The sequence below is a fragment of the Pongo pygmaeus genome, chromosome 18 (genome assembly GCF_028885625.2).
Source record: "Pongo pygmaeus isolate AG05252 chromosome 18, NHGRI_mPonPyg2-v2.0_pri, whole genome shotgun sequence".
NCBI classification, from domain to species: Eukaryota; Metazoa; Chordata; class Mammalia; order Primates; family Hominidae; genus Pongo; species Pongo pygmaeus.
Window position 1 is genome coordinate 49,528,355 of NC_072391.2, and position 144,179 is coordinate 49,672,533.

Sequence of the window (144,179 nt, forward strand, 5' to 3'; positions counted from 1 at the left end):
TGTGCTGTTCATTTAAAACTAAGACAATAATAAAATCTTGTGGACTTGGGACATATCTTCCTTTGACAAATGAGTGGTAGCATGCACCACACTTAGTAAGGGGCATGTGGTCTCAGAAATTGAATGGTAACTCATGAAGCAGTACACAGTGTTGTTACTGCATAATTCCTGGGAAGATACATCCCCTATACTGTTTTAGATTTTTCATGCTCAACATTGGAGTGGTTCATTGGATTCCTTAAGTAATGTATAACAATGACCTACCCGATGCTCCCCCATCTCAAGCTTCCTTAAATCTTGTTTTTCTTTTTAAACGTATAGAAGGATACTATTCCTTGGCACTTTTGTAGTACCTCCAGCCGTAACACTTGAACCCCACAAGGCAAAGCTGTTTGCTTGAATATAAAAGAATGACAGAGAAGTAGGGAAAATAGACTGGAAACCATTCACACCAAAAAAAGTGCCATGTGGCATTAAGCCCCATTGAGAACGTCGGCTACTACTTGTGGCATTCACTCTGCCTTACTGCCTGCCTCTCCATGAGGAAAGCACGGAGTAATGTTTCTGTTCAGTGTTGTGATGGGTGTGTCAACTAGCTAGCTACACACACAAACATATATTTACACATCTTATATACAAATATATGATAGGCATAAATCTATATCAAATATATATGTCATACATATACGAATATTTGACCTAGAGCGAGGACATATCCATTACATTTCTGGCTGTCCCTCTTAAAAACAAAGAGATGTTGAAACAAGCCGCCACCACCCCTCTGTGCCTCAGTTTCCTAATTTGTTACATGAGGTTAACTCTACCCTATCTAGAAAGAGAACCAAATGAAGTAATACACAGAAAACTGCTTTGAAAAGTCCAGAGTGCTATACAAATGCCAGGGATAATGATATGTTTCACAAAAGAGCATTATTCCTTTGCTAAGAAGGGTACATCCACATTCACGTTTTCTGTGAAGGTTCTTCTTTGAAATTAAATTGAGACCGTAACCAACATCTCTCCCAGTGCTGCCTGAGGTTTTACTCAGCAACAAAGCAAGGGCTTCTTTCATCCTTCATCACATTTGAGTTCAAGCACCAAGAGGTACTTTTTACCAGTGGTGAAAATAGCTTTCTTTTCACAGCAGAAACACAGAAAATGATCTCTCTCTTGATGCTAATGGAAGGATAAGTCTTATTCTACAGTTGCCACCACACACACACATGAAAAAAACACCTTGATTGATTTGATTTGGCTTTGCTGATGGTGTGTTCTTGCACCAGGAAGATGGGAGTGGCATGAGAAAGAGGAGAAAGCACAAGAAGCGACGGCTTCATTTATATGAATAATTAAATATTGAGATACATTTTCAAGTGGTCATCTTGTTCCATTTTTCTTTCAGCTTTCGGTGTCCCCTGACACTCCCTTAAAAAAATAGATTAAACCCTTCAGCCTTCATGCATTCAATTAATTCTCATCATACCTGCCTTATTTGGATGCCTTCAGTGCTTTTTGAGTTCATCATAATTCCCCAGCAGATCTACAAATCTGACCCCACACTTCCTCTCCAGTGCTTTTCCTACTCACCTCCACAAAAGCTGTTTGTCCAATTTTGTTTGATTCTCTTCTGCTGTTTTGAGGTGCCTGTGCTTTCAACCTGAATGGATTTTCTCTGCTCTCCTCTTGGCTGGAGATGTCTTCTACGTCTACCAGGATGACTTCTGTCTTGGCCTGTTCAGATCCTACACAACCTCCAAGGCACATCTTAAATGCCCATAATTTCATGTAGCTTTCATTAATACCCCTAACCAATGGCAATCTCTCCCCTTCCTAAATACATTTTAATTTTCTCAGATTAAAAAACACACTTTAAAAATGGTTCTTATGGGCACACAAATCATTGTGTCTGGTGGGTATCTTTTCCACCCCAATAAAAAATGAAAGCTCCTAAAGGTCAGAATGGCTTTATTTTATTATTTCATTTTTTAAACATTTATTATGAAAAATTTCAAACATATACAAAATAAACAGAAGGCACTGTTTGTTTTTGCATCTCTTTGGGACCTATCACAGTGTTTTGCATGTAGCAGAGGTAAATTTAAGTAATTAGGGCCTTAGGCAAATGGAGCTGTCTGTCTGCATATCGGACGCCGTTGTCTCCTGGATGGTTAAGCTTTTCCTCAGTCACACACACACACAACCCACACACCTGTAGGATCACAATGTACAAGGATTAAACCCGCTCACTGGCTTTAAAATTCAGGCAAAGTCTTTATTCTGAGGTCAGTTCAGATCATCAGTAAAGCTAACTGCATTCGAGGGGATGGGGAGAAAACACTTATGTATTTAAGAATATTTTCTAAGAGAATTCAAGCCTGGTTGTATACCTGTTTGATTTTCTTAGTAAGGCACATTTTTTTGTAAATGTGTAATACCTGAAGAATAATGTACAAATATGAGGGCTTTCTATTAATACCAGGTTTTCTTCACTTTGCATTCACATTTTTCAATGTCTTCCCTTCCCAAAACCTCAGACTCCTAAAAGTCTATTTTATATATTTTTTTAACTTGCGCCTACTTAGCCCATTTTTTGCTACTACTGAGTGAGTGTGTGTGTGTGTGTGTGTGTGTGTATTTGGGAGAGCAGTCAGAACCTTAAAGTGAACCAGAATTCTGGAGTGATAGATTACATGTCCATGCTGTGTCATATCCAATTATCTCAAATTGACTGTACACTGCATTATTCTGTTAGTGCATGGAAGATCAATAAATATGGGGAAAAGCCACCCCAGCTCTCCACTTTCCCATCCGATTCTAGTAGGTCTGAGACGGATCATGCTACTGTGATGTGTACGCCACAGCTAAGGCAGGCAGGTGGTGCATAGACACCATTCAAACTTGGCCTATTCAATCCCAACTCCTCTAACTCTCCATTCATGCATAGCAAAACACCATCTGGTCCTATTTTGCCTCCAGCAATCACAGCTGACCAAAAACGATAATAACAGCTGTTGCAAAACAAAAGCCAAACAAAGGGGGGTGGGGGGGGCGGGGAGGAAAGGTTATATTGAAGTCCAGTGCTGAAAAATGCTCCATGAAGTGAGAAATGGGAAAGAAACCATTCAGATGTCTAAAGCTCACTGAATGGACACAGTGGAGGACTTCTACTTAAACTTGAGATATTAATCCATCTGTCTAGAAAGCCTTCAAACCTCCGTCAGGTGGTAATATATTGCAGAAATTATGCTGCACGAAGGCATTTAAGCCTTTGTTCTTTGACTCGGGAACTAATGACCCCATGTCAGCTAAAAATGAAAATGCCTTATGTTCTTTCATCATACAGCAGTATAGGTTAATGCAAAGAGAGAACATGTTTAGCCAGAGAAATAAAATAATGTCTACATGGCATTGGGAGAGACAAGAGGTGTGTGTGTGTGTGTGTGTGTGTGTGTGTGTGTGTGAGAGAGAGAGAGAGAGAAATGGAGGTGGTGGGGGGTGTCTGTAGACCACTTAAGAGGGAAGGCATTTAGGCCATTTAGGTATGACACTAATCAGATACCACATTTCTCATGTCTATTTTTCATTATCCTGATTTATTTCTGACCTGTAACAAAAGAAAAAGTGCACCAAGTACTTACTTAAGTCTCAGGAATAGAAACCAGTCATATGTATAAACTGAAATATAAATGGATACATAACATGCTTTGTGAATCCTGAAAACAATAATTTGGTAACAGGGTTGAGGAATTCTTTTCATGATTCAAGCCTTTTGACATTTTAAATATATAGTTTTGCCTGGTGATTAATTTTATAAAGTAGTCATTAAACTTTTTTTTCCCTCTGGAATTGACCATCAGTGGCTTAGCAGCATTTAATCAAATGTGATAAAACCTAAGATTTATAAAATCATTTAATAGATGTTACAACACCTGCTTCTAACTGCAAACAGTTGAAAACAGACTTCACTTGCAATTAAGTCTTATCACTAGTGACATTTTTTTCCAAGCAATACTTCATGGGTTTTCAAAATGACAATTACAGAACTAATACACAATTACTGTCACATGTAGTTTAGCAATTAATTTTGAAGACATTTGTCTAAAGGTTTCACAACAGAATATAAAATGGTTATTGTTATGTAATGTTAGTTTCAATTCATAGAAAATCTTTTACCATTCGAGCTGTACTTCTGATGGGTCTGATGCTAGCACATCATTTCTTTGTGGAATACAGTCACTCCCTTGTAGATGTAATTAGGCATCATTCTAAGGCTGTTTGAACACTGATACCTGTCAACTAATACATCTTATGAAAAGCTTCAATTTAGACATAAATTTTTCTACAGCAAGAAATCCATAAATTTATAATTAGAATCTCTTGCTGTTCAATATTTGTACATAATACAGACTAGGAGAGGATTATGAAATATTGAAAGCTGAATTCATTATTCATAACCCACAACATACAGTAAATATTCTCTGAAATACAATAACTTTGAGGGATCCATATTCCATTATTTTTGAATGTCTTGCACACAGTAGCTGTGGAGTGCACCACGCACACCCTCATTCTTTCCAGATTAGGATTCTGGTCAGGGTTGACACTTGCTGTTTTTAATTTTCATTTTATCATAAGCAGTTTAAGACTGTTGCCAGTGGTAATTTGCAATTTTTATCAAGACCTCTTCATTATAGCTTCTGACAGGACAGATGCTGTAATTAATCATGCAAGACAACTGGGGATAGTGGTCACACTGCTCTCAAAGAGGAACCGCTACAGAGCAAAAAAAGGGGGGAATAAATGGGCACCGAAATAATTATTTTGGCTTAAGAATTAGCATTCACCATCCATTTTAATAGCAATAACATCACAATACCCAGCTAGTTCTAGCCCCCTCAAAAAAGCGATTACTTTTTCTCTATACTTACCTTGTACTTGCATCTTAAAAAAAAAAAAAAAAAAAAAAAAAAAGACAATTACACAAATATTTCCAATGCGTTGTTTTGGTTTTTTTCAAGCATCTTCATTTCAGGCTATGCAATGCATATTCTTGGCCATAAATATCATATTTCCAATTGAAAAATGGAAGATGATGCTTGGGCTCAAATGAAACTTGGTATGTGGCATATTTCCCCATCTTACATGTATTCAAGGAACCAAAAATGAAATCTGACATATCATTTTATTTGAAAAGTGAACAGTTTCCTTGTTGTTGCATCAAAATACAGTCCACAGTTTTTACTGAAATGTGTTTATTCTATAGCAAGATAAAAGCATTTTTGTTTTAGTTAAGCAAAATACAAACAACTTAATTGCTGCTATCATAACTCATAAAAAAGTATAAAACAGCATAAAAACACAATAAGCAACGTAGCAATGAATGGTTTATGTCACCAGTGTTTACGTTAAAGCCTCATTTAGGAAAACTTTACAGCACATGATATGAAAACTTACAACTTTGAAAGAAAATATTTACATTGATTATTCAGATGTGGTGTGCCTTTTAAATATTCTACTGGTATTACATCATAATAAAAACTCTTGCTTTTTCTTTTTAAATCTTAACTTTTGTAATAACTGTTTTCATTTAAGTGCATTTCCCTTTTAAAAATACAGTGTTTTTATTTTTCGAAACTTGTCACTCAAAACACGGAATATAATATTCACATTTCTTTTCTTCTAATTGGAATGAATATAATGGGCTAACAGTGGTCATAGATATTGTTACAACATATACTGTGGTTTGATTTGGAGAGTCATGGATAAAAAGTGGAAATTAGTCAATAATTGAATTTAATCACTTGCATTTTCTTTCTGGAGAGATTTAGAAAAAAAAATAAGAGCTTTGGCAAAAGTCTGTGATTTACATTATTTTTTTTCATGACAAAAAAATGCCATCAACTATTCACGTCATACAAATGTTTGTATGAAACTGGATCTTCATATTTCAGGTAGTTACAACTGTGCTTTTTATTTTTAGGGCTTCAGAAGTTCAGACAGCCTGGAAGTGTGGTTTACTCACTTCTGGAGAAATAAGGCCATTTTTCTATGACTCAGAGAGGCCAGTTTATAGTCATCAATATGTCCCAGGATTCATTGAACAGTTTGATTCACATATTGTAGGTATAGCCTGAATAAATAAAAAAGGCATCACATAAAAGAGCACAGCTTTTCTTGTTTAAAAACAAAGTGATTTATAGTCAGCTAAAAGATGTTACTCAGCTACACTGTAGTTCTTATTGCCTATCTAATAGACACTTGAGAGGACCGTTTGATCTGTTACACATTTCTGCATAACCAACACCAACTTACAGGTTTCAGCCACATATGCTTTTCCCTCCTATGCCACTCTCCTCGGTATAAGCAAATCCATCTGCCACATGCGTCTTCAGAAAATACTGACCTGTGATAATACTTGAGTCTGTGTCTGAGACTGTATTTGCGACTGGTGCTGCTGAGAGGCTGGCTGGGGGCTCCCGATGGCAGGGATGGGGGATGTTATCTGAGAGGCGACGGGGGAGTGCTGCCGAGGAGAAGGCTGAGACTGGTGCTGCATGTGTTGCAGCTGCTGCAGCTGGAGGCGCTGCTGCAGCTGCTGCTGCAGCTGCTGTTGATTAATTTGCTGCTGGAGATGCTGCTGCTGCTGCTGCAGGTGCTGCTGCATGTGGTGCTGGAAATGCTGCTGCTGCATCTGCTGCTGGATTTGCTGATGCATTTGGTGCTGCTGGAGTTGCTGCTGCTGCATCTGTTGCATCTGTTGTTGTTGCTGCTGCTGCTGCTGCTGCTGCAATTGCATCTGATGCTGCTGGGTTTGCACCGAAGGACTCACTTGGGTGGAGGGTGCTGAGCCAACCATGGTCGTTCCCATGGAGCTTATCAGTGGAGCCCCAATGTTCGAGGGCATGTTGGCTGCAATGGTGACTGATGTGACAATCTGGTTCATGGGGAGTCTCATGGTTAAGGGTTTGGGAGCAATTGACCTAGGGAGGGATTGCTGGAGAGTCTGAGGTGATGCTGACACTGTTCCATGTTGAGACAGTGGAGTGTTGAGAAGGAGAGAGGATGTTAGATTGGTCGACGCCAGGGTCTGCTGAACAGAACGGATGGTCTGGGCTTCTGCTGACTCAGCAGCAGCCTGCATTTTGGGGAAGAAAATTCCAGACTGTTACAACATATAAGTATTTAAAATATTTAAGCATTTTTAGACATTATAAATTGATTTTTTTTAATGGCCACCATTATTCATGCCCTCCTGTATCTGTACTCTTTGTCTTGTGACTTTGTCACTCCTCCCAGAGGTGGAGTCAAATCCCCTACCTCCTTGAGTCTGGGCTGCTCTTGTGCCTTTGCTTTGGCTAACAGAATGTGATGACAGTGACACTGCCCCAGTTCCAAGATGATGCTTCAAGCCTGCCCCTGCCATGTGCATGATGACAGACATGTGGCCCAATTACCCCCCTCAAGAGTCAGTTCACTGCCAGCCAGCCAACTGTGATCAATGTGAATGAGTCCAGCCCCCTCCAACAGGCAAGCTGACCCCAGACAGAAAAACAAGACTAGCTGGTTCTACCAAGCCTGGCCTAGATCTGAAGAACCAGCCAGCTAACTGGCACTCTCTAAGGATAAATGCTTATCTTGTATCACATCACTGAGTTTTGGGGATGGTTGTTACACAGCACTATTGTGGCAAAAGATAACTGATACACATATTTAAGAGCAACAGTTCTTCTGCATTTAAGTCTGTACTAATGACTTTACCATTGAGTACCATATGTTTAAAGACAACAGAGTACAGGCTGCCTGAGTTCAAATGCAGTTCTCTGACTTAACAACTTTGTGACATTGGGCAAGTTAATTTACTCATCTGTTCCTGTTTCCTTATCTGTAACATTGGGTTATATGGTATTTTTCTTTTCTTTTTTTTTTTTTTTGAGGTGGAGTCTCGCTCTGTCACCCAGGCTGGAGTGCAGTGGTGTGATCTCAGCTCACTGCAACCTCTGCCTCCCGGGTTTGTGCCATTCTCCTGCCTCAGCCTCCCGAGTAGCTGGCACTATAGGCACCCACCACCACACCCGGCTAATTTTTTGTATTTTTTAGTAGAGACAGGGTTTTACCATGTTAGCCAGGATGGTCTTGATCTCCTGACCTTGTGATCCGCCCACCTTGGCCTCCCAAAGTGCTGGGATTACAGGCGTGAGCCACTACCCTTGGCCAGGTTATATGGTATTTTTCTTGTGCAGAGGTTGTGAGAATTAAATGAACTCACATGTTAAGCATTTAGGAAAGTGCCTGATCCATAGGAAGCAATAAATATTAGCTATTTTTATTAGTTAACAGTTACTATTACCAGAAAATGGCCACTGGAATACTTGAAAGCCCTTTGTTATGTGATTATTTTTAACAAGGTTCACTCAAGTATAAGAAAACCATTATTGGTTTCCTCAGAGATACCAAATTGAAGTTTTCACAATTTTAGAAATGTTTTAGTTCATCAACTATTTTTGAAGATTTCTAGAATTTATCAAAGGAGTCATAGATAAGGGGAAAATGTCCAACTTCATGGGACCAAAGCGCCTGCTAAAAGATAAACAGCAGATCTAGGGCTGAAAATAGAGAGAAACTATCTATCACATTTTGTACTAAAAACACTTCGCTGCCTCCACAAAAAGAAATTCTTCCACTAATGCAACAGTGATTGGAATGATTCATTCCAGAGACGATTTTTTCCTTGTATTTTTCATCTGATTAGGATGTTTTTGGGGGGAGTGTTGTAGGGGCACCTAGGAGACATCAAGCAGCCATCCATTATCTTTAATAATTTTGTATTTCTAAATTTTTACGACTCTGATTTATAAAATCCTGCTGTTGGAAAGAAACTGAGATGTAGCCTCATATAGAGAGTCATCCAGTGTAGGAAAAGCCATCTCTGATGTTTTCTGTTTGAACACATGTCATCATTGTAAGGCACTCCCCTTCAGTGGACAGCTCTCCACATTACAAAACTCAGTGGGGCTGCATGTTCCTGAACCGTCATGTTCTAAGGTCTTAGGGTAAGAAGCAGCCTATAAATATTCAAATTTGTCTTTAAAAAACCATTAAATCACCCATAAAGTAGAATACACAAAATAAACATGTACATAATTCTTATATACTCTAGTAGTTAAAAATTAACAAGCTGTCTTAAAGAAAAAAACACAAAGAAAGTCTGTATTTCAACACTTGGGCCGCTCAGTTGCACAATTGTGCCTTTAAGATGCTGCCTTAATGGTAAATGGAGATGGGTGGATGATTGCACAGAGTTCTTCCTTGCCTGCCTTCTTGTTCCTTTATGGTTTAATAGTAAGCTTCCATGAATTTCTTTGGTTGTTGTAAAGATTAAAAGTGATAGCAGAGTCGTATCTAAACGGGGGAAGTCTGAGGCTCTGCGTGCAGAGGCATAAGTTAAATGTGCATATGATGCAACCCTATTGATTATTTCTGATGCTGGGGCTGAACTCTCACTCCCTGTAAGCTCACCCCTTGGATGAGTTCTCCTCTCTTGGGCACAAAGATTGACTTCATTTCCCTTATATAACGGCCCTTATATTTGAGGACTAAGATCATATGCCTCCAAGTCCTTGCCTCCCTGATTCTTTCAGTTATTCTAACATGATGTGATTTTCAGTCCTCACTATCGTGGAGGCAATGCTCTAGAGAGACATCAATTGATTGTCATCTCTCTTTAAATTGTGGGATCCAAAACAGAACCTATTCTTTAGAAGCGGTCTAATAATCACTGTACAATTCGATGCTGCTTCCTGTGCGATCACTATATTAGCAGCTACTTCACAGTTTGGGTTCAGGCTGAAATTATTCTAAACTTATACCTAAAGGACTACATTAGTTGCCTCACAGTTCTTTGAATAGAGATTTAGGATCCTCTCAAAGTACCTTTACTGAATTAAAAAACAAACAAACCAAACCCTAGTATTTTAAATTTATTCCTTCTAAATTCTATCCTATTGATTTTTTTTCTCCTTTTTGGTGTCATTGAATTCCGCCTGGAAGTATTTCTGAATCCTGATTCTAGTATGCAATGTATAAATTTTAAGTTATCCCCTCTAAGTCAGTCACAGGTTTCATGAGCCCAATCATGGTTAATATTCCCTGAATGCCTTTGAGATACCGGATCTTGGTTTAAATCCATATACGGCCAATTATTCATGCTTTAATGCACAAAATCACCTATACCTGCTCTGGATAAATGAATGAATAAATGATCCACTTAAGAAGTACATGCACACTGTTACTCTATTCACTTCACTCCATCTAATTAACCACCAACTATACTTTAATTCTTAACATCTGCAGCCCACACAGTCAGCTGTTTTCTGCCAATGTGCAAGTCTGAGTACAACATCAGTATATCTTCCAGTATGTGTCTTCCAGAGTCTGAGAAAGAGGTTTTGCTATTGACCTGATAAATGTTTTCTCTGTCTAATGAAGTGGGAAGTGTCCTAATAGCTGTCAACAAAGAGAGGAGGACCTCTGTTGATCTGATTCTGAGCAGCTGCAAATGGTAGATCTTGATACAAATACTTAATACAGATAACATAAAGAAGAAACAACTCAGGTGAAAAGAGAAAAAAGGGAATGAACCCTTTTAAAACAGCTTTGAGACCCTAGGTTGTATTTGAGACAGCAACAGTGACAATGAAATTGTATCTCTACTTGTCAGAAAAAATTTGTCTAGAACAAAAATACATTAGATCAAATTATCCTTTCCAAAACCTCTAAAATCTAGAAAGGCAAGAGAAAAGCTAATTAAATGTTAATATAATGTAACAGCTCATATTCCTTTGGATTAAGGTAATTATAATCTAGAGTGACATTTGCTTGGGATATTGGTGCATTTTATAACACACCAGGGTCCACTGTATACTCTCTATATAATACATATAGGTTTTGTTTAGTACTTGGAGTATAATTTCATTTTAAATGATCATGAGGTTTATTTACTTATATGATATGGAACAGTTTGGTCAAAAATGCAACAACCCCGTATTATAGTAATATAACCACAGGAGAATCTATAATATGATGTCCAAAAATGCCTGACAAACATACCTCCCAGTTTAAACAGAGGACATTAGCACAGGTCCCAATCCCTGGCCAGAAGAAAGCATAAGAGCCTATTTAAAATTTATGTATATAGCTGCATGCACATATATAAAGATCAGAGAAATCTTTCAGAAACAACTTAGACTCGGCTGCTTAAATTAACACATATTTTCAGATCATCATTTGGGTAATCTCTAATGGAAACACCGAAGTTTACAAGTTGTTCAAGATGCCTTTCCATCAACTTTTAGGGGAGTTGCAATTATGTTTTCAATGCTTGAGGGCTGTTTTCCATGCTGTAACTATTTCGGAGCCTGGCTGCCCCTGCCCAGGTTTACCTTAGAAACGAGGCTGGCCCTGTATGCCGCCAGGGCCTTCAGGTATTCTTTTTTGGCAGCTTCTGTTTTCCTTTTATATACCTATTAAAAGACCACAATTAGCACCACCTTTAGCGTATAAATTCTCAGCTATAAAATAACTGCTGCACAAATTAGGTCACATAAACACAACTCACATAAAAAGGTTGGTCTGCTTGGCTTTGATTTTTAAATGTTAGCGCATGCACACACACACACACACACACACACACAGATACTAAAACAAAACAGAACCCTGCCACCCTCACTGGAGCACAATTTTTATATTTACTATCGCAAATAAGAAAAAGATTTCCGGTTGCAATACAGATTACTTGAGAATCACTTTTTCTTGAGAACAGCTGAAAACCTCATGCTAAGGCAATAAATGAGGTAGCAAGAAGAATAAGCTTTGCTGCAAATGGCTTACTTTAGAGAAAGTAATGAGTTTCTCCATCAATGTCTTCTTTCCCTCAGATACCTTTCTAAACTATACCAAACCAGAGGATAAAAACAACAGGTAGAATGATGAAGACAGAAGAGAAAAGAGCAAAGCATTTCAACCTTGGTTTTCTTTTGGAGCAAAATTAAAGGTCAGAAATCATCCAAGCTAGGAAATTTCCATTAGTGACCCCACTAAGTTACATAAATAAAATTCCAGCATATTAAACATGATTTGGGCTTCTCCTTTTCTTAAGTGGTCTGATGGCTGGGTGTTCAATCAATATGCATCTTTCTCTCCAGAGTTTAAAAGTTAGGTGCAGCACTTTTCCAGTCCCTCAGAATTATATTTCTGGGACAGAAAATCAGTCTGCTATCTACAGTGCAATCTAACAAGAAATTTCTAATGTTGCACCATCCCAACAAAACAAGCTTCTAGGAATTAGTTCCTAAAATAAGTTCATGATTTGTAAATAAAATCAAGGACTTTCCACTCTTCATTCTTGAACACAATTATTCTATTTTATCACTCATAGGGGTTGATCTATTCTTCTGTGGATATGTAAAAGTTAACTTCTTTTAATGGTAATTGGAGTTTCATGCAAGGAGCAAGTGGGGGGACCGACCCCCAAGGAACCCATTCTTCTCTTCATTTGTGTGGAGGAGTTGCAAGGGGAAGGAGAGGAGACGAAGCCCCTAAGGAAGTATCTCCCACCAGCATGGCTAATTTCTGAATACCTCTCATACTGCCTTGCTTTAAAATGAACTTGGAATAAAATTTCAAATGCCCGGTGACAATAATGAGACACGCAGAGGCGGCTTCAAAGTTTGGAAACCCACCAGGACAGCACAAGGGTTCAGAAAGATGATCAATGGAAAGGCAAGCGGGATGGACTTAATCCCTTTGTAGTGCCCTTTTTGAACAAAGGGGAAAAAATTCCACATTATTTAAAATGAAAAGATTATCATCAAAAGTTTATGCTTGCAGGATACTGCCTGGATTTCTTCCAACCTTCCTCTGAATGGGTTCTGAACATGCACCCATAAGCTGACAGAGAAATCAATATAACTGGAGAGTTGTTTAGATTTATATGTCTGGGTTTTTAAATTCCATTGCTTAGAAAAGGATTTCAAAAGAAGCAATCATATTAAGTGAACACATGCACTTGGAAAAGGTGTGAGGAATATTTTAAATGATCATGAGGTTTATTTATGGAGCCTTGATGGGTCTTTGTCTCACCTGCTTTTGTTCTTCTCCAAGGCTGTCCCACATAGATGCTACAATTTTTGAGACCTCTCCAAAAGTTGCATTGGGGTTTTGACCTTTAATTGCAGCCTGTGTGTCTCTGAAAAACAGGGCATATGCTGACACTGGCTTCTGTGGCTCATTGGGATCTTTCTTTTTCTTTTTCTTTGGAGTCTTGGGCTTCTTGCCAGAGTCTGGAGCAGCTCTTTTCTCTCCAATGGCCTGCAAAGCAGGAAGAAAATTCACTGCCTAGAATGTACTTGCAGAGAATGCAACAAGACTTAACTCAGATCCATAATTGTTCTTTGAAGGTTCTGTTAGGCATCATCAACAGATGAATCACCACCAAAACCAGGAGAGGGGTAAACTTGCTTGGAGTTAACCAGACAGCAGAGATTAGCATTTAGAACATCAATTAATGAGACCCAGAAGTATCTTCAATACATTCACAACATATGCTCTAAATAGCAATTATGAATAATGAGAAACAGAACACTCTGTACCAGGCAATGCTATATATATGCTATACTATACATACATACATCAGCAAAATATTTTATATCTTCAGAGGTTTTAGAAGTAAAACCTAAATAATATTCAGGATGTTGATCATATTCAAATATTTTAAACGAGGTCCCTAGCCATAGTCACATGCCATATGTGTGATCTGTCTGAATTGATTTTTTTTTTTTGAGGCTGATTTTTTAATTTTACCAGAATGTTACTTTGGTAATGGCTCTCCAGAAACTCAAATGGAAATTAGCTCCAATTTCTATACTTGCAGCATTAGGAAAAGGTCATCTTTATTTTCTAAAATAACAATAATTTTCTAAAGATTAACAGCAAATGTAAAAATGTCAAAACTACTTTAAGTGGAGATAAAAGGGAAATTGATACTCTCCATAAAATTAAAAACGTGTAAAAAAAAGAGCAATAGTTGATACTTAAAAATCACTAAGAAGACTAAAAAGAAGATGTTTGTTATTTATGGCAAGTAACCCTGCTCACAAGAATACTCCATAGAGACTCACATACATTGACCATATGAACTCTGAGAGATCAGAACCATAAACGGATATGGGTAGAGTTTCCCAATTTAAAGATGACTAAGCTCCATACTCACCAGCTACCACCATCTAAGTTCACTGATCATTTAACATGCTTATCAGAGAAGCAGGGAAATGATTTGTAAACCTTGTTTTATTCCCCTAGATTACAATATCGAAGATAATTTTGCAGTTAACTTCATCAAGAATCCTGCAATGTTTGACAAAATCTGTTTTAAAGCCAGCCTTGGGCAAGATCAACCAAGATAGATTCAAGTTACTAACAGATTGGCTTTTAATGGCTTGAATTCTAATTCAAATTTTCCTAGAGTATTGTTTACTTTCTAAATGAGGGTCATTTGGAACTTTCACTAAGTTTTTACCATTTACTAAAATTATTAGGGAGGAAACTGATAAGGAACTTTTCTTAGAGAGCTCTGAACCCTCAAAGTGTTAAGAAACCACTGGCCTACCTCTAGGTGAGCCTATTGTTTGCACTATTTAAGTGATAACAGCATCCACACTTTATCTGAGTAGTTTATAAGCTTCAGATAGTTTTAAGTCATATCTCACTTCTCCTCCAAAATGCCATCTTTCATAACTCACACAATTAATTCAATAATTCTCTAGAGCCCATAGTCTTTTTTCTAAATTTTCAAAATAAGTGACACTTGTTTAATTCTACTTAATGAATGTGAATTTCCAAGAGAGTCAGATGCCTTTCAGTTAGAGCTTCACCTGGAGCCAAGTTTTCCTTCAATGAAAAACATTATTTAAACAAGAAAAACTATATACAGACACATATTTTTCTTTTATTTTTTATTTATTTATTTATTTATCTATCTATTTATTTATTTATTATTATTATTATACTTTAGGTTTTATGGTACATGTGCGCAATTTGCAGGTAAGTTACATATGTATACATGTGCCATGCTGGTGCGCTGCACCCACTAACTCGTCATCTAGCATTAGGTATATCTCCCAGTGCTATCCCTCCCCCCTCCCCCCACCCCACAACAGTCCCCGAAGTGTGATGTTCCCCTTCCTGTGTCCATGTGTTCTCATTGTTCAATTCCCACCTATGAGTGAGAATATGCGGTGTTTGATTTTTTGTTCTTGCGATAGTTTACTGAGAATGATGATTTCCAATTTTATCCATGTCCCTACACACATATTTTTCTAGTTGAGTCAAACAACTATATTCTTCTCCTGGAAGAAAATCTGCCACTGTTAGTGCCACAATACCCTGACCGATGGCAAGATGCTATTACTTTCCAGAGGAGCTTTTTTTCCAAATGAGAGCAGTTCAATTTCATTCTCTGTAAAACAATATTTAAATGTCGACCACCTTTGATGCCTTTCTTGGATAACCATGATGTGCCCTAATCATTATTACTTTTAAAGAATAAACCAGAAATGTGGAGTCTCACGATTTAAATAAAAATTCAGAATTAATTCTCCTAAGGAAATTTTTGTGTCATTTACTTAAAAGGGTTGAGACAGAAAGCTGGAGAAAAAGCTTTACCTCAAAGAGACATAATCAATGATAGTTTTAATCTTCCTTTCTCAGCTAAGGTTCAACGAAGATACATTGGCTGTATTGTCTTTACACAAAACCTCGACCCTCGCTTAAAATGGAGCAAGCTAGGAGTCCCATAAGAGGTCCTCTTTAAGACATGACAATTTCAGTTTGGTACAGCGCCAAGTATGAGGATCGGCGGACATGTTATTGGAGGGAAAGGAATCCCTCTGAACTGTAATGGCTAAGCTGTTACCTAACCCCATCTGATCATATCCCTCAAGAGTCTTTAACCATTACGTCTCAATCCTCTGGACTGAAGTTCTGTGAATGTGAGAAGACTGTCAGTGCATTTACCATTCCTGGGCCCAATGGGGGTGCTAACATGATGTGATAGAATAAACCCTTCATCTTGAAACCCCTTCGATTTCTGCAGCATCACTTGAACCTCCCTCCTCTGTTCCTCATCACTCTTAATCTTCTCTAGCTCCTCTTCTTCCTTTTGCTACTTAGAAATAGATGATGCTCAGGGTTCTGTCCTTGACTTGCTCCTTATCCTCTCTGAGAAGTCCTGATTACTTTCACATCTTCTCATCCATGTGCTGATGGTCCCAAAATCTATAGTTCCAGTTCCCATGAACTGAGTTCTAGACTCCAATGTAAGCACCTCAAATTCAACTCTAACATCCCAAACTCTCATGTTCCCCATGGGGGAGAACACTCCTCTCTTTGTGGGTTGCTCCTCTCAAACTAAAACTCAATTTGTCTCTTCTTCAAATTCCAGTGGATCACCAATTCCTTAAAATCTTTATGATTCTCACTCCTAAAATGCCTGCTAATCTGGTACATCCTGTCCATTCCCTCCCTTGATGAAAGGAAACATAACAAAAGAGTCTTCTAATTAATTTCCTTTTCTTTGGTCCCTCCCTTTATAAGGCATTCTATATATAGCCAAAGTTGTCTCTCTAAAGCATAAATTACTTATGCCATTCCTCGATGCAAATAATTAATCAGCTCTCAGCTACCAACAGAAGAAAGACCACCACATTTAAGCCTTTTCATTCTTCAACCTCTATTTCTCTCTTCCCCCATATCAAACTTCACTATACCCATAAATAGCATGTACTTCCACTGTTCCTCACTAGCCCCCCACCAAAATGCTGGCCTCTGTCTTCTGCCTCACAGACTTTTATTCATCCACTTAGACCTAATTCAAATATCACTTTCTCAGTAAAGTCTTCCTCAAATCACTCTCCCAAGCAGAATCAATTAGAATCTCAGCACACCAGATACATAAATTATATCACTAATCACATCTGGGGCTAGTTTTAAACATTGCTATTCATCCCCAATGGGGAATCTCATGAGCAGTAATTCTCTTATAAATCTTTGTATCACAAGAACCAAACAAAATGCCAAGCACAGAGTAGGTATACAGCACATAATTAATGAGTGACTAATGAGTAATTATGTACTATTGCAGTACTCTTTTTCATTATCCTAAGCATTTGGAAAAGTCATACTGGAACACAGTTTTTATTTCAAACTTTGTATCATTTAAAATTATACATTTCCCATGACAAAGGCAAAAACGTAAGATGATGAGAATGAACTCAGCGATAAACATCACTGAAGCTGCAAGGCTGTCAAATGTGGCAGCAGCTTGACCAACACACTGGATGAAACTTGCTCACATGGACATTAACTTAGAACCAGAGCAGTTTAGAATTTCTGGAATGTCTAGAATTTCTGGAAATTTGTAGCAGGGAGTCCAAGCCCTCCTTTTGCAGATTAGAAAAATTGGGCCTACAAGAATTAAATAACATGTCCAATGCCTTACAGCTATAGTAGGAGAAACCAGATCTCTCAATTTCCAGTCCAATATACTTTCTATAGAAAATAAACGAAAGAGTGAAGAAAAACAGCAAACCATCATACATTTAAATGGCACTCCAAATCCATGAAGAAAAACAAGGTAACACCATGAATGAAATTCAAACAGCATGGGGTAATCCCATATTCTCTGGCAGGTTACACACTAAGGCAGTTCTAACTTACTCTGTTGGCTTCATCAGCATCCTCTTCATTGATGGAGCTGGAAGGGGAGGGAGTGGCCGATTTGCTTGCTGGAGGTGAAGGAGATGTGTGAGGCATACTGGCACCTCCCAAATTCAACCCCAACTGGGCGCTGAGCTGAGACTGGTTGATGGTGGTGAGCTGGGCAGGAGGCATGATCCCAGAACGCGCAGCATCGGTCATGTGGACAATGGACCGCATGATCAGGGAGGGATCCTGCCGGTACTGGGACACTTGTGTGTGGCTCTGATCCTAGAAAGGCAGCAATGAAGGGGGAAAAGATTTCAGTTTTTCCAGATATCAGTGAACTTATCAGGTTAGCATCTCCTTAGATAGGTTTGAACTGTTGCAATGTCGATAGGTCTGACCTATTGCAGGATGATGGTCTCCGTTCATTTATTAAATATAAGGACCCATGCCAAGAAGTTGAAAGGTGACAAGCACAAAATCCAAATATCCGGCACAGAATATTTCATTATAGAACTGTCACTGGATGTGGAAGGAAGGAAGGAAGGAAGGAAGGAAGGAAGGAAGGATGGAAGGAGGGAGGGAGGGACGGAAGAAAGAAGAAAGGACATTAGCAAAACTAAATATAATCTTTCAGCTCTTGTTTCTTATTGAGTAAACTGGTGGCAGGGAAAGGGCTGAAGCAGAGACCGCACCCATTCAGGCTCATCCATTAGTTTACCATCCTTCCCACACACGTAGCTGTTATGAGAGAAGGCGAAGCCATTCTTCATTTTATTCTCCCAGAAATGCACAGGACATGCAGAGGATGGGCCAGCAAAGCACAGAGCTTTAGTTTCACAGAGCAAACATCTGTTTGCTTTAGGGCACCCTTTCTGTGAAATCCTCTGTGGTTAACCAGACGGTCATTCCGATTCTGAATTACATTGTCAGCGGCATCTGGAAGTCGTTCAATGTCTTTTGGATTGGATATAACTTTTTTCACTTAAACCTACTTTGTTTTCTTTTGTTCAATCCATCATGATTTAATGTACTAATGAATTTTTTCATAAATACGTATAAAAAGATGGTGGAGATCATCAGAAATAGCTTTTTCTGAAACTTATTGCAGTTACTTCAAATGTAGCTTTCTCTGTTGTTGGTAGTCATACAGAAAGGTCTTATAGTTGTTACTGCTTATTCTCTATTTTTTTTAATTCCAAAGAATCAAAAAATGAAGACATGTTTTTCAAATGACTTACTTTAAGACATGTCATTTGGAGTGAGTCTGTGATTTTGCTGAAACCAAATTCTCTTGACTCACAGCGACCCAGAATCTAATTTTATACACAAGCCTATGAATTCTTAACTGTTCCTTTTTTGAGTCCTTCTGATAAGGCTTATTTTTGCTCTTTAAAGAAGCAGAATGAATTGTAAATAACTAAATTGGAGCATTTGGTTTCTTCATATTAAATATATAAATGCCACTCAATAAGAAGATCTATCAAAGAAAACTAGCTGAATAAATTATGGCCTACCCATACGTCAAAGTGTTATGAAGCTTTTAAAAATAATGAATTAGATTTATGTGCATTGACCTAGGGCAGAGTTTCTCAATTTCAGCTCTCTTGACATTTTGGACCAGATAATTTTTATTGTAGGGGCTTGTCCTGCATATTGTAGGTACTCAGATGCATCCCCAGCCTTTTCCCACTAGATGCTAACAACGTCCCTCCCCGTACCAGTCATGACAATGAAAAATGTCTCCAGACTTTGCCCCAGGTGGGGCAAAACCACTCCCAGTTGAGAACCACTAACCTACCCAAGATACAGTACATAAAAGGCAAGTTAAAAAATAACTATACAGGACAGCCTTGTTTTCTTTGGGAAAAAAAAAAAAGTGTATCCTAACATTAACAATGGTTACATTATAAGGGGTAGAATGGGAGGGGAAAGGAGGGGAGAGTTTCAACTTTTTCTATGTACATGTGTATGCCGTTTTGATAAGCTGTGACCACAATACAAAAGTAAACATTGTTCAATTCCCACCTATGAGTGAGAACATGCGGTGTTTGGTTTTTTGTCCTTGCGATAGTTTGCTGAGAATGATGGTTTCCAGTTTCATCCATGTCCCTACAAAGGACATGAACTCTTCATTTTTTATGGCTGCATAGTATTCCATGGTGTATATGTGCCACATTTTCTTAATCCAGTCTATCGTTGTTGGACATTTGGGTTGGTTCCAAGTCTTTGCCATTGTTGTGGGGTGGGGGGAGGGGGGAGGGATAGCATTAGGAGATACACCTAATGCTAAATGACGAGTTAATGGGTGCAGCACACCAACATGGCACATGTATACATATGTAACAAATCTGCACATTGTGCACATGTACCCTAAAACTTAAAGTATAATAATAAAAAAAAAGAAATGGAAAAAAAAAGCAAACAGAAACTAAAACACTTTAATCAGAAAAAAAGGAAGATAATGCAAGTGGTTAAAAGAGTCCGTTAACAAGTGTTAGAATATTAAATACATACATTTCCCATTTCTTAATAATTTCTGAATAATTACTGTGAAATCCTGGAGGAAAGTGTCACAAATATCAGAACACCACTCTCCCTTATATCACCGGCAATGTTCTCCTTCGTTGTTCCTACAATATTACGTTCTACTTGCAGGTGTCTTTCTGCAGATTGTGTGGATTTTATGTTATCTGTTCATCCCAATTATCTTTTTTTATTGGAATTCTACCACATTTGCTCATTTCTCCTAGAAAATCTGAACTATCTGTTCAGTCTTCCATGTTCTCTTGAAGTGTAACCACTGCTCACTGACATAACTTCCACCCCCAAACTACTGGTAGTTATGCCATCTAACTTATTCTAAATTTTCTTCTTCATATATGTCTTTCAGAATGCTTTTTTTTTTCTTTAGATGGAGTCTCGCTCTGTTGCCCAGGCTTGAGTGCAGTGGTGCCATCTCGGCTTACTGCAACCTCCACCTCCCAGGTTCAAGTGATTCTCCTTCCTTAGCCTCCTGAGTAGCTGAAATTACAGGCACACACCACCATACCCAGCTAATTTTTGTATTTTTAGTAGAGACGGGGTTTCACCATGTTGGTCAGGCTTGTCTCGAACTCCTGACCTCAAGTGATCTGCCAGCCTCGGCCTCCCAAAGTGCTGGGATTACAGGCATGCCCGCGCCTGGCCCAGAATGCTTTTTAAAAATCTTTCCATCTTATTTAAATCTAGATGTTTTAAAGCATCTACAGGCAAATTCCAGGGCACATTTAAGTGAAGTATTTTAATTCTGACTGTATAATACTAAATTAGTTAACTGGTATGGCCATGAAATGTGATCATCTGATTTATGCAGTTTTCTCATTAGCAGAGAGTTACTTTGCTCTCTTCGCTTCAATGCCTGTGAAAATCTGCACATATAGGTGCTCGATTGACTCACCCCACACCTAGAGCATTTTTCAGATGGCTTTCATGGCCAAACACAAGCATGTCTCCTTGGCTTCGTCAGCCCTTCCTGAATTCCATCTGCAATTTATGCCTTTATTATGGATCTTGTTGCTGGGGAGCTCCTGTTGATAGACAGCCAAGGTTCACTGTACTAAAAAGGAAGTTTTACTGTGTGTTTATTACTATGCGCCAGCATTTGTGCTAAGCTTAATATGCACTTTCTAATTTAATCCCCTAGATTGCTTTCTGCATTAGATACTAGTACTATACTCATTCTTAGACAGATAAGAATGATTCCCCAGGCCCTCAAGCTAGCTAGTGAATGCTTGACAGAAAACCTGGGCCCTAGAGAGCCATGGTATCTTCATGGTGGAGGCGTGTCCTGCCTGGCAGAGAGAGATGAATGAGACACTGGGATCTCCACTGCCATCATCTCCCTTTAACAAAATCAACTCCATTTCCATTTGTTTTATAAATTGAGGTTCCTCATAATATTTCATTACAAAAAAAAAAAAAAAAAAAAAAAAAAAACAAGGTTCTTTTGCAGGGTGACAGTATGGAAACCACTCCTGAAGAGTACTGGCGGTGGGGCCAAGGCCTTGCCAAAACTTAGAGTCATCCACATAGTCTTCAGATCCAAAAAGATGCCATCTCCCACGGACAAGATACCAAGGGCCTCTAGATTATTTTTAAAGTAACCTCTGACCCACATAATTGATGCATCAAAATGTGCTACCACTCACCACGGTTCACAGTTATCCCGTAATCACTTCCTATGAGTGAAGATTATAGTATAAGACGATGAATGGCTAAAGTGTCTCTTTGGAAATTCAAGCTCCTTTAAGGCCACCAATTATTAACAACTGCCTTGGGGAACTTGAGGATCCTCAACAGCTCCAATCATTTTCCATAAAAGTAACCTTTAAAAGATGTTACCCTTGATCTTAGGACTAACACATAAAAAGAGAAAGATGTCAACTCAGTATAAAAGTATTTATTGAGCCCCTACTACGTATCAGGCCAGAGAAGGCAATATATCAAACCTTCTATCTTTGAGAACCAGGAAATTACCATGTGATCATTTTACACATTAAACAAAATCCTGAATGGATGAACAAATTTACTACAACATAATGTAGGCCAGAATAATTTTTATATACTCCCACCAAAATTGCTCACAATTTTTCCCAGTAGTAATGACACAGTAAGGAAATGTATAACTATGAATATAGCCCAGAGAAATTTAATGTGCTTTTGTTAATATTACTTCTCACTTACAAAAATTAAGTCCTGAAATATTTACCAGTGATCATTTAAAGGCAAAGCAGCTATTGGGTTCTAAGAGATTGCCCACTATCATAACCAACAATAAGAGCTGAATGCTGGTAGCTTTCTCAACTCCTTTCACAATTACATTTTATATGTAATGTTCCTTTATATAGTTTCCTAAATTTGTCAGTATTTGGGAAAAACTCATTCTTTCTTCCTTGTCTCATTTTGTCTTCTAATTGGCGATATTAGATAAGAGTTTCTCAACCTGAGTGGTACTGACATTTGGGTCTGGATGATCCTTTGTTGGGGGAGGGGCATTCTGTACATTATAGAATATCTAGCAGCATCTCTGGCCTCTCCCACTAGATACCAGTAGCTGCCCCTCCCCTACCAGGTTGTGACAACCAAAATGTATCCAGACATGGGCAAATGTCAAAATCCCCTTCATTTGCAAATTACTGTATTAGACAAATATCATAAAAATCATCTTCTTGGGGGAGGCAGGTAGTGAACGTACAAAGCTTATGTTCTGTTCCTAAAAATAGAAAGCATCCACATAAACAAGATTCCAACTGTGATAAATATTGGGAAGAAAATAAATAGGTTATACAAAAAAGAGTTATTGGGAAAGGATGGCTACATTTGATTGGGTCAATAGGAAAGGCCTCTCAAAAAAGATAGTATTTGAGCTGATGCTGAAGGATGAGGAGAAGCCAACTGTGAAGTGAAGGGAAAAGCATGTCTCATGCAGAGGGAACAGCATGTGCAAGGTCTGAAGTGGGAGAGATCTTGACATGCTTGAGAAATGAAAAGGTGGACAGGAAAGCTGGGTGCAGGGTAGGCAAGGTAAAGGGTGAAATGCAATAGGCTTAGAGAGACTGGTCTCATTGTGTAAGGTGGGGAAATCATGGGATGTTTCCCTGAAGAGGTGACCTACTATGCTGAGGTATAAAGGGAAGTAGAAGCTAACCAAGCCAGGGCATCCCAGACAGAGATGAACATGTACCCAAACCTGGGGCATGGGCAAACATACTACCGATAAGGAAATGACAGTCCAGTGTGACTGGGCCAGGAAGAGCACAGCTGGCTGTGAGGCTGGAATGGCAAGTCATGGCCATAAAGTGACAAGGTTTATTGTCTGGGCCAGGAAGTCTGGATTATATTCACAGTGTAGAAGGCTGCCATTGAAAGTTTAAAGCATGGTGTATATCTAGTGGGACTATTCATTGCAATAAATATTAACTGACCATACCTCATGGACAACCAACCCATCTAAATCAATTGCGGACATTTCTATTTAGTTTAAATATAAATGTATAGCCTGCCACCTCAATCTGTGTTTCGAAGAATACCCAAAGATTAATATTTGCAGTCCCAGAAGGTCACTCAGAATGGGTGGGCCATGGATCTCATAAAATGCTCTCGCTAATAGGAGGGGCACTGCCTTCTATCTATTGGCCTATATGATTCATGCCTGTGGTGTTCAACAAAGCCTTCTGGTTTCTGTATGTCTTGGTGGGGGTAGGGGGTGCCTGGCGGAGGCTCGCCTCTCTCTCCACCTGATGAAAGAGCCTCTTTGTCTTTTTTAAACAGGAAAAATCCAATGAATGGATATTTTGGGTAGCAATCCCTCATTTTCTTAAATTGCCTGAAACCCAGTCTATTATTGAACATTAATCATTTGAGTGAACGGTTAAAATCTGAATAATATTATATTAATAAGGAAACTTTAGATCACTAACACAAATGAAAAATTAAAATCACTCATGGCCAATGGAATGCCAAATAAACACCAGGAAAAGAAAATAATACTGTTATAGCCAGTGTGGATACTGGGGCCTGCCTAAGGCTCTGGGCCTGAGTTCCGCTTTCTTTAACTTAAGAAGGCTAAAAGAAAGGTGTGAAAGACTTAATTAGCCCCAAACTGAGTCTTTCTCCTGGACTTAATCAAGATTAAAAGAGAATTGAAAGGTGAAAAACTTCCATACTGTGTAAGTCACTATGTTATAATATCATGTTTGTACTTCATATGAAGATATGTCTTAGTGTAGCAGGATATGAGAAGAGAATGGATAAAACTTGCTCTAATTTCCTTAAATGAGAAAACTCTACATATTTAAATCCTTTTCACTCATTTTTTCAGGCCTGGAGCAGTGCTACATTTATCTTTGTGCTGCACACTTAGTAGTACATAGTTATACATACTATGGTCTTGCTTTGTTTTGTTTCTTTTTGCAAATCTAAGATATAAGCTTTCACCCTGACATTTTATTGTAAATATTATACATTATTATTCTATATTATCTGTTTATACTTATTACAATGGCACTTACACTTGGGTTGATTTCATCATTAAAAATTTTTTAAATTCTAATATGCAAATGTGTTTAATGCATCTTCTATCTATACTTACACATAAATATTCTCCATAACGATCCAATATTAGGTTTTCAAAATAGAGCATAACATCCGATTAAGAAGCAACTAACCCAAATATATTAGAGTGTGACTAAATATATTTTCACTGTGCCAGTTTGTAATCAATATTTCTTGAGAAATGAAGAGATTAAACAATTATCAGCAATAAAAATTACTTTGTATTCATAAATATCAGAGTTAACTGCAAATAGGAAATGCAGGCCAGTAATTTTATGTTCAATTATTTAGTTATGTCTTATAGCAATGTTAAAATTTTATTTCCAGATTAACAACGATCAAATAGTTATGCATAGCTACTACTTTTGTAACTCCAATGGACCCTGACATAGTCATGCCAAAGGCATACCAATGATAATTACAGACCTGCATACCACCACCTTTATATTCATCAAAATATCTGCACTGAAATAGATCATTTTTACTTAATAACTACTCTCAGGGTTGTAATCAGACATACCTACCCATGAAAGTTTTGTAAAAAACAGTGTTCCCTAAAGTTAATTAATAGTTTCTTGGCAAAATAAAATTTTCAAGAGTTTATTATGAACACTTAATGGTAGTTTACTCATGTACCCTGTAACTGCCTTTGTTTTACCAAAGGGACAGCTCCATGCTTATTTTATTCAGTCCTAAGTTAAAATTTTAAAGAGCAATTCCACTTTTATAGCTGTTGATACTTCAAGCCCCCTCCCTTCCATTTTAACTTAGCAGTCTAAGTATGCTCTTAATAACAAGCAAATATCCTTTCATTGTCCTTTTATTCATTTATATGTTGAACAAATGAAATATTTATTGAAAGCCAAGTATATTCCAGGCCCAGAGATGACACCAAACAGACCCAAGGAGCACTTGCCTTCCTGGAGCTTCTATTCTGGTAGGGAGGAGACAGATGGGAAGCAAGCAAAGGAAACCATTGCAAAGGACGACAAGGGCTGTGAATAAAAGGAACAGGGGTAATGGTATACAGAGTAACTCTCACCTCTCCAAAAAATATTTGAGCCATCGTGTCAGTCTTATGTGGGAATCTAAGTGCTGTAAAAGGGTGTCTTTGCTGTCTCTGAACCATCACTAAGTACTACAATACTTAACTGTAGATGATCTAGGTTAAAAAGAAGATACAGGGAAATAAACCACAGCCAGCCTTCTCATAACACTTTCCTTTAAATGTTATAAACCAAACAATAATCATGTATCACACTGCACAAGGGCTAATTAGGTTTAGCAGAAGTTTGAAACACAGTCCTACTTTGACAGATGACCCTCAAGTTAACTCAGCCCTAAAGACAATTCCTATCTGTTCAGAGTCAGTAGTATGCACAGGCCAAGAATAAAGAATATTTATTTTAAGCTCAGTGTGGTACAAGGCTCTACAAAGAAGGCAGCTTGTAAAAGTGTCTGTGGCCTGCGTATTTTTGGCAGACAATTATCAAGGTATAGTAACAACTAAATTAAAGTTGGCTTTTGACAATAAGCTTTCAGGCAGCAGTCAGATTGAATCTCTATAATTCATTGAGGGTACACTGGTAGTCAAAAAAAAAAAAAAAAGAAACACAAAACAATTTCACAAACAGTATAATCAAGCTCTAATGATTAAAAACAGGCCAGGTGCAGTGGCTCATGCTTCTAATCACAGCAATTTGGGAGGCCAAGACAGGAGAACAGCTGGAAGCCAGGAATTCAAGACCAGCCTGGGCAACTGACAGCAAGGCCCTGTCTCTATAAAAATTTTAAAAACTAGCTGGACATGGTGGCACACACCTGTAGTCCCAACTACTCGAGAAGCTGAGGATCGCTTGAACACGGGAGTTCGAGACTGCAATGAGCTATGATCATACCACTGCACCTCAGCCTGAGTGACAGAGTGAGATCCTCTCTCTAAAAACTATGTAAAATTAAAAAAAAAAAAAAACAACAAACAATATACAGCACTTAGTAGGTGCTCAGTAAATATTCATTGAAGGTTAATATATGGTTTCAGTTTTATAATTTAGACTTCACGCAGATAGGTCTTATTCCATTCAATGTGTATTTTTGCCTAGGTAAGTTGTGACTTTTATATTGTTAATTTATAATAAAATAGTTTTTGACCATAACTTGACCAAAGTTATTCAATCTGTATGATAAATTTGTAAGCATTCAATTTGTATGAGAAATTGCTTGTCCCCCCCATGGCTAAATAGTCATCATCCTGTGGACTTTAGCTCCCCAGCCTCTATTGACAATGGCAATGAATGCGTTCATAACAATAATAAGGGCTTGTTTTAATAGAACGTTCCATGCATTAAACACATTAATGACCCATGAAATAACTGCTTTATCTGTAACACATTAAGCAACATTGCTAAAAATGTATTAATTGAAAGTCTGCTATTTTTCTTAACGTAAGATTTTTTTAAGTATAAAAATGGCATGAAAGTCATTTTCTTAAAAACAAATATAATAATTCAACTTCAAAATTACAGCCATGCCAAATGATGGTATAAAAACTTCTAAAATAAGCCTGGTAATTTTAGATGTAACATTTTGATAAATTGCCATTTTTCTATCAAAAATGATATCTGTCTGGATTATGACTTGAGTCTTATGAATATTTTAAAAGCTCATAATTTTCTTCTCTGCATAAGTGTCTCCTATAGGACCTTTTCCTCTCCTTTTCTCTTCCCTTTAACAGGTACGAATACTACCATACTCAAATACTTTCCTTACTTCCATCTTTTTCAATTTTCTAATACTCCGTTTGATATTGCTAGAGCACCACTATAGCATTCTCTATAAATATGTGTGATCACAATTAAATCCAAGGTAATATCAAACAGAAAATGCCAGTCCTCTAAACATGGAAATATAATATATGAAGAAAAGTATGTGAATTATCAGTGTGTTTTATAAATTCTCTTTTGGGGGGCATACAAAATAACAGACCAGAGACAATTATTTTACTGTCTGTTTCTTAGATATCAAAGAGAATTTTGAAATTCATCAAAGCTAACCTTCTGTTATGTACAACAGGCTAAGCTGAAAAGAATGTTAACAAGTTCAATTTTCATTCAATCAGCACTACTGCTCTCTGAAATGTTTCATTGCAGGAAAGAAATAAAAATAATCTATATGGTAATTATGAGGATGAATCCCCCAGTAACTTTCAGCTACATGAAAGGTCAGTTCTATTCAAGATATTTTATCAGTCCCCTGCACATACTCCTGTCCTGTCATTTTAAATCTGAACAGCATTTTATTTTCCCATTTACAGCTACCTGCAGAATTAAGTACTTAAGCCAAATAAGAAAAAAAAAAAGAAATGTTGAATGCTGGCAAAGGCTATAATAGCATAGAGATAAATCGTTCATCTGCTCTCTCTCAAGCCTCTAGGGCTGCAGATTTTTCTTCTCCTGGTGCACTGTGGGTATTCAAAACTTGTTCAACATGATTTCATTTCATTTCAGGCACTGCCTGAGAAAACTAAATTACAGAATCAATCATACAGAAGGTCAGAGTGAGACTTCATTACAAGTATTGCATGCTTGCATGAATATCTTTCATTTATGACTGACCCAATATGTCACAATAGCTGTCTAGTAAAAATAATCCACTTTCTGAAATTGATGTACTACTGATGTCAATGCTACTCAGCAGGCTGGGCAGATTATAGAGAAGTGTTAAAAAAAAAAAAACACAACCCTTTGGAACGCACATTGTAGATTTTTAGAATTGCAATCTTTTGTGGATTAAAGCAATTTCCAGATGATCATCTGAACTGACAATAACACTTAGAGGTAACAAATTTTTAACCAAAATATAATGTTGATTTTGACTTGCCAACCACATCCTGTTTTAAAATACACGTATTCACGACAAGCAAATCAAGGTTGTTCTTTGAAGTCACAAATGCATCGACATTCAATTTTTCAGCAATTCGCTTTTGAATACTGGGGCATTATTTGCATATTTTGAAATGTGAATGCTAATCACTGGACTCTTTTTAATCCCCCTTTTATGTTCCTGCCTTCTGTTTTTAAATATAATGGCATAAATTTAACGAAGATAAACATGTTGTGCTTGTTGCCAACAATAATGCAGCTAATCAGTAATGTGACAAACTGTCACTCTTTCTAAAGGAAAACTGATGAAGCTCTGAAGAAAAGCTGGTTCAATACATCAACAAGCTGGCTTTTCTTCTTATATGATAGTCTTAATTCACCATAGCAGTCCTTAACAGACAGCCATATTCATTTGGATAATAAAACTTCTTACTTGCATAAGGTATGAAATATCCAACACACACTGGGAAGCTGAATGCATGATGTATGAAGTATTATTTATTATTTTTCTGGTGACCTTCCTAAGGGAAATCTCTGAGGAGGCTTCTGTGGAGTGTTATGATGTAGCCAGCCAACTCAGTACCCGGAGGGAGATATAGAAGAACCCTGACATAACCAATTTTTAACCATGCCTCTGGCGATTCTGAATTCAAGTTTATAGGTGAACATGTCAGGTAGTACATAGAACAAAGCCAACGACACATTGTATTCATCATAATTCTGTCCTAGTACTTTTTATTTTTTCCAACATTTGTGATTTAAAATCCCATGACATTTCTTCAAGGTGAAATTCTACTAGCATTTTCAACAAGATTAGTTTGTTTCAAGCCAAAATAAATATCACTCAGGTTCAGCAAAACTTCAAAAAGGCACCAATAAATGTGATGAGGTCCATGTAAATACCATGACAACAGCCTGCACTTAGCTAAAGTACCTATACTTTTAAAAATCAATGAAATAATTCAACTGCTTTAGTGATTAGCCATACATTACAAAAGAAGCATTAAAAATTGAGTCCTCTTTCCCAATGCCAGTCCGTGAAAGCATTGTTCTTTAAGTGTATGTGAACATCATAATTATTTTATGATTCCATCTTTAGTTCTTTCCAATATAGTAAATTCAATTGACCATGAAATGAAATTTCATAGTCAAAATGCCTCCTTTACACTTTTTTATGGCAGCAATAACAGTTTTATAGCTTTAAGGCAAGGTAATTCATCAGATGTTTAATTTAAAGGCAGATTCTTATATTATTAATAAATATTTACCAATTTAATAAAGTACACATTTTAACATACATTTAAATATTTCTGCAACTTAAATGAGCCTCACTGAGCAACTATGAATGACGGTGAACCCTGGCAAGCTCCCTTGGTGACTAAACACACCCATTTTATTTTTATTCTTTTCTAAGCAAAACATTGCAAGCCTGGCTGTAGAAAAACAGAGAATAGAACCCTCCATTCCAGTGTCAAAGGTACAAAAATATAAGAAAGTCCCCAGGAAACAATTATTTGTGATGTCTAGTAACGTTTATGAATACTTAATGACTATTTCCTGACTGTTCACTGAATTCTTTTGACAAAAAAAAAAAAAAAGTAAAAAATAAAAACCCCGATGTTCAGCTCAAACACAAAAGATCACAGGCAAAGAAAATTATGTTGCTGCAATCCTATTTGGGAAAGTAATCTTATATTTCAGAGAGCACATTGAATCTTTGCACCACTAATCCACTACATATTTTGCAATCACATGTTGTTATCTGGGGAATTAACAATGTAGCCAATAAACATCACTGGCATGGTCCTAATGTGCAGAGAAATATGTAAACAAGCAAGAGGATTTGTTTTTTGTTATACCAACACATCTGTTTCATTTTATCAGGGTTTTAAAAAAAGCTCTATAAACTATTAATCTTGTTTTAAAAATGTCTACTTAGTACCTTACCTAGATAGACACAAATGCATTATATGCAATGATGGAAAAAAAAGAAAAATCCCAGCAGAAGAGTTTAAAATACTTAAGCAGATTTACTCTAGTGATTGCTGACTATAATTGCACACTAAGAAAAATAGAACCAAAATTATTGCATTAGTTATCTTGGCTCTCTGGAGTGCCTTAATCGATGTTTATGACAATAAATAACACAATTAGGTGTATTTCACACAATCGCTTGTTCTATATTTTTCTCTGCTGGTTATAAGCAATTATACTTTTTCCCTTTTTTGGTATCTCAGTTTGATATTTCATTTGCAGTAAGAATAAATCATGTATCGTAAGCATTATAATACTAAAAACTCAAAAGACCTAGGCACCTGATAAGGACTTCCATTTCTAAAATCTTGCCTGGGCAAACTTTCAACTCAAACACACCTTTGTGTTAAACCAACAGCAAGGGAAGATTGGCTACTTCCAAACCAATGAATTAGACTTTAAAAAAAAATCATTTTAAATCAACAGAATCTTTTTGGATCATCCTCTTTTTGGTTACTGTCAACCAACCCAATACCCTTTTGTTCAATACCAGGCAGCAATCCAGTACCTGCATGTAAATAGCACTAGGAACAATCCACTAGGAACAGGCAAGAGCACATTTCAGAACATGGACTCTCAGATCTTTACTATGATCTGTGCAAATGATAAAAAATAATTTAAGTAATAAATGTGGTGCCTACCATATGCAACCCACTGCTATGAAGCATGCCATCTTGTTCCACGAGATTTCTTGAGATTGTAATGGAAGGGAGGTCCAGGCTTTGAGGGGGAAACTGGGGTGTGAATTCACTTCCCTGGGAAGGCAATGGATCACTGAGGGCTTGAAAGGGTAGCAGTACATCCGGCATGCCTAGGGCAGGGTCTGACTCTGGAGGAGGCGTGATTGGTGGAATTTCGAATTCCTCGTCCCCAAGGCTTGGTGTGTGGAATGTCTGCTAAAAGGAAACAAAATATAGATATCTTCATATTCTGTTTCTATATCTTATTCCTCCGGGGAGGGAAAGAGAAAGACATTGCATGAAAACACTACACACATATCTAGGCCAAATATTTATTTCTCAAATGAAAACATCTTAAACACAGATTTCCATACATAAAGTTTTGCTGATCATTCTGATTAAAGATTTAAGTCTCATTATCATATGGTTTTAATGGAGTATCAGTATTAACAGTTTTTTAATGCCTACTTAATTAGCAACATCTGTCTTTGTTATTAGTTGGAGCGTATAACAAATTGCTACTTTACTGATATGTTAGTGAAACAGCTCAAACCGCTGACACTATCCACATGCTTTATAAAATGCTGATGATTTTGTGGCATGCACACACACACACACACACATACACCACACACACATTAATCCAGAGGTGAACATTACATATATTTACTTTCTGCCACAACATATAAAACAAGTAATATCAAATTTGTGGTTTGCTTTTTTAATTTCCTCATTGGTATATTCCCAAGTGCAATGCCTACTTCTATGGAAATTGTTACTGTGTGTAATACAATGTTTTATATAAGGATTATCATAGTTCATATTAAAAGATGCCAGCGCTTTTATTTAAACTACAAAGAGGATTATTTTCTTTTACATGAACATTTTAATATGTATTTATCTGAACATTTTCTACCAGTCTTCTACTTTTTAAAGATGATCTAGAGCGCATAGAGCTATAGTGATATAGAAATACTAACTAGATTTGATGCTGTTCTCTTACTTAGACAAGTATTATATCTCAAGACCTAAGTAAGTCTTAATGCATTGTTTTTCTTCACTGACACTGAGATTCTTTTTTTTTTTTTTTTTTTTGAGACAGAGTCTCGCTCTGTCGCCCAGGCTGGAGGGCAGTGGCGCCATCTCGGCTCACTGCAGGCTCTGCCTCCCGGATTCATGCCATTCTCCTGCCTCAGCCTCCCTAGTAGCTGGGACTACAGGCACCCGCCACCATACCCGGCTAATTTTTCAATTTTTTAGTAGAGATGGGGTTTCACCGTGTTAGCCAGGATGGTATCGATCTCCTGACCTTGTGATCCACCCACGTCGGCCTCCCAAAGTGCTGGGAATACAGGAGTGAGCCACCGTGCTCAGCCAATACTGAGATTCTTAAAGGCAGGGTTTTAAAATAGGGCCTCGTGATATAAATCAGTGTTGCTCCACCCAACCACACTAACCATTTTTGGGGGGAATTTTTTGGCGAGAGGTTCTGGGGGAGTGGCAAGGTCTAGGTTTTTTTTTGTTTCTTTTTTTGTTTTTTTTTGGTTTTTTTTTTGGTCAGGTGGAGGGTTTGGGGGACTACTCATATTTTTTATTCCTAGCTCAGAGAGTCAAACTTATAGTTCATTTATTATTAATAGTATTTGAAAGAATGAACTGGTGCAAGATAATTTGAGTCTGCTATTATCAGTTAAGAGGACTAATTAAGTGCTGAAAATCATCATTCTTCAAGCTATCAATCATGATATAACGTAATGACCACTTGAGGGAAAAGAAAAACTGAAGAAAAAAAAGCAACAAAAAACATTTCTTACATATAGAACCTGTCAAATGTTATTTGTATCTCACCAGAAAAAAAGAGGTCACGAGCTATGGCAGTCTATGGTGGGACAATTGAACATCTTGAGGTTCTTAGCAGGCTCAATATATGCAAAACATCATAGCAGAATAATACATTTGAATGCTAGACTAAAATATTGGATTTTCCGACACATGCATTCTAATAATGACCCCAAAAGCTGTCAGTTTCTAACTGTGGAACCCCTAGTTCCCAAACACAAAGGGATGAATTGGCCACAAACGTGGTTGGCTAATGAACATAACCCTATGGTTGCATTTGCCGTTATTTTGGCACTAATGTGGTCTAGTAACAGATGCAACTGTAATTTGTGACTCATTTGCTACCCCATTACTGCTTAATGAAATCTAACATATCACATTAACAATACGGATAAACACTCATTCTTGATATGTGGCATTTGGCTGTTTTCATTACCACTGTAATTAACACTTGAAATATTATTTCAATAAATATTTAAAGTACTTTAAAAATGGTCAGGGTAATCATGACACAGATAGAAAACATAAAGCAAATGTGTGAATTTCAAACTCAGAGTATCCTAGTCCCTGTAGTGTTATCTACAGGACAATATCCATGTGAAGGGAATTGGTCTCAGGCACAATTTAGACTTTACAGCATGTAAACCTAAAGACTTCCTGAATTAGTTTACACTCATTAAAATGCTAAAAAACCAAGTAAATTTACTTTCAATGCAGTGACTGGGAAATTAGGCACATGCTATAATGTAGCATTAACATTTACTTGGGCTTTATTTTTTGTTCAAGAAAAGATGTACAGAGAAATCATTACATAAGATTACTTCCAAAACTAACATAAAACATGTCTATGCTAAGCAGTCACAATTAGGAAGGTTTTTATTTTTGTTAAGGAACAGAGAGAGATGTCATATGCAATATGTCCCTATGGTATAATTTTTTTAACGACAAATTAATTTCAATTAAGCATATTACAATATCCTAACCTAATATAATAATCCAATGAAATAACCAAGAAACTGTTAAAATGTTAAACTACCTTTAAAGTCAGATAATATATTAAAATTAAGCTTTCCTTAGAGAAAAAAAGGAATCCAAAATGCTGGATATCTGAGATTATAAAAAAATAACCATATATGGCATCAACAACAACAAAAACAACAAAAAGACACACTGACTTTGGTAACTGTGCCATCTGACCAATATCAGATTAATCATTTGGAGTTTATGTGATTATTTTTTACAGAGATTGACTTTTCAACGTTTACCTTGAACATGTTAAAGTAGTATGTACATGGTTAAATACCATCTGTACTGAAATGTTCAAAACATTTGTTCCTTTTGATAAAAATGCAAATCTGGAGAACTGTTGTATCAACATATAACAGCCAATGTCTGACACGGTGAATTATCACAGCTGGAATTAAATTGTCTCTGAACAGCTGCTGGCAGTAGAGCTTTCATCAATGTTTGATTCAAATGTAGGGAAAAAAAATCCTACAGAATGAAACATCATGTTGTCCTTACAGATGGGGTTTGTGTTCATTATCACAAACAACACAGCAGCCAGTGCCAAACAATATTCCCTTATCTAAGCTGTCTTCTTGGTGAGAGATGATGGTCACTACAAAAAGGATTAATCTAGGAATACCCTTAATTCTTGATTCCCCATTTATTCTAATAATTTCTCAAAGTTAATTTCTTTCATAACACTTGCCTCCCTTTACCAAGATCATTTATGAAGCCACTATTATTTTCATTCTCTGGGGTCAAGCTAGTTCAGTTTCCTGTATTTGAATGTATCTGGAAAATGAGGACTTTATATTACGTGAACTGCAAGAGGAAATGTTCCATTTGGGCCAATTTCACTTCTGTTTGTTCTTGTTCTAAAATCTTAAATCTCACACAGTCTACCATTTTTAGGAAACCATGTTTTATCTAATCAAGATTGAGGTTTTTCTGGAGGGCAGGCCAATGAGACCAAACAGCAGCCCAAAATCAATAATAGGAAATGCAGTAAAAACAGAAGCAAGAAGACGATGCTTGTTTCATCTGCACCCGTAAACTGAGGACAGACCCAGAGACAATGAGGTGCTGCATTTAGATTCCATCACCCAGTTTCCCCAGCTGTGACCAAGTCTTGGAGCATGCCAGCCACTCATTCATTCATTCTATAAATATTTATTGAGCACCTACTACTGCCAGGCATTGTACTGGGCTGTGGGGATCTAGCAACAAATTACAACACTCATTTCACATCACCCCAAGCCCCAAGAAACTATAATATTCTTCTGTCGCATAGTTTCCCAAACCATGACAACTTAATGACACTTAATTATCCCTAGATATATGTGAAGTTAAACTATTTTCCATTAAAAAGTCACTTCTAGCCTGGTTTCTAAAAAAATGACCACTTACCTGCTTAGATACCAACACTGTATGTGTGTGTGTTTTAACATACATTCTTATATATTTACTTTTTGTTTGCATTATTTTTTAATCAAAAGATTGTATGAAGTTACTAACATTAGTAACAGTCTACAGACAAGTGATAAAAGACTTATCAGGTTTTCTTTTCCAATAAGCTTTTCTCATTTCTCCTCCAAAGTCGTTACCTTGTGCCACATAAGAGAGAGATAAATTTGATACTTTGTTTTTCCCTTCAAGCCTATTAAATTATCTCAATAACACAGAAAACAGGAACAAACACATTAAGACAGTCACCTACCTCACTGGCAGCGAAGAATGCATTGTTCGCCTCAGCCATATTCATATAGTTATTATTATTTCCAAACTGAAAGAAAACAGATTGTTTTACGTTAATATGTGGCATAATAAAGCATTCTGGCTGTGATTTGGAAAGAATGCTGGTGTTGCTAAATAAAAGAGAGTTTTATCAGCCCAAATGCAAAACATGACAAAGGTTTCAAGGCACTATGCTATACTGTCAGCTAGTTCCCTCAGAAAATAAAGCACAGAGTTAAGCTAACTCAATAATTCTATAAAATAGTTTTGTTTCTCATCAAGACTAACTGTGAAGGGAGAGGATTACAAACATTAAGCCAACTGGTCACCAGTGTGTGTTGCTTATTGACCTGGCATTTGTGAGAGGTGAGAGGGAAAAGAGTTTCCAAGAAAATCACCTTGACACATTTTAAAAGCACGTAAGGATTTTATAGCTTAGTTTTCAAGAACAGATGTCACAAGTGTGGGTAGGTTAAAATGTGAATTAAAGGGAATAAAATTCAATTCCCAGGACTCAAATTCTATTTTCTAGTGAATGGGGTGTGGCATGAATATAAATAAATTATAAGACTAAAGAATATTTTTAAAATCTCCAAACAGAGCTTAAAGCGATATCTATATCCATCAGAGCTGCTGAAAACAGTGATATTTAATCTGTCAATGTAACATTAAGTGCAAAGAGGTTTAAAAATAAGCGGGATCTCATGAACACAGCAATTTTTATTTCATTCCCTAACACAATGGGCCATTCATATCATCACAAATAAGGCCGTATCAGCATTTCAGACTTAAGCTCTTTACTTCTAGGGACCTGTTATCAAAATGTAAAACTTGGATTTTGGCAGAAATGTATTTTCAGGTTCAAATGGTCTAAATCGGCACATTTTGTTGCTTTAAACATTCCGTTATCAGTCTGGCAATATGGAAGTCTCTGTGAGTATAATAATCTACAGCTATATTATTTTCATGATTTTTAACTGGTAAAAGAATGTCCTTTTTATAAAGTGTATTATTTCCTTCCTTGAATGCATCAAATAAAACATAGGTTTGTTCTCCAAAGGGTGAAATGTATATATCTATTCTCTAATATAAATAAAGCTAGTAATTATTTAAAGACACAATTTTCCCAAGGAGAGCGAGAGATGGATGGATGGAGATAAACGGGTAGGTACATAGATAGATACACAGATAAATATTGATAATAAATAGAATATGGAGACAGATACATAGATATGGAAGACTCATATAATCCTCTTCCTCAATAAACTAACACTTATTTCTGGGGGGCTCTCAATCCCTGACTCTGAAGGACTTGCAACCAGAAGCAGGATTGACATGCTACACTTTATCATGTCAGGGATCCAAGAACTAAGCAGGATTTATACGAAAGACTCTAATGGTTCCAGAGTACCCCACAACAGCCAACACACCGAAATGCACATATGATGAGCCATCTGACAAGCTCTCACTGAGCACTCAGCTTCATTTAGGTAAATATCTTTATAAGGATTTCGGAAAAATGAACTGGCGCTTAAGAAAGACCTTTATCTGGTTTCTCTGAAGGCATGTGATATCAGAAACAAGTGCATGGCTGCACATGGGCACACACACACTCACACACATATTTTCCCTTGTTTTTCTACAATGTTAAATACATGCAAGAAAAAGTATTTTAAGTATTTTATTTTCTATCATGAAATTTTTGATGAATGAATGATGCTAGAGTTAAAATCTCAGGTCTCCATGCAAATGTTCCTTTTGGATATTTATGAGAACCTGGGCTCGAGATGAGTATTCCGTGCACCAGTCCTGGCCCCCCAAACCGCCTAACAGCCTCAACCTCAACGTTATTTAAATGTAGGTTTTGTTGGGAAATTAGAAATCCATTTAAAGCAAACAGCTCATTATCACAGAGTATTTTTTTTTAAGATTAAACTTACTTATTATCTAATAGCACCTAAAACAACAAAGAAAAATAAAATGGCTATTAAACTAAAGGCCTAAACAATTCAAAAAACAAATTAAGCTTAGAGTGAAATAAGAACTGGGTTAGAAATCCTCTTCTGAACAGTTAGTATGCGAATGTAATTACTGAAGAAACTACAGCTAATCAGCTGTGAATTGTATCCATTAATTAGTATTTGCCCTGGAGAAATGAGAAAAATCAGTAACAACGCTGGCACCGCAGTGCACACTGATGAGCGGAGCAGGCCACGCGGCGTTTAGTCAAGCAGGTGGCTCCAGTGGTCCAGGTAATTTGAAATGCTCTCACCTGAAGTACTGAGCTAGAATTACAAAGCACTCCTTGCATATCTTTTGTATCTATAGAAGGCCTTAATTAATGGCTTTTAATTTGGAAACACTTGCCAATCAGGCAGGAACAGTTATAAATCATTTCAAATAGAACTAAAGGTTTCTATTCTGTATTGGGTAAAACAGCCCCTCTACAAAGGGGGCTTTAAATATTGACTTGTTGCAGGCAATTGTCTTTCTCCTGCACAGGTACCTGGGACCCTAGTTCAGTGTGGCAAGGTAGTTAGATAATATACAGGACACCCAGTTAAATTTATTGAATAAACAGCAAATTTGCTTTAGTATAAGTATATCCTACGCACTATTTGGGGGTATACTTATATTAAAAGAACTATTCTTTATTTATCTGAGATTCAAATTTAATTGGGCACTGTGTATTTTTATTTGGTAAATCTGGCTACCCTACCATGGTGGTTAAACTAATCAGAATGAAAGGGTGGCATTTTCATTTGATTACCTTACCTAGTAATGCTAGCTTGATCTCATTTGTTTTATTTTAAAATGTGACCTATGAATCCTGCTTTAGTCATTTGTTGTAAGAACAGATCTGATTCTGAGAGAAAAAGTGCTCCTTTGGGGCAGGTCTCTAATATAATGACCTCAGAACAATTAACTTTAAGTGAATTGTGTACAATTAAATTTACTTTATGTTCTAAGAGGCAGTGACATCAGTAAACACATTATAGTACAAAACCCCACAGGTCCATGGGGAAGGGGCCTTAACTGTGTTCACTGACATCTCTCCCAGAACTAACAATGCCTGGAATATTATAAGCACTCTAGTATTTGTTGAAGGGAGAGAGGGAGAAAGGTTGATCACACATAAATCACCTAATCACCCACCTAACTGGAGTCATTTTCACTTACTTTTTAAAAAATGATAGTAATAAGTATTTAGCCCAGTGACACCCTCTACATACTTTATTTCATTTAGTTTTCCAAACTGAGACTAATCATAATCTATTTTCCCAACACCCAGTAAGATAATTATCATCCCTATTTTATGGATCAGTAGACTGAGGCTCCTAGGGTTCAAGTAACTTGCCCAAGGTTATAGATTCAACCACGGAAGTCTAGCCTCCTCCCTACCTAATGATCTCTGTCATTTACATTCCGGTATCTGTAAAAGCTTGAATATTTCACTCAGTGATCAATTCAGTTTTACTTTTTTATTTATTTTACTCAAAGTTAGAATTTCCCAGAGGCACTCAAGTCTAGTAAAATGCTCCTCAAGAAATGGTTCCATGGTCCAGTAAGTTTGGGAAAGGCTGACTTCCCTTTGATGAGTCACAATGCTTGCTATAAGGTTAAAGGCTCTGAGAAGTCCCACAGTTCCTTCATCCAACAAATATTTATGTGCCTATTATGTACAAGGGGCTGTGCTAGGCACTGGAGGCAATATGATGGAAAAGATGACAAGTTTTCTACTTGGATGAAGCTTACATTTTTCTTTAAGGGGGAGACAGGAAACAAACAAACAACAAGCTGTGGATCACTTCCTTTTGTTTCCCCTGCAATACCCTGTGAAAACACAGTTTGGGAAGGCTTGTTCTAAGCCCTTTATTGACAATATTATTTTATTTTCCCTGAATCTTTCTTAGGAAAGCTAATATCCTAATTTTACACCATGGTAAAATGTATTTGTTTTATTAATATGAATCAACTAAATAAGAATTTTTAATTATTCATTCTAAGTCACCTTAACTTGGTCTATTTCTAAACTTTCTAGATTATAACCCTCCACTGATGTTCCCTCAAAGATCCCCTACTCAACCATATATGGGGCCTTCTATGCAATTTCAAGAGTCAAAATAAAATATTCCAAATAAACTAAATGAATATCAGGTAAAGTAGTTAATTGTTCTAAAGGTCATATACAAACATTATTAAAGAAATCAGCCAATTCCAACTGTTTTAAAGACACATAAATGGTCACTGGGAATCAGGGGTATTTGGCATTTATGAGGCACACTGGAGGTGATAGGTCCTTTTCCATGCTGATAGGCTCTAATAGATGTGATCCCCAAAGATAGAGTCCCCAAAGATATCATTATAAAGCAGAACTAAATTACTCTGCGTTGAACTTCTGTATCTTAATAATTTCAAAAAGAACATCTTCATTGTACTTGGAGGTAGATTTGCTTTTGCTGCTTGATGAGTAATTATAGCTTGGGCAAATACAATCTGTGAAGGACGTCAATTAAAAAGGAGCACCGCAGGATTTTTTAGAAATTTATTAAGGACCATCGTGTTCGTGGCCTGTTTGACCGTGTGAAGTGCCAAAGTAAATTAATGTGGATTGTTAAGTCTAGCTAGTCCAGCAAAGGGGCTGGAAGAAAGTGGAACAGGCCAGACAAAAACCCATCTGTAATCACGAGACGAATACTTCAGCTTGATGCATCCACATAACATCATTTTCACTGAAATTATTTTGACACCCATGTGAAGAATTGTATAGGCTTCTAATAAAGCAGCATTAACTACAGGGTCTCAAACAGCTAAATGGCACAAACTTAATCCTAAAAAAAAAAGATAATCCTTCGAATTCTCTTTTCTTTTTCCCCCGTTAGATTTGTTAGCAGACACCATCCAACTTGATGCCTCACTATGGACATCAGTCAAGTCACTTACACAAATGAACTGTGCCATGATGGATCAAGTGTGCCAAGCACGGTCACATGCTGGCAGAGGCAGGACTGCAAAGTCCACACGCACGTGAAGGCTCGGTTAACTATCCCCTGGAAGAGAACTTAGGAGAGATCATCAAGGTTCAGCCATTTTCAGCATTAGTAATCTGTTTCAAGACACAAAGCCCAAAGGAGTGAAAACAAGCCAATATGGCGAATGATGATGAATACTGATGATTATAGTGGATGGGTCTGGAGCACCACATTAGGAAGCAAAGCATGACTTTGTGACTAAAGACCATCTACACCAAAGGTTGGAGGTTCAACAATACTTTAGAAACAAAACATTGCAAACAACAGGCTATAAGGTATAATATAGGCATCTATATATAATTATATATAGTTATATATACACACAAGCATATATGCACACAATTCTGCTAATTATGTACATACAATTATATAGATTTACACACACATACATATAATTACACACACACACGTCCACATGCTAAAACTCCTAGATGAGGATCCCCTGAGCACCACATTTATACATCCAACTGTCTACAGCCCTTCCAATTGGATGTCAGTAAACATCTTAGACCTATGTCCAAAACTGAATTCCTCATCTTCTCCTCAAAGCCTGCTCCACCCACAGTCTTTGATGGGGAAATGACTCACTTTTGGTGACTCAGGCCAAATATCATTCTTGAATCCTCTCTCTCTGTCTCCCTTCCTTCATCCAATCATCAGGAGATTCTGTTGGCTTATCTTTCCAACTGTACCCAAAATGGACCATGTGTGCCTGCCTCTCGGGATCCACCCAGGCCCAAGCCATTCATTTCCTCCTGGACCTCTGCAACTACCTTCCCAGCAAGTCCCTCTGGTTCTACCATACTTCCCAACAGACTATCCTCAACACAGAGACAAAGAGGCCTTTCGAAAATCTAAGTTTGGCCTGGGCAACATAGTGATACCCCATCTCTACTAAAAAAAAAAAAAAATTACAGGCATGATGGCACACGCCTGTAGTTTCAGCTACACAGGAGGCTGAGATGGGAGGATTGCTTAAGCCCAGGAGTTTGAGGCTGCAATAAGCTATGACTATGCCACTGCACTCTAGCCAGGGTGACAAAGTAAGACCCTGTCTCAAAAAAAAAAGAAGAAAGAGGAAAGAAAGAAAATGAAGGAAAGGAAGAAAGAAGGGAGGGAGAGAGGGACAGGGGAAAAGAAAAAGTAAGAGATGGAGGGAAGGAAGAAAAGAACTAAGGAAGGAGGGAAAGAAGGGAGGGAGGGAGTAAATCTAACTCGGACCCTGTCACTCTTCTGCTCAAAACTCTCCAATGGCTTCTGATTCATTCAAGGGAGATGCCCAATCCTTACAATTGCCCCATTTCTTCTTACCTTTTGGCCATCATCCTTCCCCTTGCTCACACTCCTCTAGCCTACTGGCTTCCTATTGTTCTTTCACCACCCCAGACATGTTCCCACCCCAGGGCCTTTGCACTGGCTGTTTCTTCTGTCTGGACTATTGTCCCTGTAAATGTTCCCAGGGTTCGTTCACTCCCTGCCTTTGGAGTCTTTTCTCAGATGTCACCTTCTCTCTGACTACCCTCCTCCACCTCCAACACTCTCTATCCCTCTTCCCCAAGTCTACTTTTTCCATGAATAGTTTTCAACATCAAACAATATCATTACTGCCTTTCTCCTCCCACTAGAATATAAATTCAATAAAGATAAGAATGTTTTGTCTGTCTTTTACACTGATGTCCCAGTAAGAAGAAGAGTGTTTGGTAAATAGTAGGTGTTCAATAGGCACAAACGAATTTCTGGGTGCAAAATAATGATACTCAGAACTGCTGTCCAAGCCCATCCAGACACAGTACTTGAAATCCAAGTGAAAATAAGATGTCCAGCAGCCAACACCACTAGTCACTCACCAAACTACATCTATGGGAAAAATATGGTAACATTAAGGCTTCTGTGTTATAATAAAAGTCCTGTTTTGAACCCCAGAACTATCTACCTAGAAAAAGGCTTTACTCTAGAAAATGCGCTAACCTTTTTATAGAGCCCTAGGTGGATGGGGGTTGGGTGCTAGGGATAGGTGCCTTCGGTGGCTGAGCACAAACTGCAATGAACAACACAGATTCTGGCCTGCAGGCAAAATGCTGAGAGAAGAGAGAACCAACAGCATACAGTCAATGGGGGCAAGGATTCAAGTGTTAGATTTGACAGCTAATTTTTTTCTAATTTAAAATTTCCTCTTCTAAAAAAATGCTTTATATTATAGGTCAGGGTTTCTCCAAGTGTTGTGCTAAGGACTGCAGAACAACCAGATGGCCGTTAAAAATGAGCATTACCCGCTCCCCACTCTGGATTTACTGTAGCAGAATCTCTAGGCGGTGGGACCCTAATACATGTATTTTTAACCAGCTTTGAAGGAACTCCAAAGCACTCTAATATTTGAGAACGACTAGCCTAGTTCATTTTAGACTAATGTGGAAATTCCTTTTTTTAAAATAAACGTTTCTACACATCTCACAGAAATGCTGATAGAGCACAAGCTGTTTTGTTTATAGCAATGAAGGCTTGGCACGCATATTTACAATCTCCTCTCACTTTCCTGGATGACAGGGACATGCAACCATTTGTGAGGTGACCATCCAGCCCCTTCTACCCATATCACCAGGAGGAAGGATGGGAACATCCAAACTTGGATCAGGTAGGAACACAAGTTCCACTGTTGGATTCTTCAACAAGTTCTGTGGACCCACACAAGTAACAACAATGCCTAAACATATGGACTCTGCTCAAACACGGAGGCCTTGGGATTTTCATGATCTGGACGCATTTGAGTCTGTGAATCGCATAACCATCTGGACTAGTTAAAAGTGGCAAGAAAGAAAAAACACCCTCTCAAACCCAACTGCACTTGTTTAATATCAGGAAAACAAATATAAGTAGGAGTGGATACTAAGGTTCCAGAATTAAGAGGGCTTTTTTGTTTTGTTTTGGGGAGTTTTTTCTTGCTTTTTTTTTTTTTTAGCAAAAATGGGGCCATCTTTGAGATTGGCCAAGCAACCAATCATCACCAATATTTGGAGAACAGGAAGAGAAGGCCTCTGATCTCTGGTTCTCTTCAAATACACACCCACAAAAAAAGCCAATGGTAACACATATGTTGCGAAGTGACTACATCTTTTGTGTTAATTCCAGTTTGTCTCCCTCCCTTCTCCCTGAAAGCTTTACCAACACTTAACTGAGTCCCTATTAAATGCCACTTAATAGGATACATTTAGTGGAATATATTATCTACTTCTCTGTAGATGCAGAGAAGTAGAAGATATGATTGTTGATTTTAAGGGATGAAAACTCAGTTGGGGTGATGAGACAAAAAAATATATCAAGCTAAGGGCCAACTCAGTGACAAGTGGCTTGCAAATCTAGGAGGAGGAGTCAAAAAGGAATGGCCTTTCAGAGGACAAGTCTTTTTTCAATATATAATTTCACCTTTTATTTTAGATTCAGAGAGTAGATGTACATGTTTGTTACATGGGTATACTGCATGATGCTGAGGTTTGGGATATGAATGATCCCATCATCTAGGTACTGAGCATAGTACCCAATAGTTAGGAACAAGTCTTTAACCAAGAAAGAAGGCAGACAGATGGGGAGTCCCAGGCAAAAAGGAGGGAGTGAGTGAAGCTTCAGACCTACTTGTACACAGGCTACGTTCAAAGAACAAATCAGAGAGCAATTTGGCTACAGGAGAAAGGGAAGAAAGCTGGAGGAGATGGTAGGAAGCCAGGCTCTGGTGGGCCTTGAAGGCTAACCTAAATATTTTGAAATATATTAAATAAAAGTGTCCACAAAGGATTTTGTTAGAGGAAGGAGGCAGAGAGAGAGAGATGTAAAGCCCACACCTGAACTTATCAATAGTGTGAGATGCACAAGAGTAGTATTAAGAAAGGCTGGTGCCAAGGAGACCAGTGAAGAACACTTCAAGGCTGGCAGGAGGTTGAAAGTGTCTAGACTGGGCACAGGCAACAGTAGGAAGAACAAAACTCAGAAAGCACTTTACAGGAGTCAGAGTAACTTTGAATTCCAATCCTAGCACCAAACTAGTTGTGGGATGGCAGGCAAGCTGTCTTACTTGTCTTAAGAACAAGTTCAGCTTCCAGCTGAACTACTTACTAGCTGTCATTGTGTACAAGCTGTTTACTCTCCGTGTGTTTCAATTTTCCCATCAATAAAACAGGGATAAGAACAGTATTTGCCACATCACAGGGGTTTTGAGGATTAAATGGGTAAGTGTGTATAACATCACCTTTTCTTTATCAAAAATTTTTAAATTTGTTAAGAGACAGAGTCTTGCTCTGTTGCCCAGGATGGAGTGCAATGGTGCTATCATAGCTCACTGTAGCCTCAAACTCCTAGGCTCAAATGATCCTCCCACTTAAGCCTCCCAAGTCACTTGGATAACAGGCATGTGCCACCATGCCAGGCTTAAAGCCATTTTTTGTATCTATACTAATGGCCAGGTGACATTTCAATGAGTTTTGAAGAAACCAACAGAGACCAAGCATATCTGTTTTACAAACTGCTATAGCTTATATGACAGTGCAAGAGAATTTTACTATTTAGAGAACTCCAATGGCTTCCCAAAGACACTTAGAGTAAAACTCAAACTCCTTGCCATGGGCTACAAGTCCCTATATCATCTGGGTGCTGGCTCCTTCTCCAAACTCCCTCCTAAGAGAGCAGCTGCCACCCACTAAGCTCCAGAAACACTGCACTGCCTGGTCCTCAGTTCTTTCTCTGGGCCACTCATTGCACCTGCTGTTCTTGCCTGGGCCGCTCTCCCTTTTATCCCTAACTTTACGTAGGTTTCTGCTCAATGTTCACTCCTCAGGGAGTCCTCCCAGGTCAGCTTAGCTAAAAGGACCTCCACGTGCCCTCCCTGTCTCTTGCCCATTCTCTTCCTTTATATCTCATCAGAGATACAAAGTCACTCATCACTGACTAATGTACTGGATTTATTTGTCCATTTACTATTTCTCTCCATTCTAGAATAGACAGTCCATTTGTCTAGTTCAATGCTGTAAGAGTATCTGGCCCACAGGAGCTGCTCAGTATGTTTCTGTTGAATGCATAAGTGAATGAGCAAGCCAGAAACATCCAAATTCAAACCCCAGCTCTACTACTTACAAGCTGAGTATCATCAGGTAAGTTGCTTCATGTTACCTCTCTGAACTTCTGTTTCCTCATTTCTAAGGAGGAAAGCATAGAACTATATGGGGCTGGGCTTTGCAAGAAGAAGGGAGACAACACAAACTCCCAGGAAAGGATGTCATACAGAGAGGCACTTGATAAATGTCAGAGTTGGAAATGAGAAGCCTGGGAAGACAGAAGTTCTATGATCTGGGGAAAATGAATGGGTCATTGAAACATTCTGTATAACATTTATTAAGTGCCTACAATATAAAAGATACAATGGTAAATATTGGGCTAAAAATGTGAATAAGACCCAGTTTCTACCCAAGAACAGCTCTAATAGAAAAGACAGATATGACTCCTCATGACAGGTACTACGTGGAGGAGATATTTGAAGTACTCCCCCTTGAAAGTCAGCAGAAGTTTTCAAACAAGACGAGCCATTGGAGTGAGGTCTTGAAGGATGTGTAGGATCTCACCTGTAAGACAAAAGCACTTTGGTAGATAAAAGTACTTGGGCAAAGGCCTACCTAATGTCATCAAAGTGAACCTTGCATACCAAGAAATGAAGATGTATGAATTCTAGGCAGGAAGGACAGAGACAAGGCTGATATAGGAGCCTGCAAGTATACACTGTGCTTAGGGGAGGCTTAGCTTGAACATGCTTATGAATAAAAGGAGACTTGTGAATGTTTGCAGGTAGAGAAGAGACTAAACACAAAGGAGAAGGAAGATCAGACCATGACAGCTGAAGATAAAATTTGAGGCATAATTTTCAGAAGGTAAGAATAATGTCTAGTCTGCGTGTCTTCTCTTGTATTTGGCAAACTACTGGGCATCTCTTATAAAATGACAGCAACTTACAAAAGAGATGTGCTTGGTCTGTTTTGTTTTTTGTGAGAATCACTGAAATGACAGCTAAGAGAATCCATTAGTCCAGATGGAAAAGGTGGTTACATTTTCTGATGTTGCTAGAATTGAAAAGACCCCTTCTCCATGGAAAGATATGACATGCAAGCTTCTATTACTAGCAGTATCCTCTCTTGGGTTTAGAAAGGGTTGTGACCTGTTATAAATCCCGATATCGCTGGGAGGAATAACAACTTAGCTCTCATCTGCCATGGGAACTTTAGTGTGAATTCATTCATAATAAGCAGTTCTACTGATGCACACAGTAGGTATCATCTTCAAGGATGCTCAGAAAACAACTCTTTGGAAAAGCCTTCCCTGGCACCACCTTCCCCTCCCCTAGCTGGACTGGATTCTCCTCCTTTAAGCTCCAAGGCAACCTGTGCATTGCTCTAAACTGTGTTAAAATGATCCCATTTCAGTGTCTGTCTCCCTGCTACAGTCCTTGTAGGCAGAGGCAATGCCTCATTGGCCATTGCAACACCAGGGCCAGGCACACAATAGGTACTCAACTGATAATGCAATGGCCTCAGGATGAACCCCAGGGAGGCTTGCACTTGGCAGCTTCAATGTGGTTAAAGACACTTGTTACTAAGCAATTTATTTTTCTGTGCACATGATGCAGCCCACATCAAATTCAGGTGAACCACTGCTATTATGGTTGCCAAAGTACCGTCAAGCCTTAAAACAAAATAGAAATAAAAAGTCATGTAAGATAAAATCTGAGTTATTTTCCTTGTACTGCCAGACTTTGTAGTTCTTGCTGCAACCCAATGAAGGACCTTAGAGACTTTCTGCTGAAAACAAACTTTCAGGCCTCTAATGACATGACATGTTTATACTGGACACCCCGAGTAAGTCTCCTGGGCATCACTTCTTGCACAACCATGTGAAACTTCAAATGTAAAAAAGGAAAAACAAATTAAATAAAATGTTCCTCAGTATTTTAAAATGAAAACCTTTTAACTAATTACAAAACTCCCTTAGTTCAGTAACCGAACTCTTTCACTAACCAATAGTAAAAACACGTGCTCTCTAATTTCAATAAATCCCTTTAATTATGAGTTAGTGTAAATTCCACCAAAACACCAACGACTTCGTATACTATCTTCCATTCTTTGATTTCTAAAGTATAAAATGTAATGCTCTTAAACCATAATCATGTTCAGGTGCCAAAAACTAATGTGCTAATACACAGATGCAGATAAAGCTATAAACAGTTATAAACAGATAGGTATAAACATCAGTGATTCTCTACCGGGGCAATTTTATTCCTCAGGGGACCTTTGATAATGTCTGGAGAGAGTTTTTTTTATTGTCATGACTTCTGGCATCCAGGGGATAAAGGCCAGGGTGTCACTAAACATCCTACAATTCACGGGGCAGCCTCCCACAACAAAGACCTGCCCTATCCGAAGAGTCAACAGAGACTGGGAAACTCTGATATAGATCAATCCATACATTAAACATAAATTCGAGACGAGGTATTTACAATAAATATTACAGAATCACTGCATCTACACTATCCAAATACGATGTGTTCTTTCTTCAAGAGGGCATTGTGTTGCCTTTGGATATATCTATAAGATTACTGACTGCAATTAAAGCTTCTCTTAAATGTGTTTCAAATATATATCAACTAGTAGGTTCTCAGCAATGAAGTTTTCCATTTATATAAACACCCAGTTGCTTTTTTTGTTCCTGCTGAGAATAAGCCAAGAAACAGAAATAGTTTAACATGTTCTTTTAAGGCTAACATTTTTAAAAGATCAATAAACCGATAAATTCTTCCTTGAGTATTATAAGGGACTGAATGTGTTTATTTTCCAGTCTTAATCATATTTGATAAACCAAATACCTAAAGCCTACTTAACTCACAAATCATCAATGATAAGAAGTTCATAAGCATATATAACATATAATCACTTAAGCCAAACAGGATTACATCTGAGGTCTATTAATGTCTCTTAATTCACATTTATCATTGTTTAAGAGCAAGTCTAAGATAGCTGATAAGAAATTATGGGAATCTATGAAACCACTGGTACCAGTCTGGCTTTAGAAACATGTCAGGGCTAATGTTTTCCTGCATAGTGGCAGAAAGCTTTTGCTCACACTGCAAGAATATCTTGATTACATACATTTTTCTGTGATTTTATGATTGCCGGAATTCTGTAGGGACAACTTTTTACCAGATGGGTGATCATATAGCTTTCATTAGTTCTCTGTATTTTACCAGTTGTGTTTATCTAAAATCTTTTACTAGGAAAGAGCTCACATGAGGCTCTAAATCCCACTTCTGATGAGGTCTTAGGGCAGGAAGGACAGAAATCACATTCCTCCCAACCAACTATTCCAAAATCTGTAACTTAAGATTTTATATCTTATATTTATTTTAAAAGAAGGGTTTTTGCTAAACCTATATTTTAATTAGTTTGAGTATGTGGCTAATGGTTTCTTAAACATAACCATAAAATAAAATCCCTTCAAAGTAGGGGCTGCTGGCTTTCATCTTGAAGACAAATAATGGAATTCGGTCAAGATGTACATTTTAATCTGGTGTTCAGCTACAACTTATTTTAGCATTTTATATAAAATAACCATGAATTTAAGTATTCCTAAATAATGGAGGCATTTTATTCTTGGGATCCCAAACAGTCACTGTATACTAATACATTTAAGATTACCTTAACATTTCCTTACAAACATTTAAAAAGATGTGATTATACAGCAATTTGTAAGTAGCTCTTCTTAAATCATATATTAAATTTTACTCACTTCAGCAAAAATCAAATTCTAAAAGAGTGACTCAACTGTATTTAGGCAAATTATATCAAGTTGTAAATGCAAAAGTGACCAAAAGGGAGGAAAAACAGATGTAAAAATTCTTAAAACAACCACAAAAGGATATCAGTTAGGGTGCATTTTAAGCTAAAGACACTATATATACTATCTAAATATTTATTAACCCTCTGGATATGGCACAGTTAAAAATGCAGCGTATTTGGAGAGAAAATTCTTGTTGAGAAGCTAAAAAAAGGGAGGGGGGACACACTACTTACCTTTAAAGTAAAATGTTAGCACCTTATTTACAGCAACTCTTATACAAAGTGTACATATTACCATACACACTGAATCCATTTATTCCTAACAAAAAAGAATTATTTTTCTCATCGCTACTAGTGGAAAAATATATATGGCACACAGGAAAAATTACAACACATTCCACAGTGCTGGTTAATAACTGAGGGGAATAGTAGAATCCATCTATAAAGCCAATCTATAAATTTCTTTGGCCATAATAAAAATAAGTTAGAGGTATGATTTTTTTTAAGAACTGCAGCTGCCTTCATATCAAGATTAATATTGAAAATAAACCCCTGTATAATAGGGCCTCTGGGATAAGTAACAGATTCCATGAGGGACGTCCATCTGGCACTAGCCATAAGCCACTCCCTTTTCCACTGTGCTAAATACTCCAGACCAAAAATATGCCCTCCCAAGAAAATCTCCCAGGAAAACCACGCCTTCAACAATGACGCACATCATCCACACTGTTTCACTTCCATGTTTTAATGACTTTAATAAGATTATAAAGTGGTGACACTGAATATCTTAAGGCACAACTGAAAATAAAAGGGTGCATATCAAAGGAAAGCTCTAGACACAAGGGATCAGAATTCCCCAAGGAAAAGTAAACCCTCCAGAGAAAACAGAAAATACATTATACTAAGTCAAAGTTCTTGACTCTTGCATTGCCTAGACGGGGAGAGCTGGGAAAACACCACGGGCGTACCTCATTCCAGCACTGTACAGTTATAAACTCCCTTCATGTGCCTTTGTGAAATGAGCTGAGATGAAACCTACATGTTGCCTACCCATTCACTGTTGGGTGAAATGGTAAAGTTGCTTCCTCTACTAGACAGGGCAGTTTGTTTTTTTTGTTTTTGAGACAGAGTGCTCTGTCACCCAGGCTGGAGTGCAGTGGCGTAATCATGGCTCACTTCAACCCCTGCCTCCTGGGTTCAAGTCATTCTCCTGCCTCAGCCTCCCGAGTAGCTTGGATTACAGGTGCCTGCCACCACACCTGGCTAATTTTTGTTTTTTTAGTAGAGACAGGGTTTCACCATGTTGGTCAGGCTGGTCTCAAACTCCTGACCTCAAGTGATCCTCCCACCTCGGCCTCCCAAAGTGCTGGGATTACAGGCATGAGAGGAGCCACAGGGCAGTTTTTATAATACAAGAAAAGTAACCTTAACAAAGAAATATTTAATTCCTAGTGGTAGAACCTGAAGTTAGCACTTAATGTGGCTAACTGGAACTATATACAATGTTGCTTTGTAAAAAATACTAACCAAGGAATCCTCATACTAGCCTTGAGAAATTGGAATGATGGAAGATCCAGATAATAACATGGGGTTACATAAACTGGCAGTAGTTACCTTAGCAGAAAACATATTTTTGACCCTAAACAAAATGTAATATATTTTAAAAGGAGCCTAATGTTCATCATACCTTGTGGACTCCAATACTTTAGGGAAATTTCTTTCCCTAAAGTCTTTCCAAAAGTTTTCCAAAACAAAGTCTTTCCAAAAGTTTTCATTCATCAAAGACAACTATTCTAGAAAGGTTTTGTGTCTCAAATTTGTCAATTTAATTTTAAACAATTCTGAAGCAGTTTGAATGACAAAGGAAAATAGTCATGGTATAACAGAAAAACATGATTCAAAACCATATCCCGTTTGATAGAATTCTTTTATTCTTTTGCTTTTCTATGTTTTCCATGTGTTTTAACATTAGGACCTACTAGTTCTGCAATCAGAAAAAAAGTATATATTTATTTACAATGAAACTGCTCAAGAAGGATTTCATTAATCTCCATCGGCATGAAGCATGTAAAATACACATAAATTCTGAAAATAACAAACAGCAATAATCAAGTTTTACTGTTGATTCATTTACTCATTTTTACAACAAATATATTCTGATTAACTCCTATGTGCCAGAAAGTTTGCTAAGGTAGTAAAAAAACATTAGAAAAAAAAAAATCTATGCCTTCATGGAGCATCTAGCCCAGTGCAGTGAAATAAGATAACAGTCAAATAACTACAGATATAAGTGAATAAATGAATGAATGTGAGACTTCTCCTGTGAATTATGCCATTAAGGATACAGCTATTGATGGGAATGGAAATTAGTTCAATCTCTATGAAAAACAGTATGGAGATTTCTCAAAGAACTGAAAATAGAGCTACCATTCAACCCAGCAATCCCAGTACTGGGTATCTACCCAAAGAAAAAGAAATCATGATATAAAAATGACACCTATACTTGTTATGCTCATTGCAGCACTATTCACAATAGCAAAGTCATGGAACCAACCTAAGTACACATAAGCAGCTGACTGGATAAAGAAAATGTGAGAGATATATATATATCTATACACACACACACACATACATACATGTGTGTATATATACATGTATACACATACATACATATATACACACATGTATGTATGTATATATGTGTGTGTGTATAGATGTGTGTGTGTGTATAGATGTGTGTGTGTGTGTGTATCTATATATGTGTGTGTGTGTGTGTGTGTGTGTGTGTGTGTGTGTATCCCCCCCATGGAATACTATGGAGTCATAAAAAAGAATGAAATCATGTTCTTTGCAGCAACATAGATAGAGCTGGAGGCCATTATCCTAAGTAAATTTAACTCAGAAACAGAAAACCAAATACCACATATTGTCACTTAAAAGTGAGAGCCAAACAGTGGGTACACATGGACATAAAAAATGGAAATGGCAGACACTGGGGACTCCAAAAGGAAGTCGGGGGGTGATGAAGGTTGCAGAATTACCTATCAGGTACAGTGTTCACTATTTGGGTAACAGGTACACTAGAAGACCAACCTGACCAGTTGGGTTTCAATATACTCATGCAATATACTCATGTAACAAACATGCACATGTACCCCCTGAATCTAAAATAAAATAAAATTAACAAAAAAGGAAGCATATAGGTGGAGAATAAATAAGAGTGAGCACTGGCAGATCAGTTAGGAAAATTGTGCATCAGACCAGATGAGAGATGATGATAGCATGACCCCAGATGGTAATGGAGAGAAGAGAGCGAAGATGGGGAAAGCTGAGTCATGGATGGATCCCAGGAACTTCCTTAGGAGTGTTTTCCCTGGACTTGATGATGAATTGAGAGGGATGAGGGAGAAGAACCGTCAAGGAAGCTTCTAGGTTTGGGGCTGGCATAACTGGATATGTGGCAATGCCATTCATCAACACAGGGGAAGCTGAACAGAATCAGTCTTCCAGCAGTGGGCCAAAGCACGGGTGCATTTTAAACATTGTTGGGGTTGAGGTGCCAAGAGATATCTGTCATTTATCAAAAAAGTCTGGAATACAGTGACCTTTTCATGTGAGACTCTTTGTGAGACACATGGATGCTGGTGTTCAATGAATGAGGCCCCCCCATACTGAGATTGGGAAGGGAGAACATCCCAAGTGAGATGAGAAGAGGCCTAGGGGAGAACCCTGAAGAACACCAATGTCTGATGACCACGACATGGATCCCAAAAAGGATCCTGAGAAAGGGCAGCAAGGGATGTGGAAGGGAAGCCTAGCAAGGGTGGGATCCCTGACATCAAGAGAAGACTTCACTAAAGAGAAAGTGATTAATAATGTTGAATGCTGCAAAAGCTTGAAGTACAATGAGGCTGAAATAGATCTGTTGGGTTCAATGACATCAAAGACACTTTGGTATTTATCAAAAGCACAGAGAAGAAGTATAAGGGAGGGATGGCACCAGCTGCCCTCCAGGAGTTGTGAAAATAGGACGAACATGCATGTACCTACACAGAACCATATCAAAAAGAAATTCAAATGCTCAACTCCAGTTTTGGTGGGAGAATGGAAAAGTGGCTGAGAGTAAGAAGGCCTGCTATGGCCAAGGAAGAATTATAGATATAAAGAAATTGTGGGCCGGGTGCAGTGCCTCATGCCTGTAATCCCAGCACTTTGGGAGACCTAGGCAGGAGGATCAGTTGAGCCCTGGAGTTCGAGACCAGCCTGGGCAACATATTGAGACCCGTCTTTCCAAAAAATGTATTTTAAATTAGCTGAGTGTGGTAGTGCGTACCTGTAGTCCCAGCTACTCTGGAGGCTGAGACGGGGGGATCACTTGAGCCCAGGAAGTTGAGAGTGTATTAAGATATGATTGTACCACTGCACTCCAGCCTGAGCAACAAAGCAAGCCTCTACGTCTTTAATTAATTAATTAATTTTTAAAAGAAAAAAAGTGGTGACCATCCACTATATGATCTTGCTTTGTTCTAAGGGGAAAAACAATAAGCATTATGCCCCTAGCATATAAATTATTCCTGTGTAGATAAAGAGTCCAAAATGGTACATAAATGGAAATCCTTGGAACAAATGGACAAAAACTGCTTTCTTATAATAAAGCAGAAGCTGCGTCTTTTGGGATTAGTGAGAAGGCCTTGTTCACCATGGGATGACAACAGTTGTACACCTCGGAAACTGTTGGCTTCTGGTAGTGACCATGCATGGCTCCAAGCTCACCCCCTAATCCCACATTCCTCTCCATCAGGACCACCAGAGCAGCTGAGTCAGATGGAAAAAAAAAAAGAGAAAAAGACATCCGTTCATCATGAATGGTGGCAAAATGAAGAAAAATAAGCTTCCTCAATACCCTTTCACTACTAGGGAGTGTCATATATCAGAAGGTAATGTAGACTACTTTCACCTCAAGAACTAATAGCTCTAAAGGAGGGTCAGTTCAAAACTAAACACACATGTATTATGCGAGAAACACCTCCATCCCCAATTTTATATACCCACGTCCTTTAAGTAGGAGAAAGTATCTGAATGTGTTCGTAAGAAAGTGACATCTACTAAAAGAAACAGGATTAAAGGATTGTTTTTGTCCCTAGGACAATAAAATGTATAAGCCCCAAACTACTGTTGTCCTGTATCTTTTCAATAAGGTCTTAAAAACAAGAGAATCAGATAAGGGTTTGCAGTTAAAGTCAGCACATGAAATATTAACTGGGAATTTAAAGAAATTTCTGACAAAACTTGAAACCATTGTTCAACATAATTTGGTTTTGATATATGTTGATGTTGGGACCCTTTGAAACTGACAGTTGTGTCTGTGGAGCAATGTGAATTTAAGTCTGTGATTTTTGGAATCAAATATTTAATGACTAATAGGGAAAAGCAAATTTTTCCCAACAATTCTGATATGTCTAAAAAAATGAAACTGACCCATATTGAATCCTTTCCCCTTTCATCTGAAGTCCTATCAGTTATCTTCAGTAAGCCAAAGGGAAACTTCCAAGTGCCAAAACTTGACAATGAGTAACTAACCCACTGTGCTTTCTAAATATGGATATATCTGCCTATGTATCCTGGTATGTATATTTTATTTCTTGACCACATTCCATATTTTCCCAACTTCAGGCTTTCTCTTCCATTGGAAACTCTTCTTCTTGCCACCTCCATTCCAAAACACCCTGCCCCTAGCCAGTGGCCCCCTGCTGAAATTCCATGCTTTTATCAGTGTCCCGTGTAAACCACCTCACCTACTGAAGGAACTTTGCTCAGCTCAAGCTACCAGATTTACTGACCCCCTTCTCTGGAACGTCCAAAGCTCTTCCTTTCCATCTCTTTTTATGACACAGCTTGCGTTGATAATGGTTAATTCTTCCTCTGCTCCATCCCACCACCCCCATGCCCACTACAGTGGAAGCTTCTAAGGGCAATGACCATCTTGTTGTCATGACTTTTCTGCAAGTCTAATGCTTTATCCATAGAAAAGACACAAGAAGTGTTTGGATGTAATTTTTTCTTCTTGCATAAACTTTCTTTTTAGTGGAAGAGGCAATACCAAGCATAGAGAAGGAAAACAAAAGTCAAAAAAGTAAAGCAGACTCAGGAAAAAGACTCAAATCTTGGCATTATATTTACTTGGGTTCTAGGAAGTAGACCAAAAAACTTGTCCACAAATCTATGATTGAATCATTTATTCAACAAATGTGTACTGAGCTCTCCTTATGGAATAGATATACACACAGAGAGAGACATACAGACACACACGATTAATATACCTTGGAGACATAAGCATCAAAAACGTCTCTCTCCAAATAGGCATGAGCTTTTTTACTGTTAGGTTTCTGACTCAGCAGAGCCTCTCCAAGCACTCAGCACCTGTAACTTTTCCTATCCCATTTCCCCACAGCAGCTCTGCCAACCTTTCAGCACCAAACCTCACCCACTTGTCAACTAATGGACTTTGTCCCTCAATGAGTAAACAGAGGCCATGAGGTATGCAGTTCTTTTGCAACTATCGCCCCAAACCAGAACTTCAAATCATCTCTTTTTTTTCCTTTGCCCAGCAAAACATATTCTTCCATCCGTGTTCTGAATCCTACTCCACCATGGTTTGGTTTGGCTCTGTCAATTTACCTCTCATTTGATTCTTCAACTTTTCCCACTCCACTGTTTCCTCCTAGCAAAATGTTCCAGTCCCATTCACCCTTAGAGTTAGGGGAGCAAACACTGCTGAGCCCCTCTCAAATTAATCTTGTACCTCCCTCCCCCAAACCCACTATGTGTCCATCTCCACATTGTGATCTGTCCCCCTTCACCTTTAATCCTCCTACAATTTGTCTTCCTCTATTTAATGCACTGTGATCATTAAGTCTACTGTGGACTTCTAATCTCCAAAGCCCATGGACATGTCCCCCATAGTATCTAGGTCTCAAATGATTACTTTTCCTCCTCTGACATTTTCAGCTATCACCCTCTGGAAAGAGTTATTTTCATTTGGAAACAGTCACTCTAAGCCAGTGGTCTTATACCCTGGAAAGGTTCTCAGCTTCTTCTTAACACATCCTCTAACAATTCATCATGTCCCAATGCATCAACCACGAACACTCTCCAGTTTGAATATCTTTCACTATACTGAGTTGCAAATTTCTAACTCCTTCTGAATATTGCCTTGGATGACTTACTAACAACTTATATTCAACAAATCAAATACAGAGCTTGTCTTTACCAATCTCAGATATGCTCCCGTCCAGAAATCAATCACTCTATTAAATTTCCTTTCCAAAGCCACCACCTTTGATTCTCTCTTATCCTCCACATGTGGTCATTCAACTACACCAACCACACAAACATCTTTCACATCACTGCATATCTTTCTAACGGTTGGTTACCACCAATCCTAACCAATCTTCAGATGCCAATTTCCCCCCTTCAAACCCATCCTCCACATTGCACCTGGAGTTACCTTTTGATATGGTTTGGATTTGTGTCCCTGCCCAAATCTCACATTGAATTGATGACAGGCGTAAGCTACCGCACCCAGCCTATGATGTGATTTTTTAACACAGTATGCCAAGGTAGGAGGTGACTGGATCATGGGGGAAGATTTCCCGCTTGCTGTTCTTGTGATAGTGAGTTCTCAGGAAATCTGATGGTGTAAAAGTGTGTGGCACTTCCCCCTTCACTCTCTCCCTCTCTCCTGCCACCATGTGAAGAAGGTCCTTGCTTCCCTTCTGCCTTCTGCCATGATTGTAAGTTTCCTGAGGCCTCCCAGTAATGCTTCCTGTTAAGCCTGTGGAATTGTGAGTCAATTAAACCTCTTTTCTTCGTAAATTACCCAGTCTCATGTAGTTCTTTATAGCAGTGTGAGAATGGACTAATACACCTTTATTTCCATTTGTCATTTATATTGCACTGTTTAAAATACTGGAAAGTCTGAGGACTAACACAAAAGGCATTTCTCACCCCACTCTCAAGATGAACACTTCACAAGGGGGAACCAAAAATTATATTTAGTATATTTTTTAAATTGAAAAGTATTCTGTAATCATTTTCTTCACTGAGACCTTCTAGGATGTAATTTTTTTTTTTTTTTTTTTTTTTTTTTTACAGGGTCTTGCTCTGTCACCCAGGCTGGAGTGCAGTGGCATGAATATGGCTTACTGCAGCCTTAGCTTCCTGGATTCAACCAATCCTCTCACCTCAGCCTCCTGAGTAGCTGGGACTACAGGTGCACACCACCACACCCAGCTAATTTTTTATTTTTTGTAGAGACAAGGTTTCTCTATGTGGCCCAGGCTGGTCTCAAACTTCTGGGCTCAAGCGATCCACCCACCTCAGCCTCCCAAAATGCCAGGATGACAGTTGTAAGCTACCATGCCTGGCCTAAGATGTGATTTTTAACACAGTATGCCAAGGCATGGCTAGAGCATAATTTACTTAATTGGTTTTCAATAGGGTTAGTCTTCCAATATGGAAGTCTGATCATACATGTCACTGTCAGGGTTAAAATACTTCCACAGTTACCCACAGCCTAATTAAAACTCCTTTCCTCATTGAAGGAAAAAGCCATTTACAAATCAACATCACTTTGTTTATACAGCCTCATTCCCTTCTGTTCCTTCTGTTCCTTCTGCTCCTCTCCTCCATTGCCAACCTCATCACCTCTACTCTCATAATCCTTCTCTTCTTCTTGGTTCTTCCAGTCCCTTTCATAGAAGGATCCTTTTCTGTTAACATCCAATGGGGTGAGCTCTCCTTCCTCCTGCCCCTACACTGAAGCCCTTTCATATTGGACTATGATTGGTTTCTTTGTCTTTCTTCCTAATTAAGCTGTGAGCGCCCCCAGTAGACATGTAATCTTACCACACAGCTAAAGACTCACAGCAGCTCCTCAAATCTGTGTTAAATAAATGGGAGTAATGTTTTATTTCATTTAGATTTGTCAGCAGAAAAGGACTTATTGTGTAATATTTCTAACAAGAGCTCACACGTATTGAATGCTAAGTATGTGCTGGTATGTATAACCTTGTTTGATCATCAGAGTTGCAATTTTACATGTCTTTGGGTAATTATTGGACTGATCTTCTTGTCCTACCCATGGACTGGAAATGTCACAAAGGAATTACATCTCTTTTTGCTCCCTCTTTTGTTCTCAGTATTGGATACACTATGTGGAACACTGTTGATGCTAAATATGTATTTTCTGCATAGATGAAGAAATGACCCTGTAAGGTCATTCGCAGTGTTATCTCCATCCTTAGAGAAGGGAACTGAAGCAGAGTTCCTTTGGATGGGTTTCACATCAAAGATGAGAAGATGACACACCAGTATGTTTCAATATTCCGTTCTCATTTTTCTGATGGTTTCCTGCCTCTCATGAAAGAAAGTACCACGGCCACAGATGAAGCTGTGCTCGGGGCTACACACCACATTGCCAGGAGCAGTAGGAAACATTGAGCTTTTGCAGGACTCCAATCTGAACAGCTTTACTAGGCCCCTTGACACAACAAAGGCTGACTCTGAAGCATTCCTCTTCAGTTGTTCCTGTCTTTGTAAGTGAAATCTGTTTCTCAAAATGGGTCTGTACAATGAATTCTAACATCAAAATTACTTTGTCAATATTTGGGAAACTTTTTAATAGTGCTGTGTTATTGGTCATTTTTCAAACCAATATGTCTATATTTAGATTATATATTATATAATATATTATATATATAATGGTTGAGAGGGAGGAAAAGATCATCTATAAATCTCTATTTCAGTATAATGAAATTTGGATATTACATTTTGTTCCATTTATTCTCAATAGAATTTACTCTCACCTCCATCCCATCATCAACCATTATCAAATATTATCATCATGAATATTATATATAATATATATTAGTTTGAAAAATGATCAATATTTATATATTATATGATGACTAATTTATAATATGTAATATAACATATATTATATTTAATATATACATTTAATATATTATATATTTAATATAGTATATAATATAATATATAATACATATTATATAATATAATATATAATACGTATTATATATAAAATAATATATAATACATATTATATATAATATAATATATAATACATATTATATATAATATAATATATGATATAATATATAATACGTATTATATAATATAATATATAATACGTATTATATATAATATAATATATAATACGTATTTTATATTATATATAATACGTATTATATATAATATAATACGTATTATATAATATTATATAATACGTATTATATATAATATAAAATACGTATTATATAATATAATTTAATACGTATTATATAATATAATATGTAATACATATATAATATAATATAATATATAATACATATATAATATAATATATAATACATATATAATATATATAATATATAATCATATATAATATATATAATATATAATACATATTATATTAATATGTATTATATATTATATTAATATGTATTATATATTATATTAATATGTATTATATATTATATTAATATGTATTATATATTATATAATATATATATTATATATAATATATATAATATATTATATATAATATATAATACGTATTATATATAATATACTATATATATACTATATATATAATTATATATATATTAGTTTGAAAAGTGACCAATAACACAGCATTATATTAGTTGTATATAAATATGTGTGTGTGTGTGTGTGTATATATATATAGATAGATAGATAGATAGATAGATATACATATTCCTTAATTTTTTCCTTTCAGGTAGAATGTTCATGAGAAACTAAATTTTCATATACTGAATCTGAGACCTAAGACAGATGGCCAATCAAAATTAAGTTACTCTTCATTTTCCCAGCTGAGTTAGGGCTCCACATGTTACCAGGTGTTATCAGATATGACAAGAAAAGAAAAAAAAGACCCTATCTTTGCTTCTGATTTGCAGGATGATGAAAAGCCCCTTCCTTTTTTTCCTCAACAGTAGATTCTTTCAACTCCCAATTGTGTTTTCATGAGAGGCACAAGGTAGATCAGAAAACTCAACTGCAAAAAAAAACAAAAAAGTTCACTCCAGCTTTCGTTCTGAGAACAGTCAGATCAAAAGAATTTTTCTGAAGGCAAAACAGGTGGGTTTTTCCCCTTTATACTTACAAGTGAAACAAACATGTACTTTGTACTTTCACTGAACACAGAGCAAGTGGACAGAACCAAGCTTCCCTGTGCTTAGTCAATATTCATACCCGCAAAGGACTCCAGTCCTACAAAAGAAATAGGCTCCTGGAATCAGTGACTTATAACTGGGGCAACGGGAATAGGATCTCAATAGCAGTATTTCAAGGAAGTTGTGCAGAATAAGGTGCAAGTGAGAAAGACATGTAAGGTAACACTGAGAACTCTTTCACCTTCGACACGCATATACATATATGCATGGCCACACCTACATACACATTGTATACCCACATACACATCAGCCCTCTTCCTCTCAGAATCCAGCTCTTTGGGAAAGTGAGAGTGCAATTTTTATTCGAGTTCAGCGTATCCATAAATTGGACCATAAAATGAAAGTGGTAATAGTGAATTCCCAGGAGAGGTTAAAAAATAAATGTATATATAAACTACAGGGTGATGCAAAGCAATAAAGTACATTTTATGCCAAATATCATCTGAAGAGAATTACTTACTGGCAAGAATGAAGAGAGAAAATTGCTTATAAATATTTGACAAACCTAAATATTCTCATTTGTTCTCCCCAGCCCCTTTTTTCTCACAAGAAAATGTCCTCCGTATCTTCTTATTTTTATCCTACTCCATCACAGAATCATCTTAAAAACACCGCCTAGTGTAAAGAACAAGGCTTCTCATCTAAACAGTCTTTGCCTCCACCTCTTGAAATCCCACCTTTCCTACAAAGTCTCCCTTTTCATTTGGAGGAAGGGTGGTAATTATTTCCCAAACTCCTACCCATTTAAGCACATAATTACCCAGACAGTTCTTCAGTCACTGCCACACTGCTTATATTCAATGTCAATACTTCAGATGCCTTTCCACTGTTGATAATTCTCCCTGTGGGCACATGCTCTTTAAACATTTATCTTCACCAATATTGAAAGGCTTGAATTTCATATCTTAGGAGAACAGATATTTTCTGACTGATAATCCAAAACTCCCCTATAACCCTTTCACCCACAACTGTAATAATAATTTTATTATCTCTTCTTCCAACTCCCCAAAGAATCTTCTAATACTGACAAACAAATCTGCTTGTCATATGTGGCAGCTAGGATAATTATTTTCTAAGAGTCATGCTCCTTTTACCATCATATATCATTATGGGCTGTTTCCAACCCCCTTGCATTTTGATGTGGGTTGGGGGGCAGGCAATTTAGCTCTTACTAGTGCAATGTGAGCAGAAGGATGTGTCTCACTTTGGGGCCAAAGCAGCTGAGCAGGTATGGCTTCTCCACCTTCTCTATGTCCCGTTCCACCCCAACTGGGTGTTCAAACCTAAGACAAGATGGCAAGGCCTCCACCTGCTTGGGTCCCTCCTCCACTGCCTACCAGAACAACCTTGAACTTAATACTTGAACAGGAAATACACCTCTATTACATTTACCTCATTATACATGGTGGGTTTATGTGTTAATAGCTGTTACGATATTCTAACTGAGCCACCATATCCTATTTATTTATTTCTACTTTCCGTATCCTTTAAGGCTATCTCAGTAGTTCTACATTTGTTAGATTATTCTGTGCTCCTCTTGTCCTTCAAGTCTCTGATTAAATCCATCTCTCTAACAAAAACTTCCACTCAAGATTATCCTCTCAACATTTTGAGGATGTTTCTACTACATTCGCTTGCATTTGGTTACATCAACCATTCAGCCTCTCCATCAATAAATATTGACTCAGCACTCTTACATCAGATGCAAAATTATTTCACCAATCTGATTATGTGATTCCAGAGGACAGAGGTTTTTTTTCAGTTTGTTTGCTCTTTGGTGACAAACCATCTACCTGTGGCACAGGCCAGTAGGTATGAGTTTATGTCAAATGGCTAGTAATTGGCTTGTTTACACCACAATTCTCAGTACCATACAGGTAGGGGAGATCTTCCATGGAGAAGTGACTCTCCTAAAATAGGCTTACTGCCTGCTGTGGGTGAAAGCGGCATCGGTTCAAATCCCATCCACTTGCTGGGGTTAGGTAAGTTCTTCATAAGGTCCTTCTCTACATTCTCATTTCCTTATCTACAAAACAAGATAATACTGATGCTAACCTTGCAGAATTGTTGTCCATCAATTGATAAAGCAATGTAAGAAAACCCCTTTTACCTTTAAGACATCATAATAAAACTTTGAAAGGAGTTGGGAGCCCAGAACGTGCTTTTGGAAACAGAAGAGCTTCCTAATTCCCCAAAATGCAATTCCCTGATGCCTTACATTCTCTTCAAAATTAAATTCATTTCATCCCGGGATATAGAGAAAAGCCATGTGACTCTCCACTAATGATTAACAAATAATTTGCTAGTGAAAGGAAGGTAAGTACTAAAGCTACCACTCTGGACCAACTTTTTCAAATCTCACCAGGCCTAAAGTGTGGGGGCAGGCAGACCTTAATAACAGTAGCATTTATTGGCATTTCAGTACATTTCACCTTAATCATAACCCTACTGGGGAAGTATTACTTTCTCCTCTGGTTACAGGTGCAGACTCTCAGAGAGGTTTAGTGTCTTGTTTTAAAATCACACAGGACATGCACATGTGGTGTATGCAGAATTTGAAGCCAGTCTGTATAATACCAGATGGTATGCTCTTAACTACCACCACAGTGTTAACACACAACTCATGCCTTTCCAGAGTACAGTTAACACATATACAATCTCCAAATTCTTCCACTAGGCACTTGATCCTAAAATTACACCCAAAATTCATCTAGAAATTCTCCAAATTAAATCATGGTTGAGAGGGAGGAAAAGATCGTCTATAAATCTCTATTTCAGCATAATGAAATTTGGATACTACATTTTCTTCCATTTATTCTCACAAGAATTTACTCTCACCTCCACCCCATCATCAACAATTATCAAATATTACCATCATGAACCACGGGGCAATAAAAAGAGGTACTATATCAGTTTTACTAATGCTGTTCGCAGAAAGAGTATCAAATTCTACCTATCAGTTTCTCTCATTCATTCCTAACTAAAGACTTAAAAGTCAAATAAAATAGTAACTGGAAGCTTTAAAAACATGTAAAATACCATATAATCAAGATTGCTTAAATGTATAAAACTGTCAAGCAGATTATCCTTTATGCAATTCAAATGAGCCTTTGGGAGACAGAATTAACTGAGGGCAAACAAGAGCTTAACTTTAAAAGACAAAGAGTTGGCTTATATCAAGTTGACACTTCCAGATAAGATACTGCATTATACCAGGTTATACTTGCAGTAATAATTTTTGATTGGCATATCATTTGCCACTAACTGCTGCCTGGCTTCCACTGAGCACACGCAACATACTATAAACTGTTATGAAAGATGTCTTTGTATTGTTCAATATTTACAGGGTACGTTATTTTATAAACGCTCCAGTTGGCAGAAGTTTAAAAAGAAAAGACATTAAAACATTTCAGATCAAAATGATCCCCTTTGCCTTACAAAAGAAGTACTTTCTAAAGACAGGTGACAATTCTGTTCAGAAATTTTCACACCAAGGCTAAGTAAATGTTCAGCGGTAAAAACAGAATTGCTTTGTTCAGCTGCACAAACAGATTTCTACATTGCCTCTATTTGCGTATTCCTGAATATCCTCTTTCAGATCCCACTTTTATGGGAAGCAAAATCAATTTTCTTTTGGACAAAAAAGTGAGATCTGGTCTAATGATTTTAATCTTTTAAATAAACATGAACTGAACTTGGAGCACAATCTTTTCCCTTAAGAAAAGATCTTTGTTGCTCAGAAAGATCTCTTTCAACCCATGAACAGTTAATGCCCACGACAGTCTAACCTGGGGAAAAAAAATGGAAAATACATATTTATACCTATGTTATTTCTTTGTTAAAAAAAAAAGCAAGTGTTTAAAAACAAAAACAAAACCCCTGCAATCAAATTATCTTGCCCCTAATGTAGACGGATGTTAAGTTTAATTTTTGAAGCAAATTAGGTTCCCCAATTCAATTTTAAACAAATAGAAAATGAGAAACAGAAAACTGTAACATAAAACTTTTATTGCTACTTTGCTAAAAAAGCACACTCATGTTTATGAAATAGAGTCTCCCTTAGCCTCAAAAGGGGAATTATTCTGAAAATCAGCAATACTTCAGGATCCTCACAAACACCAGCCCAGTGCAGCCTTTCTAGGCCTGTTTCAGCCCTGCTAATAGTTATTGTTTGTACAACTGTAACTAAGTACATTACCAACCAGTTGTTCAATCTATATAAATTTAAGAAACACACATTGCCAAGGAGTGACTCATATATCAGTCTATTATATGCTACAGGGCTGACTGTATTAAACAAATCACTCTGCCTACAGCTGAAGAATAGAAGCTATATACAGAGCAGAGGTTATTGTCTAATTTAAATCTTGGCTTGCTTCCCAGTGCTGTACAAGATTCCAATTTGTGGAAATGTTGCTCTCTGCTACTGCCAGAAAGGCTGCAGAAAATGGTATTGGGAGCCTTCCAGAAATATGTCTGCAAAATGCCAATCAACAAGTCACTAAAGATTAACAGTATGACTGTACCAAATTAATTTAAATTATAGAAACATATGGCTAGGATGTTTGCTTTGCACTTAAGACAACACCTACCTCACGAAGAGCTAGGTTTATTCCACAGTACAAAATAATAGCCCAATGTTCAGATTACTGCAAAATGTGATCATCAACTAATATCTTAGGAGCTAGATGTCCTTACAGAGCCAGTTGTTTTTTTTTAATGTTTAGGGCCGTATCTTTAATATATTCAAAACATAGGGGAAAATGCTTTTCATAACAAGGTATTTTTCACCCACAAAGATATAAAGAAAAAATCAACATTATTCAGCAACTGAAAACAATTTGCTCTATAATGGGAAGAAAATTCTAGCTTTATTGAGATTCACCATAGAACCCAGAGGATGATGCGATCTACTGCACATTATTCCCCATTCTAAAATATGATATTGGGCTAAGAATTTAATATACAGCCAAGAGAAATTCACCAATTATGTGACCAAATCACGAAAATAAAAAGACAACACAATTTCTACCCCGCCAGCTGCTCTCAATGTATATGATATTCATGCTGCCTCTCCATTATTTTCATGGGAATCTTTAATATATACAATCATGTCATCAACCAAAAGGGGGGAAAATCAATGGCACTTCAAGCCGTAGTTATACGTTAGTGTACACTGTATTTCAACTGAATAGGAAGGGAACTGTTTTATGTTTCTCTCCACCGCTTTTCTATTATTGCCTAGCTAATGGAAATACATCAAACAAATGTTATACAAGAGCAATAAATATTAAAGTTGACCTATCCATCTGGGAAAAATGAGAACAATACTGCCCACTTTTAGCCCAAATATGACACTGATAAATGAAGCGATGAGATTCCATCACACTTGCAACAACCTGGGCTGGGAGCCCCCGCGTGATCCTAGTACCAGCAATTTTCTTCATTCATCTTCATTAGGCAGTCACTTGACCTGCCTCCCAACATCCCCGTCAAATCTGAACCTTTGTGGGGGGTGGGGGGGAGGTTGTATTTTCTAACAATGTAGTCAAAATGTGCCCTTCCAGTTTTAAAAAAGGCCAGAAGAAGGCCTCCATAAGCAAGAAAGGGTGCAAACAAGTCCTCTGGAAACAGACATCCAATGTAACTCATGATTAAAAGGGAAACCACAGGATAAAACCGGTCCATGCATATCCTGCTTCCCCGTGCATCGCCACGGTGGCAGGGAAGGCCTCCGAGTGTGTGAACAAGCACACCCTGCACCATCGAAAGACAATTACGTATTCAAATGAAGGATGTACGCAGGGCCTTATCACAGATGTAGAAATGCTTTCCATTTCCTTCCTCAATCACAGTTTCAAGTGAGCTGGAACAAGAAAGGAGAACATTCTTACCCTAACACAATGAGCGAGTTTCATCACATTAGCAGTTTTACATTACAGTCCCATTATTTTCTATTTCAACGGCATAATAAGAGAGGTGCTGATTTGATTATTCCGTAATAGTGAAAATGAATACCAATGCAATATAAAATTGCTATTATAACACAAAGCTACTAATATGATTCACAAGACCCCCTGGAAATTAGGTTTTATAACTATGATCACAGGGGAAAAATTAGAAAGCCAGTAAGCAACAGAAGGGAATTAGGTGCTCCACACCAGAGCCTTAGCAATGCAGACAGCTGCTCAAATGAAGCCAGGCAGCATTTACTTCGAAACGACATGCAAAACCCAGTCCTTGCAAATTATTCGAGAGGTTTTCTTTTGTTTTTCTTCATGGCAAGTGTTCCAGATACTCAAAACGTTAACTAAAGCTGCGTTCGAGTACAGTATTAAGGCAAGATTCACTGATTCATAAAATAAATACAAGACAAACAAACAAACAAAAAAACATAAATGAGATGATGCTAGGGAAAGTATGAAGAATCTATCACTTCAGGAATCAGATTCTTAGAACCAGATTGATTCTACAAATCCACAAGAAACAAAATTGCCTGAGGATTTTGGTCAAAGGACTTTTTTTAGACCTGGCCCTCACCCTAAATAACAAGGATGCTAAAACTAGTTGTGATTATTTCTAAACCAGTGTCCTCCACAGTAGTCTGGAAAGATCTAAGACCCACCCCAGCATACTCTCGCCTGGACGCCATGGTTCTACTGAGCTGAAAATATGTTTTCCCTATGGCTTCAAACACATACCTGCCTAGGCAGGCAGAGGGCGAACACAGAAGCTGCTGAACAACTTTCCAGCCACCCTAGGTACAAGGAAAGGATGCAAAGCTCTTTATAAAAGCTCTTTCCAAGTCACTTCTCCATCAGGCTCTGAGAGTGTACAATCTGAGATGAGCAGAAAACCATGACAAGCACCAATCTTTGGCCTGAACACAAGGGTCGCTGGCTACAAAGTGACAACTACAAATTTCTGCTTCTGATCCAGTGTAACAAGAGATATGTTTATGTTGGCCAGAAGTTTTCCATCTCTGCAAAGACAGGGAGCTCTGACACTGGAAATGAAAATGCTTATCATGGTTTTCTCCTCCAAACAGAAGAGATTCTGCTATATTTAAGAGATTCTTAAAAACGTATTAATGTTTAGTCTGTAAAGGAAGTCACATCGCATCAAATGTTACTCTATATCTGTATGCTTCCTTCTTGTGTGTTTTAAACATTTAGGTTATTAGAGGAGGCAGCACTATGATTGGAGCAAAAACCAAAGAGTATGTAAATAAAACAGGTACATCCCATGCACATCATCTTAGCCTAAGCCTTAACTCCTGGCACAGACTTTTAATCAAAAAATACCCTGTTAATTGAGGAGTATGGGTACCAGTTGATCAGCATTCGATCATATGAAGCAATAATATCACATGGCAGTGTTTCACAGGGTTTTTGGAGAATATTAAAAGGTGGCCATATTTCCCAAGCTGGGTACCACAGGAGTATTCCAAGATTTGTAAAGGTGAAAATCTATAATCCTACTAGATATCAAAGGCTGATCAAGACCTTCCAACTACTGTCACTGCATTTTGCATTCTCATTTCCCTCTTAGAAGAATGCATATGCCAATATATCTTAATAATAACAGCTAACATTTATTAAGCACCATCTATATTCTAGGCATTATGCTAACCACTTCCCATTCATCGTCTTATTTCTTCCTCACAACAACCTTAGAAAGTAGAAACTATCATATTTCATAAAATCTAAGACACCATTGATTATAAGATATAATCTAACTACAGACATGTTAAAATGTGAAAAATATGTGTGCCTAAGTCAGTAAAATATGCTACTATTATTACCATGCCCATTTATAGCTAACTTGTCCACAGTTACACACAAGACAGTCTGGACTCGAACTAACAACTGTTTGAGTCTGAAGTCTTAAGTGCTAAATAAGTAGTCTCCAATTATTTTTTACTACACACCTCTACTAAAGATTTTCATATAAATAATAACAGTTAACACTTACATATAACTTGCCATGTGCCAGGTACAGTTTAAAGCACTTTCCATATGTTAGCTCATTAATTCCTCACAACAGCCTATGAGACAGGTACAATCACTGTACCCATTCTACAGAGGAACAAACTGAGGACTTTGGCCAAGCCTACATGATGATGATGCAGACAAGCAGGCCTCCAAGTCTACACTCTGAGCCACTATACTGTCTCTTTAATAACATGGGCACCCACTTCCAACATATGCAGGTTTGTTTATTTATTTATAAACTATATACACAGTTACCACCACCCTGATGTATTATGTGTATTTCAGAACATACCAAAAATTATAATTAAAAATGATGAATAAAAATATAGAGAGAGCTGAGCGTGGTGGCTCATGCCTGTAATCCCAGCACTTTAGGAGGCTGAGGCGGGCAGATCACCTGAGGCCAGGAGTTCAAGACCAGCCTGGCCAACATGGTGAAACCCTGTGTCTACTAAAAATACAAAAATTAGCCGGGCATGGTGGCGGGCGCCTGTAATCCCAGCTACTTGGGAGGCTGAAGCAGGAGAATCGCTTGAACCCAGGAGGCAGAGGTTGCAGTGAGTCGACATCGCGCCACTGCACTTCAGCCTGGGCGACAAAGCAAGACTCTATCTCAAAAAACAAAAAACAAAAAACAAAAAAAAAACAAAGAGAGAGAGAATTACTAATATTTTCTTCTCCAACCTTAATGCTCACTCCCTGAGCTATGTGGATTATACTAGTGAAAGTACTGCCTTAACCCACTAATGTAAACAGATTCCTTTTAAGAAGCCTCCCTATCGAGAATGGTCTATAAGAGACAACCACGTCAACAAGTAAAGTTCCTTCTGCCTTCCCTCCTGGGGTGGGCTAAGGTGGACTCTTCTCACCATTCCCAATTACCTGCAGGAAGGCAGCAACAGAATAGGGAAGGAGGGTAACACAGTTTCCTGTACTTTAAATACCTCCCCACCTCCACAAGTAAAACTTGAGCCATGCCGACGAGGGAGAAAGTGGCCGCATTTTCCCAGGTGGCTTAGTAATACACAGTTTTCTGACACACTGCAACTCCATTCTTTCCTAAAAGTTCCTTCCAAGCCTGTAGGCACTGTAAGACAAACAGCTAAGCACTTCCTGAGTGCCTACTATTTGCCAGGCTGTATGCAGCACCAGGGACACAAAAATAAAAGCTATGGCCATTCAGGAACAAGATTTCAAAATGAAAAATAGGAGGAAAATCTAACATGGATGGAAAAAAGCCACACTTTTCCATGCTTCAAGTTTAGTTTCCATTTCTAAAATGTCTGTCCTCATATGTTAGCCAGAAAGCCAGTTTCCAGCAAGACAAGCAGCAATAAATATTATGCAAGTCAAACCTACAAGAATGGGTCTTCAAGAAAGGGAAACAATTTTCAGTCAAAATCTAAAAATCCATATTCAGCAAAAAAAGCACAGATTGAGAAATTAATTCAATAGCAAAAAAGGAAAATTACCATTGATCCAGGTTGCCATTTTTAATAAAAAGCAGTAAGGTCTTAAAGAAAATATTAGCATTGAAGTTCAACCAAATAAATTACTTTGTCATCAAAACGAAGAATTCCAGAAAGTTCTCTGAAATATAATTTTTAACAAAACTAGGAAAGCAGAGGAAGTATTTTTTAATATTACAAATTTTTTGACACCAACATAAGAATTCCATGATATCCTAAAGAGCAATGAACCTAGGTAACGCAGTTTCTAGAAATTTTAAAACACTGTCAAATAATATTGCTTCTTGCATTAAGTATAACATTGGTTTGTTAGAATAAGCCTAACAATGACAATGTAAGTTACTTTAAATTGGGGTCAAAAAGCTTTTTTCTTAAAGTACCAGATAGTCAAGCTTTCAAGCTCTATGGGTCATCCACAGACACACTGCAACTATACAAACTATATCACCCCTGTTGCAACTATACAAAAAGCAGGAAAGCAACCACAGAAGAGACAATACATAAACAAATGAGTATGACTGTGTTCCAATAAAATTTTATTAATAAAAACAGGCAACTGGCCCATGAGTGGTAATTTGCTGAAACTTGGTTTAAATTATTATTAGTATCTACCTTTTTTTTAAAGATGATGTTTTTTAGGGTCTTTCCATCATGAAAAATTATGTTTTTATGAAAGTGATTTGGGAAGTATTAAAATACAGAATAAAGAGCAAGCCTTGGGCTATGAAGTCAAATAGGACTGGGTTCCAGGACTGCTGTGTGACTTTGGGAAACTGACCTGCTATCTCTAGGTGTCAGTTTCCTCACTTGTAAAATTAAGATGCTGACAGCCCTCACCTCACAGGGTCACTCACTGCAAGGACCACACAAGTGAACAAGCATACAGCACTTATCATAGTTATGGATAACCCTGCACCTACCCTATTATAGCAATTGCTTTCAACTTTCTTCTAGCTTATCATTAATGATACTATAAAAACACCCAGCATAACGCCAGCATAAGGATGTGCTCATGTTGAATGAATGAGCAAATGAAAGGAGGGAGTGCACTGGCAAAATTTTACCTTGGTTTCCAAGCTAAAGTACAACCTGAGTTTTTTAATGCTTTACAAAAAGGAAAGGCAATCAGAACCAATAATTAATATTTAAGCTGTACTGAGGTTTTCCAGGGAAAATTCTACAGAACTTGTTATTCTCCAACTTCCAAAAATAAGCAATAAATTTTTTTGTAAAGAGCTTTATTTTAAGACATTATTTGAACCAAAGAATGTGTTTATGGTAACAACATACATGTTGTAAATTAATCAGTTTCAATGTTATAAAATAATACTTCCAAGAATAAATGTATCATATAATCTATGTACATCATGTCGACAGTTTAAATAAATACATTAAATAAATACATCATTCCGAAGTCCGCTTTATCATTGTTTGTAAAATCCAATTGTCATACTCTGGTATTTGTTCTTCAAAAGAAACATCACTTTCATATTCACTACAGCATGAGATGAGATATTTAATAAATAATAGGTCATCATAATCCAGGGATTAGGTAGTTTCTTTTAGCAAAATTGAACATGAGGGTAGCATATGCCAACCGTTCCTAGTTGAGCAACAATTTTTGTGTTGGGAGAGGATAACAAAGCCAAGTATTTTCCCATAAGAAGTTCACACTCTAAAGGGCCGGGCGCGGTGGCTCACACCTGTAATCCCAGCACTTTGGGAGGCCGAGGCGGGCGGATCACTAGCTCAGGAGATCGAGACCATCCTGGCTAACACGGTGAAACCCCGTCTCTACTAAAAATACAAAAAAATTAGCCAGGCGTGGTGGTGGGCGCCTGCAGTCCCAGCTACTCAGGAGGCTGAGGCAGGAGGATGGAGTGAACCCAGGAGGAGGAGCTTGCAGTGAACTGAGATCGTGCCACTGCACTCCAGCCTGGGTGATAGAGCGAGACTCCATCTCAAAAAAAAGAAGTTCACACTCTAAAAGGAAGAGAAATGAGAAATGTCTATGTGCACACAACGTCCCACATACACACATTAGTTAGAGACCACAGTCATGCCCACCCTCCAGCTCATGTGACATTTCAAAGCAGAGATGAGACTTAAAGGATGGAAGAAATGGTGTTTGTTTCATGGATGGGGTAATGGAGGCTTTTAGAGGCTTATGGGATGGACAAGTAAAGGATCAATGAGACAGAAAGGCAAGGCAAGGCAAGGGACTTGATCTCAGGAAGTGGAGAGTGGAGATTAAAGAAGTCCAATGGAATGGCAGTCACTGGAGATATATTTAAAGAAGAGGGTCTTTTTGCTTGTTTGTTTGTTTGAGATAGAGTCTTGCTCTGTTGCCCAGGCTGGAGTGCAGTGGCACGATCTTGGCTCACTGCAACCTCTGCCTCCTGGGTTCAAGCGATTCTCCTGCCTCAGCCACCCAAGTAGCTGGGATTTCAGGCCCGCGCCACCACGCCCGGCTAACTTTTGTATTTTTAGTAGAGACGGGTTTCACCATGTTGGCCAGGCTGGTCTTGTACTCCTGACCTCAAATGATCTGCTCATCTTGGCCCCACAAAGTGCTGGGATTACAGGCGTGAACCACCGCACCCGGCCAAGAAGAGGGTCTTTTAAAAAAGCAAGATAGGAAGATCCGTTAAAGAGAGAACTGCATGGGAAAGAAAAGGCCTGGCTAGGATTCCCTGAACCTTCTCATTTCACTACTCTCTTGTTAGTCAACAACGCAGTTAAGAATCAAAGCAATCAAATCGAATCACATAGTGATTAATTTGTGCCACCAATAGCTCTAATTTTGTTAACTTCTCATTCCAATAAAAATAATCATCTGGTTAATCCATTTCTTCAGAGGGATTACTTGTTTGCTTGTTTCTTTAGCTATAATAAACTCTGAATGCCAGAGTCACCAAACTAAGCATTAAACAAACTGATTGACAATTTGGAAGCATAGGAATAATTACAGATGATGCTAGACAATATCACTAGATTGGGTTTTCATGAAGCTCGTGACTGGATTTTGCCACAAAAATCACTAACTGCTTTGGCTTCCAGAGAATGGCCTCATGGATAAGCCCCAAGTTCCAAAAACTACAAAATAGTCAAAATCACATTCAACTAATTAATAATTTTATATCACAATAAGAATTAGGAATCTCTAGAAGGCTGGGTACAGTGGCTCATGTCTGTAATCCCAGCACTTTGGGAGATCGAGGCAGGCAGATCACTTGAGCCCAGCAGTTCAAGACCAGCCTGGACAACATAGGGAGACCCTGTCCTACAAAAAATATAAAAATTAGCTGGGTATGGTGGCACATGCCTGTAGTCCCAGCTACCCAGGAGGCTGAGGTGGGAGGATTGATTGAGCCCAGGAGATGGCGGCTGTAGTGAGCCATGATCATACCACTGCACTCCAGCCTGGGTGACAGAGCGAGACCCTGTCTCAAAAAAAGAATAGAATTTCTAGGAAAGTCTTCATTTTTATCTAAACCTATCTGAAAATTCAATGATGAATTTTATTAACTTAGCCCTGAACTGACACTCCTGGTCAAAACTGCAATCATTGTAGGACAAGAGCCGTCATGTTAAATGCTAAGGATATTTTATACACATCCAATATTTTGGGAGCACTGCAATTAAAAGTCTTCTCACACTAAAACCAATGCACAAAGCACCTCTCAGTTTTAGGCCTCACTAGGCTGATGCCTGAAACACAGCAAAATGCTCATGCTCCTTTATACACATGTCCAAAGGTCTAGCTATCAAAAGACAGACAAAAAGGAGCATTTTCCCCCAACTGATGGAAGCAAGTCCAAGGTGAAGAAAGAGGATAGAATGAGAAGGTAAACTGTCTCTCAAAGGTGAGAAATCAACACAGAGTCAACCAATGTCTTCACCTCAACCCAACCCACCAAGCAATGTGTCAGATTGGATTGGAGACAGATTGGAGACTCTATGAAAGAACTGGTATGCACAACCCAAGGACCTCCTGGATTCTTGGCCCTTCTTTTAAAGAAGGGGGGTTTCTAGACAGGAATAGAACCCATAGAGTCATGGAAGCCAGCCCCCTACCATAAATTGTTCATAACCACAAGCTTATTGGTCAGGTTTATAAAGTGATTCAGACTCTTTAGAGGCTGCAGGAAGGGTGCAGATAAGAGGACACTTATGCTAGAGTGGGGAATTATTGGAGAGGCCTCCAACAATGAGATATCACCTATAATTACATTAAAGATTTAAAAACATGATTGAATCACATGTTAACAATCTCCTAATTAGAGCTCTGACTCTCCTTAGAATGTCCAACATCCACTGCATCTAAGGAGCACTAGTATTTATTATGTAGTACTGTTTGTGTCAAATTCTCAAAAAAGGTTATCTTGAAGGTTAATGGATTTAAGTAGCTGGAAACCCTTATTAGAGTTGCCCATAGAAATCTGAATTCTGCTCAAACAGTCCAAAGCTGACAACAAAACAGTGATGGACTCTGAAAGTGAAGAGGACCATAGAGTTCACACGTAACGTTAAAGTGTTCGGCACTTCACTTCTCAGCTGGAGTACATATACACCTAAGACCTACATCTTAAAAGTTTCCAGAGTTACAGAATGAACTGGATCGTGTCTCAGATTATCAATTGATTCAAAGAACAGGGATAGAAAGGGAGGCATGACAAAAAAAAAGGTGGGGGGGGGGGGCTGTTTTGTATCACAGCAAACAAGGAGATCCTGTGTAAAAGAAATTACTGAAATCGTTAATGCCAGAGGGTGGTGGCTCTCGCCTGTAATCCCACCATTTTTGTAGGCCAAGGCAGAATTGCTTGAGGTCGGAAGTCCAGGACAGGCCTGAGAAACATAGTGAGAGTAAGACCCCATCTCCACACACACAAAAACATCTTTGCATTAAAAAATGAAACTAGAGGCTTTAAAGAACTGCTGCAGGCTACGTGACTTAAAGAATATAAGTTCTCTGCCTTCTTTGTCATCAGGAGTGCTTCTGTGATTATGTATAGGAAGGCAAACCTTAAAGGAGGTAACTGAAACCTTTACTTCAACATACTCAATTGTATGCACACGGCTTGGTAAGCAAAATAAGTCACAAATAAGCAATATTGCTTCAAAAAGCTTTTTTAAAAAAAGATACATAATCAATTATTTTCATATTAATAGAGCAAAGGAATACCATGAATAATCCAAGATACCAGGTAATCCAGAAGTCAGATATTGAGAAATGAAATACATCAGATAATTTTTACAGTGTGTCTATGATCTTAATTACATTTTACTAAGCCTAACACTAGTTTTTTTTTCTTTTTTAGAATTTCTAGATCACATTACTTGAAAGTAAATAATGGCTTCAAATCATGTTAGGCAACAGAATTCCCAGGAAGGAGTGAAGGTAAATCAGATGACTGAACTATATTACACTTAAGCTGTGATGTTTGCATAACTATAACAATATTATAAATGAGCTTGAGGTTTCTTACTGAACATGTTTAATATTTGATCCAAAATATCGAGCAGTTTTGACTAAGCACTGTAAGCAAAGAAATACGCTATCATAGCAGGACTCCTGTAAGTTTCCATTGTATAAGAAAATGTTTCCTTTGTTTAATTGGAGAGTCAATTAAACATACAAATATCTGGAGACATTATTATGAAGGCTGATTTGGAGGAAATGTATAATGCAGATACATTCTGGGTGTGAGTATTAAATTCATACAACCATTCTGGAAAATAATTCAACATTGCAAAGTCAAGAGTATTCCCTAAAACCCATGAGTTCTTCTCCCAAGTAAAGACATGAGAACAATTCTTGCACTTGTGCAACAGAGTGCATACACAAGGGTGTTTGCAGGACCCACCCATGATAGCAAAGCACTGGTAACAAATCAAATGTCCAGAGGGAGTATACTCAGACCATGGAATACTGTACAGTGGCAAACCAAAAGAAAGACACCTGCATCCACTTAGAAGAATATTACAAAACTAATATTGAAGCGGGGAAAAGCAAGTCAGAAAATAAAATATATGACCTCATTCCACTTATAAAGAAACCAGGAATATGTACAACTAAGTAATACATCATTAAGGGATAAAGAGATGTATGGTAAAATTTTATATAAAGAAAAAACAAGGCAATAATAAATGTAAAATTCAGGAAAGTGACTATCTCTGGGGGCAGGAAGGGAAGGAGTTGCAATTGAGAAGCGCACAGAGAGAACTTCAAAATTATTGATAACTTTCAACAAAGTTGGATGTTAGACAAATAGGTGATCATTTTATTACTATTATTTAAACATGCTTATAATTTAAATTCACATGTATAGCTATATATTATATATTATAGATATAAAACAATGCAGTGGTATAAAATGCAATAAAAAAGTGTACAAGCCTAAATCTCTAGCATACTGCCAATCAAAAGATGATTGTTATTCATAAAGTATCTCAAAAAGGAACATTAGACTATTTCCAGAAATCCTGGTTGCTTTATTATTCATTTATTATTTATTACCCCAGGAAAATAAATTTTAGGAAGGTTCTACTTTGAGTGTCTTTCTTCTAAGTTGCAAATACAAATAAATGCTTATTTGGAATTATAACTATACTGGAAGCTCATGTTGCAAATAAGGCTATTTATATATAGCTTCATCATTGTTTGAATGCTTATCATTGCAGCCTCATTACAAAGAACATCTAAAAGATTTTTTTCCAAGCTAAGAAAAAAACAGTGCTATAATAAGGTATCTTACATTCATGGGTAAAAATACTCCTTTTAGAGAACATAATATAATTAGTTTCTATTCCAAGTCTGTCAGTGTGCACTGTTAACCTCTGACAATTATGCATGAACCTTTTAATTAGCATGTTATCTTTGGTGCAATTAATAACTTGTACTTCATGTTATAGGCAAATTAAAGTTTTCCCACTAAAACCAAATTCTTCAGCATAGTTCTAAAAGTGTTTTGCCATTTAAATGAAATTTTAACATTTAGACCTCTTGCTCCCAAAACACATAAGCCATTTTTTCCAAAGCTAGACAGCTTTTCTCTATCCACGTTCTTTCAAATATTTTACCTAAGACAGAGAATCTCATATTAAATTCAATTTCACACTTGCCAATCACACACGCCCACTCACAATTCCTCCAGATGATGCAATGTGGCCTAATGTGTATGCGTATGTATGTACATGTGCACGCACAAACAGGCATAATGTTTAAATACATATAAACACATTCATTGCGAGGTATTGGTTAAAACAAACAGGCTTACAGCATACCAACTTATTAAACATAATGACTGATATTAGTAGTTTCGTTAATGTAATTAACCTTTAGATTTGAATTATCAAGTTCAAAGTCTAAGACTGAGAACAGTGGTTCTCAGGCCGGTATGAGAATGGCAAGTCACAGTATTCAAGAGATGAGTCTAAAAGGCCCCTCAGTCCTGCCCCTACCAGAAACCAGAGATATTTGCTGCTGGTAATAATGAGGAGGGGGTTTCTAAGTACAAGATCAGCTCTGTTCTTTCATTCCCTGGAAATCTGCCCCCGCCTCTGATACCTCAAAAAATATCTGTTGCATTTCCAAGGGAAAGAACAATGATATAAGCCTTGCTGTTAAAAAAAAAAAAAAAAAAAAAAAAAAAAAGCCGCTACTTACAAGATAAAAGGCAAGGTGTTTTATTTGTTTTTTTCCCTTTTCTCTTAGAATAGGCATGAATAATCTCAAAATATTTGTTTGTCAATAAAGTGATTAAAATAAAGTGATAGACAAGACATAAAGATTAGAGAAATGAATCAAAGTAATATTTGGGACCAGGATCTTACAAATCTACAGTAAGTATGTTGAGCAGAAATAGATAGTAAAAATTTACATTAGAACAAAATAAAAATGGATTTAGTAATGCTGGATTTAAATTGGAAATAGCTGTTTAAACTCATGACCTTAAAGAAAATTTGTCTTGGCCAGCTGCAGTGGCTCACGCCTGTAATCCCAGCAATTTGGGAGGCCAAGGCAGGCAGATCACTTGAGATCAGAAGTTTGAGACCAGCCTGGCCAACATGGTGAAATCCCATCTCTACTAAAAATACAAAAATTAGCTGGGCATGGTGGTACATGCCTGTAGTCCCAGCTGCCTGGGACGCTGACGCAGGAGAACCGCTTGAACCTGGGAGGTGGAGGTTGCAGTGAGCTGAGATCGCACCACTGCACTCCAGCCTGGGAAACAGAGAGAGAAGGACCCTGTCTCAAAAAAATAAATAAAAAATAAAAAAATAAATAAAAAAATAAAAAGAAGAAGAAGAAGAAAAAGAAAAAGAAAAAGAAAATTTGTCTTCTAGCTCTCTCCCTAAAATGAACTAACTGGGGAGTCATTTCTACCTTCCAGAAGCATTTGATATCATGCGGAGCACCTAAATTTTGAATGCCACTATGCTCTATCAAAGGAATCAGAGCTCCTCAGAGAATAGCTGACTCCATGTATTGGGTCATGAGAAAATCAAGATCCACTGGAACTTGTGGTTCCCAGAAAACAAGAGTGCTTTCAGGAATGCCTGGGGGCAATGCTAAGGGGACCAAAGAGGACATTTAAAGGGACTCCCGCAGGTCATGCTGTGACCATCTGAGCATCGACATGACAATATGAGTTATAATTAATTAGAACAAGTGCATCCCATAAAAGCTGAGAGTCCAGGATACTCAAAGAGAAACAGTAAGGCTGGCTGGGCGCGGTGACTCATGCCTGTAATCTCAGCACTTTGGGAGGCTGAGGAGGGTGGATCATGAGGTCAGGAGTTAGAGACCAGCCTGGCCAACATGGTGAAACCCTGTCTCTACTAAAAATACAAAAATTAGCCAGGTGTGGTGGCAAGCGCCTGTAATCCCATCTACTCGGGAGGCTGAGGCAGGAAAATTGCTTAAACCTGGGAGGCGGAGGTTGCAGTGGGCCCAGATTGTGCCATTGCACCCCAGCTCTGGGCGACAGAGCAAGACTCCATCTCGGGGCAGGAGAAGAAACAGTAAGGCCTACTGAAAACACATTTGTATCATAATACCAAAGAAGAGTGACTATAAGATGTCCTAAAAATAGATGGTAAAGTATTTACAGATTAGGATATTCTGTTTCTCCTGTGAAGCATGTGCTTCTTTATGAGGAAAAAATCTGCATTTTTCTTCATGTGTGTTTGTAGGAAAGAATGAATGCAGAGAATTCTAACCCAAATAGTTCCAGAAAAGTAGGAATATACCATGAAAGACGGCAGCAATAGTTTGAAGAGTGAGTCAGAAAACAAGTAGTTTGAGAACCATTAGCCTATATTCTAATGACTTGAAAGTTTAGTGCATGGAGAAAAAATATTTAATGTAAAGTCATGTTTGCCTTTATAATTTCAAAGAATACTTAAAGCAGTATGGGAAATGCCTAAATGGACACATTCAGAACTCCTGAGGGAACGAGCAGAACACAGAGGGCAAGAGAACTTGGAATCAGATATTCCACGTTCAAGCACCATGTTGCCTATTCCCCAATTTTAAAAATGATCAATCCTGTCATATCCGCCTCCCAGGGTAAGTCTGAGGAACCGTCCCTGTGGTTTATGTTTGTTCGACTGTATTTGCAGGTCCATCTTTAAGACAGTTTGCCCATGAAGATAGCAAGATACTTTTTATGACCCTATCTCAAAATCAGGACACATTCTGGTAAAGACACATAAATATTGGCTCAAATGGATTTTGTTTTACCTGAATCAAAGGGATGAAAATTTGCCCCAGAAATAGGTGACCAAGTACCAGGAGGTTTCAAAGGAAAAACTAGGAAGCTGACAGATTGAATGTTCAAAATGATTCCAACCCAAAATGCTCTATTACCCAGAACTTGACTCCAGAGATAATCCAACCAACGTGAACCTCTGTTTTCTATTTACTCAGAGCATAGTTGCTGCTCAATACATCCATTCATGCAACAAATGCCATATTCATGATCCCATGCCAGGCACATTCTATGTGCTTAAGATGCAGTTAGTGACAAAAGAGGCCAAAGTCCATGCCCTTGGTGACTGGGGACAGGCAAAGGTGGATGGCAATAAATAAGAATATTAGATGAAGGAAGTAAAATAAGACTATGTCACTTAAAATGACTTGGTGGGTAGCATACTTTTGAAAGGCTTCTCAGAAGAGGTGACATTTTTGAGCTGAGACACAAATGACAAGGAGCTGGCCTTACAAAGAGCTGGGGAAAGAATTCCTTGCAGAAGAAAGAATCAATGGAAAAGCTCTGAGTTAGGAATGTGGCTGGCATGTTATTAAAAAAAAAAGAAGAAGAAAAGAAGGCTTAAACAAAGTGAATGACAAGAAGTGTTAAGATGTGAGCTTGCAGGGGAAGGAAAGAGCTAGAGAACACGGTGTGAGTAATGTACGCGAAAAGAATAAATAATACCATTCTTCACATCCAAAAGCTGATCAGATTTCTTTTTCCAATACCAAAATACACGTAAGTACATAATGTCACGTTGCATACCACTGCGGTGGAACACAAGGAAAGAAGAGCTATAATGCAAACAAACAGCAACTGACTCTTTGGGGAGCTTAAGAAAAAAGAAGTCCAGGCACCAACACAAAAGGCTGAATAAATCACAGCCTTACTCAAAGAACAATATTAAGGGCATAGGCTGTAGAAAAGGCAACTGGTTCAATGCTTCTCATGCCCTCTGAGAGCTATCGCAATTAATGGCATCATCTTCCAAACAACAGGTAATACAATGCTACTTCTGTGTTATAGAAACATTTGGGTTATAACTGGAGATGTATGGTATATTCATCACAAAGATGATAATCATTTCCTCTTTGCATATTCAATGGACAGAAATCTCTAGGACTAGGCCTCTGCTTCCCAAATATTCATGCAACTGGAACTGTCACAAGGGTAAAGGCATGAATTAAAATTATAGAAATCTAGATGAGATGGAAATTGAAAATACACTAAAACCTAAAGACTCCTATAGTTAATATGGGATAATATATGCAAAGTTCCTAACAGAGTACCTACAATCCTATAAGGGCTGAATAAATGTTAGTTTCCTTTCCAAAGTAAAAGTGACCTGATTTTTCTGTGTTGCTCCCACTTGAGATCTAAAGCTAAACCTCTACTGAATAAAAGCAGAGTGACTTAGAACTGAGATAGGCCAATCTAAAACTGAAAAATCTAAAATGTCAAACTTTTAAAATAAGGGGATGTTCACTGCTTATTTGACTCATTAAAAATAAAAATACCTAGTGATTGTGAATTTAAAACTGTAGACTTATGACCTGTGCATTTTATACATGTTATTCTTCAATTAGAAGTTCAAGAAATAATAATGGGAGGCCTGTATTAAACCATTTATATAAAAGTTTCTCAACCATAATGGAATGATCAAAATGTCTAGGATAATTTGAAAGTATGTTTCTATTTCCCAGAAACCTTAGCTTGGAAAAGTTAAACTCTAAATATTTGTACAGAAAGAAGTATTCTGGGTTTCGTTCATTAAAAGTCATTGACCACTGCAGAAAAGGGAGAGCAAGAGATTTACATATATTTTTCTCGATGGTTTATATGCATTAGGCCTGGCAATGAACTTGAGGTAGGTATTACTATCTCCTTATTTCTAAGGGAATCAGAATAATGTAAACAAAGACATGGAGCTAAATAATGGAGTCAAATCCTGGCTTACTAGGCTCCAAATCCATGTTGCTCCACTTATCAGACTGCCACCCATATATACAAGTTTAACAAATTCCAAATTATTGGGGCCTAAATAGACACTTTTTTGATTCAATATTGCCCTACATCCCTTGTATTCTGAATATCATGTCAACCATGAATCAGAAGCTAATGCTTACAAATTTAACTTCACATGATGAGTTTTGAGCCCAACTGATGCCTAACCACTAAACCATTTATATAATACACTTAAAAGAAGCCATTTAAGAAATGAGAAAAATAGGTATTGTTTTCTCTGTATGGCTGTAAAAGCTGAGATAAGAACAGTTTTGGGCAAGTTCAATAGAGCCAAAAAGCTTTGTGAAGGCTATGGGAGGATGAGTATATTGGAAGAAGATCAGTAGGTCAAGAATCTAAGAAGAGGTATTTATATGGGAGACAGGAATTATCTTGAAGGAAGAGCAGAGCCCCAGAAGAAGAAAAACAGAATATAACAGCTAACTATAAAAGGACCCAGGGCTAGGTGCGGTGGCTTAGGCCTCTAATCCCAGCACTTTAGGAGGCCAAGGCGGGTGGATCACGAGGTCAGAAGATCAAGACCATCCTGGTTAACACAGTGAAACCCCGTCTCTACCACAAATATAAAAAATTAGCCGGGCATGGTGGCGGGCACCTGTAGTCCCAGCTACTTGGGAGGTTGAGGCAGGAGAACGGCATGAACCCGGGAGGCGGAGGTTGCAGTGAGCCGAGATCACAGTCACTGCACTCCAGCCTGGACCACAGAGCGAGACTCCGTCTCAAAAAAAAGAAAAAAAAAAAAAGGACCCAAGAGAATATAAGTCCCATGAAAACAGAGCTCGAGTCTGTCTTGTTTTGTCACATTACCTATTTGATACTCAATACATAATTTAATTTCTGTGTGAATAAATTAAGCAAATGAATAACTTAAAAGTACAGCTATGAATGTTAAAAAAAAAAAAAAAAGAAGAAAAGAAAAAGAAAGAAAAAAGAAAAAATTAAGTGGGGAGAGGCATGCCTATGGCCTTGTCCTTGGTCCTGAATAACTGTTTGGCCAGATAGTATGGTTTCCTAACCCTAGCTCATGGTGTTCAAATTCTACTAGTTTTTCTTTGTTTGAACTTTCCATCTCCATGAAACTAAAAAGTATAATTTTTAAGCTGCAAAACAAATCATTCCGTGTCTTATTTTCTGAGGTTACATAGCTGGCTGCATGTACTTTCAACAATTCTACCATGCTTTGTTTGACACTTAGAAATATTTTCCCTACCGGCTTTGGGAAGCTGGGCGGTTTGTGTTTACCATCCTTTCCTGATGTTAAGCTTTAGTTTAAAAATAGCTATCATTATCACTCAATTATTCAGTGATCAAGTGTAACACCAGGTGCAAACAAAAGTTCTGACAACACTAGAACATGCTCTTGTTACTGCAAACGATTTAAGAGCTTTGAATTTATGAAGCTGGTGATCATGTTACTCTAAATTAGAAGCAGGTAAAACAGAAGAATGGCATAAGCTAAATTTCTTCTTTTCGTTTCTTTACTTCCTTTTTCTTTTTAAGGATATCTGTAGCAAACTATATTAGCTTTCTATTTTCTCCACTATTTGCACTAGCATTAATCAACATCCAAAAAGTGTATAAATTATTTTAATTTATCTTTATAATCAATCTTCTGAAATGCTAATTTGAAAATATAAACAGCACAATTACTTTTTTACCCTTTTCTTTCCCATTTGAAATGTGTGCTTGTGTGTGTGTGTGTGTATCTGAATCTGTACACATAAATCAAATACATACACATATACTTGTTTTAAAAAATCCTCAAAGAATCAATCACATATTACAGAACTGAAGGAATATTGGAGTTCATCTGGTCCAAAGTGTTGGTACTGTAAAATCACTTTGAAATTTCACAGTTACCCAAATAGTAATGAATATTAATACCTAAGAAAATCAATCAAAGATTAACATTAAGACATTAGATTTTAAAAATCATCTGATTTAATATTTTTTATCCATTTTCAAATTTCAGAAACTAGGTCTATATTGTCCTATAGATCTAACAAGCACTATAAAAGAAAAGTTACAAATATTTCCCAATATACAGATAGACACATAAACGAAAACTTTTAATTGCAAGAGAAAGGGAACTGGATTCATCAGTTATATGCATTTAGAAAAATCTGTCTCATTCATCAGCAGCAATGAAGGAGAAAAGCTGGCAACAGAGCCAAGTATACTTACTTTCTAAGTAGCAAATAATTGGAGGCATTTAAAAATCTTTTTCACTAAAATATACATTTTTTGCTCAAACTCCAGATTTCTGACATTTCCTCATTCTACTGATAATGACTTCATGTGAGCAAAATGTAATGAAAGATTGAAAAAAAATCATATATATGCTACCCATAAAGGCTTAGCAATATGATATATCTAAACATTTATATACTTATTGGTTTAACTTAGTTGATATAAACAAATATGCATATAATACATATCATGTAAACAGATGAGCAGATCAGTGGCTGGGGGTAGGGGATTAACTGCCAAGGGGTACAAGGAAACTTGTGGTGATGGAAATGTTCTATATTTATCATGTGGTGGTTGTTCACAACTGTATGTGTTTGTCAAAACTTACCAATAGCACATTTAAAATTGGCAGATTTTATTGTATGTAACATATCTGGCTCCCTGACCAAAAAAACCAAAACTCTGTTATACCATGACACCTAAAAATAATTCCTACAGAGACTTACCTAGAACATCACGAACACTCAAATATTAACCATGACCCAAGAAAACACTACAAAGTAGGCATAAAAAGTGATTCGCCTATAAAATCTACACACATACACAATATGTTAAGAAATGAGTACAAAAATTAGGGGAGCTACCATAATACATGGCAGAAACAGATTTCCTACCCCCTGTCATAACTATCATTTACCAATGTTCAATCGAATTCAATAACTGGGGGAATTTCAGAGAGTATCCTAATTCACTTCCTCTAGATACCACCACTCAAAGATTCCCGTGGTTCCCAGAGCCTTCACTTGACATTCATACAACTTTGGCCAGGAAAGAAGGGTGCCCCACCTCCACCTGTGCCTCTGCCTCTATACTAGAAAGGATTAGGCAGAGAAAGAGATTCAAATACTGGAAGGAAAAGAAGGTATTGGGAAGCCAGGATGGTTTGTTGGGGCAAAATGTTCTCTTGTCACACAGATGGCTCTCTTCTTGGTGATGCCCCAGCCCACCCTCAAGGGTGTCTATAAATAGGAGAAGAGAAAAGCACTAATAATGATGATTGTAACATAATTAAATAATTTATGAAGGATAAAATATCAGAGTCATGAGTGCTCTGAAAGAATAGGTAGACTACATGCACCTTACCTACACATTGAGTATCAAAAATCCTAGCTGCCCTCTGCAGTGATGCCCCACCAAGAAGACCAATCCATTGGAACTATTGCAATCTGATCAGATTAAACACACCAAGGTCACTCTGAAAGTATGGAGGAAAACACTAAATTAAGAACAAAATAATACTTTTAAAATATAAACCAGTTTAAAAGTATCAAAAACATTTCTATTTAGTCCATCTCTGATCTGTCTCCCAAATCTCTGACCAAAAGAGACACAGATTTTTGCTTCTAAAAACAAAGTATACTTTACCAACAGGATAATATATGTGCTTTCAATTTTATCTAATAAAAAGTAGGCAAAGTAAAAAACAGGTGCCTCTACAGATGGAGTATACTAAATACATGTAACACTTCTGATAATGTTGAACCACCCCCTCCCCTTTTGGAATTTGAAACATCCCGAATAAGATCTGCATTTTTCAAATATTGCTAAATATTTAGAGTCTAAAAAGATGAGATTCATTATTTTGCACAGTAACACATCTTCAAATAATATTTCAGGCTAGTTTTGAAGAACTGCAATTGATATCTTTTCCATATATACTTAACCTCCTACAGATTTATTTGATTCTCAATAATTACTATTCTCTGGTAAAAGGCATATGTTATTACAGTACACTGCACTCCCACAAGCTGCCCATTCAGTGTATTTTAATAAATCTCTGCCAGAGCTGTATAAATTTGATCCTGTTTAAATTTAATAAGGATCAGAATATATCAAAGCACAAATACCCATGGGAGAAATAGATATTTTGCATAGTTATTGAATGGCCTATTCAGGGATACAATATGTAAGACCCAGACCATCAACCTTGAATTAAAAAGAGAGATTAATGTGTTCAAAGCCGGCTACTTGTTAAATAACATATGAAATTAGTATTTAATAAAACATCTTCTCTATATTGTTGCTAATGGTATCCATCCTAATACAGCTTCAATATCAATATTCTCATACAGAATTCTAATATTTACAAGAATTGTCAGCAATGTATTTCTTAAATATCTACATTATCTTGATAAAATGGAACACTACATGGAACAGAGATGAAGAATACCTCATAGTAATTTGGAATTGTTGAGTTTAATGTTCATTTGAGTAATATAAATAAAAAGAACAACCACTTTACTGGATATAGTTTTCACAGATTACAAGCCTGATGATCAATGAACTGCTTTCCCATTCTCTTCTGTAGCTGGATATGTTTCTGATTTGAATCGTATTTCAATAATCATTAATATCCTGTGGTTGAGCAAATCATTTCAATTTTTTCCAACCAAAATTTACACTTGAGTGTAAACACCAATGGCAATGATTAATGAGCCTGGATTTAGAGGCTGTTAGAAGATACAGGGAGCAAAATGTCAGGTATCAGGAAATCCTTCCTCATAGTAAGGATGACTCACAAGACAACTATTGCCAGAAAGATCAAAGGGAAATGGTATCATGCGAGGCATGTAGAACCAACCTGTTCTAGCGCTAAATGCACCAGACAGATGGATGGGCTAATCCGTCTTCAGTTATCTACAAATACTGCAGGGGCCACAAATTGTTTAAAGCCACTGAAACTGACATTCGCTCATGCATGTTATATTTGAATCTACACCTCATTATTCCCAGCCACTTTCATCTTATTCTTAAACTAGAAATGTAAGGGTTAGTTCATTCATCAGACAAACTGATAAAAGACACTATCCGGTTAGCCTGTCCAGATCCATTAGAAACCTCGCCAGAAAATTAGGTCTTACTTTCAGATAGGTAGTTATCAGGTAATGAAGGCTCTCCTCAATGCGCCCGGCTCCCGAGCGAGGTTGGCCCTAATCATCCTCCGCTACATCTTCTATGAGTATCTAAATCCTCTCTACCCTCTTCTGATTCTTCTGTCCTCTGCTGGATGGGGTTCAGTGAGAGAAATGCATCCTAGCTGAGCAGACGAAAAAAAAGCAACATGGTTGGGCAATCAGCTATTTGTCACACTGAGAAGACATCACTTCTTACCAAGTAAAAAGCAGTAGAATGGGCTGGGCGCAGTCGCTCACACCTGTAATCCCAGCACTTTGGGAGGCCAACACAGCAGGAGCGCTTGGGCCTGGGATTTCAAGACCAACCTGGGCAATGTATTGGGAGCTTATCTCTACAAAAAAAATTTAAAAATTAGATGAGCAGGGTGGCACGCATCCATAGTCCCAGCTACTCAAGAGGCTGAGGTGGGAGGATTGCTTGAGCCTGGGAGGTCAAGGCTGCGGTAAGCACAGTGAGCACTGGTCACACCACTGCACTCCAGCCTGGGTGACAGAGCAAGACTCTGTCTCAAAAACAAAAAAAAAAAGAAGGAGAAGAAGTAGTAGTAGATGAGCTACAAATACAATGCCCCAATGGCTGAAGGAAACTGAAGTATGGATGCAGATATGACATGTCCCATATATCTAATTTTATGAAATATCGATATATAAAATCCAAACATAAAAATCAGATCCATAAGACTAATGAGTATATTTAAAAGTTCCTGAAATAGTATTTCTAAATATATTTAAAAACTAGCATTGGTTGAACGTCTTCAGTTTTCCAATAAAATTGTGTAATTTATTACCCTATAATTTTTCTTTAAAACTTTTATTTTAAAAGCCCAGGCTTGGCAGCCTGGCCAAGACTAGCACCTTATCTTACACAAAATACAGTGCTCTGCCTCTTAACAAATATAGATGTAACCACTGCCAGCTGTTTACAGCAAGCAAAAGCTGGGAAGCCCTATTAGGTGTTATGTTTGTTCTGCTCGTGTTAATAGACTCATGTTCAATGAATGACACCTCTTCTTCCTAGACCAGTGTCTGCCAAATTTCAGTTATTTGTATATCACTTTCATGGATTTTGCCATTTAAAGCAGGTCCACACTCTTCCTTATCCAAAACCTTAGGGCCAGATGTATTTTACAGTTGAAAGTTTTTAAGATTTAGAAAAGTAATATGGTGCATATTCCATTATTATATAATACCTCTAGTGGTCTGAGGCACTAGAGGTATTATACATAATTAAACATGTGGACATTTTTGTAGCAAAATGTCTGAATATTCACATAAAGATAAATACAGGAAAAAAAAGTTTCATGTGAATTCAGGTCAGATTTTGCTGCAACTGTGTAACCCTAAACATATTTTTTTAATTTGTTTTTCAGAGCATTTAGAATTTGAAATTATGGCTAAGGTATAGTATTATGAGCCTTTATTTTTCTTTAATTCATGCATTTGCATAGAAATTAATATGCTTTTTTGTTAACAAAAGGAAACTTTACGTCATACATGGAAAACCAGTATTCCTTTCTATAAATAGCACATAACCATCAAAATAAATACAATAAATACAAAATAATCTATTTAATTCTAGCAAACCAAAGCTACAGAAGAGTTTGTAACTGGGTCCTGTATGATCTCCTCCGTCTCCCCCTCTCTCTCTCTTCCCCTATAATGTGTCTCAATCTCTCTGCTAAAAAAGAGATTAGCAAGTATTAGGTGTTAAAGACATATTCGCACCAAACTGAGATTTTCTCACTGATGTAATAAAGAAGCCTGAAAGGAAAATGGAAACGCTTTCTATGTAATTCAATATGGTTTAAAAACATATCCTTGTAGCTAAAAATCAAGCTACAGCCTACAAATGGTAGAAGCCCAGCACCACCTGCCTAGCTTCCCTCTATCCTAAGCCAACCAGCACACCATGTTTGCTCATGTCCCTGGCCAGCTCTACCTTCTCTGCCAGATATTTGGAAACATACAAGGGTTGTAGTATTCAGCTGGAAAAAAAAAAAGTTCAGTGGTATAAGACCACAGGGGTCCAGGAAGTGCTTCATTTTACATAAAGCCCATTTTACTTTATGCCCCTTAAATATGTTTTGCCTTTGTGCATGGCCATCTGTGCCAATGACACTGTTACCACTAGAGTACCTAAATATGAGTGCAGTGATCAACTGCATACACAGCTTCAGTGGATGCAAGTATGATCTCTCCGATGATCCCGGGTCCCTTCAGAGGCCTTCGGATGGTTCTGAGCAGTAGAACTCAAACTGTGATCCCAGGAAAGCAGCATCAGCATCACCTAGCAACTTGTTAGAAATGCAAATTCTTGGGCCCTACCCCAGACCTACTGAATCAGAAACTCTGGGTGTGGAGCGGCAATGTGGATTCTAACAAGGCCTTCAGGTGACTCTGATGCTCAGTGAAGTTTGAAAAGCCTGTGGGTAACGAGCACAGTGTCTCTGGAACCCGCCTGTTGATTTGAAGGAATCCCAGATCAATCACCTCCTTGCCTGAGACTTTGAACAAGTTATTTAATTTCAGCCATGCTTCCATTTCCTTTTCTGTTAACTGGGACATTAATAGTACTTACCTTATAGAGTTGTGGAGGATTAAATTTATTAATACAGATAGGGTACTTAGAATAGTTCCTGAAAATACTGCACAAATATCAATAGTATTCCATGTAAGCTACATAAAACCTTTACTTACAGCTAAATAATAATATTTTCTCCAAATAATAAAGACAGTTAATAACTACAAGCTTCATTTGACGCTCAAAATGAGGTTCATAGGCTTTGTCTCCTAATAAAGTGGAAGTGTGGAACTTCAGCAGAGACAGCCAAATGTCAGGCCACAGGCCAGATGCAGACTTTAGACAGTTTCCAAATAGTGCTAACATTTAAAAATGTTAAAATATCACAGAAATCAAAATTTCTGGTTCCCCTTGAAAAATCAGGACCTCGGACAACACTACTCTAGGATTCCCTAGAGCTACTGGCAGGCAGAGTGGAGGAGCAACCACCTCCTTTGAAGAAGGCTCGTCTCTTGCAGTCTCACACAAACGGGCAGTTCAGTTGCAGTCATGCACCATCTTCCTCACACCTATGACACGGGGGTTTGTGAGCCCTGTCCTTCTGCAAACTCTAAGGCCTCTAAGTGTGTCCTCTGTGTGCAGGACAGGGTGACAGCTGTCCCACTGGGAAAGCAAGGGAGTTCCCAGGACACTGGTCTTTCATGCAACAACAGGGAGAGTCCCAGGAAACCTGGGAAAAGATGGTCACCCTATCTGTGCAGATGGTTCCCAAGTCTACAATCCAAGTGTCTCTCCTATCTGGTCCCTGTTTCCAAGTGCCATGAGAAGCATTTTTTTGTTTGTTTTTTTGTTTTTTGCGAATCCCACTTTTGCCTCAAAACACACTTTCCTTCAAGTTTATCATGTGCTATTCAAGCATTTCTTGGATGAAGGCCTCCTCTATAGCAGGCATAGTCCTGGACACTGGAGATGAAGCAACGAACAAAAGAGACAGAAATCTCTGCCTTCGCCAGGTTATGTTCTAGCATGGAGGAGAGAGACAATGAAATAAATAAGGCAGAGGGAATGTTGAATGGTGGTAAGTGCCTGGAGAAAACGGAAGCAAGGCAGGAGGATGGAGAGTATCAGGGAAAGCAATGAGGTGCCCATCAAAGTCCTCCCTGAGAAAAGGGACATCTGAGGAAAGACTTGAAGAGAATGAACAATTGAGCCATGCAAATATCTGATGCAACGGTATTTGGGGCAGAGGGAAACAGGCCCAGGGCCTTGAGGTGGGCGTGTGCCAGGGGTTTCCAAGTGATCAAGAACAGCGGGGTATGTGGTGGGAGGGAAGTCAGACAGGCCTTGATGAGGTCAAGGAAATAATGTCCACCACTGAGTTAAGACCAGGCTTTCCTCTGAATGAATCAGAGAGCCACTGGAGAGCTCCAAGCAGAGGAGTCACAGGGACCTAGCTTACTTATTTTTCTCAAATAGTCATCGACATCTAGTTGTTTTGACTTGTTATTCAAGGAGGTCAGTCCAAGGAAACTAGATTCCCCACCTTCTATAATTTCAGCATCCCCTCTCTTTGAAGACAAGAACCACGTTTAACATCAATGAATCCTGTGGGAATAAAGACTGACAGGGAACCTAACGGCAAAAGGGAAGACTTACCTCAGTTTATCTATGGGGATTTATATACTGCAAGCTAATATTCTATTTCACTGGAATATTTGTGTTTATGAAGACATCCTGATGAACGAGACTTTTTTTTCAGTTCATGAAATTTTCAACATAAAAGAACCCTGAATTCCTATTTTGAAATCCATTGTGCCATTTTTATTCTGCCTGTATTTTAATATAGCATCAATATTTAACTACTCATTAAATGAAGTGTGACTTTTATAGTGAAAATGTCAGTCTTTGCAGTTCATTAAATTCATTTAAAGTATAGCTGCTTGATATTTTTTTTTTCCTGGAAGAATAAAAGAACAGTGAATTGAAGACATAAACTTCAAATTTAAGCACGTGTTTTCTTCAAAATTAACATTCAGGATCTGTAACATTATTCATGAGATTGAGGGGCTGTTTGCATCTTTCTGCATTTACTTAGTGACTGTAGTCTTTTATGGAGTATAGAGCTGTTTATCACAGTTGGATATGACCAGTGGAATGTCACTGTGGACATTAAGATGTCATAAGCTATTATGAATCTCTAGAATTCTGCATGTAGTATTAAAAAACATTATCTTGAACTATGGCATCAGAAAAAATAAACCCTGGAAGATGTGAAATTTAATAACTCACTGAATCCAATAGGGCCTAAAAGTGGTCTATTTCAGTTTTAAAAAATAATTCCGATAAGACTTTAGACTGCCTGAAAGAAAAGGATATATTAAAAATGGAATTTGAGAAATGAATTCAAATGAATTTTTTAGATGTTTGCAATTCTTTCTTCCTAAAATTACTATGATTTACATGTATGGAGCAGTAAATGCAAATGATTTCCAATCACCACGGGTACGTGTACTCAATTAAAAAGTCTCTTAATGAGCATTGAGAAGATTTCAGCATTCACTGAACAAGACATAAAGGAAATGAACTCTTCAGTGCCCTCCCCTTCCCACAGAGGGCTGAAAGGGACTCACTCTTGTTACAAGAACACGGCCACTCCTCCCTCTCTTCCTCTTCCCAGTCCATCCCTCACCCCGGTTTCAGCCACCATCCAAACAGAAATCGCAGCATGGCCCTTGAAGCACATTGAGCTTAAAAGTGCCTAGAAGATAAAGCCTAAACCGCAGCACGACAGGCAAGACCTTTCAAAATCTGGCCTCGACCCTCCTCTCTGGGTCTTCTTTCTGAGAACCTCTATTTTCTGCCTTTTCACAACTCCACACTTATGCATGATGCTGTTTTCCCTCCCTGGCTCACCCACCCCAACGTTCTTCTTCTGTGATGGTAACCTCCCCAGAAAGTTTCTTGGGCTAGAGTGATCATTATTTAAAAAAAAAAAAAAAAAAAAATCCTACTTTTTTCTATTCTGATTTCAAAAACCTGAAAGGCAAGATATTTGAGGGAAAAAAAAAGAATATAATTTTGTTGCTTTTTAAAAAATAAATTTGCAGGACCTGACAATCCCATGCTTTGTGTGTGCTGATCACACTGCAATCTAATCAGGTACAGTAAATAAAATGACTTGAGAATTTTTCTGATGAATGCAAAGGCTGATGATATTTTGTGGGTGGAGGGCTATCCATGTATCTTCTTTGAGTATACTAAAGAGCCATTCAGTTAAGTTTAGGGAGGGGGGTTCTCCTTCTTTTCCTCTGTCTTTTTTTCCTGAAGCTCTCCTACTGGAAAGGGAATGGAAGAAAACCTTACGTGGAGTCCAGAGTGCCTACCTAAATGACTAAGACAATAAAGGACATACAAAAGAAGATAATCAAATGCTACTTTGGGTACCTGGACACTTGCTAAGAGCATGCATCCTGCCATCAGTAACATTACCATCTATACTCAGAGGGCAAACACTAATTTCAAATCAAGAGCAATGTCAAGGATTTATCACTGCATCCCAAAGTATCTTTGGGATGCAAAGTATCTTTGCTATCAAAGACAGTGGGGGCATGAACTACAAAGGCAATAACTAAAAAGAGGGGCTCATCTCACACCTCTACTCCTCTCCAATATTGGGAAGTCCATTTGAGTTCTATAGAGTGCACATGCCAAAATGCAAGTGCATGCATGCGTGCGCACGCACACACACGCACACCATTCCAACATTTTCCAATATTTTGTCTACTCCCTCTCTTCCTTGTTATGGGTAGCAGCAGTGATAATGTACTTTAATGGAAACCTGCCTAATGAACCCAAAAGGAAAACGATTAGGAAAAAAATATGCAATACATCGCATTGAAAGGTGCCCATAATTAAATTACTTGTTCCTGTTTTTAAATAGTGCAAACATTAGTATGCCCACAAAGAACTAAAGGTTTGTTTGTTTTCATCTAGATCTTCCAGAATTGGCTGTTCAGGAACTGCCCATGTTGCCCAAAGTAGCTACTTTTTATAAGAATTTCCCACTGCCCTTGAAATATTCTCCGACATTCCCGTTGGCTTAAGTATTCTCATACTTTTCTGCCTAAATTTGTAGTTTCCCAAGTTTAATTACCCCAGAACAACCTGGCCATCAATAACCAAATAAAAGAGGATGGTATTTTTTTCCCTCATAAATCTATTCATCAAGATTCGACCAAGCCTGCCTGGAATGTCCAGGGAAAGCTTCAATAATCAGGGAGAAATGAGTTGCAGAAACTCAAAGAGAACAGAATAGCCAAGGCAGGAGATTACGAAGCCAGGAGATGAGGGCACACTGAATTAAACATTCTTAAGCAGACTTACATACATAATGAATTGGTCAATTCTGTCCAATGTTTCTGAAAGAGATTACCCTTCCAACAAGCCAAATGAGTGTTCAAGGATGGTAGCTCAGATGGATTCCTGAACAAAATAAGTGTTAATCACTTTATCTCCCCCAATCTTTTTTGTGAAGAAGAGCAACTTTTCATTTCCATAAAGCCTTGAAATCGTTGGCTGGCAGGGGATGGGGGTGGTGGGGGAGGGCTGGTTAGAGGATACAGACAATGAAGTCCCTGAAAAGGGGGATTTCCTGACAATAAACCCCTGATCAGAGCCAGAGAGGAGACATTGTTGTCTTCAACACTCCCCTCTCCTTTGGGAATTCCAGGCGTAGTAGACAGAAGAGGGTCACAGTGACAACTGCTTGGGAAGGCTCTAACCAGGTAGTCTTTGCAATTTACTGTTTGGGAAACGCTGGCCTACAATACATTTTCTTGGAATGTGTTCTTTTAAACAAATTGCTACAGACTTTCTTAAGACATCCTGTCAATTGTTCCAAAAATGTATAATCAGCTTATGAAATCTTCAAGCAAAGAACACTAAATGTTAGCATAAAAATCTCATAACTAGTTATGTATTGAGATTCTCCTACACGCCAGGCACAGTGCTGGGTACTAAACACATAGCAGCGAACAAACGAAACACAGCGGTCACTACTCTCTGGAAATCACAGTTGGGAAAGACAAAACTGCTTCTTAAATCTCTGTGCACTCTATGCCAGACACAGTAGCCATCCCATAAATATTTGGGGAATGAATGAATAAAAAGACTTCAGAGCTTGAGGTTCATGTGACTCAAGATTAAAAAATAAAAAAATAAAAAAGTAAAAGAAAAGAAAAAGCTAGCAGGTATACTAGAACCAAACACACAAAATAATGAGCCAGAGTGTGCTCCCACAATATTAGGAGAAATGGAACAAGAAATCAAAACCCTTGACATATTGCTCCTATTTATTATTTTAATATCATCGTTGCACAGAACCAGTCATTGGTGATGTTTTAACAATTCCTCCTAAATAGCTTTGTGACTTAGTTCAAGCACCCAGAGACAGATGAGCCCCAATTCAGGCAAGTCCCCTGTTGAAGGACAACTATTTCCTCGAATGAACAAAGACCTTCTCTTCTCAATCCACCAGATCACACAGCTTTATAAGTTTGAAACGTCTTTTTGCTAACCTAGAGATATTCTCTAACAGAAAGAGGCAGACGGAAAAAGAAAACATTTGCAAGGTGCTGAAACAGGTCTAGATTATTTTACCTGATCCAGGAGCCTCCTTCCCTGGTGACTACCTACTCCTCAGAATGAGTGCTGGCCTTCTTAGCTATTCTGGGGAACACAATGATGGAGGCTCCTTTTAGCTCCATCAGGCCCTAGAGAAATAACTGCCCTATATTTAGATAGATGCCCTTTGTAACAAAGGAATAACTCATCCCAGTTAGCACTTTCTAAATGACAGAACCAGAAAGTTTTCCAAAATATTCTTCTAGCTCAGTGGCTCTGAACCACGGGACATTCGGCAATATCTAAAGACATATTTTGTTGTCATAACTGGGGGTGCTACTGGCATCTAGTGGGTAGAGGCCAGGGATGCTGCTAAACATCCTATGATAAACAGGAAAGTTCCCAAAACAAAGAACTATTTAGCCCAAAACATCAACAGTGCTGAGATTAAGAAATCCTGCTTAAGTTATACATTAAATAAAGAACAGTGGGGCATCTATCGGTGACCCCAGATAGTTCTGTTAAAATATTCTAAAGTAGGATTCTTCTCCCAGAGTCTATGTTCAGCAACTTATCCACATGTTAAAAACTGACGTGATCTTAGGATGTTAATAATATTTTAGAATAATAATGATGATAATGGTAACATTAATGAAATGCTTGGTATACAGAGAGTTACAGCACATATTTACAATGATCCTATGTTGCAAATGTTATCAGTGTCCTCTAGAAGGTAAGCATATTAATCACATACAATAACTCTATGGAGTAGGTGGGTTTATAACCCCCTAGGAAGTGTGTGCTATGGGCAAGACTTGATCTGTTTTTTTTTTTCACCACCATCTGTCCAGCACCCAGCAGAGTGAAATCTCCATTTCAGAAATGATGATGCTGAGAGGCTCAGGAACATGCCAGAGATCACAGGGCCAATAAATGGTGGAACCCCAGTTCAAACCGGGCAGACTGCCTGGTTCCCTAGCCTCTCTCTCTCGCACCCTGCCAGCCGGCCAACTGCTTCATATGTGGAGTCATTGAAACCCATTAGACCTCTTGAGTCTAACCTTAGATAAGCAGAACCAACCTAAGGGGGAAGGAATTAGGCTGCTTTCCAAAGTTACCAAAAGTTTCCCAATATTCAAGAGACTGATTAAACAAACCAGTGACCCCAAGACAATGGTGAAGTACATTTGTATTGCCATCAGCCACTTGAAAGCAATCTAAGAGGGTGACTGGTTTCATAAGAGGTTAACTGCTTCTCAGTTTGAGCAAGACTCACGTGGCACCAGGCACCAGGCACCGGGCAGGCTTCCTGAAGCTAAAATGGCCACTTTCTCAAAGGACAAATGCCCTGCATGAGTGCAGAAACTCTTTGCAACCACTAGGGAGCTAACTCAGAGATCATGGGATTTACATGTGGACCAGACAACAACTTGGCCACCAGTCCAATGGATCCCCAATGCCAAGTTAACCTTAGCACAGTCTTCGGGTAAAATCTAGATCAATGCTGATTATGTCAGGAGGTCAACTTTCAGGAATTTATACTTTTTGAATGATAAGAGAGCGCAAACATTAATTTAAAGTCTCAGAGAGTATACTAATTTTCCTGTTTTCATCATTTCAGTAGATTCTATAATTCTAAGGGGAAATATCCCATAAGAAATAAATTCTAGCAAGTACTGTAAATAAAGAATTGTATCCACCTTTATAAAAAGACTAAAAGAAGAAGAGATAAGAGCTTGTTTTTTAGTTTTACAATATTGACATAGTAGGCTTTATTTTTTTTTTTTAATGTGGAAATTTCCCTTTTAGAACGATAAGAATACTAGCCTGGACACTATACAAACATAGTCATTGTACTTATAAGTGCTTTAAGTATTTATTCATAGCCTGCCTTTCTCTACAAAGGAAGTGAGGTGACTTTTAAAAGCATATTTGATTTTTAAAAGGTAAGTAACAGGTGAATCAAAGCAAGGAAAAAGTAAATTTGAGAAAATAATAAAGCCTAGATGGCCAGCACACAGGAATGCATATCCTACTGCCCTAGACAGCTACTAAATGGGTTTCCTATTTGACTCCAAGCTTCTTGGCCATCAACACAAAGAAAGAACAAGAATGGTAAGATTAATACCCAATAAGATACAGCGAAATGGATTTTTTTCAGTTCTTCTTGATATAGTAACCTAAGAAGATTCTCTGTAAATCATCATTTAAAAAGACACCATGAGGTATAATGAGCTATACATTGTAAACAGAACTTTTTTAAAAAAAAATGATGTTCACGAAACTATTACTCATGATCCTCTCAATACAAAGTGAAGCCTTAATCAGTGTGCAATTCAATAAAGCAGAGAGGGCCTGTGAAGGCAACTGTGAAGTGGGGTGCCACATAACATGCCATCGTGAGCATTCAGCTCTCTCACAAGTCTGGCAGAAATTTCTTATCAAATTAGGTTATCTGGATGAACGGAAGGAAGCAAGGCATCTTATTCAGGCCATTCTCCTTAGATATATTACTTCTTCCAACAGATTTTATTAACACAAACTGGGCAGCAGGGACTTCAAGAAGGACAAAAATCCTGTGTCAAAGCCATTACATATGTTGGCAACATTTATCATCAGGAAAAGCATCCCAGGAAGTTGAATTCTAATGTATGGGTGGTGTTACAATGGAAATTTTAGTGTGCAACTGGAATCAGGCCATGAGTTTTGTCTGTCATCAAATGTATCTGTTAACTTAGGGTTGAACTTCCCCCCACCCCACTTTTTTTTTGAGACAGTGTCTCACTCTCTTGCCCAGGCTAAAGTGCAGTGCCATGATCTCAACCCGCTGCAACCTCCGCCTTCCAGGTTCAAGCAATTCTCCGGCCTCAATCTCCCGAGTAGCTGGGATTACAGGCACCTGCCACCACGCCCAGCTACTTTTTATATTTGTAGTAGAGACAGGGTTTCACTATATTGGTCATGGTTGGCCAGGATGGTCTGGAACTCCTGACCTCAGGTGATACTCCCCACCTCAGCCTCCCAAAGTGTTGGGATTATAGGTGTGAGCCACCATGCCTGGCCCCTCTTTTTTTTTTTTTTTTTTTTTAACTATACCCTTCTCTTTTTCCTCTCTACAACTGAATAGTCTTTCTCCCTGATATAAGAATCTTCTAGATCACTCCCATCCATTGCATTCTTCTTGGTCTTCTGTTATCACTCTTCTTACTCATCTTACTAGCTTTTAACTTGACTAGGTTTTCCTTTACTTGGTTTCTGCCTTGAACTTCCACAAGCTTCACCCTAATAATCATGCAGCCTTGAAAAACATGGAGGAAGGAAAATGCTGTCACCTGCCATCTTGTATCTGCTTAAAGCTCCACTGTTTTCAGTGTTTAAACTATGAAGAAAGGCTCAGATGATTAAAGCTGTATAGTCAAAACTACAGTGTCTTCTAGGAATCTAGGATTGAGACAAGATGTAAAAAGAGGAACATGTAATATATTATTTTACCCCATTGGCAATTAGAAATCGTTAGCCAAAGCCAGGATTGGGAAGGATATTCGAAAAGTTATTAATGCAGACAGAGCAAGGCTTTTATGCCACCAAGAAAGTTATTTATTATAAACAATGGGTTTTGAGTCACATGGACAATAGCTATTTTAAAAACAATAAATATATCCAGGAAAGGTGCAAAAATATAAAGGCAGGCAATCCTAGTTTGTGGTGCTGATCTATTACCACTGCAATGACTGTCAATAGTGACCCTGAGCAGAACTCAAACAGTTAAGAAAACTCACCAGCTGTTTTCCAAGGAATTTTATTTTTGCTTAAGGTGGTAAGTTTGATGCTAAATACGGAGGGTGTTCAATGTCAAGTTGAGGACATAGCAATTTACCCTGCAGGCCAGTGTTCCCAGTGTCTACTATTCATATTAGGTTAACTTAAGTGGTATATAAAAAACTTTTTTAAACTTTAATAGCTATGCATTTATTGTCTGGGTAATCTTTACACATTGCAAGCAATACAGGGTCACCATATGCAATGGTGATACAAATTAAAAAGTGGGTCAATGTAAAAAATTATAAATAATAGCAGTGATAGGTAGATATAGCAGAAATGAATGTGGCAAATCTGAGAACACATTGCAAGACACTGGAAGTGTTCAGAAGGAAAATGGTAGCTGTCTAAGCTATCCTTTAGAAGATTAAACCAGAAGTAAAGCATAGATTCCATTGAAGGTGAGAAAAGATGACAAGCAGGGAGAGAGGCCTGGCTAGGATACTGACGGCTGAAAGAAAAGAAAAAGATTATCAGAAGGAAAATAAAGAAGACATGAAGACTCCCTGGACTAAGGGAATGAAAGAAGCCAAGTAATCTAAATTAATTTTGAAGTTTTGCACCTGGAAATGATATGGCACTGAAAAAACAGAAATTCAAAGGGGAGTTTGGGGGGCAGTGGGGATGCACGTTGCCCTCTGGCTTATGCTGGATTTGAACTGACAGCAGACAGGGAAGCGGTCCTAGCCTGGAGAGAGGCACCATGCAGGAGATGAGAAATGTAGATCATAGTAGAGATGAGGATTTGAGACCCTGGGGTAGATTGCAAAAATGGCCACAATTCTCCACACCTCTGTCTATCCATGCCCTTCTGTAATGTAACTTTGTGGCTCCTCCCATCAAGAAATGGATTCTGTGTCCTCTCCCTGAGAACCTGGGCTGGCCCAGTGACTTGCTTTAGCCAGTAGAATGTAGTAGAAGGAACAGCGTGCCATTTCTGGGCCTGGACTCAAGGGTTCTTGTGTACTTTCCTGCTGTCTCGAAATACTGCCATCATGAACAAGCCCAGGCTGGCGTGCTGGAGGTGAAAGATACATGCCAGAGAACTGAAGGACCCCGGTGGACAGCCAGCCAACCTCCTGAAGCAAACCCTCCCCGCCAATCTGCAGTTGACTGCAAACACATAAGAGACCCAGAAGAGGAGAAGCACTGCCCTTCTGAGCCCAGCCTAAATTGCTGATATGCAGAATCACAAACAAAATATGTATTTTTGAAGTCATAAAGTTTAGAGGCGGTTTATCACTAGTGATAGATAACTGATGCAAACAACACCAGTCTGCCTAAAAAGTGAAAAACATACAGAGGCAAAAGAGTAAGAGGTCAAGCTTTAGGAGGCTATTCCCAATTCCTGAGAAGAAGGGGGAAAGCTATAGACAAGACAACAGGGCAATGGCAATCAGAAACATTCAAGTATATAATATCAGGAAACCAAGAACATGGGGGCAGGGGACACAGAGGATAAAAGTGGGGGTAGGAGAAGTCAAGGACTCATCAGGGAAGTATAGCACTGGGCTTAGCAGAGCATCTGCCTAGAGAAGGCACTGGTATTTTTGCATGAATGATTGAAGTTTGATCTGTCAAGGCAGAGCTCGCTGGAGAAGAGTGAGAAGACAGTGTTAGTAACGTAACAAGGAACAGAAGTGGTCTATGGAGTGTTAAGGAGGGCCTGGGTGGGAAAGATATGGAACCCTAGGTAAAGATTACTTGTTTGAAGAATCATTCAGAGAGATGTGGAAGACGAGGTCAACAGAGTTGGACAAAAGTGTAAATGTGAATGGTCCTTTCTCTAGGACCCTACAATCACAAGTGTGGCTGGGACCATCCATGCCAGCATCACTTGGGAACTTGTTAGCAATGCCCACTCTCAGGCCCACCCCAGACCTACTACCTGTCTTTTATCCACATCCCCATGTGCCATTCAAGTTTGAGAAGCTCTGCTCTAGGAAGTACAAAGACAAGGAACTGAAGAGCATTTAATGACATCTTGAGAAAGTCATTCTGTTTTGAATTCCCTTTCAATCCCCCAGATAAAATAAGACAAAGTCTTGGCTGGGTACTAAGCCATCTTCGACACCTCCCTAACACTTGCAAATCTCCCTTTTCAACAGAGTTCAACAGAGAGCAGAGCCTTAGGCAAGCAAGGTCTCCAGTGAGATTTGAAAAACACTGTTTACACCCCTTTTGTGTTTATTTTTAGGATTTTCTTTTATGTGTGGAAAGCAATCAGGTTTTCCATTTGCAGTAGTCTTAATTTCACATTAATGTATTTAAAAGAAAAAAGAGGTAAATAAAAATATGTAGCACATAATAATGTGGATGCAAATGAGAAGACAGCAAAAGTTGTTACAAGTGAGGTAGCACTCAAAGCGAAGACTGGAAAATCTATAGTGGAAGTCAGAAGACATCTGGGCACATTTGAAGGTAGAAAGGCAAGAGACAGGAAAGATGGGAGCTGTTTGCAGAACAAAGAATATTCAACAGGTAGGAACGACTGTTGGAAGGATTTATCCCAGAGTAGAAGCTGCCCTCTCTGGGCCTGGAAGAAAGAAAGCACTGGTCCCTAAACGGCTGAGGATGACAAATCAGAGATCTAAGGCAGATAATATCAAATTCTTCATAAGTAAAAGATTGGAGGTCCCCTCTAAAATGATGGTAGGTTGGTTTGACTGGGACTGCAAAAGAGTATGAAAGACTTGGAATATCCATTGTGGACAATGCCCAAGAGAATAGACAGATGAAAAGGATTCGGCAGCAAAGGCCCAGGGACAGTCAGGCAGCATTAATTTTTAGTAAGGAAAATGGACACAGTTTATCCCAAAGCTGAGAAATGAAACTCTAAGGCTGACACAAAAAATACAACAGCAAAGAAAGGGGGCAGAGGAGATTAGGTAGTAGTGGCAAGCATAGCTGACAAGTCCTCATGGTCAAGGTTACATACAAAGTCAAAGGTTGGCCAGGTGCAGTGGCTCACATCTGTAATTCCAACTCTTTGGAGGGCCAAGGCGAGAGGATCACTTGAGGCCAGGAGTTCAAGACCAGTCTGGTCAACATAGTGAGACCCCATCTCTACAAAAATATTAAAAATTAGCTGGGTATGGGGTGTGCACTTGCAGTCCTAGCTACTCAGGAAGCTAAAGTAGGAGGTTTGCTTCAGCCCAGGAGTTTGAGGCTGCAGTGGCTATGATCACACCACTGCACTCCAGCCGGGGCAACACAACAAGACACTGACTCTTAAAAAAAACAAAAAAGAGTTAATGGAAAAGGCCAGTAGATTGGACTCTGGGAACAAGATTCTCAGTGGATATAGGGATATAAGAAGTGAGAAATAAACTAGGTTTGATCAAAAAGGAAAAACATCATGTTTTAAAAAAACTGGTTTTTAAAATGTCAACTAAATATTAACTAATGTTCAAAATTTTGTTACCAAGAGTTGGGACTTGATAAATGGCACTACAAAAACTCAGGAAAAATTTTGAAAAGAAGAGAAATTTGGGCCTAAAATGCAGGTAATCAATTAAAATTAGGACATAATGATGTGTGGTTCTTGCAAAGAACATAAATCACTGGGTATTTTAAGCGTGCCCAAAATAAAATCCCAAAACTGAAGAAAGGCCTGAAAAGATACAAATCGTATCATAGTATATGTCTCTCACCAAAAGAGGATCATCCAAGAAGCACATAAAAACTAAAACTTTGAAGTTTAGGAAAAACAAGAACACTACAGAGTATACATAAAATTTCAAACTTGGAGATACCCAAGAAGGGTTTCTCAGACCTCACCCATCGCTCACTCACACACAACACACCTGCTGAACCACCTGGTGTCCCTTCCTCTCCACTCACTCCTTCCATAGTAATTGAGAGTTTCACTGGGCACATGGCCAGCCACAATATAAAGTACATTTCCTGGGTACCCAGGTGTGGCCATGTGATGCTGGCTAGCCAGTGAGATATAAGCAAAGTGACATGTGGCAGCTTCTGGAAACCTCCGTTTGCCCTTGATCCCCTTCAATCCCCTTCCTCCTTCTTGCTGGTCAGACCATGGAGGTTGACTAGAGGTCAACCTTGAACCATAAGGATAAGGGTCACAGTATAGCTAGAGGCAGCTTGGCTCTTCAGTGTTTAAGAAGCCTCCATACTAGCCTTGGACTACTTCCCTCTAGATTCGGTTAGGGAAACAAGAAATGAGTATCTACTTCATTTAAGACATTGCTGTTCAAAATTTTTTCTATTACATGTAAGTTGAACCCTAAAGTACCCTCTTTGCTATTATGGGGGCCTCCTATTCCTTGACCATTTCTTCAATGGCCTGAATAGTTGGATTAAAAGCAGTCACTTCGATACCTCATTTCCCTCAACTCCTGTTCTTCTCTCATCCCTGCCTAGGCAAAATCCGCCACCAAGTCATCTTCATAACTACTGTTCTCTTCCTGCCACCAACACATCAAATACTGATAAAAAAATTAAAAATAAAATGTAAACTTAAACATTTCTAATAAGGATCATCACAAATGTAGTCCCGCTCCTTGAAAATGGACAAGTGACTTCACTGCTGCATTCCTATTGCCTAGAAGTGTCTGCCCCATACTATGTCAACACATATTCACTCAAATACTAAACTACAACCAGATCTTCTGCTCAACAGTATTTTTATTCATCTCTAGTTCACTTCTTACCACATTTTATGTGCCAGGCACTTCTCTAAATGTGAGATGTGCCATGTGCATCAAAGTAAATACACCCCCTACCCTCATGAAGTTTACATTTCAGTGGAAAGAGATCAACAAGAAGCAGATGAATAAATGAATAATCAAGAAATTCAAATGGGGTACATGCTATGAATAAAATTATGAAGGTAGAGAGATATTAATTAGAGGGATGGGGAACAGGATATTTTAGAAATTGAGATATTTTTAAATGGTCAGGACATACTTGAAGGTGATATCTGGGCTCAGACATGGGTGCTGAGAAGAGGCCAGCCAAGTGAAGACATTTGGGGAGAGGGCTCTAGACAGAGAGAATAGCAAGTTCAAAAAGATGGGATGAAGGCTGGTACCGTTAAAACACATAAAGCGAAGGTAGAGGGGAGGAGTGGTAAGAAAAGGAGGGAGGAAAAGTACACAGGGATAGATCTCAGGCTTGTCAATCAATTCCCATGCCCATACATATTGTTCTCTCTCTCTCTCCTCTCTTCCCCAACATCTTTTCTACTGAAGTAGATATACACTATACATACATACATACATATATATATATATACACACGTGTGTATATATAGAACAAGATATATTTCTCACTCTATATCCATACAGCCACTGAAAGTCTTGTTCCCACAGTCCAATCCACTGGCCCTTTTCCTTAACTCTTGACATTTTTAAGAGTCAAGGTCTTGCTATGTTTCCCAGGCTGGAGTGCAGTGGTATGTGTGTGTGTGTGTGTGTACATATATATGTATATATACACGTGTGCACATATTTACATATTTTATATATATATGAATCTTCAGCCATCTTCTCTTTCTTTCCTATTATCGCAAATAGTTACCAAGGCTTCATTTAAGGGCTAACTCTCCCTTATCTACAGTCTTCATTCCAACAGCAACTGACCACCCCATCCATCATTCAATAGCTCTCTCACTCTCTCTCTAATCTCTTCTTCAAACATGTTCAGACATTGTCTTGAAAATATCTTCTCATTAGCCCCACTTCAAAATGTCACCCTCTACCTATACACACATATATGTATGTAAACACGTACATATGCAAATGTACCAAGACACACACATACACACATAGTTTACTAGCACCTACTCAATACAACCTAGGATCTTTCACCAGACATTCTAGTGTCTCCACAGTTTGTTTTCAACCAACCATATCTCCCACCATGGAAAGAGAAAATCTCATATCCATAGAATATCCAGGTGACCTATAGGTTTCTTGAAGGCAGACCACATCCAATCTCAGCCCCAACAAGAAGGGCGCTCCTAATATAAACAATATTTATGATATTTACATTACGTAAGCACAGGCTCATTTTGGTTTCCACAAAGAATAATAATAAACATAGACAATGGAAATCCTCAGAAATCTTCAAAATCATCAAGCTTCACTCCAGTTAGCCGTTTCAATGGACTTTGCTTTCCTATCCTACACCTACATTCTCTCATTGTGACATCAGCACTTTGTTTTTCCTCCGAAGAACCACTGCTCCATACTCTTAGCTTGTGTGGCTTCCAAGAAGATGACAGTGTCCAGCTCCTCCACTGGCATGTCTACGTGGCTATGAGCCTGGGCATGGGACCCAAGTCTATCCAATGAGACTTGATCCAGAAAAGCTGCTGAAACATGCAAGAAAGAATCTTTCCCTCTTGAAGAGGCTGAGCTGTGAGAATGTAACTTGGAACTGCTGCTGGACAACTTCCCACTACTTGAGTACAGCCTGGCTGATATGAAAAAAAAAAGAAAAAGAAAAAGAAAGAAAAAAACAGACGAAAGCAGAGCTAATGTAAGAAAGTCTTGATAGCATCCCTTGACTCTAGATCCAGCTATGCCTGAAACAAAACTTACAATCCCTTTTCTACTTAACTCAGTTTGACTGAAGTCTTTTTCTCACTTGCAACCAAAGCATTTTTACCAAAATAATCATTTTAACCACTTTTCCATTACACATTTTTATTAGAATTTTTAAATAAGTCAAATAACAAGGGTTGAATCTCTCATTAAAGGTAAGTTGGCATCAAGGAGCAGCACGATGGATCTACTGAGTATATTTTATTAACTGTTCGATATTTCTAGATTTAACTCATCCCCTTTTGCAAGAAGATCAACTTCCAACCAATCATACATATTTCATAAAAGTTTTCTAGTCAGGTCAGCATTTTGAACTTCTACTTCCTACACCTAGGAGATTTTTTAAAGAAACTGTAGAATTTTTATTATTCTACAGTAAATCCCTTGCTTATTACAAATTAGCTGTAGAAATTGCTGGAAAAAATCTCACAATATGGTACAGTTATACTACATCCATTTAAAATAAATTGAATTTTAAAACTCACTCTTATCACCATCTTTGACATAATTCTTCTGCATAAACAATTTAGTCAATGTAGATAAGGCTACATTAAATTTGCAACATTTGGAATAGAAGGACCCAGCTTAAAACCTCACTCCCCCAAAAGAATGAGTATATATCATTCAAATATGAATTTAGAGTAAAAACTCAAATGTGTCTTCATATTAGCCCATTTTTCTATCTTCAAATTCTTTTTTTATAAACGAAGCAAAATTGAATGAAGATTAAAGAAAGAATGATAATCATACAAGAAGGGCCATTTTCCAGGGCCTGGCGTGTTTTACACAGGCATGAAACATATTTAAGAGTATTTAAGAGAACATGGCCTCCCTGAGGAAGAGATTAAGGATACAAACCTAGGAAACAAAGAAAATAAAACGATCTACCTCAAAGGGATAAGATTAAAACTGTGAGAAGCTCACACAGACCTTAAATAAAAGCCTCTACTCCTTATATTTTTAAACAGAGTTTTTTTTTTTAGAGCACTAAATCCACCTCCAAAATATATTTGAATTTGTAAGTATACTCAACAAAAATCCTGTCCTTTCTTATTAACCATACTCAAAACAGATTCTCTAAAATAGTTATGACACCATTAACATTTCACAAAATCCAAAACAAATGTGTCTTCCAAAAAAAAAATGTTTTCATTCATAAATGGCTAATATGGTTTTAAATTATGTTATCACAAATTTTGCATCATTCCCCCTTAATAACCATTTAAGAATGTTTCCTTCCAAATAGCCATTAAGAGAGAAAGGATGTTTCATCATGCATACACACACATAAACACACACTCCTTGTTTATGTCATTGTTTTTAATGGTGCAGTAGGATTTCCAAATTCTCCGAGTTTCACACATTCAAGAATGTTTCCTTCCAAATAACTATTAAGAGAGAAAGGATGTTTCATCATGCAAACACACACATAAGCACACACTCCTTGTTTATGTCATTGTTTTTAACGGTGCAGTAGGATTTCCAAATTCTCCGAGTTTTACATGTTACTTCCTAAATTACTGCCTCACTGACTGGGCCGTTGAATTGGCAACACCAGCCAATCCTCAGGTCCAAGGATGTTGTCCTTGCATTTCCTGTCGCCTTCCTCTTGAAGGACTCAAATTCATTTCATTCATTTGCTTTACCACAAACAGAAAGACTCCGTCTTTGGTTGTTCAGCCCCAAACTCTCTCTTGAGTTCCAGTGCATGACTCTGTGAGAATATACCACTGAAATATCCAAAATGAGCTTGATCTGGTTATCTTTCCTCAAAACCAGCTTCTCCTCTCTCCGCTCTGCTTCCACTCAAGGTCTTACCATTCGTCCAGGCCCCAAATTCAAACACCCTCAATCATTTCTGCTTCCTCTTTCTGCCTTCCAGTCGGGAGGTTCTGTTTAGTGCTTTCTTTTCTTTTGCATCCAAATTCACATCTCCTTGATTCAAATCCTTCCCATATCTTACCTCAACTGGGTGATGGCATCCTATTCCCGGTCTCTCCTACTCTTGCCGGGGCCTACACCAATCTACTCAAAAGGTCAGATCCATCTTTACAAAAGTAAAACTCTAACCAAGCCACCGGTCCACTTAAAATTTTTCAGGCTGGGCGCAGTGGTTCACACCTGTAATCTCAGCACTTTGGGAGATCAAAGGCAGGAGGATCACTGGAGACCAAGAGTTCAAGACCAACCCTGGCAACATAGCAAGACCCTATCTCTGCAAAAAATAAAATGAAAAAGTTAGCCAAGCATGGTGAACACACACCTGTGGTCCCAGCTACTCAGGAGGCCTGAGTAGCTGGGACCACAGGTATGTGTGCGTCTCTTGAGCCTGGGAAATTGAGGCTACAATAAGCCATGGTCACTGAACTCAAGCCTGGGTGACACAGTAAGACCCCATCTCAAAAAATATTTATGTGTATATGTATATTCTTCGAACGCACTCAGTTGCAGACACCATTGACTTTCCAACAGCCTTCTTCCTTGCTAACAGAGCATAACACTAATTAATTATGCTCACGTAGCAATTCCCAGCCTCAAGGGATATTGGATTGGTCTAAACTGATCAAAGTAATCTTCCTCTTTGCTAGTGAGTAGCCTAGGATTGGTACACAACCCATTTCTGACCAATAAGATAAAAAAGAGGGTCTAGTGGAAAAGCTTTTCTTCTTGCCAAGAGATGTACAGGAAGAGAAAGTACTCATTTGCTACCACTCCCACCACCATCACCTTGCTTCTTATTTTGTGTGTTTTCATGTGACGATGTGACACCCAGAGCTACAGCAGCCAACTTGTAGCCATGGGAAGATTGCTAAAACTCCAAGGTAGCAGAATAAAAAGAAAATCAAAGAAGGGCTCTTAAAGACGTGATTGAACCATCCAAAACAGCCTGGCACTGCCAACCTAAGGACTTCTTTGAAGGTAAACAAGTGTCTTTTATGGTTTATGCCACCATTTGTTGAGTTTTCTGTTATCTGCAGCCCAAAGCACTCTAACTGATAAACAGAAAGAGCAAACTCTTGACCTTAGAAGGCCCTCTGCTTGATGTGCTACTCAAAGTGTAGTCTACAGACCCACAACCTTAGCATTGCCTGGGAGCCCAGCCCTGGGCCTATGAATCAGAATCTCCAAGGGTAAAGTCCAAAAGTCTGTGTTATAACAAGCTCCCAGGTGGTTCTTGTGCATGGTAAAGTTTGAGAAACACTGCTCTACAAAATGATCACAAATTATTTTTTACCATCTCAGCAACTACCGTACGTAGCATGGGGTGCACTTGATCTGCAATTTGTCTGGTGGCAGTAACCTTTCCAGGTTTGAGCATCATTTGTTGCTCCTTTAGTTTCTTCTCCTCTTAATCAAAATCTTCAAACTTGAAGCCTCCAGGTCCTGAGAGGATTACAAAGGTCTGAATATGAGACAGGCTGTGAAGCAGGCCGTGATGAACTATGGGGTACAGGCACATCTGAAGGACACCGAGCAGATGTTGCCATACAAGGATATTGGTTCAGTGTTGCCAGATTTCTAAAGAAAAGCTGGAATCCATATTTATATGCAAAGTTTTTTAGATATAGACAACCAAGCCTTTTTTAATACTCTGCAGATTAAACAAATTTTCAAGTGGATTCACATCCAGCTGAGTTTATGACATGAAGTAGAGATTCCTTGAAATATCGACACATACTTTGAAAACTGTGACCACATACATGCATTGACTTCATTTCAAATGACTAAAATCAATTTTCTTTGGCTAACTATATGCTAGTCTCTACTGAGCACAGGGTCTTCATCAGTAGCCCAGCATCTGGAGTGGTCAAATAAAGAGTTTGTGGACCTCTAGCTAGGAGCAGCAGGACTGTTTTATTCATTAGTCACTATACACCACACACTTAGAACTGCAAGCTTCTCATGGGCCCACAACAATGTTTAAAATGTGAGAAAAAAATAAACTGGACACACAACACCAGAAAACTACAAAATTACAATGAATAGATGTGAAGCTAAATATTTACAAAATGTAAACTAAGTCAACGGATCCATATCAACTCAGATATGGTATCATATCACATTAGATTAAATGCAGGATGTGGATGCATTTTAATGTTTGATGGGGCGTGGAGGGGAGCTCAGATCAATAGTGCTTAGAGCTGCCAAGGTTCTAAAAAGGCCCTGGGTACCAACCTGAAGCCAACATTCTGTGGTAAGTCTAGTCTTCACAGGTGTCACAAATTTCTTTATGCAGCTCTACTCCATTCTATTCAACTGTCTACATAGTTGGACATGGGAGCAGAACTGTCCACATAGTTGCACATGAACCATAAATGACTTATTAAAAAGTTATGTTTGGATCCTCATCTACATATGAATTTAAGACAAAAAGTGCAAGAATCAGCACACAAGCAAGTTTTGAGGGTCCCACATAATGATTTTAATTATTTTTTGTTAATTTATTCCAACATTTAAAATTCATGATAATTCACATAAAAACCCAGATTATCATCCTCTTGAAAAAAGAATTGTAAAGTATAGAGATATTGGACCCAAATGTTGGCATGGCAACACTCTACTAATGCTGACCAAGGCTACCCCTTTAAATGGGGTATGTTCTCTACTTGGCCACAAACCCTATCTCCATGTAGGCTAACTTGCTGTCCCAAGAGACAATTGAGTTTATGCCCCCTGGTTTAAGCCTCTTAGGAAAACCTTATTTCTTTTTCACAATGTGGCTTCAATATCTTACGTGAAGACTTGTCATGATAGGATACAGGAATCTCTCAATCTAAGAAGAGTTTCAATCAAATTCCCCTCTCAATATGTTCTCAATTTGAACCATGATCCCCAAGAAGATGGGCAAATGACAAATTACCCTTCAGTTTCTTTTGCCCTTCAAGCTAGCTAAGGCAGAAGCCTAATCAGGTGGAGTCAAAGCACTAATATAAGAATGTCTTAATTAAGCAGAGTGATCAATAAATAATACACATAATAATTAGAAAGCAAAGTCTGGGACTGATAGAATAAAAACAACATAGCACTAATCTAAGTAAGGGTGAGAGGTCAATAGCCATAATTCAAAAGGAAAAGCCCTAAAAATATGCAGAAATAGCTAGTAACTAGAGTTTAGTCCAAGTTCGTTAACAACCTACTGTATGATTTCACCTCACACCCACGTTAAATACAGTATCTTATTTTGGGATGGCAGAATTCTGACAACTACAGGTTGAGCATCCCTTATCTGAAATGCTTAGGACTAGAAGTTTCAGATTTAGGGGTTCTTCAGATTTTGGAATATTTGCATTATACTTACCAGTTCAGCATCCCTAATCCAAAAATCTGAAATCCGAAATGTTCCAATGAGCATTTCCTTTGCCTGTCACATCAGTGCTCAAAAAAGTTTTGGATTTTGGAGTATGTTGGATTTCAGATTAGTGCTAAATTATATTTGCTAATTGATATTCTGTGTATTGTTTTCTTACTGGTGAAAAGACAAATTAAACTCAGGAAAGAAAAATTACAAATATATAGTCGAAGAGTCACCAATTCATTTGAGTAACATAATGAGTTTTTATTTCTTAATATAAGGGTTTAATTTGTTAACCACACCAGAAAAAGAATTGTTCAAACAGTCGACTTTCTACTTGAAATTAAAATGGAAATTAGCCCTTAGGAAACAGTGATGACTTTAAGTTTCATCAGTGGCTGGTTCATGAATTATTAACTGATTTTAATGATCCTGGCTATATTTTATTTGAAGTTATTCTCCTACTTGCAACGACTTTTGAACCCACAAAACTCTTTCATCCATTCTCCATAGACACAGTACACTTTCATGAGCGCTGACATTTGAAAAGGATCCATATACTCACAGAATGCAAAGATAATACACATGCATATAATTTATACAAAGGACTCTGGTCATTTGTTAAAGAGAGAAATGAATGAAACCCTATTATTCACGGTTTGTAAATAAATTTAAAGATAAGCGCTAACTTTCACTTGTTAAGCCTAGAGCCAAGAGTTCGGTGTTTCTTCTAAAGTTTCCCAGATGGTCATTAAAGCAAGAGAGGGCAGAAACATACTTTCTTTGAAATCCATCATTTCCCATCCAGAAAGATAATACATGTCATCAAAAGTTAAGTCTTTAGAGATTAATTAATAATGTGAGTATTTTCAAATAAAATAAATGCATGTCTTTATATGCTAGTTTTTACATTTTCAGCATAAACCTATATTGAACAGCACCATTTCAGACACACAAATTAGCTGTGAAACAAAATGCTATAAACCTTTAATTAGCACTTGCTGCTTTATACCCATAAAGTTAATACTTCCTCTTCTACTATATTCTCTGTAAAGAAAAATTATGGGAAATAAAATTGTGTTTTTCACTTCTGAAAATAAAAGTAGCAAAATATAGTATTGTGGCTCAGTTTAAAGATAGTTATATTTTTACTTGCAAGGAAGTCAATACAAACATCCCTTACAATAAGTATAATTTGATTCCTACCAATATTAAGCACTATGTCTAACTTTCATAACTTGGGTACACAGAGCACTGATGACGATCAGATTGCTAAATAAGTAAGAAAGCAAGTTATTTCAAGCAAATAGCTGCATTAAGAAAATACGACAGTAAGCCAACTTGCATCCACACTCCTGAAGCTGAACAAGCATCTCAATAAATAATGTCTGTTTTCAAGCTTTATATACCTTCCCTGAAATAAATGTTCTGAGCTTAAATAGACTCAAAATAGCCTTTCTCAGAAAATAAAAAAGAGACACACACAAAACACCCCCAATTTCCTCTGGTCCCTTAAAGTACCCTTGGGATCCCAGTGAACAGAGATTTGCCACGCATTGCAGTGACTGCATTTGTACAATAGGTTTCTATTTTGGTATCATTCGAGTGTTGCTGATCTTAAATCAGAGAAAGAAGGAGTTACATTAGGCGAGGTAATGGCTTCCAAAAATAAGAGCATGACCAGTTTATACAAGGCTTGCAACCACATGCTAAGTTGTAAGGAGATAAATAATACCCCACTGGAACAATTAGGTGGATTCTCAGAAACACTACATACTTAATTAGGCTGCCTAAGTCCCTGACTGAGCATACATGGGGGACTTTTTAAAGCATTTAATAACCTGAGTAAATCCAAAATCAGAGGACACAAACTAATCCTTAACTCTGGCTCCAGCGATCGGCCTTTTCTTGCCTCTCTATAAATGCTTAGCGTAGCCCTTAGAATTCGGAGAGCAGGAACGCTCCAACCACCAAAGGGTTAAAGCACACGGAATAAAGTCCCCTCGATCTATATTTGTTGGGAGGCCCCTCTGTGCCAGACGCTGAGCTGGGCGATGATGACACGCGAGGGTGAGCAAGAGAGACCCTAATGGTCTTTTACAAACTTCAGCACTGGAGTTGGGAACGGAGTATAAACAAATAGAAAGGAACACGAGCCTTCATCAGCCACGGGGCACAGCAAACTGTTCCTCACTCTAGATGCAATTCCTCCTCTTCCTGTTATTTATTCATTAGTTTTGTTTAGCACCTTTCTTTCAGCAGGCTCCTTATTTCCTCCTGTTATCCAAGTAATCACAAACAAACTACGATTTGAAAGAAAAAGGGAGGGAGAAGGGAGGAGCAGGAGGAAGGGGAAAGAAAACCACATTCAAAAGGCACAGGCCATCCAGAGCCCGGTTGTTTCTCTGAATCTCGCCCTCAGGGTGATGTTTTCGGCAAATTCGGCGCTGGGGGCTTCAGGGAGGACAGAGGACACCGGGTGGTGGGGGGGAATTCCGCGCGGCCCGGGTACCAGGGCTGGGACTCTCGCCCGCCTCGCTGCTCCGAGCGACGCCCGCTGCCCTTCTGAGGTCCACCTCGCCACCTGGAACGCTCGGTCCTCGAAGTTGGCGCAGGGGGAGGTGGAGAAGGTGGGGTGACCCCAGGGTGTGGTGTGAAGGTCTCCAATCCCGATCTCCCCGAAATGCAAAACTTACCCCCCCCAAAAAAAATGAGGAAAGAAGCCACTTACTCTAAGCGGGGAGGGGCGGGCACCCCGGTTCCGAGGTCCAAAGCGCCCTAGCGAAAGGGCAGCAAAGGCCACCTGCGGGGTCCCACCACTTCCCCCCACTCCCCTGTCCAGGCATACTCAAAAGTTTGTTCCTTTCTGTCCATAAGCGGCCCCGAGGCCGGCTCTCGAGTAGGTGGGGGAGGTAAGAAAGACTGGGGGTGGGGGAGGGCAAGATCATCGGACCAGGAGATCAGGGACCCCTGCGTAGCCCCCACTCAGTCCAGGGGGGCTGCGATCGTGTTTACTAACAACAGCAACAAACAATCACACGCAAGCCCTTCTTTTAGTCCTCGGGCTCTCTTCGCTTCTTTGGGGCAGCAAAGGAGAGTCTGGCGGGGAGGTGGGAGGGAGCGGAGGGGCTGAGGAGAGCGCCGGCTGGGGGACAAAAAGCGGCGTGGGATGGGGCAGAAAGAGAAGCGGGGAGAGCTGGACAGAGACGAAGGCTCAAAGGTAGAGTAGACATGGGAGGAAAGAGGCCAAAGAAAAGTGCAGCAGGCGGTGAGCCCGAGCGCGGGGCGCGCCCGGGATGGGGAGGTGGCCCCCGCCCCCCCGCCCCCGGCCCAGCCCGGTCACCTTGCTGTAGCCGTAGTACCCCAGGCACTGCGCGAAGTCCAGGCTGGCAGGGTCCCCGGCCGCCGCGGGGTAGAACCTCACATCCATGCCGAAGCCGGGCCCGGGGCCGGGGGCCGGGACTGGGGTTCGCCGGGGCAGGGACCCGCCTCCTCGCCGCCGCTAGATCCACCGTCGGGGGCGCCCGGGGGTGGCGCGCGGGACTCGCGGCCGGAGGGGCGCCGGGACCGGAGCCCGAGGAGCTCGGGAGCCGCGGCCGCCGCACACAAAGGCGCGGCCACGCGAGCCGCGGGAGAGCGGGAGGCGGCCCGGGGGACGCGCCCCGCCGGGGCACCGAGGCAGCGCTGCGCGCGGGCCGGGCGCCGGGGGCGCGGGGCGCGGCGCGGGGGCCCGGGGCGGCGCGGCGAGTTCAGGTGCGCTGGGCGAGGCTGGGACGGCGGCGGCGGCGGCGGCTGGCCCCGCTCCTCCTCCTCCTCCCCGGGCGGACTGAGGAGACGAGCCGCGGAGACAAGGGGCCCGGCCCCTCCCCTCCTTCTCCCCCTCCTGCCTCCGCCGCGGGTCCCCTCCCCGCGCCGCCGCCGCTCAGCCCCTCCCACCGCGGGCAGCTGGCGCGCCGCCCGCCCCGCCGGTGCGCTTCTCGGCCCGGACCGCCTCCGGGCGCGCCCACCCCGCCCCGCCGGCCCCATCACCCCCGCCGCGGCCGCCCCCTCTCCGGGGCCCCTCTTCTCCCTACCTCGCCCCCCTTCCCGCTCCGGTCCTCTTTGTCCCCGCTGCCTCGGAGCGCTCCTCTCTCCCCTCCTTTCCTCGGCCGAAGCGGACGCCAGCCCTGCGTCCCGTGTGTCCCACCCACCTCCTGCGCGACCACAGCTTCCCCGGGCCCCAGCATCCCCAAGCCGTCTGCTCCCTTCCTGTCGCTTTCCTCTCCACGCCCCCCTTCCTTCTTCATGGGTGCCTGTCCCCGGGCCCCTCTCCTCGACCCCGCCTTGCCTCTCGAATGTCCCCTGCGTGGACGCACCTAACCCAGACGCCAACCTGCACGAGTGTCTCCCTGTAGCCGGGAGCCGGGACCCCAAGTTCACCTGTAGGATTTCCCAGAAGGGGTGTTGGGGCCTGACCTTTCACAGGTAGGCAGACTTGAAGCTTCCCAGGTGAAGCCTCGTGTCGGTTCTCTTCGTATTCTCTTTGCTCTTGTTTGTATTCGAAAGGCATTTGAGTAACTGGATCTAGGCAGATCATTCACTGCTCTGGGAGAGAAAATGTCCCTATTTTCCTAAAAGGTCCTAGCTGATTAACTTCCTCACTCTGCACTCACCCACCCCTCTTTACTTCTTTATCTTTCTTAAGCTCCATCTTTTTATTTATTTATTTTTCTCATCGGCTTTATTGCTTTGAGTTAATCTGAGAGTTTGGCCTTCAGCCTTGGCGAAGGGAAGGGGCTTTATACTAGACGGGAACGTTGTGGAGAGGCCGTGAGATCTGCGCTCTCCCCAGTTTAGTTATCTGCGAGCTACTTTAACCAGAATGGCGACATTCTGAAATATTTCCTATGACACTCGCTAACAGTTTCGTCCCCTGGTCACACCTTGCTGGCCCAGGGCCTGAGCTTTTTCAGACAAGCATAACATGGGTTTTCTTTTCATTTCTTCTGTTCTCCAAAGTAGATCGGGCTTGTGACACCTGTCTGTGTACCTTCACTCAATATTATCTTTCTGGAACGGAGCAGAAAAATATAAACTTCAATTAGGTGAAAGTTTGTGTATTTGCTCTTCTCTTAGCAAAAGCTTGGGTCAGGAGACTACTGCATGAGAGAGCAGTGAGTGTTCAGAAAAGAAACAACTGCCCACATTGTCCCTGCGTTGACTCCGATCCCCACCCTCCCGAAAAAGCTTTGGTTTCCCCTCCCTAGTCTCCATTTAACGTTGACAACCCAGCGGCGCTCCCTAATGGCCCAGCAGGTTGCACAAATTGACAGTGAGCTGAGATATTATCAGGACAACACCCCATTGAGTAAGTTCTTGAAACGCAGAAGTGGAGGCCCTTTCTCTGGGCCACTGGGCGCCTGTGGCCTTTCCACCAATCAGAGCTGGAGGTTGCAGTGGCCACCTGTTGTCTCGCAAGAGAACATCTTTTAAGTTTCACTATTAGTATTTAACAATGGCCTACAGAGCAGGATCTGGCCACAGGAGAGGAGCAGTGTGATGATCTGGGGTACCAAAAAAGAATTTAAAAAAAATTTTTACAGATAGCTCTTACAAGGAGCGAAAAGTCTGGAAAGCTAAGCTTTTCTTTGCACACTCACAATCCTCACCTTCTGCTCATTCTGTTTTGCATCTGGAGCAATCTGAGCTTGATTAAAGGATGAAGAAAAGTATAATCAAAGTTACAGAGACTAAACCTGAACTTGTAATCAGACTTCGAGGATCAGGAATATAAATACGCTTCGCAGTGGAAACCCGCTAGCTGCAAGAATGGGAATTGCAAGTGGGCTGATGTACTGCATTCAGCTTTGGGCGGTAGAGCCTAGTAAATGAAGCGAGAACTTTACCCCTAAGGCTCTCAGGAGTTAGGAATGCTCGGTGACAATCCCTAACTCCTGGCCATTGTTTTGGAAAAGTCTTTCTCTTAAATTTCCCTTCCCTGTTAGGATGCAAATACCTTTGAGAAGGGAACAATACTCATCTGTCTGCATTTTATTATTTGATTTAGGATGTAAGGTAAGCAAAAGATCTGAGTTCAGATTTTGATTTAGGAGGAGGGGAAGAATCCGGGTGATGAGCTGAAGATGTGTATGTTGAGGCATTTAGAATGAGAAAATCACTGGAACAGAAAAAGGGCATTGGTGAAGGCTGCTGACTTGACGTTTTTGCCCAATCTCCACGCACTTGGCAGCTATCTTTATTTATTGGGTTTTTTTTTTTTTTGAGTACCTACCATGTGCCAGACATGATTTTAGGCACTTGTGAATGAGAAAGAGGATTCAATTCCCAAAATGACACATATAGAAGTCCTCAAAGAGGACTATGATTTGGGCTCTTGGAACACAAAATACACACGTACTCACATGCACACGTGTATACATGCCCTGAACCATCCCAGTCACCTGGAGATACTGTCATGGCACAGCCACTAGCTGCTATTGAGAGAAGCAACATGAAAAACAAACTCACATACAGTGTGAAGGATGCCAGCTTCTACACCACCATGGTATTTGTATAGAAGGCTCAAGGGATGAGGCAGTGCACACTGCTACATCATTGCTGGATCCCAAGAACCTTAGACCATGCTTCGTACATAGTTTGTTTCCAGGAAATAAATATTCATTAAAGAAAGAAAGTTTAGAAAGAACATGGGAAGGAAGAAGGAAAAAAAAAAACAGAATGTTTTAATAGTGTAATTTATTTGCAGGGAACCTTAAGGCAGGATTTGAGAAGAGCGTATCCAGGGCCTCTGATGTGAATTAAAACAATCTACCTTGGGTGGGGTGGGGGCCTTTTGCACCCTGCTGTTGTAGATCCTTCACAGACATAAAAACTAGGATCCTATGTGGTTTCCTTTAGAACTGATCTGATTACACTCTCCATTGCTTTCACACTATCATCTAATGTTAAGAGTTTCAGTGGTTTTGAAGACTATCCATTAAAAACTTTAGAATAATGCTTTAAAAAATTAAATGCAATTGTAACTGTCATGGTATTTGTTATCTTAAGGGTGTCACTATTTTCAGTCTGTCAGCAGTCTTGTTTCTGAAAGCCATAGACAGAGGTTTCCTTTATACTGGATTAGCCTTGAATTTGAAGAACCTTCTCCAAGAACACATCTTAAATATGCTTTGAATTTATGCTGAACAATGCTAACAGTTATTGATTTAGAAGGGCAGCAGAAGAATCAATTCTGCAGCCAAAATACAACTTCTGGGCATAAGAAAACTCCTTTAGGGTTTTGAGATGATATGGATCAAAACTGTCCATCTTATTGTAATGCTTGATGTTTCTAATTAAATAGTTGATGTCATCCAAGAATCCCTTAAAAATGGGGAGACAATACAAAAACTTTACATTGTGGGAAAACTACCTTACATTTTGACAGAACCTGAAAACTTTCTCTACTTTATCTGGTTTCAAATTATGCAAGAAAGTCCCCCATGAGGACTTCATTAAACCTGCCAGAGTTTTATAACCAAAAACCTCACTGGAACCCCCACTTTTACAAATCTATGAAAGTAATTTAACCCCTCTGTGTTCAGCTTGCCCAAGATGAGATGTGAATACTATTAAACAGTATATACAGTTTAATTCTCTTGAGTTTTGGTGATGAAAAATCCTATCCAAATATTATGATCCTTGCAATATGTAATGTAACCAAATTAATGATAGCTCCAAGTGGAAATTAACAAGGCCAGGGCTACTCACGTTTCCTCTCATCTATTCCCATAGTAACAGCTAATGTATTATATTGCTAAAATATCTTATATTCAGTTTTATATCTGAACTTGGTGTTGTGTCATAAAGCGTAGCATTCCTATCCAGCCTGGATTCTTAATATGTGTATCCTCATGAAATTTAGGAGAGTTTCATGTCTGCGAATAGACACTTCACGTGCATAGTCTAAAAACCACATGCAGATAAAAAGCAAGTCAGAACCTACCAAGACTCTCACCATAGTGAACCTACACATGGTATAGAGGAAGAATTCTTACCTGGGGGACCTGATGACACATCACCAGTGCAGGACCTAAAACGAATCACCATAGAGAGATCCACACAGGAATTATAGTGTGAAAAAAAATCCCCAAGCATAGACATTGTTAGCTTCAGTTTTCAGTGAATCTAAACTCTTATAGTATGAAAATGTGAGCTATTTTGATATTTTTACTTTGGTCAAAAAAATACGGAAATCCAAAAAATACAGAAATCTGGGGAAATGGGATGAAAATAAGCAAACTTTTCCTTCATGATAATAAATATATATTCAGTTGTGTACATGAGGTTGTTTCCTATACTACTACAATTTTAGTCCTATTGGTCTCTGTATTACCAGGCACAAGAAGAGCTCTAGAAAAGTAATCATTTTGTCAGTTGACTATTACTTTTACAAAGAATAGATACACCTATAGGTTCTGACAGATATATAGTAATTATGGAACAGTCACCTCCAACACCCTGGTAGCAAAATCTATTAAGCCAAGAATTCATTACCACAAATATGAAATGCAGCAAGTATTTGCTTATGACCTAAGTAGCTCTTCAATAAAGATATTTTAGAAACCAAAACACTCCACACAATCAGGAGGTGTGCAATTTTCACTGTATTTACACTCTGCCTTAAAAAAAAAAATTTTGTATGTTGTCCTGCCTGTTTTCTGAAATATATTCTATTTCTTTTAAAGTGAAAGAATGACCTCTTTTGCAGGAACAATTTTCAGAGACAGCATGTTTATCAAATGGTTTCTCTGCTTTCATAAAAACAATTTATTTTCACTGAACTCTTCAAGATAAGCATCAAAGCCAGGAAGAATGTACAATGAAGTTTATACTTTCACTCCAGAAACAAATACTGGGTAGTTTTTATTTTGCTTAAGTGAAAAACATTTCTTTCCTCCAAGGAGCCAAAGGTAGTCATGGGGGAGGGGGTTTATACAGGAGTGAAAATCAGGAAGTCCAGACAGTCTTCAGCAGGAGGGGCCCCTGGTGTTGTCCACAAAGACCACCGGCTGAACAATGAAAGCTGGAGACCCAGTACTTTCTTCGCAAATGGGTGGGGGTCAGTCCACAGTTTTATTCTTCGCTAAGGGACAGCTATAGAGGCATTAAGGAGAGAAAATCATTAGGCAGATATAATTAAACCCTTCTATGACAGATCTATATACCATTGCACATAGATATCTCTCATAGTTGGTGCTTTGGATGACAATCCTTTCTTTGATAAGCATCCATGTTTCTAGCCTTAATTTATATGACATGTTATTTTTTAATAACCATAGAACAATAAAATTGTAAAAATAACCAAGAAAAGAACTGAGTCTAATAAAGATTCTGTTTCTTAAGAAATGGGAAACAATTGCATTTGATCACAGAACAGCCAAGGACTAGCAGCAAAATAATCTCTCCTAATTTACATAGATCTGTGCGTGCCAAACAGATGAATGTTTGCTTTTCGAGTAATAGTGCAGGTGCGTATCCTGCAGTGACTAAATCTCTAACTCATCAAACTGTTTTGCCAGAGTGGGACATGCCCTCTTTTTCTGGAACAGTTTCAAGTTTTCTCCCCAGCATTCCAGCCACCTGTTTATGGATTTCATCCTCAGGAGAAGATGCATGCAATTAGAAACAAGAAAATGAAAATAAATGACCTTGTTTGTTATTTATAACAAAGAAACTCCGCAAAATTAATGCTGTGAAGCTTGACCTCCTGACCCAGGAAAAAGAGCCACCTCATGGCTTTGTGGCCAATGGACAATAGTCGGGCAGCTCCCATTGTCCAGCCACCCTGACTTTTGGATGGTCATTAAAGCCATATATCCAAAATATTAAATGTTTTACAAGTTAGATTAGAGGATTTGTACTTTTTTAAATGCGTGTTTTAAAAACTGAGGTTAGTTAGCACAAGAGATTTTCTTTTTAAGGAGAGCAGGTAAAAATCATTTAGCTTCATCTACTCCCTCCATCCTGTGTCAACAACATGTTGAAGGAAAGGAAAAGATTTGAAAATTCTGAACTAGTGCTTTGAGAATTGAAGAATGGTTAAATATATAATAGAAATCAAATAGAAAGGTGGTCTTTGAAAGTGGTTCAGGGAAAACATTCTGTTTCCTCCTTGTTGAGGCCTCAGGGAGGAAAGGGAGAATTACAATGTTCTGTTACATAAATGCAGTGTGGATGGTGCCCCCTAGAGTTGTGCGATGAAATAGCATTGCTGTTTTTCCTTCCACCTCTTATCCCAACCCACACATCCTAGAAGCCCAGGGCAGGCAGGAAATGAAGATGGTAATGGAGTTTTGAAGACTCTTCAGAACTGGTGCTTGGGTGGAACATCTTGAGGTAGGATGGCAACTGAAAATGACACTCTCTTGTGTGGCTGATTCTAAAGCTGGCCTCCCCTACTGCATCTTGCCTCTTCCCCATTTGGTCTCCTCCTTCATTCACCCACAACAAATTCCATGAGCGTCCTGGATTATCTAAACCTTAGAGTAAAATCCGTGTTTGATTTTTTTCCATCCAAGTTGCTTATTTATTGGCCAATCTGCCCAGTGCTACTACATCTTTAATTGTTTTATTTTTCCCCAGGAGGAAGTAACTGTTTAATCAAGAAGGATCTCTACTGTTCCTCAAAATATCTTCTTCACTGTGAAATAAAATCAGTTTCATAAGGCATGCAGATTGTCATGCAAACACCACCCTGAGCATTCTAGATCATACCTCCTCACCTTCCCTTTTCTTTCTGATCCCCTGAGGGTAGCTCATTATATGCCCCTCCCTACCACTTCTTGGGAATGCTGCAGCCATAAATCTGGAGAGGTCATTAGAATTACGAACTCTGGTTGGTGTCTCACATACCTACAACAACAACAACAGCAACACAATTATAGCCACTGTAGAGCCCATGTCCTGGTTAATGTTTGTGTAACTGGCCAATTCTCAGGCCCAGAGAAAGGAGTTTAAGAAAGTTTTTCCATCTCACCAGTCTAAAACTTCTTCTGCAGTCCAAAACCACATTTCAACTATTGTTTAACTGAAAGACTGAGCCCTCTTAATCTGGAACCACCAACTAAATTCCCCCTGTGTGCTTAAACACCAAGTTAGAGAGCTGTGTTCAGTGCCAGCGAGAAAGAGTAGACTGTGATTACCCCATCTTACCCACAGCTGAAACCTGTGTCATTTATTTTTCAACAAATGCTGACTGTGCCTTTCTAACTATATGCTACTACGTTTCCAGAAATGGGAAAAAGCATGATCCCTGTTTATACTAAACATGACAAGACATGAGGAAAGTAGTATAATAATGAAATACTGTAATCAGTGCCATAGGAAAAGCATTCGCAGGCTAGTGTAGTCAACAAACATTTATTTACAGAAATTGTTACAGGTAATATGGTAGTGTGCTGCTTAGAAAAGGCGGGGATCATTTATGATCAGGATAATCAGAGGAAACTTCATGGAGAAGGCATTTGAAAGTAGATAGCATTTTGGGGAGGCAAAAGAGATGAAAAAATACACTAGTGGAGGGAGGTTTTGAACACAGTTGTTAAAGAGAAAATATTCCATGGGTGGTGGGAATTTTGGGTTGCATCAGCCATTTGTTGGGTAGATTAAACTTCAGTAACAAATAACCTTTAATATCTTAGTGGGTTACCAGCACAGAGGACTATTTCTCAGCTCTGTTCCGGTCCACCACCCATCAGCTGCTGTTCATTTGCAAATCTTCATCTCAGGACCAAAGCTGAAAAATAAGCTTCTATCTGGGGCATGTGGGTCTTGTAGCAGAGGAAAAAGAGAGAGTGGAAACCCGCTACGGCTGTCAAAGCTTCTGCTCACATCATTCCCACTCACTTTTCACTGGGCAAAGCAAATCTGATGGCCAGGCCCCATGTCAATGGGGCAGAAAGTATGATCCTCCTGGAGGGACTGGTCTGGCAAAGAGTAAGGAGGAGCCCCCTATTTTGCAGTAATGTAGTCGGTGCCATGGAAAGAGTGTTTCAGAGACCTACCAAAAGTTTCAGGCAGCAAGCAAAATTGTTTAGCAGAAGGAGTAAGTGAGTGTTGAGGGGAAGAGTTTGGTGAGAAAAGACGCCGGGAAGTCATAGGGGGAAGGAGACAGGCTGGGAAGTGAAACATTATGAAGTTTTGAAGGCTGGGCAGCTGAGTTAGATTTGATGCAAGAGGATGTATGATGGCATGAAAAAATGCGGCTGTGAGTTCTGATCTAAAGTTTATTTTGACTCATATAGAGCAGACTCATTTAACATTTAATTAGTTTATACTGTGTGTCAGTTGTGGTGGCATGTAGACATTTGCATAGATCTATATTTTAAATTTTGATCCTCATGACACCTCTCTGGGTTAGATAAGTATTATTCTCTTTGTTAAGCTGAAGGAGGCTCACCAAAGTTGAATGACTTGCTTAAGGACACAAAAGCAGCACACAGAACTGTGATGCAAAGTGAGGTCTTTCTACTGCATCACTGCAGGGCAAAGAAATTAAAATGTCACCTTTCTTTAGTACTGACTTGTTATTCTTTATCTTCTCCTTAAATACACAGTCTGAAAACAAGGTTAATATGATGCTTTTTCTCCTCAAGCAGAAGTTGTAATTAAAATGATGTTTATATAACTACTCCTTGCATAGTATAACTTTATAAGTGAATAAAAAAGAGACAGATCTTTAACTGAGGTATTTATTATAAAATTTCGTGGCAGAGACAGTTACTTCTAACCAAATACAGAATTTGGATATCCCCCACTATGTATTTCACAGTTTTTCCTGCTGTTAGGTGAGGAGCAGCTGAGGCAATAAAGAATTGGTGTGCTTCCTCCATATCTTTCTTGACCTGCTGTGGTGTCCTTGGAAGACACATGCACCAGATGGAAGAAGACAATTCATGCCTGAGAATTCACGTGAGCAAAACCATGTCTTGATGGTATTGCACTACAAGATATCCAGTGTCTATTTGTTACAGCAGCATAGCCCAACCTATCCTGATTAATACAGATCCTTCTGACTTTAATTGATACAAGGAAAGTGACCATATCTGTCTTGCACATCCTCTTATCCCTACTGCTGAATACAGGACCTCCCACATAATATATGCTCAATAAATTTTGATGAGTGGCAAATGAATGAATCTCAAATTGAGTCTGGCCTCTGTCTACTATTTGGTTAAACCACTTATTAACTGCTTTTAGAAACCAGTGGTTGATCAATCTTTCTGATATATCATTTCATCAGATCACTCCTCAGATTAAGACTTTATTATATATTTAATCAATTTTAAACTCCTTCCTTTGACATTCAAGGTCCTCATAATCTCACCTAAATTCCTACAATTTTACTAATTTATTGCTCTAATCCAATCTAACCTATGACTACTGGCCTGTGACCCCGGTCACTATATTCACTGTTCTAGGGACAAACATTGTGTGTTCTTAAGCAAATCATTTCAAGTCTCTGAGCCTCAGTTTGTCATTCTGTAAAGTTGTTATTTGTAGCAAAAGACATAATGCATACAAAAATTTAAGTTATGCAGGGTTATGAAAATCCAAATTTATTTTGTACTTGTTGTTGGTATATATTAAATAAATTGATAGATCAGAGGAGTGACATTAAAAAAGGTGTTGCCATTTCAGTAACACATTTGTCAAAATCTCCCATGACAATCTTGCATGGAATTGCTGTCTAGGGAGCATTGGTAAAGGAAACCAGGGAGACCCTGTTGGTTACCTACTCCAAATTCATTCCCTCTTTTTTTTTCTTAACCCTACCTCTATTTTATTTAAGTTCTGCCCTTCTCCTTGGGACCATATTTATCTAGGGAGGATCCTTTATGATGGCCCTGTTTTCACTGCCAGTGATTACTGTAGTCATGAACTCTGATGCATTTCTGGTTGATAAAATGTGGAAGAGTATAAGAGGGCTTCTAAGAAGGGTTTCCGTGCTTTTAAAAAGAAACACTCAGAAAATATATAATAATTTCTTCTTCTGGACAGTGTCATGTCTCAAAATGTTGCAGCCAGCTCATCAGCATGAAAGGATCTCTAGCCCGAGGTCAGAGCTGACACGCTGAGATGAGAATGGAGGGGCAGAAACACGGAAAGAACATAGATCCTTGATGATGTCAGGAGTCACTGATTAACTAACCCTGGAGCTCCTTCTGTCCTGATTTCTAGTTATGTGAAATAACTCATAATCTTATCTTTTGATCTAATTGAGTACTAGTTTTCTGTTACGTGCAATGGAAAGCAGTGAAACCCTCTTAGACTGAGTCCATTAGGGTACCCATAACAAAATACTGTAGGCTGGGTGGCTTTCATAACAGAAATTCATATTCTCACAGTTATGAAGGCTGGAAGTCCCCGATCAAGGTGCAGCAGGTTTAGATTCTCCTGAGGCCTCTCTCCTTGGCTTGCAGACGGCCGCCTTCTCGCTGTGTCCTCACATGGCCCTCCCTCTGTGAGTGCACATCTCTGGTGTCTCTTCCTCTCTCATAAAGTCACAAGACAGATTGGATTAGGGCCCACCCTAAGGGCCTCATTTTAACCTAACCACCTCTTTAAAGGCTCTATCTCCAAATACAGTCACATTCTGAGGTACTGGGGGTTAGAGCTTTGACATATGAATTTTTTTTATTTATTTTATTTTTTTGGAGATGGAGTCTCACTCTGTCACCTAGGCTGGAGTCCAGCAGTGTGATCTTGGCTCACTGCAATCTCCGCCTCCTGTGTTTAAGCAATTCTCCTGCCTCAGCCTCCCGAGTAGCTGGGATTACAGGCGCATGCCACCCACCCGGCTAATTTTTGTATTTTTAGTAGAGATGGGTTTCACCATGTTGGCCAGGCTGGTCTCAAACTCTTGACCTCAAGTGATCCACCCACCTCAGCCTCCCAAAGTGCTGGGATTACTGGCATGAGCCACCGCACCCAGCCGAAATATGAATTTTGTTGGGGACACAGTTCAGCCTATAACATTTACTCAAGCCAAAAAAAGGAGTTTATTTTAAAATCTCAGAAAAAAGCCTCACAGAATGCAAGTACACTTTATCAAAGTCAGACATCCAGAGAACTGGGAAGCCAATAGGCAGCTAATCTCTTCATGTTTTTCCCTCTTCATGGCTTCAATTTTACATTTCTCTCAGCATGCATGCTTTGGTTTTTTCTTTCTCCTCACCCTTCTGCTTACATAAAGCTCATCATGAGTGCCCGATGATGGGCTTCAGCCCCTAAGTCACATGACCCTTATGTTTGGCTACCCCTAGCTAGCAAACTCAGGCTCCATGCCTGTTTGTGAAATTCTTGAGATAGAGAATCTCATTGGCCCAGTTTGTATCAAGTGTTTATCCTTGGTCCAATAGGCTGTGGCCAGGGGCACGGGTCAGGCAGTATACAAGGGCTGCCTCTTGTGATCTGTGGCTAAGTTAGCTCACCCAGAGGACTTGAATGGGAATAAATTCCTTAGCAGCTCTAGTGGAAGAGGGTAATGTGGATAAAATTATAGTGTAGTCAAGTGGATTTGAAGCAGATGAAACAGTCATACACAAAGGTGTTGACTCATTACTGACAGGTTGGAAGAAGTCTTTAGTAAAGTCCCACTTTATCTTGCCCTTGGTTCTGATTTTTTTTAATGTTCCCAATATTTTAATAAACAGATTAGGACATAGAAAATATACGTACGAATTTTTAGTTGACAAAATGATGGAAACATTAGTTAAGATAGTTAGAAATGAGATTCAGACTCAAAATCATCTTAAAGGGCTAGAAATCTGTGTAGAATCAATAAGATAAAAATTAGCTCACATAAATATTAACTTCCAAATTTGGATTTCAGTGCTCACTTGCAAAGTGATGGAATGGAGTTTTCAAAATGAACTCTTAAATAAATTATAGCACTCTGTGGATATGTGTCTCTCTTTCCAAGAAGGAAGTCCTTTTTAATTAGTCGCATGCTAAAGTTAGTTTGGCTAAGTAAATGTTTTCCTAGGGTTGGAAGATTTCTATAATTTCAGTTTCCCTTTTGTTTGCAGATCAAGTAGTTTAAATGACCCAGTAAATAATTTGGAGTCACCACAGTTAACTCACCAACCTTGAAAATCCCTGAACCAAGAGGCCCCTTGATACTGTAAGGGAGGGCCACCATAATTAATAGCATAAGTCTAACCAGGGTACCATACCTTTCCCTATATTGCTGGATATTCTGTAAGTTTGGCTTTCCCAAGTTAGGAAACAGAGATAAGGATAAACTCACTTTCCAGCTATTTTGTTATGCCTTTTTTATTTCTTTCATCTTTTGGAAATGACCTTATGAATTTCCTCTTATTATGAAATATATCTTTATTGAAAACTGGAGTCCAAACATTACAAAAAAATACATAGCATAGGAAGTGAAATGAAATACTGCATAACCAATGTAAATGATTAGGTGACTCCTCTTTCAGATTACATTCCTGATCATTTTCTAACAAATTATCAATATTTTTATTTTAATGAATATAGAATCACACCCTACATATTCTGTTATAATTTGCTTTTCCCATGTAATAATATGGCCTGCAGGCTGTAATGATAGACTTGGTTGTTGCAGAACAATCCATTAGCTAAGGGCAACTAGAAAAGCCAGACAAAATATTCGATTGATTTGGTTTGAAGGCATGAGAGAGCTACCATGTCTGCAAGGACTTGAGGGGCTAAGATTTTTGAGAAAAGGGAAGTACAAGGAGTGTGCTCGACATTCAGTCTGCTTTCCTCTCAAGGTCTTCAGCTTATTCACAAGTAGTGGCTGAGAGCAGAGAAGCTGAGCTAAGCTTCTGGCAGTCTTATCATACTGAGGGGAAACATTAGAATTCAGAGCCCTAAAAGGAAAAGAGTCCGTGATAAGCATCCCAAGGTTTTTGTTGACCTCCACCAAGGGCTATACCCTAGAACATAGGAGTGAACCAGAAATAGACCAACCCTCATAAAGAACAAAGTCTAGCTTTGATTAAACATTATCCCTGATTGGATTAGGTGATCTGCCTCTATGCTAACAGTTTACTAAAAATAAAAATGAATCTTCCTTGAAAGAAAATAAAATTACCAAGAGGCTCAAATTATCTTAATCTTATGTACACATCTGGCATCTAATTTCAAACTACCAGTCATTTAAGGAGACAAGACCACATGACTGAAGAAATAGACAAGAGGGGCGGACCCTAAGAGTGTCCGGATATTGGAGTTGCTAGACATTGACTTTAAAATAACTGTGATTACATGGTCATTCTCTACTCACATTACTCAAGAGATACTTAGTACATGGACTTAGCACATGAGCTGTGTATGCAATAGTCCCTCAACAAATATTTAATGATATGAACTGATAATCCAAAATAATGGTACTAATATATTTGCAATTTTAACCTAAGTAATATATGGGCAATTGGGGTTTCTGAACACCCTATTAAGTCCTGTTGTCTGAGGGCTCCATTAAATCACCTCAGGTTCCTTGAGATGATTTAATGGAGCCCACAGACACTAAATTACATGGAGAAAGTCACTCTTTTCTATTTTTTTTAAGAGAAGGTTCTCACTCTGTTGTCCAGGCTGTGGTGCAGTAGTACAGTCATAGCTCACTGCAGCCTCAAACTCCTGGGCTCAAGTGATCCTCCTGCCTCAGCCTCTTGAGTAGCTGGGACTACAGGCATGCATCATCATATCTAAGTTTCCAACAAAAAATTTTGTAAAGACAGGGTCTCACTATGTTGCCCAAGCTAGTCTTAAACTCCTGGCCTCAAGTGATCCTCCTACCTCCCAAAGTGCTAGAATTATAGGTGTGAGATGCCCGGCCCCTTTTCTATTTCCTTTTAATCCTTCTGATTATGTCATAGAGGAAGTCTCAGCTTGGTGCTGACATGTCTTTTATACCATCCTAATGCTATTTGATTTTTTTTTTTTAACAGAGAAAGATCTCAAGCTTTGCAGTCAATGTCTTGGTATCTCTACTCTGGTGTTCTTAAGGAAAATGCTATGGGCTCCTTTGGACATCTGGTGAAGTCTATGAACCCTATATCAAAATAATGCTTGTAAACTCTTTCAATAAAATACCTAGTACTACAAAATAAAGAATATGTTGAAATACAGTTCCATCCACCATCCTCTTGCCACTACAGTTTGTGATTGTTGTATTTATTTTCATGGTTACTTTCTATTTATGGAAAGTGCAATTGGTTTCTGTTTATAGTCATGACATACAATTTGCATTTTAAATACATTTGTTTAAATTAAAGAGGGAAGATGAATTAAGGAAATAAGTAAGTAAAAGTAGGAAATATGACAAAGCTAAAAGTGGTGTGCTGTGATTGAGTGACGAATGCAGACTTAACCCAAGAGGTGACTTTAATAATGGGAATTTCAGGCACCCTTTCACATTGGGGACTGTACTAAACCAGGCTTGACACAAGCCTCACTTGTCCATCAGTCAATGTCCATTGATTGAGCAGCCCCACCAAGTACCAGACACTGTTCCAGGTGTGAGGGCAGGGCATTGAGCAAGGCAATTTATTCTCAAGGTGTTTACATTGTAGGGAAAGGATATAGACAACAGGCAAGCCAAAACATTCAATTAAAAGGTAACTTCAGATACTGATTTTTGTCCTGAAGGGCAAAAGGGTGACTAGAAGGGTGACTAGAGAGGGAGTGACTTAGGGTAGGTGTGGGACAGTAGCAGTGGGGTTTGTGGCTTGGCCCAGGGCTGCATTAGAAAAAGACCAGGCTCCCACTGCAGCAGTGCCCGGAAAAATGCAGAGACAAGCCAGGATTTCTGGATCATTACCATGAGGAAGGGAATAAATGTGTGTTCTCTTTCAGTTGCTCCTCTTGACACCTGGGTAAATGGCTGTTTACACAGGCAGATCACCCAGCCGCTCCCTCAAAGGTAAACAGCTGCTTCCTGCCTCCCCTGCTAGCACAGATTGGGGCCCTGAAACAGTGTGTACCCAGGCGAAAGAGGAGGTATTCTCCATTTAGGTTTCCATTCATTCATTCAGGCAAGATTTCTTGAGTGCTTCCTAAAATGCAGGCACCAAGGTAGGTACTGGGAACACAGTAAGGAACAATAAAGAGGTCCCTCCTCCCCGACCTCTCTCTCCTCTCCACTTAGAATCCAAGCTAGAGGTGTGCCTCAGAGTCTCAGGCCACTCCTCTCATGGTACAGACGGAAATATCAGAATCAGAAGAGGCAAAGTGACTTGCCCAAGATCTGGAGCTAGCCCACTTCAAGCAAGTCAGGTCTCAAAGCGGTGCCAGCTGCTTTCATTGCCTACTACCTGACTTGCTCAATCTTGGTCAGTATTTGGATTGGCACTTTTTAGTGTATTCTCCATTACTAGACTATTATGGCTTAGGGAAGGAGAAACCAGAGGTCCATCTTACAAGCACACTGAAATGTAATCCAATTCTAAGTCCCCGTATTACAACATGGACTACTGTGACTGACCACATTTGCCTTATATTTACCTTCTTCCACAGGGATATGCCCGATTTCAGTTTCCCACGTTGAAAAATAACTATAAAGCCTACAGTTGAGACAAACATACATTACATTTAAGCATACCTTCCATTTTTTATAAGGTACTATATTTTTAATTGTTTCAATCACTGTGAAATTAACAAATGTTCATGAGCACCCACTGTGGGAGCTCACAGTGTGGGAGCTCCGCCCTGGTGGAGGTACTGGGATTTAATGATAAACCAAAGACAAATATATGCTCAATCTGGTCTCTGCCCTCATATCTAGGCTGGGAGGTAAGCATTTGTCAAATAATCGCACATATATGATTGTGCATGTATGTATAAAACTAAACGCTTTGAGTTGTTTAATTAAAAAAAGGTCAAAAAGAAGTTTGCTTTGAAGAATAAGATCAAGGAATAAAAACTAGTCAGTTAAAAAAAATTACATATATAAACATAAATTTACCACCATAATAGATACTTGTGTTAGTGCAGGTCCTCCATGATGCACACTAAGACAGGAATAAACAGGTAACGGATTTATTGTGGAAAATGCCTGTGAGTGAAAATTGGAGGTCAAGCACGATGGCTCACGCATGTAATCCCAGCACTTTGGGAGGCCGAGGTAGGTAGGCTGCTTGAGCCCAGGAGTTCAAGATGAGCCTGGGAAACACAGCAAAACCCCATCCCTACAAAAAGACATACAAAAATTAGCCAGCTATGGTGCCGCATGCCTGTCATCCCACCCACCGGGAGGCTGAGGTGGGAGAATCACTTGAGCCAGGGAGTTGGAGGCTACAGTGAGTCTTGATCACGCCACTGCACTCCAGCCTGGGCAACAGACTGAGAACCTGTCTCAAAAAAAATAAATAAATGAAAGGAAAAAATAAAAGAAAATGGTGGGGGAGGCTGGAGAAGGCCAGGAAAGCCATCAGACAGGGAAGTAGTTATGTGAAGAGGAGAGAGGAGGATGCATGGATGGGTGGTCTTAGATTCAGTGTCATCCTAAGGAAGTTCTGGCAAGGCCACATTTGCCCATCAGAAGAGTCCCCCTTTCTCAAGGATGGAACTGGCTTAGTTTTCCTGCTGGGCTTAGCTATAAGCTGGGAACAGCCATTGGGAAGTGTGGTCTCTGCAGACATGTGGTGATGGATTTGGAGTACAGCAGCTGGGGCTGTCCATCAGTAAGAGATCTAAGAATTACATGCTCATGGCCACTGCAATGCTACAATAGAGCAAAACACAATAATAACAAGATAAATTAGAGGGACATGATCTGGTCTGGGACAATGAAGATTGTTTCAGAAAATAGTCTCTGTCTTACATTCACAAGGGAAAAGAGCAATGTTCCAGAAAGAGAGTGGCGAGTGCAAAGGCCCTGTGGCAGAAGGCAGCGTGGGATGTTCAAGAAACTGAAGGAAGGCCAGAGCAGCCTAATGGAAATAATATAGGAGAGAGTGGAATGTGAGGCTGAGAGGTGAGCATTGCTGGGGACCCCTACAAGGCCTTTAAGCAGAGGACATTGTTTTAAACACACATCTAAAACTCACTACTTACATGACAGACATAGGGCAGAGGGTGGAGTACTAGGCGTGTGCCTGGGTTTCCAGGTGTCTGAACTGTAGCATGACTGGTGAGACTGAAGGAGTAGAGAGGCTAAGGCCTTGATGTCACCTACTGTTGTTAGGATTAGAACAGGGGTCACAAACTGTTGGACCCCATGGCAAATGTAATTTTCTTTTTCAATTTTTTATTTTTTGAGACAGAGTCTCACTCTGTCGCACAGCCTAGAGTACAGGGGCACGATCTCAGCTCGCTGCAGCCTCAACCTCCCTGGCTCAAGCCATGCTCCCCCCACCTCAGCCTCCTGAGTAGCTGGGACTACAGGCACACACCACTCCACCCGGCTAATTTTTTTTCTTTTTCTTTTTTGTAGAGATGGGGTCCCACCTTGTTGTTCAGGTTGATCTCGAATTTTTGGGCTCAAGCAGTTCTCCCATCTCGGCTTCCCAAAGTGCTGGGATTACAGACATGAGCCACTGCACCCAGCCACAAAGGTAACCTAAAGATGCGTTTACTTTGACCCAGGCAGTAGTTTAAAAAAGTTTTAATTTGTTGTTCACATTTAAAAATTGGACAATTTCTACATAAAAAATCTGAATTACTCATGTCTCTTAAAAAAATAACCTCTAGCAATGGTAGGCCCACATTCCTGCCTGAAAATAATTAGCTGGGAAAGAGTAGGGACTGCCCCCTTTAGACATGGTATAAATAGCATGGGAGTTGATCAGTAAATATTTGCTGAATGAATGAATACATGAATGAAAAGTCAGAGACCTATAGGTCAGCATGGACTGTGGTAAAGGAACCTGGCTGAGCCTGAAAGAGAATGTGATCTAAGATTAAATCCAGGGTGTGCTGGTAAATGTTTAACAACCAACTCTTTGGGGAGGAAAAAAAGTCCCAATTTGTAGTGTTTGCCGATTATTGTGATGTAAATACGCCCATCATGACCAATTTCAAGCTACCAACATGCTGACACTGAACTTGGAGTTGGAAGATGAACAGGCATAATCAGGTCTCGTGAGATGGTCCAAGCCGGCCCCAGTACACCACTGTTATATATGAGGCTAGAATTACTACATAACTGGAATAGCAACTTTCTGGACCATATGCCTGGAACATAGCAGGTGCTGAATAAATGTTTGTTGATCCAGGAACTGACTGTGTTGAAGCCCACAGATGGGAAATCAGTAGAAGGTAGGTGAGAGTAAAAAGAGGGACAGAGAATTGGGGGTGCAGACCTCTGAACCATAAGTCAGAGGAATGTTGTACATATTTTCAGATCCCTCACTGGTCAAATGAAGGCAAAGGGTTAGATCTCTCCAAATCTTTAGAGGGACATGATGTAACTCCATGAAGTAACTCAGTGATTTTCAACATTAAAAACTGCAATTATCTTTTCAAACTAAATATTACAAATAAATTCTGATAAAAGGAAATGTACGTCTGTGGAGAGCCCTGATCCTATAACTGGTTTAGTATTCCCTGAAGCCACTTGTAGTAGCCTATTCACATGGGGACTCCCCAGTGAGCATTTTCTCATATCCACACTCTTGTGAAGGTCCTTCATCTTCAATCTGGACTGGGCCTGTGGCCTGATTCGACGCATAGAAGGCACAGATGAGAATAGGTGGGTTTCTGGCATAAGCTCAAAGAAGGCACAGTGGCTTCCAGAGCCCTGAGCTACTAGTAAGAAAGTCCAGCTACCCTGCTGGGAAGGCCATGGAGAGAGGCCATGGGGAGCTCATAGAGAAAGAGAGGGACCCTGAGACTACATGGAGCGAGGGAGAACAACACCCAGCCATCCCAGTGTCCCAGCTGAGCCCCACTCCAAACCCATCTGCCAACTGAGCACATCTACAAGAGTAACCACTGATAGGCCGGCACAAGCCCAGCCGAGTCCAGTTCAAATTGCAGATTTTAAGCAAATAAAGCAGTTGATGTTTTAAGGTTTTTAGATGATCTTAGAGTTTAGATTATGTTAAATATGTGAGATCCCTAAATAGCCATCAACAAAAAAATTGATCTGTACAATGGAGAACTGCACAGCTATTAAAAGAAGAAGGCAAATCCATGTTTACCAACATGAAAGAAAATCAGCAAGATTTACTCTAACATGACAAAGCAAGATTCAGACGAATCTGTAGGGTATAGCACGGGATTTGCCATTGCATAAAAAAGGGAAAGTAAGTGTGTGTGCATGCGTGCATGTGCATATGTGTGTGTGTGTGTGTGTGTGACTATAAATTTGTAAATGCATAGAAGATTTCTGGAAAGATACATAAGACATTAGAACAGACTGGAAGACTTGAAGAAGAAGGGAGATGGTGTATCCTTTTGTACATATTTTTACCTTGTTTGCAGGTATCACTTATTCAAATCATGGAAATAATATTTTAACAAAAAAGTGAGGCCTGTTTATATAATGTTGCACACAACTAGCTACCACACTATGGGAACACACTATTATATGAAACTTGATGATTCGAGTTTTGCCTAAATTTTACTCAGAATCGAATACAAGAATAGAGGAAAGAATTTAAAACCCATCTGGCTAATGCATACCCTTGCCAACTATTCTATTAGAACGGAAGATGGCAGTGGGGAGGGGGTTCTTACAATGGAAAAGGTATTGGCTTCCCTAGTGCCTGAGGTCGGATTCTCCAAGCAAATTCAGAGTGAAGGATTTTAATGAGAGTAATCTATGTGGGAAGTGGTCCCAGGAAGCACCAAAACAGAAGTGGGGAAAGGACACAGAGAAGGAAAGGAAGTCACTGAAGGGGTTGTGAGTTACCATTGTGGGCAACTGGGGTTTCATCCCACTGGGGACCTCTGGGAGACACTGTAGGACATGTTTCAGGATGTCCCATCCAAAGTGGGAGGAATATGGAGAATTTATCCTCTGCTCCCAGGGGCATCAATTCTCCAGCGTTTCCAGTCAGCTCTGCTTGCTGGCTGAGATACCAGAGCAAGTGCTGGTCTGGGGAAGTTGTCAGCGTGTAGAGGAAGTGAGTACTGAGCAGATACAGGCAGGCACCATCAGTGCATCTGCTTACCTAGACAGCAAAGCCAGAGACAAAAACTCGTGTGCTTATGTGGCAGGGAGAGAGAGAGCAAACCATGCAGGGAAGTGCATTACTTCATGATTTTTTTTCTTTTTCTTTTTTTTTTTTTTTTTTTTTTGAGATGGAGTTTCACTCTTGTTGCCCAGGCTGGAGTGCAGTGGCGCTATCTCAGCTCACTGTGATGTCTCCCTCCCAGTTTCAAGTGATTCTCCTGCCCTCTGCCTCCCAAGTAGCTGGGATTACAGGCGCCCACCACCAAGTCTGGCTAATTTTTTTTTTTTTTTTTTTGTATTTTTAGTAGAGATGGAGTTTTGCCATGTTGGCCAGGCTGGTCTCAAACTCCTGACCTCAGGTGATCCACCTGCCTCAGCCTCCCAAAGTGCTGGGATAACAGGCGTGAGCCACCGTGCCCAGCCGACAAGTTGATTTTTTAGTCTTATCAGATGTTTTCTAGGAGACCATAGGAAGCTACCTTATCTACACATTACGCCTCTGTAAAAGAGGAAGGAAGAAATTTCCAGGGGACTTCAGCTCTTCTGCACTTCTGCATTGTCCATGTAAAGGTGCTTATTGAGTATGGATCATGGTGTCTTGCACCTAGGTGGCAGCAGGAAAGTCCTGGGGCAGGAAGTGAGTGGTACATAATGCAGGAGAGGGGAGAGGAGGTGCCTGATAACCCTGAGAGTCTGGGAGCTGCTGCCCCAGTGAGCTCCTCCATCTGTAACACTGGCGGAAACTGTAGTAAGCAGGCTTTACAACAGTGGGAAGCGTGCATGCCGATGTCAGGGCCTCCCATCCAAAAGCAAGGCCAGGATGGATCCAGGGTGGTGAATAAATGAAACCTAATCCAGGACCTAACAAAAGAGACTGTGCCAAGTCCAAGAGGAGCACCCTGACAGTTCACAGCATCTTAGAGCGCATTGCACCACATCATGCTATTTCACCAAGGAGAAACTTCATAAACATTTTTAAAAGTAGATTCTCAAGACTAGACATTATTTTAATATTGCTTATTGACAATTATAAGGTAAAGAACGTTGGTGAGCAGGTAGAAAAGAAAGGTAACTACTAGGACCTAATACTGGTTCTCCAGAAATAGATCATAGTGTACCATCCAATTTCCATTTTTGATAGAATTACTTTGCTGATATACATTGATCTAAGCATTGCTTCTGGCCATGTCACTGATAACATTTTTCTGGACAACATGCCAAAATACAGGTGGAATGACTGTACAGTCAAAAATATTTTTTGACTTTACAGCAGATTTCAATCAACTGTACTCAGCTCTCTAGAGATATGCCACAGGTGCTTGTTTTTACTCTTGTGTTTACTGTGTTAGATATTCTTTCCTCAATGATTTGGAAGAAGATGTAGCAGGCATACTCACCACATTTATGGAAGGAATCATTGGCATGTTTGATGGCAGAATCAGGATTCAAATTGTACTGACAGGTCAGGATGTTAGGTCAACACCAACCATATGCAATTTAAGAGTAATAGAATCTGTATTTAACATTAAAAAGTCAGTTGTGTTGGCACAGGATTGGGGAGTTGGATTGACAGCAATTGAGTTGGAAAAGACCTGTGGGTTTTAATTAACCCAAAGTTCAATAGGATCCAACAACAAAACAGCTTATTTTTTAAAGCAATTTTAGGCTGCAGTAATAAAAGTCTTATTCTCAGTTGAAGGGCAGTGATGATCCTAATAGATTCTGTGAGGCTACATCTGGAGTATTGTGTACTCAGTTCTGGGTGAAAGAGTGAGCAATTACATACAGGAGGGATTTCGAATGCATGTCACACAAGGACTGGTTATCAGCACCAGGGATAAATGCGAACAAAATGATAATATTTTACAGGAATAATAGTGACCTCCATCTATTTGATGAGCATTCATGTGTAAAAGGGAGTAAACCTATTCTTTTTGCTCTATGCTTTAGTCAGCCATGGTCACATTAATACTATATTGGCTTGTAATAACATCTATTTATCTCTTATGCATTCACAGATAAGCTGGAGTTTGTCTGATCTAATGTAGGCTTGGCTGGGCTTGGCTCCAGGCCATGATTGGGGTTCAGGTTTGCTCCATGTGTTTCTTTTTCTTTGGGAATCAGTAGGTGCCCCTGGGAATATTTTTCTTATGGTGATAGAAGAGGCACAAGACGGTGCATGCATTAAAAGCCTCTGCTGATATCATGTCTGCCAATATCCATTGCCCAAGCTAAGCCATCCCAAATTTAAGGGGCTTCAGCCACTGTGAGGCCGTGAGAAGGGAACTGCATGTATTCCTATTATGGAGTAGTGGAACAAATAATTTAATTTATTCCACTCCAGACTAGCAGGTCAAAACGAGGGTCAGTGGTCTGAAGCTATAGGAAGATAGATTTTGGTAATAAAAAACTGGATGATCGTTGGAACTGTCCAAGGATGGATGCAAACAACTGAAGTCTTTGTCCCAGAAGGGATTAGACAGAGTTCAGTGGCTCATTTCCCAAGAGCGTCCCAGATGGAATTCCAGTGTCATTTGGAAAGTTAGAGACCGAGCCAGTTAGTATCTTTCCTACCCTAACATCTTCAAATTCCATAGTCCTGTTCTATCCCATACCCCTCCTCTTGACTCTGACATCCTGAGGCTTTCACTCTCTGTGCCATTCCTTGGGTAACCTAATTATATATGGCTTCTTTGTGTCTCTAAGAGATTCCATGAGTATTTCTTGTCTTCCTAATTGCTTTGGAAGCATTTCAATATGCAGGCTGAGTCTTAAATTTCTCTTAAATTGCCTATAGCCATTAGCTCAGTGTCAGGCACCAAGCCCTTAGCATGGCATTAAATCATCACCCAATACCCAGTGCAGCCTCAAACCATCTTTGCAGCCTCTCTCCTACCTTTCCCATCTTATTATCCAGCCAAATTGAGATACCTGTCCTCCCCGATACACAGCCCCTGCTTTTCAAGTCTTTGCTCACTTATAGACCATTATCCTCACTTGTCTAGACCCCACCCATCCCACTCAGTGCAAACCAAGTGCTACCTTTTCCAAAATGTTTTCACTGATGCTCCAACCAAAAAGAAGTTTCTCTACCTCTTCTGAGTGGTCTTAACACTTCTCATGGTATTCAAGATGTTTGTGGTATAGAAAAGTGATTCTCCACTCTAACTATCCGTGATGACTTGAGAATACTTAAATCATACACGCCCAGGTCCCATCCCAAGATAATCTCATATTATTGATCTGGAAACAGAAACTCCAAGTAATAGCAGTGTCAGCAATAAAGCAGGAACTCACATAGCAAAGTGTATGGAAATAAGTTATTCCAGGGTTGGTATGGCAGTTTAATGATGCCACCAAGAACCTAGGCTCTTTCTTCCTGATCTGCCATTCCCAATGTATCAGCATTGTCTTTCCTCATGGTTGCAAAACAACTGCTATGGCTCCAAGCATCACATCCTCACACCAGCATACGAGGCAGGAACAAAGCAAGCATAGGAAAAGTGTTCTTCTCACATATCTCTCTTGCTCGAGAAAGAGAACCAGGAAGTTTCCTGCAGACATTTCCTCACACCTCATTGGCTGGAACTGGGTCACATGCACATGCTTGACCTATCATTGGCAAAGGGAAATGGGTCATCAAAATTGCTTAAGGCCAAGCAGGAGCCATTGTTGGGGTTAGACTGTCCTGAACAAAATCTAGGCTCTGAACGATAGGCAAGAAAGAAGAGGGGATGGCCACAACTTCCTTTACATGGTGAATAAGAAGAGCAGCTTAAGTAAGTAGATGCCCCTATAGGACAGTAATCTTGCTTTGGGCAGAAACATGTCCATGCACACAGAAGCTTTAGGAATCTTCAGAGAGGCTCCATAGTCACTTGTGAATCACTGAAGCCTCTCTCTCCAAGCCATTGTCTTGAATGCTGTTTTTAACTGATTACAATGCATGCAGCTCCCGTGCCCCACTTATTTTAGCTTTTGAGGATGTTCATTTCCCCAGAATCTCCAAATAAAAATCAGGTTTTCACAGAAAACCACAGAGCCCTCACAGGTGTAGAAATCATCTAAAGACATGCTAATGATTTGGGTTTCTAGAAAAATGTATATCTATGAAGGAGGCATGGATTAAGCACAGCTAGTATGTATGATTTTTTCTTTTCCTTTCATCACCTATAATAAGGCAGGATGGAGACTGAATGTATCAGACAAAACAGGGATCAAATACCAGTTTCAACATTTGCTGCCTGTGTGACCTTGGGCAAATTCTTTAACCTCTCTGAGCCTTGGTGCCTTGTTCTCCTCATGCATAAAATGAACCCTCCTGCAGGGATGGTATGTAGACCAACACTGATAATAATGACAGTAATACTGGTTACCCTGTCATGGGTGTCCATTCCATGACAGGCCTGACTCTAGGCATTTTATACACATTCTTTCTTCTTTTTTTTTTTTTTGAGACATGGTCTCGCTTTGTTGCTCAGGTTGGGGTGCAGTGGGGCAATTGCAGCTCACTGTAGCCTCAAACTCTTAGGCTCAAGTGATCCTACCATCTCAGCCTCCTGTCTGAATAGCTGGGACTACAAACTTCAGCTAATTTTTTTTTTCATTTTTTTGTAGAGGCTGAGGTTTTGCTATATTGCCCAGGCTGGTTCTCAAACTTCTAGCCTCAAGTGATCCTCCTGCTTTGGCCTCCCAAATTACAGGCATGAGCCACTGCACCTGGCTATGTCATCTTCACAAAAAATGCAATGAGTTCGGGGCTTGTGTTGCTCCCAACTTTAGAGTATTGAAGGGAGCAGCCCAAAGTCACAAAGCTAATGGGCGAGGGTTGAACCCATGTGTCTGACTCCAAAGCCAGTTCTGCAGCATATTAATTGCATATTTCTTGGTTTCTTTTTCTTTCCTCCAATTATTTGGTCCTATGCCAAAATCATCAGAATTGTTCCTGTAGGCACTCGTTTTCTTAATTACATATTGCATTGTTCTCTTTCTCACTTTCCCTTGTTTGATCCAAGGTAAATTTTTAGTCTTTTTAAAAATGCTCATACGTTATAAATCCTTGCTAATATACAGTTCTTTCCAACTGTCCTGCCTTGCTTGGGGAAGCAGACGTGGGTCAGGGAGAAAGAAGGACCGATGAACTCAAATAGCCTTTTCACTTTTATTCTCTCTTTTCGCTTCAGAATGCTGTGTCATCAGTGAATCCCCTCCTCATAATCTCTTCTTTCCTGGAGAATACCAACCTAGTTTCACTTCCGTTGTAAAATATCCACAGATCTTTGTGCCCCAATCACTTTGGCTGTATTGCACTGGGCCTCGCTAATGGCACAATATCCTTTTCATAATAAGGTATCCCACATGACACAGTAGACTTTTGTACCTGGCCAGAATCACCACATTCATCGCAGATACCACGTGCTGTCTATTGGATACCCTCATTTTCTCTTTTCAGGAAGGGCTGGTGTCAGCTTTCCTCCTGCCTCTTATGAACCAGGAACTTTTTCTCCCTGTATCTTGGGGCTGCTGTTTTCCAGCCTCTGCCAAGTTTCCATTTTTGTGGGACATCAGTTGACCGGCGTACCCGTACCCTGGATGGGGACTTGGGTTAACTGAGGGTTGGCATTCTCCCCAAAGCCTGTTCTGCATATATTTCTGAAAACCTATTGGTTTTCTGCCTACCTTCTTTCCTCCATGAGTAGACTTCGATGAACACTTCACTCTCTTTCTTCAGAAATTACCTGGTCTGATCTGCTCATCATAAAAGAGCCATTCTTATTGTTAGGGCTGACAGATTCACTTTGCAGGTAATTTAGTCTGCATCTGTAGTGTCCACAGAACATTCTAGAAGTTAAAAGTACGTAATATAATGAAAACCCGATGCAACTTTTGCTTGAAATATGAGTATAGCAAAGACATTTGAGAGAAGAGCCTGAAAATAGGTTAATAGTAGTTTAATTGTATCTAATAAGAGCTACCATTGATTAAGCCTATAATAATACTAGTAACTCCCCTAAACATGCTCTATACATTACATCATTTAATCTACATAATAAGACTCAGAGGAATGTATTACCATCCCAGATTTACAGAGTAAATATATTACCATCCCAGATTCACAGAGAAAATTAAGGCTAAGAATGTTAGGTAATTGGCCTAGTAGCCTGCAGCTAGTTAAGTATCAGAGAAGGGATTTGAACCCAGGCCTTGGCTGGTTTCCAAGTCCACAAGCTTAGCTGCTGCTACCCAGCTTCACTGATTTTTGTTCCGTGCACCGCCTCTAGGATGTTTCCGTATTTGCCTTCTGGTTAATATTTACTCCCTCCTCCCTAGCACACCACATTAAGGGTGTGGCATGGGCTTTTCACTTCCTGAATGTTTGTTACTCAGTTTCAACCAGCTTTACTCTCTTTCAAAGCGACATGAAAGTGACAGCCCTTTAAGCTCACAGAAAACCAGGAGCTGATTCCAGTATGCGATTGACTACCATGCAAGATTTTGTCTTTCCTTTTATATTGTTGAAGATTCCTTGATGGCAACATGGCCCACACCTTATCTAACCTTCAGACAATCCCAGAGGATCTGCAGGAAACCACCAAGCACCCCAGAGGGGTCACTGACACAAAATGGATTAAGGAAATGGCCTGATTTCTGGGATTATTGGGGGTCGGGGTGGAGAATTATAGACAACTTTGTTTCTACTGCAGAATCAGCATGATAGAGTGAATATGGACTTTGGAGTCAGGCCCAGGCCTGTAGGATGACCTGGGAAGCAGTCTAGGCAGCTTTGGCCCACTTCAGCTTGTAAGATAGAGATAATACATCATCTTAGAAATATCACATGGATTTATGAGATTTTGTATATAAAGTCCCCAGCAGATACCTGGCACACTGTAAGTGCTCCCAAAACCAAAGCAACAGTTCTTAGAAGCTTAGCTTGGCTCAGGCTGAAATCTCAAATGATCTAGGGTTCACTCTCCACCCATTTCTAAGCCATTGAGTGAAACTGGACATGTTAGGTCTGGTGTTGACTTCAGTATCCTAAGTAGGGAAATAGAACTCATCATTCCACTCCTCCTTTTAAGTATTTTGATAAGAATAACTGAGAAGTCCATGTAGCATTTTGAAAATATAAAATACTGTTAGATTGGTTTTGTTTTGTTTTCATAGGAAAGAGAAAGGAAGAAGGAAGGGAGAGGAGAAAAAGAGAAAAGAATTCAGGACTGATATTTTCAAATTTCCAAAGTGAGCAAGATTGGGGTTTGGTGCTGTTTGATCTCTCCTTTTCTTAAAAAAAAGGGGGGGGGGAAGAGTGTGTTAGAGTCCTACCCCATCTAGAATTAGAGAGAGAGGGAAAAAGAGAGGCAAAAATATCCTTCCTATTATCCCTCAAATTTTGCCACAGAGAAAACAACTCACTCTGCTTTTATATCAATGACCTTACTGCCTCAGTGTCCTCATCTGTTGAAATGTGTTTAGGAATAGCTGCCCTGCACACCTGTCCAAGGTGGTAGAAGAGCCAGATAGATAAGACAATGGGGAAACTTATTTTGAAAACCAAGTAGTATTAAAAGCAAGGTGGAGAGAAGGAACACCAGGCCAAGAGTGAGCAAATCTGCGTTTGAAGCTGGGCTTGGATGATCCGCAGCTTTGTGACTTTGGGCAAGTCATCTCACCTCTCCACACTGCAGGTTCCTCATCTTGCAATGTGGAAAGCAGAACCTCTCCGGGTTGGAGGATCCTGTGGGATCCCATGTGAGACGGCACCTTGAAATTGCACATACAGGGCACATCATTTCTACCATCACCTAAGGTCAATCCCAGGTTATTGCTGGCCTTTTGTTTTGCTATGTTTTCCATCTTTCTCACAAATTAAAAATGCAGACATGTAAATTCTCTATCTATGTGCACTTCAGGAACTTCCAAGGTCCCTTTGGGGTTATATCTTTCCTTAGCCTCTTGCAAATCTGAAAGCAAGGTGACTGTAGGACAAACTTTGTGGGCACTGGATGGGAAATGCATGCCTCTGGTAGAAAGGGGAAGCCAGAATTCAGAGCCAAAGAACAGGTACCGTGCAGGACTATGAGTCCAGGATGCCCAAATCTGACTTCTAAAGGAATGCCAGTGATACTGATTGTTTTTAATATAAAATCTACCATTTACAAAATACAGGCTCAAGAATAACCGTAAACACTGCACAGGGCAAGTTTTATTGTTTTTCTTGAAAGAGCTGAAAACCATAATCGAGTGCATCTGCCCTTTGTTGTAGATTGGGGCCTGCAATCTAGGGAGTGGAGAAAGGCTGCCTGACTGGTTAGCAATCGAAACACAGAGCTGGGGCCATCTAGTCCGTATGCAGTGTTCATCGTTCTTTGCTAAACACAAGGCGACCGTGGTTGTTGTGGTTAGCAAGTGTCACCTGGCTTCCTAGGCAGACCTTGTTCCACCACACTGGGCTTCCTTTGCCAGAAAGGACATGGAAAAAGAGTGACAAAAGAGGAGAAAGAGCTAGTGAAGGAAAGAGAGGAAGAGAGAGGAAGGTCCCCAGTTGTTATTACCTAGGGAGTGCCCAGCATGCCTTTCAGAGGAACACAGGTGGGT

The 144,179-nt window shown here is 39.1% G+C and overlaps 1 protein-coding gene across 7 annotated transcripts; it reads right to left on the reverse strand.

Moving 5' to 3' along the window:
• Positions 1-3,573: 3,573 nt before the first annotated feature.
• Positions 3,574-115,282, reverse strand: TOX3 (TOX high mobility group box family member 3). 7 transcript variants are annotated; one of them, XM_063655120.1, is made up of 9 exons: positions 87,803-87,911; positions 85,775-85,886; positions 36,009-36,074; positions 31,406-31,660; positions 17,770-18,039; positions 13,138-13,365; positions 11,439-11,519; positions 6,404-7,135; positions 3,797-6,130 (listed from the first exon to the last, which is right to left on the reverse strand). In XM_063655120.1, exons 3-9 carry the CDS (start codon positions 36,051-36,053, stop codon positions 6,077-6,079), a joined length of 1,665 nt encoding a protein of 554 aa, XP_063511190.1. In that variant the 5' UTR covers positions 36,054-36,074; positions 85,775-85,886; positions 87,803-87,911; the 3' UTR covers positions 3,797-6,076. The 7 variants fall into 7 exon arrangements, with proteins under 7 accessions (XP_063511189.1, XP_054311155.2, XP_063511190.1 ...); XM_063655118.1 differs by lacking the exons at positions 85,775-85,886; positions 87,803-87,911 and adding an exon at positions 114,777-115,257 and having other exon boundaries at positions 31,406-31,657; XM_054455179.2 differs by lacking the exons at positions 85,775-85,886; positions 87,803-87,911 and adding an exon at positions 114,777-115,256.
• Between the last annotated feature and the right edge of the window lie 28,897 nt (positions 115,283-144,179).

Coding starts and splice junctions, on each gene's coding strand:
- TOX3 (XM_054455179.2), bottom strand. CDS start 114,863: ATGGATGTGAGGTTCTACCCCGCGGCGGCCGGGGACCCTGCCAGCCTG. Junction 36,075..114,776: donor GGTACTACGGCTACAGCAAG/GTGACCGGGCTG, acceptor GTTTTCTTTCAG/TTTGGAAATAATAATAACTA. Junction 13,366..17,769: donor ATGCTGATGAAGCCAACAGA/GTAAGTTAGAAC, acceptor CCTGCTTTGCAG/GCCATTGGAGAGAAAAGAGC.